The 136,441-nt window shown below is 39.7% G+C and overlaps 4 protein-coding genes across 6 annotated transcripts; 1 reads left to right on the top strand and 3 right to left on the bottom strand.

The window, feature by feature from the left end:
• Nucleotides 1-15,704: 15,704 nt before the first annotated feature.
• sertad3.L (SERTA domain containing 3 L homeolog) lies at nucleotides 15,705-20,725 on the bottom strand. The gene is made up of 2 exons (XM_018230233.2): nucleotides 20,551-20,725; nucleotides 15,705-18,953 (listed from the first exon to the last, which is right to left on the bottom strand). The coding sequence occupies exon 2, from the start codon at nucleotides 18,945-18,947 to the stop codon at nucleotides 17,829-17,831; it is 1,119 nt and encodes a 372-aa protein (XP_018085722.1). The 5' UTR covers nucleotides 18,948-18,953; nucleotides 20,551-20,725; the 3' UTR covers nucleotides 15,705-17,828.
• A 38,030-nt stretch (nucleotides 20,726-58,755) lies between these two features.
• Nucleotides 58,756-121,544, top strand: LOC108698614 (spectrin beta chain, non-erythrocytic 4). 3 transcript variants are annotated; one of them, XM_018230231.2, is made up of 37 exons: nucleotides 58,756-58,938; nucleotides 64,124-64,280; nucleotides 65,146-65,297; nucleotides 66,543-66,716; nucleotides 68,442-68,533; nucleotides 68,637-68,717; nucleotides 68,898-69,013; nucleotides 69,686-69,798; nucleotides 72,797-72,984; nucleotides 73,144-73,261; nucleotides 74,737-74,895; nucleotides 76,227-76,529; nucleotides 76,968-77,118; nucleotides 77,888-78,201; nucleotides 79,321-79,880; nucleotides 80,703-80,840; nucleotides 83,206-83,962; nucleotides 86,690-86,892; nucleotides 87,205-87,295; nucleotides 89,765-89,911; nucleotides 94,350-94,613; nucleotides 98,480-98,704; nucleotides 98,840-98,929; nucleotides 102,505-102,783; nucleotides 103,083-103,213; nucleotides 105,124-105,328; nucleotides 106,207-106,584; nucleotides 106,787-107,031; nucleotides 107,112-107,250; nucleotides 107,457-107,541; nucleotides 108,972-109,168; nucleotides 109,265-109,935; nucleotides 111,608-111,674; nucleotides 117,037-117,314; nucleotides 118,065-118,238; nucleotides 118,319-118,361; nucleotides 118,795-121,544. In XM_018230231.2, exons 2-37 carry the CDS (start codon nucleotides 64,133-64,135, stop codon nucleotides 118,954-118,956), a joined length of 7,638 nt encoding a protein of 2,545 aa, XP_018085720.1. In that variant the 5' UTR covers nucleotides 58,756-58,938; nucleotides 64,124-64,132; the 3' UTR covers nucleotides 118,957-121,544. The 3 variants fall into 3 exon arrangements, with proteins under 3 accessions (XP_018085720.1, XP_041428868.1, XP_041428867.1); XM_041572934.1 differs by having other exon boundaries at nucleotides 58,756-58,945; XM_041572933.1 differs by lacking the exon at nucleotides 58,756-58,938 and having other exon boundaries at nucleotides 63,968-64,280.
• Nucleotides 121,193-133,410, bottom strand: XB5959819.L (Novel 7 transmembrane receptor (rhodopsin family) protein L homeolog; the record flags this gene model as incomplete). Its single annotated transcript, NM_001095547.1, is given in 2 exon segments — nucleotides 121,193-122,848; nucleotides 133,317-133,410. A coding segment is annotated over 1 exon segment (1,047 nt). The 3' UTR covers nucleotides 121,193-121,779.
• Nucleotides 129,125-133,296, bottom strand: LOC108698613 (G-protein coupled receptor 4). The gene is made up of 2 exons (XM_041572935.1): nucleotides 133,025-133,296; nucleotides 129,125-130,632 (listed from the first exon to the last, which is right to left on the bottom strand). Exon 2 carries the CDS (start codon nucleotides 130,599-130,601, stop codon nucleotides 129,570-129,572), a length of 1,032 nt encoding a protein of 343 aa, XP_041428869.1. The 5' UTR covers nucleotides 130,602-130,632; nucleotides 133,025-133,296; the 3' UTR covers nucleotides 129,125-129,569.
• Nucleotides 133,411-136,441: the final 3,031 nt, after the last annotated feature.

The following is a 136,441-nucleotide window of genomic DNA, read 5'->3' as shown; positions in this document are numbered from 1 at the left end:
CTTTAACCTGTCTGATCGACCAAATGACCGATCTGTGCTGGACGAAAAATGTCGGGACTCCACAAGGTCCGAAAATCATACGAATCCTTGATTCATACGATCAGATCTTTGCGTCTATGGCCAGCTTAAGAAAGCTGTGGCGGTACTCTGGCTGCAAAGTGGATCTATGCAAAAAATTACTGCTGCAGCTTTCTTCCTTCACGTATGCTTTTGGCTAGGATTGCCAACCTTTCAGGAAAAAAATAGCAGCCTTCCTATACTTTTCCCCCATTAATAACAACGACATCACGTATTATTTTTACCTGCCAGGCCTGTAAAATATTGACCAGGTGGCAACCCTACTGGTTCAACATGGAGGTCATCACAGGATACTCCTAGGGAAGAAACCTGTTTTGAATATTAAATGCTATATCCTTGATTATTGATTTTTTTTTACATGAGTACAGTAGCAACCAGGTCTGGACCAGGCAGGGAATCAATATAGGCCCTGGCATTCCAAGTACAATGAAGCTCAAACATTCCCAGCCCATTAAATAGTGACTTTCTATGACAACTTACAGCAGTCCCTCTCACAACCCTACACATGAAAGGAGTAGGGGGGGATTAAATGGGGTAAGAAGGTTATATACTGGTGGATGAATGAGCTGATCAGAACAGGGCCAAGTCAAGTCAAGTGGAGTTGGTTGTGGTGGGAGCAGGCATTAGGATGAGCTGGTGGCTTAACTCTGCAGGTCAGGGATGGAATAATGGGGCATTAAATATTTACCACCTAAACCTGCAGAAAAATGCAGAAGGAGGATGCTCTCGACAGGGCATAGGCCGTAAACCTAAATAGAAACTTGAAGGGTGGGAGATAAAACATTACAAGCAGGTTTAATCTTAAAGGTGTTGTGCACCTACCAATACCTTTTTCAGTTCAGTTGGTTTCAGATAGTTCACCAGATGCTGACTGTAAACTGTTCTAAATTGATCCATAAATATTGATACATTTCTTATCTTTGGCCCTGGTGAACAGAATCCCTGAGCGTAATTAAAGGCAGCTATTATAATTGATACAATAGTGGCTAATATTCCACGGATGCTGCTGAGAAATGTTTCAACTAATGTAGCAAATTTCAACAGAATCTGCACCTGGGTTACTGAGCTCCTAGACTGAGACACCAGAGACAGGAACATTAAACTTAGATTTTGTAAAGAAACTGTAAAAAGTAAAACATGGAAAGCAATTGAAAAAAGTCTTTATTTCTTGTGAACCGATGTGAAAACAACTGCACTTAAAAACATTGCTGGAAGGTGAACAACACGTTTAACACAACCTCTTGCCCCCATCCTTCCAGGTGTATTTATCCTGTATTTATTTGTCTACCATTAACTTGCCTGAACTGTTGGGTGGTGAGGGTCATGCTATTCTTCTCTGACCCCATCCCTGCAACTATATGCCAAGTTCCAGGCCTAGCCATATTTGACCTCCATATTATTTAGTAAGAGCTCTATTAATCGATTGTTAGGGGCCCATTTACTTAGTTCGAGTGAAGGAATAGAGGAAAAAAAGTTTGAATTACGAATGGTCGAATTTGGCTACTTTGACCATCGAATGGGCTACTTCGACTACGAACTTCGAATCGAACGTTTCGAACTAAAAATCGTTCGACTATTCGACCATTCGATAGTCAAAGTACTGTCTCTTTAAAAAATTCTTCGACCCCCTAGTTCGCCACCTAAAACCTACCGAGGCCAATGCTAGCCTATGGGGAAGGTCCCCATAGGCTTCCTAACAATTTCCTGATCGAAGGAATATCCTTCGATCGATGGATTAAAATCCTTCGATCGATGGATTAAAATCCTTCGAATCGTTTGATTATTCCTTCAATCGTAGGAATAACGGTAAATCCTTCAACTTCGATATTCGGAGTCGAAGAATTTTACTTCGACTGTCGAATATCGAGAGTTAATTAACCGTCGATATTCGACCCTAGGTAAATGTGCCCCTCCATGTTGTTTTAAGAACAACTATATTATTAACATTATCATTAAAATATCAGATTGGGTAGATTTATTATAATAAGCACATATATAATAGGGTGTGCAGCAGAAACAGTGGCTCTTTTCCTGCTCTCTCTCTGTCTGGGGCGTTTCTGAGTGTCTGCAATGTAACTTTGTTTCTATCTCTATTTCCCTGGCTTGCATGTTTGTAAGCAAATGCTTTGTAATTGTGTTTATTTTTCTGTTTTCCTAGCTTGCATTAGAAAAAAGGAACAGTTTATGCTACAGACACTAAGAAATTGGCCAGCCAGGGAAATACAAAAAAAGAAAGAAAATTTACACTGCAGACACCAGAAAGCTGCTTCCCATACATAACTCTCAAGGCATGTACAAATGTCCGGTCTAATGCAAGAGCTGCAGAGCTGTTCTGACTGCCTGCTGCTTGATTTAGGCACATCCTGGAGAGGTAGCAAACACATTTTGAAAATTGAATTATTGCTAAAGCAATAGAAAAACTGAAGTGGGAGTATGATATGCTTATTATTACAAACCCTAGAGGTGGCTTTAATGTTAAATCTGGTGTTACTGGTCCTTTAATTCAGGGGACCAAATGCAAGTAATTTTATTCAAAGGACAGTCAAGTGAGAGAGTTAAGGTGGCCATACACAGGCCGATAAAAGCTGCCGACAGACCAAGTCGGCAGCTTATTGGCCCGTGTATGGGGGCCCCCGACGGGCTTCCCCGATCGAGATCTGGCCAAAAGTCGGCCAGATCTCGATCGGATGGGGTTAAAAATCCCGTCGGATCGCGGCCGCATCTGTTCGTTGATGCGGTCCCGCAATCCGACCGCCCGTTTGGCGAACGCTAGGATCCGATAGTTGGGCCCTAGGGCCCACGATCGGATCAGCCCGATATTGCCCACCTCAAGGTGGGCATATCGGAGGGAGATCCGCTCGTTTGGCGACATCGCCAAACGAGCGGATCTATCCGTGTATGGCCACCTTTAGAAACAAACAATGTCTAATATTTCAACTAAAAGGGATTTAGTTGTCAAAATATTGTTTTTATTTAGATTGTAAACAAGTATTGAAGTTACGTGGTGTTATATAGGGAAATCATTTTATTTTGCTGGGATGGGCCTTTGTATTTGATGAATATAAATATTTACTGGTAACAGTTACTATTTATTATCTGTCTTGCAAAAAACGAACAGTTGTGTCTTTATTGAGGGCAGATATTCTAGATACTGACTTAATATCAGGACACTTATTAATTATACTTTTTTATTCATTTACAAAAATGGGAGGTTTATGCTATGAGAGTGGTTGAGATAATCACTGTAACAAAAATGGGAGGTTTATGCTATGAGAGTGGTTGAGATAATCACTGTAACTACAGTGGAAATATAAACCACTGAATATTTAGGCCTGTGACACTTAGCATAATGCTCTGGAGAAAAGTACCCGATCAGCACAAATGCTCTGAACAGAATGGTGGTAGGCAGAATATGATTTGGGCCGGTCACCATAGTTCCACCTATCACCAATGCATGCACTTCAGTAAACCAATGTTTACAATACATTAATAAGATTATCTAAGGCAGACAGCGAGGACCATTTTTGACTGCTGTTGTGAAAATGATCTCAATTATTTTATCAACCCACAAAAAAAGTTTACAGTCTATATGTAATCCATTATTCAGACACAAGAGATGTCAAATATTTCTGTCCCATGTACCAAAAGCAGCAAGTGTGGTATGTTGCACTTTTTTGCATCCAGGATTTTAGGCATAAGATGGCAGCACATACATAGCAGACACATTCGATACATGGAAAGTCTACTACTCTGGCCTCAAGCAAGAGCTGTCACAGAACATAAGAGTTGCCTCCTGCTCTAAGTAGCCTTTAGATACATGGTGCATGCAAGGAACAGGCTATTAAAGTGGCCAAATGGAACAGAATTTGGTAGTTTTCCTGGTATGTGTTGTATCTGTTTGCTGGGGAAGTGCATTTCCTTGTTTGCCATGATACCATTTCTACTATCCTTTTGCCCTTCCCACCTCACTAACCTTATACCACTGAAATCTGCTATGTCATGATCCAAGTATTTTTCTCTTCAAGATTTCACCAGCTTGCAAAATGGAAAATTGGTGAAGTCAGGGAGTTTATCTATATATCTATTTATCTGGGTGCATCAGGTGCACAAGCAAGCCAATGGATAGCAGTTACAAAATATGTAGCTGAACAGCACTTGGTTTCATCCAAGAAGCCTTACTGAAAAAAAAAAACAACTAACACCTGACAGTATATTTGTCTACAAATATACATATACCTCATTACTAGAGGTGTATCAGCCTTAGGACAATGAAAATCCAGAAACAATTTTAGTTTTTTATATCTTTGTCCAGCCTTTTCCATTTTCCTGGCATCAGCAACAATGCACTTTGTTCTCTATGATGATGTAAGTGTTAATGTGTAGCTAATATGCAAACCAAGTACACACAACAACTGCCTGATGATATGGTGCTTGGGAAGAACTAAGGAGATTTTCTGTAACAGTTTGCCCCTAGGCTGGCACAATACTAGGTTGCACATATAAAAATCTAGCAATTTCCTTTATCAGGCCTTAATGCCCTTTAAAAAAAATACTGAAACTTTTAAACTGTCAATTTCCATGTCATGCTCAGGATTTGTTTGACCCGACTACAAAATCAGTTCTTTTTGCAATCATTATAAATGAATTCACCAGTAATAGATTAGAAGTAGTTTTCTTCCACAATGGATTCACACTTCTTGAAATCACATCTCTCCCAAAATACAGCTTTCTGGAGCTTTCTTTACATAATGCCACTCTCTTGGTGGCGATAGAAATTGGCAACAATTTTTGTGATAGTCTTTAGTAAATTTGCAAAACAGTTTAAGTGGCATGGATTCAAAAATAAGTGATAATATATATGTGCACCAGAGAAATGTACATTACTAGATCAGGTGGAGGAAGGAGCTGGCACTCAGCAAGAAATACTAGAATCATTTTCAATGCTTAGTAACTAAGGAGGGTTGGTCTGTAAAAAGGGGAACAATTTTATATTGCTCCTTAAAAAAACAGTATTTGAACTGGCTTTGGCTTTTTGTAGCAAAATGTTTTGATTTGTTTTTCCTAGATACCTGACCTAATTAAGACCATATTCTGCTCAACACTCTTCGAGCATGTGAAAGAAAATATAGGCACTTTTTTATATTTTGGATCTTAAATAGGAAATTCTCCTGTTTGTAATGCAGGCTCTTGTCATGTATGACTGAAAATAGAAAAGCTAATGCAAGCAATAACTGCAGGTTTTCTTGTAACCTCACTGACTGCAGCACACTTCTGCTAAACGCAGCACACAGAGGCAGACTTGCTGGTTACAGCTTGTCATCTCTAAATGCTATTGGAGGACAAGGACATAAAATAATAGTAGCCCCCTCTTCTTCAGCTGTTCTGACAAGGTCAAACTGAAAGCACCTGTCCACTTTCCTCATCTGCAGACACTGCAAACACATACAGGGCAGAGTAGATTATCCAAGACAAACTGGACATAGACTGCAAGACTCCCCTTCCTCCTTCTTTAACTCTTGTACAGATTAACGTGTTAGCAAATAAATCTATATTACGGGGACTGTTCTTTTCTCTGCTATAATAACAAGGTCTAATATCGCCAGTGCTGTGTTTCTCAATCTCATTTACCCAAGGCATCATCACATGCTTATAGTAAACCCCAGGTCTCATTCAGATTAACAATCACTTAACAAAAATACAATCGGGCTTGCAGCAATCTATAGGCTGTGTATTATATATTTATAAATATATTTTTTTAATACACTTTTCAGTTAAAAGAATTATTACATTGTCAAGCACAAAAGCAAATAAGTTGGGCTCATTGTAGTCATTCTGCACATTTTAGTATACAAATTTTGTTTCCTCATATGGAAAACCAGTGGCATATTTATACATTAAAGGAGACCCTAAATACAATGGTTTAAGGACCCTCCTCCATCCCACAGAGCCATTTGGCACCTATATACATACATTGTTCATCAGTCAGGACCTCCTTCACCTCTTTTTACTTATCAATCCTTCAGCAGCTGCTGGATCTGATATTGCTTCTGATTTGCTGCTGGTGAGATGTGAAGTCTCATATTACTAGCAGAGTACATTGCATAAGCAAACCACCCCCTTGAATGCTCATGTAGATGCATATTAAATACAAGTTCACATTTCACCCCCATAATATTGCAGAGAGAATGAATTTGTCACTGTATAGATGCTCTTACACAGAAACAGCACTGGCTGTTGATTTGGCCCCTTGCATCTGAATCTGTTGCAAACCATCCATGTATGGGACCGAAATCTTTTGCCTGATGGATATTTGATCAGGTCTTGTTAATGTGATCAGGCTGGGTGAAAAACCATATTGCCTAAGGATTTCATTATTTAATGTAAGCAGTCAACAGCATTTCAATCAATCACAGGGTAACCCAGAAATCAGTGTCTGATCTACCCCACACAATAGTCTGGCCTGAACCATTGCTGTTTAAATTGTTTTAAATAAATCACTTTGGACAGCTCCTGTACTACATTGGTATAGTGACACTGTTTGCAGTGACACAACAGGCCCGGAAGAACACAGAAAAATTCGGAAAATTATATGGTGTGAAGGGGCCAATCCCACTTATTGGACTACAAGTATCTGGGTGGTTTGGGACCGGGCTTTGATCTGGCTTGGATCGGAGGTCTGGAAAAATATAGCACTAGAGCCTGTTGGTGTGTGTTTAAGACACTTTACCCCACATTATATACAACCCTTTCCTTTCTACACACACACCCACACACACTGGGAAAATACAAGGCCTAACCTGCATGTTATAGCCTGATCTTACTTACACCATAAAGAGCATCTTGGCTCAGAGTGAGGACTCAGAAGAGGACAGACGCATTATTCTCACGATATAGCATTCCTGGAACGGTCGGGTGATTTTACCATTATGCTGTTGTCTTTCATTGATCCTTTCTCAATTCTACGGTTATATTAATCATAGTACAGTACCACTGCTGTTTAAATCTGAAGCATCTGTAAACACAAATAAGATGAAGTTGGGGTATTATAATATAAGTAAATATATCTCTGTATTGTCCTGTGTTGTGTCCTTTGGTTTCTGTAAATATCTGCTGGTAAAAATGTAGCTGTGTTGGTTTTAAATTTATAACTGGCATAGCAGAATATAATGACATATATAGACCATGACATTTGCAGCACTCCTAAGCGCTATTAGAAAAAAGATTTTCACCATTTGTTGCCAAACAATCTTTTACCAAGAACCTAGTGCGCTTGGGGGACTTTTAAGATTAAAACTTCAATTTCTATTAATTCATTAGAAAGTACAGGTATGGGATCCGATATCCATAAACTCGTTATTCAGAAAGCTCCAAATTACAGAAAGGCTGTCTCCCATAGACTCCATTTTATCCAAATTGTTATGTTTTGGGTAGCTGAGGATGATTAGAGTACAATAGTGCTTTATTAGCAGGTTCTTAAGCAGCCATTACACAACAGTAACTTTCACTTTTAAGCTACCAGGAAGTATACACAGTATAAGTACGAGCACAGTGACATCTACAGGCCATTTATATAAACACCACACAAATAATCCAAATTTTAAAAAACAATTTCCTTTTTCTCTGTAATAATAAAACAGCAGCTTGTACTTGATCCAAACTAAGATATAATTAATCCTTACTGGAACTAAACCAACCTATTGGGTTTATTTAATGTGTGCATGATTTTCTAGTAGTCTTAAAGAAGAAGTAAACCCCCTTATTAAAAAAAAAACCCCATAGACCCCCCTTCCTCCTCTCCCACCCCCCAGCCTAGCTGCTACCCCGGGCAAATGCCCCTAACTTTTTTATTTACCCCTCAGTGCAGATTCATGGCATTGGAGTTCACCACAGCCATCGTCTTCTTCTGTCTTCATAGGGTCTTCTTCTGGCGCTTCGGCAATTTTCCTGACGTTCGGCGCATGCGCAGTTCACAAAAACCTGAAGACTGCTCCAACTGTACATGCGCCGGTATGGAACTTACTTCCCGATGAAGACCGAAGAGAAGAAGATGGCTGCTGTGAACTCCGATGCCGTTAATCTACATTGAGGGGTAAGTAAAAAGTTAGGGGCATTTGCCCGGGGTAGCAGCTAGGTTGGGGGGGGGAAGGAGGGGGTCTATGTAGGGGGGGTAGGTTTTTTTTTAATATGGGGTTTAATTTCCTTTAAGGCATGAATATCCAGATTACGGAAAGATCAGTTATCCGGAAAACCACATGTGGCAAGATGCCATGAAACGCTATCCTCTTGGAGATATATGTACATTTTGGAACGTTTTTAAATGGACTATTAAAAGTGATATTTTATCGCCAATCCTGATGCTCTGTGTTTTGACATATTTCACCCGAGCATTCTGGATAACAGGTCCCATACCTATACCACTTTATCAAGTTCTCTTATATAGGTCCTAGACAAGGACCAAAACATGTTTGGTAGCTTTTAATGTATACCTAAAAGGATATTAACAGAATATTGAAAAAATTCGCCTGAAATTAACATCATGAAAGGGGTCAAGAACTAATTTTAACTAGTTCTTCCTCTTGATCAAAGGTTTTATATATATTTATATATAGGGAAGACAATATGGGGAGGGATGAGAGCATATTTCCAGAGCTCTCTATAAATAATTGAATATATTGACATTTCCAGAAAACTTGGAAGAAGGTACACACATCAGCAAGGCATTTCAGGTAGAAATTTGAGGAACGTTTATATAGCTTATCAAGTTTGTATGAGGTTAGGTGTGCCAAGTTTAGGATTTTATTGAATATAGTAGCTGATCATTCCCTTTACAGCAGATCATTCCCTTTACATTCCATATACTTTATTTGCACAAATCCCCTGCAAAATGCAGAAGTGAGAAAGACCAAGATATCACGTGATTAAACTGGGTGTGACACACGCATATATATTTTAAATATATGTAGCGCTAAAGCAGTTACTGAACAAAAACCCCTTCCCATCATCCTTCAGCAGATGAAGGCGGTCAGGAATGATGGCAGGTTTAGTCCCACTGTAGATAAAGCATTACATGCAGAGGATCTCTGAAATTAGCATAGTTCGGTAATACAAATGTGTAACATTCAGTGTTGGACTCAATGGGTGTGGGTGCACCGGGGCTGCCACATCAGGGGCCTGCAACCCAGGGGCCCCACCTCGGGGCAAATCCCCTCTGTCCCCTTATCCCCCACATGTACCTTCTTCTTGCACCAATTCGTGCTGCGGTTGAGTGTGTGGGGGGGGGGAGGCCAGGAAGGAAGCGGCTCTGCAGTGGATCTTGGCTGCGGCCTACCGGAGTTTTTCGTAGTATTCTGCTGGCCCAGTCCGACCCTGATGACATTACTAATAAATATTCTTTATTAAAGTATACTAATTATCAAAGCCACATTTTGTAACCTTTATAAATGCTGTGTAATACATCTGTGACTTACAGTATGCAGATACAGTGCTGTATGGGGCACTTTTTCCCATAGCTTACAATGACTATGCATTGATATTCTTTGATTCAACTTTACTTTGCAACAATTCCTTTTGGTGTTGAACAAAAAACATTTTGCACAGCAAAAGTTTCTTGAAAATGGCATGCCTTATACTGTATATAGCTTGGTTACTAAAAAGCATTGTAGCATCAACTCATATATACCAAAATGGTCTAAAATTGGGGTATGCTCTATCATAGCATCTCAGATACAGATCTGATTGTAATAATAAATCTCTACAGCCCATAGTTTCCATTTTCATTTAGTATTTCTGTTGGCAAGAAATGTAGGTTCATTGACAAATACTGTGTCAGCTTTGCAGAAACGAAAGTAAAAGGACAAACCAATTTCTATTTCTCCTTTTGGAGTTTGTGGTTAACAGCAGGGCTGGACTGAGAGTCAAAATAGGCCCTGTCATTTCATGTACACAGAGGCCCAATCAGCCCCACTACATACTGACTTTCTATGGCACTTTACAGCAGCCCCTCTGGCATTTGCCAGAACCCACAGATTGCCAGTCCTGGCCTGGTTAACAGATATGTAAAGCAATTGTTGTATAGTAAAAGAAACAAAACCTCAGTACTAAAGGACAAAGCATGGATAGCTTCTCATAGGTTCTACTATTAATTGAGATTCTTCTGCTACTTTAAGCACAAAATAATATAATCGGTTTTCTTGAGAAATATATTTACTGCACTGAACTAATCTGGCAATATTTTTCGGTAAGTATTGTATCTTGGTAGCGGATTGCCTTAAACAAAGAAATATAGCAATAAATTGTATTTGGGGAATGGCATGCACTAAACAGTGACTCAGATACAGAGACACGATTCAGTGTAAGCAAGAGACCGATGATTCAGGTTTTTGCCTGCAGAGGTGGATTTGTCACATAGCATTATATGACACACACATACTAGCAAAATCTATTCCATCCCACATATCCTCCCTTCTCCACGCCCCCTCATACTCTGTCATTAGTTGTACCTCCTTAAGTCAACGAGGAAAGCAGGCATCAGTTTAAAGGGAGAGACTAGTGATACAATACATACAGGATTAGAAAGTGAGGTTCCAGACTGTATAAATTCAAAGAAATTTCAGATTATACATTGCATATACAGCAGTAATGGCTTTGTACATCTTGTTGATAAATATATATTTATCAACAAGATGTACATTACACCTTGTAGAATGAGTGCTAGTCTAGGACAGAGAGTATGTTCTCATAATGGGGCTCATTTATAAACACTGGGCAAATTTGCACCTGGGCAGTAACCCATGGCAACCAAACAGATAATTGTTTTCACTGTTCAACCGGCAGCTGACTGAAAAAAACTATTCACCGTGTGGTTGCTATGGGTTACTGCCCAGGTGCAAATTTGCCCAATGTTTATAAATGAGCCCCAATGAGTTTGAAGTTAGGTAACCTTTAGGCTTTCAGCCTCATGTTTTCATATAGGTCATGAAACTCGGGCAGTAGGATACGAAATCACCAACCCCAGGTTTTCAACATTAAAACATCCTCTCTTTCTTCTATCCTTATACAATTTCATTAGGGCATATTTGCATAGAATAAATGATATGTGTTGCAAAGTACTGGCTTCCAGAGAATTCTGTGACTTTTAGGACAGCCATATCCCGATCTTATATTGATATTAGTTTGAGGCACATTATTTCTTAAAATGCATGAATAATATCACAGCTGCTCTTACAGTTGTCAAGGGATTTGGGCTAACATAGTGTAGTTAAACAACAGCTGGGGGACTATGTCATTTCCATGTAAGGTTTAGTTAGGGGTACAGTGCAATATGCAGAATATTACAAATGCAAGGACTATACATTAAAACCAAAAAGGAAGCATATTGGGCTCATTTATAAAGTAAGTTCAAAGTATTAACAGTATTATCATTGCTTTGCTCAAGTTATTTGAATCCATGTACACAACACACAAGTGGAATCATGCAGGATTCCGCAGCATGCAATTTATCTAAGCAGTGTGGATGAACCCATTTGCGCTCAATAAACGTAGCAGGAGCACATATAAGTGCAAGTAACATAACTCAATGCACACTCTTGCACTTTTCTATGCTGCTGTATAGCTAGTTAATCCTACAGCTGCTGATTTCTGGCCTTCAGAGAGAGATTAAACCAACAGGCTAGTATTAGCAGTCTAAAACTGCTAATTTATCAGAAGACTAAAAACAGAAAATTAATGTAATCATTAAAATTTCTCTGATAAGCTCTCCGAGTTAAGTTTACATCAGTTTGTTTTTTTGTGTTTAAATCCCCTATAAGAAATGCAATGGGTAGTTTTGGTGTTTAGGGGAGGTCAGCTCCTTTCCTGCTAGGTCCTTTTATTTTGCCATAGATTTGAAATATTTTATTTGATTTTTACTTTAAACCATACAAATCAAATTGATACAGAACATATGCAGCTTGGTAAAGATACTGCAAACAATATTAGCCTGTTAATATTGACAGAAATTAATATCAATACAGAGATACAGAAAAGACAATATCAAAAACTAACTAAAATTGAACTAAGCCAGTGGATATGAATACAATTAAAAAGAAAAGAAGATAATAAAATCCATTGTTCTAGGAAATATAAAATTGCCCCAAAAAAAAAAAAAGGTAACATTTTATAATTGAAGGAATTGAGTAATTTGACCTCTAACATTTGAGTCACAGATTCCCAAGTAAGGAGACCAGGTAAGTCTAAATGACTCTTAAGAGTAATTTCCTTTTGTTTTTACTAACAATGCTTCCTGCCAACAAAGCTGGTTGATATAAGAAAAGATGTCAGATAGTGAAGGTGGCTCACTTCGTAGCCAATAAGAATATAAAGCTTTTTTGGAAGTGGCCAAAAATAACTTTATCAGTAATAAAGTTTTATGAGAAAGCTCGTCAGTATCTAGATGTAATAAAATAAAACCTGGAGACCAAATAATTTTACTTTTCAGAATATTGTCCAATATGTTAGTGGCTTCTTCCCAAAATAAGCTTTGGGCAGGACCATAAATAATGGAAAAGAGATACATTAACCTCATCACACTTAGGACAAAATGAAATGGGAGAAGTATCTTTTAAAAAAAAAATTCCCATAACCTAGGTGAGCTATCTTAAAATGTTGTATCCTCCAACTCTCTGCTGAAACCAAATTATTATAATTATATATAGACTCAACCAAGTCAGAGGGAAACACTTGACATTGTAAGAACCCAGCCCACTTGGCAGAAACTTTAAATAAAGGGTGTGGTCCTGATTCATAACTTTTCCAGAATTTTTTGGATAAAGAGTTTATGGAGATCGAAGAAGGAAGCTCCATAAACTCTATCAAGTCTTCAGCTAATCTGTGATCAGATAAGACCAAGTCATTGCTATTGTGTATCAAAGAGAAGCCACACTGCCAAGCTAGATATTTATATGAATCCAGAAGCTTATATCTCTTTTTGAGTATTGACCAAGATCTCAAAGTCTCCTTTAGTAGGTCTAGTAAGTATTTTATTAAGACTAGTAATTTATTCTTAAAAGAAAATAGAAAGGAGTCCGATTTTTGGAAATCAGAGGGTTTGCGTAAGAGCTTGGCTGGCATAAAAGGAGTTAATGTATAACTATGATTTTGCCATAAAGGCAAATGCAGCACAGAAAAGTAGAACCTACAATATGTGGCAGGCAAGTGGACAAAAGGCATTAGGGGTTAACACAACTGCATCTGCAGTCTGATGCCAATGGGCTCATGTCTGCTTTGCCTTTTGACGCAGCCAGGGCCACCATATTGGAGGCTACAGGAGGTACTGCAGCCAGGGATGAAGTTGCAGAGGGGGCCGTTATAAAAAAAGACTGATCTACAGATTGTGAAAGACGCTGCCTTGTGGGAAAAGGCTTGTTGAATTTAATTGGTTTGTGAGGTTTTGGCATAATTGGGGTGTGGTTGTGCATGCAAGGGGCATTATTTTTCATTTTACTTGTTGGCAGAGTGCACCACCCAGAAGGCCAAGGTGACCAGTGGTGTAATAACCAGACCAACGGGGCACCCTATGCAACCTGGCTGTCCTCCTCGCTCCACTGCTTCCCCCAGAGCAAGCATGCATGTGTGCACACATTAATGATAATGGGAGATGGTGGAGAGACAAGTGGACACTGGGAAGCGGAGGGCATCTGGTGCGATTGGAGGGCCTGGACTATGGGTAGGCAGACAAGGAGCACATGCCTAGCGCCCCCAGCCAGTAGTGTAAATACAGACCCTGGGGAACAGACCATCGACTGCAGAGTTAGCTGCCTCAACATCATTAAAATCCCACCCTCCCTGCCTAAATTTTTCCACTACACCCAAGTGTTGCACCCTAGGCACATGCCTCTTCTGCCTACCCCATCTTTGGCCCTAGTTGTGGGCCCTGCAAACTTACTTGTAATTATGCTCACACTCAAGGTGGCAGTAGCTCCAAGGTTCCCTAGCATCAATAACTGCACTTATACTAAATTTGATGGTGCAACGGGAATCTGTGGCAAATCTGTGGGTTCTGGCAAATGCCAAAGGGGCTGCTGTAAGATGCCATAGACAGTTGCTATTTAGTGGGCTGGTGGGGGGTTGTTTGGGTCTCTCTGTACTTGGAATCTCAGGCCCTTTTCTGACTCCAAGGCCAGACATGTAACAACTTGTTTATATTTCAGCACAACTGATTTGCAGCAGTGTTCATAAATGAGCCCTACTTTGTTTATCTGTTCAGCATTGCCCCCCCATCCCCTGGGTAAAAATCCATATGGAAACATAGTCTGTTAGCACATGTTGCGATTTGGTATAACTGCACTGCATGGTCCATAATCGCCATGGATCATTTTGTAATTGTAAGCAGGAATGGAACTAGGGGCAGCTTAATAGCTTTTTTGAAGTCTGGATGTTGCTTACAGCTGCATTTTACCTAGGGCTGATGAAACATACAGCATGTTTTTCAGCATTGAATATCAGAGAACATGAACACTTTGGCCACTCGGAATTTATTGCTGTCATAGGAGAACTTAGAAAACTAAAGCATGTGGTGTGAATAAGAAAAAAATTGCACTGCTGCTCACACTACATGCAAAAGTCAACTCTAACGTCTGAAATTAATTATAGTATTAATTACTGCAACATACAGATAAACATTTTTTTTACCATACAGTATACATTTAGTAAAGAAATGCCCTCTCTCATTTCTATTGGTTCATTATTAGGTTTCTAAGCCAATGATGGACAAAATGCAAGATTAAAGAGGCCTAACATAGGACCAAAGCATCTCCCAATGGGCCCCAGCCAAGGAAACCCCATTCAACTCACTCTTATTTTCTCGTGGGCCTATATAAATGTTATACCATTTGGCACTAGATCTAATTGCTGTGAGTGGCCCCAGGTTCTCTGGTGGGCCCTAGGAGTCCCAATAAAAGAAGGGGCTTAAAACATGGCCTTCAACTACATGTTATGCTGGGGTAACAACGGTTATGTTGCTGACAGTGAAGTACAGTATATTTTATGTGCAACTTTTTTTAGAAACAGCATTATTTTGTGTGGAACACTGTGCATCTTAATCAAAGATGGTATTATCCAGTGTTCTATTAGGTGCTTTTCTGCATACATTTGGTCTCATTAAGCACGGACCATGACAATGAAATGTGCATTAGTAGGAGGGAGGTAGACACTGCTAAGGAGATATTGATTTACCTGATGTAGGCAAAGTGAATTTTTTGTGGCTACTAAATTATTAGACTACATAGGTTCTGTAGAAAGGAAAAGGCAAAAAAATAAAATAGCACATATTATGGCTTCTTGATTCACTCCCTTTCATTGCTTATTTGATACGGATTACCCATTTCTAGAAAACACTAGAAACCAGTTTACCTGTTTTTAGCAACTTTGCAAGCAGGTGAGAAATACCTAAGTATACTGTAGTCTGTTAACTGGCGATGGCACACAGGGCAATTTTGAACCTTTATGACACATTGGCCAGGGGACAAAATGAAAATCGGAAAAGGACATTACTGGACTATCGGACACGATTCATGGAAAGGTTGCTTCTTGCTCTTGGATACACGTGCTCTCCTCTAAACAGTAATGTCAAAAAGGCAAGATAAAAGTAATTATGGGTTTTTACCTTTTATTTTGTTAAGTTAGCAAAAATACATAACAAAATACTCACCCATCTGTACACATTGCATAAAACAAAAACCAAGACACACAATGAAATTAAATACATTTCCCTATAAAATGTGCAAAGTGAAACAGGATGCAACTCCTATTTAAAGCCTCATTCCAAATAATAAACTAAATAGGGGGCAATATTCTCATATCATAATGGAAAGTTTCAGGTTATTTGTCTCTAAAGATGTGGGTATTTAGTTATGGGACTTTTGCTGCTACCTTTGTATTGCTCAAACCACAGGCACATGCTCTACAACTTCATCCTAAAAGCCCAATATGCCTTGGCAACTTTATTTGTAAAACCACAGCACCTGATATAATAAATCTTACCGAAGTAATACTAACAGGAACAAAACAATACTTGTATACATGGAATGATCAGTAAATTCGGATTATGAAGATAAAATTTGGGAAATCTTGAGGCTTTCAGAAACATTAGGGCTTTTTCCCCCTTTTTTGAAGTCCGTTTGACCCAATGCTTCTGGTTCTACAATGTTGCAAAAGAAAACAATAAGTCTTGGGAGAGTCAGAGAGGTCTCTATAAAATCTAGCATTGAGGTGCCCAAGCAATTTTAAAGGTTTAACATGGCTTTATATTCCACAAGAGATTAGAAACCGTTGCTTCTTGAGGTATTTCATTGAGCTTTTATATTACATGCACATTGCAAAATCCACAGTTCTTAGATACAATTACATTTAAATTAAGATAGATTTGAACAAAGCTCATTTTATTCTGAGTTGAATAACACTTTTAGGGCAATGCCACTCAGGGCCAGTTTGTACATTAGCCAGAATTACAGAAATTGTCGTCCACCTGCCACTATGAGATCGATTAAAATCACTAGTTTATCAGGCGATTCTTGCGCAAGAACATGCACTGCTTTCTGGTGATCCACATGTAGGTCTATGGCTTCTGTATACTAAAAACACATGGCAGGTAGAACACCTGAAGTCTCTGTTTGCCATTGCCCTTATAGACTTCTATCCGCAAAGGATTCAGCCTCACAGTCAGAAAAGTGTTCCGAAAAAGGCTACTAACGGAAAGTACATATGAAAAACACTGAAGTGGCTGTGGGACAGCACTATGACCTGATGTTTTGATTTGTCAACAAGTTGTCTCAAAAGAGGACTGCAAAGATCTTGCTGGCAAAAGGTACAGCGCAAGTGATAAATTGTAATGTCCTTAACAAGAGGCTGCAAACTGAGTTTTGAGTAAGCGTCTGTTGGAAGACGCTTACTCAGAATTAAACTGTTTCTGCATTGTATTTATAATGTATTCCCCAAAATGGGATTTTAGAAGATCTAAAATTGTCATAAAACAGTTAGAAATGGTACCCAAATCATAGGGTACCCGATATCCTCCAGTTCTAGCAAGAATTAAGATAAACTCATGACATTAACAGCAGGTCCCTATTGAAGGCAAGACAGAAAAGAAGACACAGACATAAAATGAAAATTCAGTAGACCTGACACATGAACCATTGGAAAAAAAAAAAACCCCAACTGTATAAAAATAAATAACGCAATAAAGGTATAAATAAAAACTCTTGCAAATTGTATAGGAAATATGGTGCATAGTGAGGAATGGAAGCTGTGCCTTCCAGAAAGCCATGGTCAGAAAAACACTTTTAAAAGTAGATACTTATATAAAAAGACAGATACCTAAATAAATATTTTAAAATAGTATCTTCATAGAAGACAATGTGGAATAGCCCAGAGTTTCACAGCAATACCTCCCGAGTAAAGAATGACATTAAAACAAAACATAAAAAAGGAGGCAATGGCTAGCCATAAATCAGCAACATTGAGCCACAGTATGTAAAGAAGCAATCCATTGCTCTTGTAAACATGAACACCACCTTTCACTGGCAGGAGGCACTACTCTTGCTTTGAACAGAAGTTGACCAGTAAGGGATATTAGTCTATGTGCAAATTTGCTATTGCTTAGAATCCTCCTTCCCCTCAGCTAACCGATTGCTAGCTTGATTTTAGAAGAGGTACAGAAACAATTCACAGTGTTTTAATGCCGAGGGTTGGAGTAGAGAAATAAGGCTAATAAGATGTCAGGACCCTACAAGAATCTCAATGATGTTGTCAAGGTCATTGCAGTCTCTGATACCTTGGTTGGAGTTGAAAGATGGACTATTACAGGCAGATGGAAACCAGCAGTCTTCTGAAGCGGAGAGGCGGCTACTGGAGCCAACTATGGCAGGCATCTCTTTTTCAAAAACGGAGGTGTCTATATCTGAAAAAGGGTCATCGAAGGAGACGTCATTGAGGTAGCTTGAACTCATAATTTCAAAGCTTCCAAAAACGGATTCCTTGGGTTTTAAACATTGTAAAGGTGTTTCAGAAGAATTCTGCTGCATGTTTTCAGAGTGAGTTGGCATATCTTTGGAGACTAAAGTGTCCATGGGCACAGGGGCCGCAACAAGAGAACTATTTGACAAGTCTTTAGAAGATGCTGTCTCTAACATTGATGTGTCCATAGCTACCGGGAGTTCTTGAAGAGTTTCAGAACAAGCAGCAGACAACACCAATTCTGTTATCAACTCTATCTCTTTATTCTCTTCTTTGCACCCTGAGCTAGAATTAAGTGTTGCCTCCCTGCCTAATACATCCTTCACTGTTTCAATGGAGCTGCTTTGATGCTGTGCATTTTGGGGACAGATACTGTTTCCAAATGCAATTTTTGACTCTAAATTTTGACTGAGTGACAAACGCTGGAGATTTTGAGGACAACCTTCATCCAGCACATTCTCCAGCTCTTTCAGAATGTTAGCAATGGCAGCAGACACAGAGAAATCATCATCCATAGTTGGTAAAATATTATCAAGTTCTTCAGCTAGGAGTGGGAAGCGATTTTCCATTGTTGCATTCACCCCTACTGCATCTCCAAGGGCCTGGTCATATGCACCATTAACTCCTGCCTCTGCCACAGGAGAGGTGTAGTTATTCTCCCTCCTGATCTCATCTTGGATAATATGAAGAGTATTAGCGATAAGGACATAGCGTCTGAGACTTGGCTCCACCATCATACGACCCTTGTTGAACTTCTCCAGTGACAAGTTTAGCAAGGACTGTCGAACATAAGGATAGGAATCGGGACGAAATGCCAAGAATCCATCCATGCCAATATCCTCCCATTCAGGAAGTTTTCTTTTTATGCCCCGGGTAGGCATGGCCAGCTGAAAAATACAGAATATTGACTTTTAAAAATCGTTGCAAACAAAACACTTAAAAAAAAAAGAGGTGCGGATTCTTTGTGTAGTATGGCCTAAATAATGATGTTTCTGCAAACAGGCATATAAATTGATGAATGGTGAATATATATATATTTATATATAAATGCAGACAGGTTGACTCCTGATGAAATAGCCCCTAGTGTGTAGCACGCATATAATAGGGTCTGGGGCAAGAACAGAAAATAGTATTTCTGTGCTGCTTTATAATGCCTGCCCTAGTTTTGTATAAAAGTCACCTTAAATACTTAAACCTTACAACAGTGATCCCCAATCAGTGGCTCGTGAGCAATATGTTGCTCTCCTGACCCCTTGGATGTTGCTGTCAGTGGCCTCAAAGCAGGTGCTTCTTTTTGGATTTTTAGCTTGAAGGCAAGCTTTAGTGGCCTAAAAACCATGTGTACAGCCTCGTGTAGACTTCAGATCCACATAGCAGCTACCGATATCCAATCACAGCCCATATGCGTCACCTTCATGATCTTTTTGAGTTGCGCTCTAACTTTTCATACACTCGAATATGGCTCAAGGGTAAAAAAAAAAAAAAAAATTGGGGACCCCTGCCTTACAAATCAAAGATACAAGGCTTTAAAATGTATATTTTTTGCTTTGCTATTTCTTTAAAAAAAAAAAAAAAAAAACAACTAAAGTTCACAAATTTAGCATAACAGAGTCATCTCATCTGATAGTTTGGCTGTTGGATTATACTGGGAATATATTGGACATTACATGGGCCACCATCTCTATGAGGGTGAGGGAACCAGTTTAGGAGTCTGGCAGTCAAAACAAAATCATCTGCCTCTCTGTGGACAACACTACATAGCTTAAGAAATAGGCATAAATTGTGTTTTTGGGAACCAAAAATAGATTTATCTACATCTGGACAACACCTGAGTACATGGCATTTGCAGCAACTCTCCAGCAATGAAACAACTGTGATCAGGTTTCATTTTTATGCCACAACTTACAAAAAACAAAGTGGGGCAACAAATGATCTTGTATTACACCTTTACTGAGCGCTCACTTATTGGTGAGATGGAAAAAGGGTCGGTATCATGAATAGATCTCACTCAGTGCTAATCTCATGCTATTTACGGTGTAGCTAAACACAATCCGATGACGAGGATCCGCATGGTCACTATTCGTGTTTTAAAGTGGTTTGTTGAAAGCGATCCATTTAATAATCGCTTTACAAAGCCACGGGGGAAGTCAGCCAGTCTCACTAGAGAGCAGGGAAAAGATCCAGTTGCCCCTCCCCCACCCGTCCGACTAGCCTCTCCCCTCTGCCGCTTCTCCGCTGGGATCGTGGGCGCAAAACACTTCCAGTCTATGTATAAAGATACACCAAGCAAAGGCAAACGTTACCACTGCAGAAAAAGCTGCACTCACCCACTGACTAACTCACACATTTCATTACTCGCTGTTACCAAACAACTCGGATAAACTGGTGCCAATGGGAATCATGGGAGAAAATCGCCGGTGAGTGAACAACCCGCCACCCCCACAAACTGTACAAAGCACGAATGACTCATATTATGAAACATACCTCCCAACAGTCCCGCTTCTCCCGGGATAGTCCAGATTTTCATTAAAAAAAAAAAAAAAAAAGCCCGCAGTCCCAGATCGCTGTTTAAAAGTCCCGCAGCGCCATAAATCTCTAGCTCCTTGAATCCCGCCGCACAGCGAATCCAGACTCAACAAACCTCATCTCGCAAGATCGTGACGTCACACCACATCTATATAAACGCTGTGACGCTCCACGTCGTCGCTTATGGGGCGTGGCAAACAAGGACGTACTAGCATCTCAGTGGCACGCAATGATTCCTTTTTCGTATTTGTTTGGCACGCCAAAATTGTAGGCGGCCGTTCTCGTTTTTATTTGCTCTGTTTGCTGTTCCAGGGAGAACTGCTACTTATTTTCGTCATGGTTGCTAGCCGTGCCGAACCCCCCAGAGCCTCGACTTCCAATGTTTGGCCAAAACCAAGCCATTCAATGGTTTCTCTACTCATTAAAGAGCAAATAAAAGAAAATTGTGGGTTTTTTTTGGTGCCGCCACAGCTTCTATTGGAGTCTCTAGTCTGCACAATACCAGCCCATGAATTGCACATAACATGCATCACAATCACACACACACACCATGCCTATTTCTCAAGATGTGTAAAAACTGGAGTGTTGCCTAGAGCAAAGAATATTTGTTTTTGTTTTCTAACTTGTAGGTGGATGTTGAAATCTAATTGCTGATTGGTTGCTATAGGCAACGTCGCTGGTGATATTTTCCTCTACGTTTTACATAGCATTGTCAATGGGCCCCTAAGAAGTGTATTTCACAGTGTTTAGCAGTAGCTAAGATAGTCAGAGTAAACACATACTGACCAGTGCAAATTAATAAGGTGGCCATAGACGCAAAGATCCGCTAGTTTGGTGACATCGCCTAACGAGACAATCTTTACCCGATATGCCACTAACGGGCATGGCTATATTGGGTGTAATCTGAACGTTCGGCCCTATGGCCGAATGATCGGATTACGATGAGAGCGCTATGGGTTCCGGCAGGACGGTCGGGACAAAAACAAACCTGTCCGATCGACCAAACGACCGAGCTCCGCCGTACTAAAAATGTTGGGACTCTCCACACGCGGTCCGAAAATCGTATGAATCCTTGATTCATACAATAGGATCTTTGCGTCTATGGCCACCTTTACCCTGGTGGCTGTCCTGCCCAAAAGCTGTGGTGCAAAATTTGATCTTGGGACCCTTGTCATGTTGCTTTCACGTGCCAATGAGCACTAGTTTTTTAAATGAGATGTTTAAAAAACACTATTGTGTCAGTACTTTTTTAAATACAGAAGTATTGTTTAGGCATTTTTTATTGGAAATTCATGCAAAAAGAAAAAAAACCCTACAAATCTCACCCATCTGTTCCACTTCCTACTGCCTCCTTTCCCAGGCTATGTAGTGGAGCCGGCCGCACTCAGCGCACTGCACTGTAGGATAAGAACCAAAAAGCCTCTATTTGTGTGACTGGGTAAAAATCCAGTGGGCCCTGCCAACCCAGACCCGCGCCTGTCTACGCCTGGGCTGCCCCTGCCCTGATATCGGAGGAGGTTGTGGCTGAGGCAGGGGGCCTGTAGGGGGGGGCTTGCGGTAGGGGGTCGGTGTGGGCCCCTGTATTGGAAGCTCTGGTGGGCTTGCAAACCTCTAGTCTAAAGCTGCTCCTACTGTGCTTCTGGACCGTTGGTCATGCCCAGGGCCGCTATTAGAAATCATGGGGCCCCGTACAACAACATTTTTTGGGCCCCCAGGCCCTGCCCACCCCAGATCCCGCCCACCCCAGATCCCGCCCACTCCACACCCCAGTTAAAAGACCACACAGACATCAGCGCTAAAAATGGTAACCCCCACACACACACACAAGTTATAAAAAGCTATTGATGGTCAGGGCCCCCTTATAAGTAAAAAAACAAACTGTGGTGCCAGGGCCCTCCATAAAAGTTTTATGGGACTTCGATCGAGCAGCACTGCTTCGGAGCTGTCAAGGGGGGCCCGGCTCTTCGAAAAGTGTAGCCCTGCCGGGTCTCCCTTCAGGCCCCGACCTGGGACACTTGTCCCCCCTGTCCCCCCCTGATGGCGGCCCTGGTCATGCCCACCCCTCTTTTGAAACACAGAAAGTGACCATAACAGATCTATAGGGAGTTTCCATAAAAGGCCCTGTTTTAAATATAATAATAGTGTTTAGCCCACAGTGAAACCAGCACCATTTATTATTCATTATTGCCTACAGTGTTAGAGGGGTTCTCACCTATCCTATATGTTTCCTTGCAGGTAAAGTTGTTGTACCCTGTTAGCCAGGGCAACCATTTTTAAATAAAAAATAACAAAACTGGTATAAAGGTGATACCTTTATTGTCTTAATAATATAATCTTAGCAAGCTTTCCTTTTTCAAGATGATTACAATGAAGCTTTGGTGTTATAATTCCGGAATTGGTGGACCAGGTTGTGGTTTTCTCAATTAATCCGATATCAGTTTCCCAAACTTTATGTCCTCGGATAAAGTGAAGCTTTGGTGTTCTCTGGTATATATACAACATTCATACAGCATTCGGCTCATAGGTCAAATGACCAAAAAAAAAGGAATATCAATCTATGTGTTAGGTGTCAAATTTTGTGTAATGTAGTGACCATGGATGCTGTATTCCTCTAATGTGTCCAGAATTGAAATTTTGTCTGAAGTCAGGATGCGTGGGCAGGATTTACATTGTTGTTTGCCAAAGGGGTATGTTCCATTTTCGGTGGGGTGCAATAAGGCACTTCTTGTTATTAGCGACTTTAGGTTGGGAGGCTATCTGAATGCTAGGAGTGGTGGCTCTGGGAATATGCTTTTGAGCCTCTTGTCCTTATGAAGTGTACCTTGCAGACTTCATCAACAGGGGCTACCACCCCGTGATTGTAGACCAATACATTCATGTAGCCACCAGGATTCCCAGAAGTCACCTTCTACAGCAGGGGTGCCCAAAAGGTAGATTGGGATTTACAGTAGACCTTTAGCTGGTGATCAGTAGATCTCAACAAACAGCTTGTCTAAATCACCCTCCTGCTTTATGCTTTTCATTCAGATATTTATTACATTAAGGTTACATAAGAAATAGTTATTTGTTAAATATAGCAATTTACATTTTCTCATATATCAATATTTAAGTAATATTTTCCATGGAACAGAATGCTACCTATGCTTTTAAGGATGTAGATCATATTGGCATAACATCAGGCTTTTAAATCTGTCGTCACAACCCTTTTATTTTAACTAGATTGCATACAATATGTTTGGGTAGTTTACCACTGTAAAATATTGTAATTCTAATAGATACTAACTTCCATTATCTCTCAGCAACATGTCATACTATAGTTTTGATGCTCAGAGGGCAGTTCACTTGCCCCTCAACTCATGTAGTATGATTTCCAATGGTTCTTGCCTTTAAAGTCACGGTATGTCATACTCGCACACTCTTTACGCCTACGCTTCCTGTGAGCTCTGTTCAGGAAGCCAAACTTCCTTATGAATGACTGACAAACATGTAATTCTTCTCTTGATTTCTGCGGGAACCAGCGATCCTGTTCAATGAATTATCATGCAAATTATTTGAAGAGTTTGACAAATGCACCAACACATTACATCTTGCAACACTGGGCACAATAACAGGATGGAGAAAGTCACTGTGAACTCTTACTATGTTTTAAGGACAGGCATCATTACCCTGATAAGGCAAAATAATAGCATTATATTTCTATACAGTATATGTGTGTGAGGGTGCCTGAAAGAAAAATGTTAACAAAAGTAGATGTTGCTCCACAGGTGGAGAATAATGAAGACCTAAGTTGACCATACATGGGCTAATAAAATCACCCTCTAGACTGAGTCAGCAGTTTATTTGCTGGTGCATGAGGTCCATTGGTCGACCTGCACAACTGCTATCTGGCCTAAAATTGGATATCAGACAGGTATGTTTGAAACCTACCAGACAAGGAGTATATAGGTGAGTCAATGGGGTCTAATGGGCCTCCATAGGCTCCAATGGGGCCCATTATTGCATCATCCCGATTTGGTTCTGTGTGTAGGTGGCCAAACCGGGTCTATATCTGCTTGTGTGACCAGCTATGGGTAGGTTTAGCCTCCCATAGCTCCCCAGATGCAATATATAATAACCTGTATATCATAAAAAACCCTTTAGGAATATCATATCCTGTCCCATATGAATCACACTATTAATAGCCTCTTTAAACAATCATTATACCCTTCATCCTTTGTGAAATAATATCTTACATTACATTATTACCTTAGACAGTAGTCATAGTAAAATATTCACTTTGCACTCTTAATATAAGTCTAAGGTCTACAGTACAGTTTGACTTGTGGAAAACTGCTGAATTCAAAATGGCAACCTTTCGGGCCTCACAGGGCCCTTTATCAAGCTCGAGTGAAGGATTGATAAAGGGCCCTGTGAGGCCCGAAACGTTGCCATTTTTTGTCTACATAAGCTAATGAGCCAATAAAATTATAACATGGAATAATCATCATAATTATCAGAGTGCTGCAGTTACTGGATACTGCATAGTATTCCCTTGACACGAGGCAGGTTGGGCTAATCACTGCTGAGCATCTGATCCAAAAGGCTTGTGCACAAGGTTTGAGCACTCCATTTCTGTGTGAAATTAGGAGACTAGGTCTTCCACAGAAAAAAAACTGACAGACCCCCAACTGAGATTTCAAGTGGTAAGGATGTCACTACTGTAAAGGGACAGAAAAGAGCAGTTAGATATGAATGACATAAGCCAGTAGAGTAGAATTTGACAGAGGAAATGCTGATCCTCTATGTCAAAAGCAGCAAATATGTTAATTAGTATTAATATAGAGAATTCTACCTGGGATATGGCAAACAAAAGGTTATTGGAAATTGTGGTTAATGCAGTTTCAGGTGAATGTTGTGGGAGGAAACCACATTGTTGTAGTTCAAGAAGAAAGTTGGTAGAGGAAATCTGATTCAAGTGGTGTTAGATATCCATTTATGAAAGACTGGAGGAATGGGGAAGCAAGAAAAATGGTAGCTTGACTTAAAGGGGTTGTTCACCTTCAAATTAATTAGTTAGTATAATGTGAGTGATATTCTGAGTCAATTTGCAATAGGTTTTTATTATTTGTGGGTTCTAAGTTATTTACTGTAGCTTTGTATTCAGCATCTCTCCAGTTTGCAGTTTCAGAAATTAGCCTAGCAACCATGGATTGATTTGAATCAGAGACTGGAATATGAATAGAAAAGGACCTAGATAGAAAGAGTAAGTGTAATAAAAAGTAGCAATAATAATAAATGTGTAACTTTACAGAGCATTCGTTTTTAGATGGGGTCAGTGACCCCCATTTTTAAAGCTGAGAAGAATCCAAAGAAAAAGGCAAATAACTAAAAAAACATTAAAAAAATAAATAATGAAGACCAATTACAAAGTTACTTAGAACTGGGCATTCTATAACATACTAAAGGTTACCACCCCTTTAATAATAAAAAAAATAATTCTGCCCAATGCACTTAATTGTTGAAACTTAAAGAGATACTGACATCAGAAAATGAACTTTTTTTTATATCTATCATAACGTTATCTTTGAATGCTATATATAACATTGCCATAAAAGTATTTGCCTGATGTTTTTACATTACCCTTCTAACCCCCCATGTTCCTCTATGAGGGGACTGCCATATTTGTGCAGCAGTAATTTGTTAGCATTCACCTCCATGGCTGCTCCCAGGTCAAACAACATCCAGCAATATTGTATGGAAGGAGCACACCTATACGCCGGCAATTGCCTTTTAAATCATTTATTGCAGCAAAATCTAGCACAAGCTTTCGTGGAACACCCCTTCCCTGTACCTGAGTAAGGGGGTGTTCCCTGAAAGCTTGTGCTACATTTTGCTGCAATTAATGATTTAAAAGGCAATTGCCAGTGAATAGGTATGCTCCTTCCATACAATATTCCTAGAAAGTCAAACCAGATTGTAGAAAATAAAGAAGAAAAACGTTATCAGCTATATGACCCAAGTTTCAAAAATATTTATCACAGTAAATAAGGGGCAAATTCATCAAGGGTCGAATATCGAGGGTTAATTAACCCTCGATATTCGACTGGGGAATGAAAATCCTTCGACTTCGAATATCGAAGTCGAAGGATTTTGCGCAATCGAACGAAGGATTTTAATCCAACGATCGAAGGATTATCCATCGACCAAAAAAAGTTAGCCAAGCCTATGGGGACCTTCCACCAAAGGCTAACATTGAGTTCGTTAGCTTTTAGGTGGCGAACTAGGGGGTCGAAGTTTTTTCTTAAAGAGACAGTACTTCGACTATCGAATGGTCGAATAGTCGAATGATTTTTAGTTCCAATCGTTCGATTCGAAGTTGAAGACGTAGTCGAAGGTCGAAGTAGCCCATTCGATGGTCGAAGTAGCCAAAAAAACACTTCGAAATTTGAAGCATTTTTTCTTCTATTCCTTCACTCGAACTTAATGAATGGGCCCCTAAGTGTTTATTCCATATCTTGGCAAGAATACGAATCGCCAGATGGATTTCCAAAGTCGCCTGAAATTGCCTCACGCAACTTCAAAAATCCGATGCGATTCGTATGCCATCCGCCGGCAATTCGTATTCTTGCCGGTGGGAAAGCATTTTGGGGGGATTAGTCACCCAAAGTAGAGCAGATTTGTCGCTGGGCAACTAATCTCCCCGTCTGCTGCCACCCTAAGGCGAAGACAGACTGAAGATAACAATGCTAAAAAGGGCTTCTTCTGCCCAGAAATATAACAAATCTGTTTGGAGAAAAATGATTTATTAACAGTGCTAAATATATAGGGCATGTAAGGCACATATTTAAATGTAAGTACACGCAAGGTAATTTATAAAACGAGGGTAAATGAGGGTAAATTTAACTTATGCTCAATAGCAAGTAATCAGATTTTTGCTTTCATTAATCTTAATCCAGTTGACCAATCAATGCTAATATTTTCATTTGTTGCCATGGATTACTGCTCCAAAGCAGAATTATGTCAGGTCTGAAATCCTTCCCTCCTCCTTCTCCCAGTGGGCAGAGAACTGCATCTATCATTTTTAGAAATTAAGCACATTTGAGCTACATGCATACAGAAATGCAGTGGCTATTGAACAAGGTATTTAATCAGTCAGCTCATGAATGTAGCAGTTTATATCTTCTACACCAAACTCAGGTTTTGCATAAAAGATACAGAAGGATATTATTTGCAGTCTATAAATTCACTGTGCCATACTGTCTAAAGGTGGCCATAGACACACAGATCATATCGGACGAATCGAGGATTCGTACGATTTTCAGATCGTGTGTGGCGTGTGCCGACATCTTTCATCCGGCGGAGATCGGTCGTTTGGTCGATCGGTCAGGTTTGATTTTGACCCGACCAATCCCGCCGGAGCCCACGGCACATCGTAATCGGAATGGTTCTCTTAAAATCATTCAAATCGTTCGAATTCAAAGGATTTTATTGTTCGATTCGAAAGATTTTATCGTTCGATCGAACGTTTTTTACTTTGATTGATTGATCGAAGGATTTGCCCTAAATCCTTCGAATTCGATATTTGAATTGGAAGGATTTAACTTCGAGGGTCGAATTCGAGGGTTAACCCTCGAAATTCGACCCTTGATAAATCGGCCCCCTAGTGTGTGTCTAATCTTTGTTGAGCAGTGAAACTGAATATGTGACATATTGCTTTTATTTGTTAACTGAAGTCTCTTTATGGCACACCAGCCTTGAATGGTAAAGTAGCAATAACACAAAAAAAGTATCTTATTATTTTGCATTGACATACTAGTTTCTATCGAGTGCCTGTAAAATTGTTTACTTTGAAGAGGAATTCTTGATTTAACTGCAGTGCTCTTATCTACATGTTCCAGTGTCTGCAGACATCTTGGAGCTGTTGCAAAAACAAACAGCCATCTCAGTTTTGCATGATATGTAATAGGTAATATGTGACTTGGTCAAAGAGCCCAGAAGAGTGAAAGTATTTTTATTCAGAGCATTCACTGTGAAGGGCCAGCACATGGTCCCACATGCTGAGGCTGAAAGGACATGGGTGGATAAAAAGGCTGATCTTATGAAAAATGGTAGTGATTGGAAGTGTATTGGAAGCAATGGCTGATCGCACACAAGGGCATTCCGTTTTATGCAGTTATCTGAAAGGGATTCAAAGGAGAACCAAAGCATTTTATTGGTAGCTTGAGCTGAACATACGCTTGTCTATTGTTTTAATTATGAACAAAGCTATGGTTTTCATTATTTATTCAGTCAAACAGGAAAACTGGTTCTTGCAAGGTAGACAATTAAAATTCCATTATGTCACCCTTTGTTGTGACTGTTTTGTTAGCAAGAGTCCATTATGGACAGAATCCTTAAAATCACATGACTTTTTGTCAAACAAGCAAGAAAGTAAAATGTTTTTAACCGAGCTGCACGTGTTGTTCTCTTTCAACTTTCCCGGTATTCATATAAAGCTTTCTCAAAGAATTCAGGGTTTGGCCGAATCCCAAAATATTGGATTTTAGGGCATCCCTAGTAATTATTAAAACTTACTTCACAAACATGGACTAGCTTCAGTTTCCCTTTTTGGCCTGCTTAGTTTAATAAATAACAAAAACAATATATCATCATTAAAACAGTAGACAAAAAGTGTGTTCAGCACAAGCCCTATTCATTTATGTTGAACTCATGTTGAACAAGGGGTATACTGCCCCTTTTAGGATGACTTAGCAACAGCATATCTCATCCTCTTTTTCCTATTCTATCTCCTGTATATTTTCCTATAGCTACAGGGGCTGTAACCACAACCAGGCGTCTGGAATCAAACAGGTTAGAACGTTTCTGTCCAAAACGATAATATCTTTGCATGTATTGCCTATCTGACAATATCAATGCGTGACTGTCACTACTATTTGTCAGACATAATTTCGTATAATTGCTGTCTGTCAATTAATGGCCCAAGCATCGTGTGATTTGTTCTCTTTCCTACTCAGAATGGTTAGTGGTAGATCATTATAATTGAAACAAACTATCTTTCATTGTAGAGAAAATAAAATCGGCACATCTATGGCCAGCTTTAGGCATAAAGGGCCCTCGCTTGGGAGCACATTGGGAACAAGAGATCAGTGATGGTATTTAGCCGTGTGTCTTATAGGATAATAAGTAGGGAGCCCTGCATCAAATTTTGCACTGAGACTCAGGAGCTTCTGACTACAACCATATCCCATTAAAATGTTAGAGGGGACCTGTCACCCTAGGAAATAATTCCAAATTATTTTTTATAATCTTAGTTGAGCAAAATAAAACTTTCTTACACTACATTTATTATTTAAATTTTGTTTCCTTCAGTCTTGGATTTACACAATCACAGCACACAGGCAAGAGCCATTTTGTGGACACTATTATTAAGACAAGTTGTGTATCGCCCAAAAATCTTGTGTATGCACCAGAATGGGGGAACCTGATGCCCATACACATTGCCCAACACAATTATAGAGTGTGAGGAGGGAAGGGGGAATGTGGGGAGGGCAGTGACATCTAGGAAGTGCTGAATGGAAAGTGAAAGTAATTTACTGCCCCACCTTTATGACTCAGGCATAGAGGCGGGGCAGGTAATATTTGATTGACAGGTCGCATATTTAAACTCCTTTATAACAGGTATGGATGCTTTAATGAAAAACACATTATGGGTTCCATGTCTAATTTGCAAACAACTTTTGTTATACAGTTTTTTATGTGTAGGTGACAACTGAAAAAACTGTTGGAAGGTGAAAAATCCCTTGTAGACTGTTGTTATCAGCAAGGTTGCTCAGTAGTAGATTACTCAACACTTTTTAATGTCCCAGACAGAAATGGTAATATACATACAGCATGATGTGGAATTCTCTTCCTGAATCCGTCGTACTGGCAAATACATTATATAGTTGTAAGAAGGCGTTGGATGTATTTTAGCAAGTGAGGGAATACAGAGTTATCTTTCATAACTCTGTATTCCCTCACTTGCTAAAATAGTACAAGTTGATCCAGGGACTTGTCGATTTCCATCTTGGAGTCAGGAAGGAACTTTTCCCCCTCTGAGGCAAATTGGAGAGGCTTCAAATGGGGGGTTTTGCCTTCCTCCGGGTCAACTAGCAGTTAGGCAGGTTATATACAGACTTAAAGTTTGAACTTGATGGACTTATGTCTTGTTTCAACCTAACTTACTATGTTACCTCTTGTATTGGTTATCTGTTGTTTTTTGTATACTCGTTATTGTACAGCACTACAGAAATTGTTGGTACATTATAAATATCAATAGTGACACCTGTTTAAGTCTCTGGCTACAAATAATTGCTTCTAGAGGTGAATGTCTTTTGAAACATCTTCTTGTACAGTGATCCAGTGGAGGAGAATTGTGTGTAATCTGATATTTTGCTCTAGAAACTGCCACAGGGTTAACTAAACACCTTGCATACCCTAAGCAGCCTAACAATAAAAACTGGAAAATCCAGTTCTACCTCTTCAGCCTCCTAATACGACTGGTATCCCAAACCTTCTGTTCCAAGACCTCTTGCTAATTAAGCATGACACAAGCAGATAGGTTGTGTGTGTGTGTGTGTGTGTGGGGGGGTGCTTATACATTATGTGCGGCCATCTTTAATGTATATCTTCAAGGATAAAGCTGGCCACAGATGCAAAGATCCGATCGTACGAATCAATGTACGATTGGACTTTCCTACTAACCATTCAGATCAAAGTCTTACCATTCCGACCAAATAAAGTAGTTAAAGAACAGATCAGCCGATGTTCTGCCCCTGACAGCAATCGTACGATAGACAAAGCAAGTGACAGTCTCCCACTGAAAACGTGCAATCGGCAATACACACAGAGATTTTACCCGCAACCGTTTATAAGGATATAATTTACAGGATATTCATGGCATTTATGTATTATAAGGATATAATTTACAAGATATTCATGGCTTTTGTGTATTATAATGTATTTATTGCACATATACTGTAATATACCTCTCATATTAACATATTTAACATATTTAATCTCCTTGAAGGGGGATGGCTTTATGTCACACGCAGTGGCGAAAACCCCCAAAATGCTTAATTCCGTCAATGCATTCGGCCAGGAAGTTGAGTAACATCCGGCTGTTCCTGTGCATATGGGTCAGATTTTGGTCAGAAAACAATCTAGTGTGACGTTAGTCTAAATGTCTGTACTTCTTTAAGTAATATAGGCACATGGCACAATTCTGAAAATTTTGGTAACAGGGATTGCTCCTCATTACTTTCAATAGCACCTGAATGGACCCCTTGGTGCACTTGCAGGTCTAGAGATCAAAAACCGGGGCCCATTTCTGATCACAATTGACAAAAAGTCAGGAAACACAGCTTGTAAAATTACTCTAAGAAAGGCTGACTGGAATGCTAAAATAATTGTTTTTAATAATGTCAGGAGCCATGCCACTTCACTTAAAGAAGAACTAAAGCTCAAAGCTCTTCTTTTCTGCTGATTTACTGCACATGATCTGTGCTGCTGTCACTTACTGAGCTTAGAGACTGACACACAAATATATATATATAAATTCCATTTTAGCTAATAGAGCAATTGGTGCCAAACTAATTGCCAACCCCCTAGTCAATTTGGGTTTCATCGTCTTTTTAGGTGGCAGAAGATATATATCTCCCAATTCAAATCAAACTTTCCCCATATATTCTTGGGGTTTCATTAAATAAACTGTGAAATAGGTGTTTCTCATGGTCATATGGCCTTAAATACCAAAAACCCTCACTGAATTATCTTATTGTGGGGATATCAGCATTAAGAATACCAACAGCAACACAGCACACACTCCTCATTCAGGCCAATACAATAACATTTTTTAAAAATATATCAAAATTAATGCAGGCTAAGCGCATCTGCCAGTGCCGGGCCTAGTCAGACGGACACTCTAGGCCACCAGGGCAACTACGTCAACCCCCGCCACTCGCGCATGCGCAGAAGAGTGGCGAGGACATGCAGGTGCGCAGAAGACTGAAATCTAGCATGAATTGCGGCCACAGCTTCTGAACATAGCGGTCCGAACTAGGGAAAAGCGTCAGAAGAGGTACGTGCCTGGCGCCCCAGGCACGTGTCTCTTCTGCCTACCCCTAGTTCCGGCCCTTGCCCTAAGGGGCAGAAAATGACACCCTCTTATTGCTAACTTACATTGCACTTCTTCTGTCCACATTACTTTATAACTGTATTCATGGGAGGAGCACTAAGACCAGTGTCCATGGCACAAAATGTGAGTCAGGGTGAAAAAGTGCAAAACACATGGCAGTTTGTGCTCACTTTGTACTGTGCCCCATGCCCTGTACTAACTTGACAAGTCTTTATACCACCCAATAATAATTACAAACCCATATTAAAAGCGGTTTTAGGTTCTTTTGTCTTCAGATACAGTTCTCAGCAGCATCTGTGGAATATTAGCAAATATTGTATAACAGCTGCCTTTAGTGAAACTCAGGGATTCTGCTCAGCAGGGACAAAGAAATGTATCAATTTAGAACAGTTTATATAGCCTGCAACTCCCTCCTGAGCTGCTTCAGAAAGAAGAAGGTGAAAATTAAAGGTGAAAAATTAAACTTTACACTTCAATATTAGAAAAAAACATCACAAAAAGAAAATAATTTAAAAAATCCTTTATTTCTGGTGAACTATGTGAAAACAGATGAACTGAAAAAAAAGTGTTTGAAGGTGAACAACCCCTTTTTATACGGTAATTAACACAACCCCATTAAAATTGTAACATACTCGTCAATCAGGAACCTTTAGGAGACAGCGGGTACACTCAGACGCACAAGGGATACCCCTGCGGATTCCGGTATTCACCAACAACCTTTTGGGGGCCCAGTGCTTTCTGCTGCGGAACCAATGGGAAATAAGTGCGTTTTGGTAAAAACAAGTCCGAAATGAGGTACTGGCTAGGATTCGTCAAAATCGTCAAACAGGCAAACGGGTCAAGGTAGGCGACAGGAATCAAAGTAAAAAAAACAGGCAGGAGTCAAAAACCAGAGTAATCAAATAGAAAATCACGCTTCAGCAGGGTCTATAAACAGAATGCAGCTTGGGCACTGTTACAATGGAGCCAAAAGTGTAAACCTGACACCAAAAAAAAACCGCTCGGCTTCAAAACACGAGCGTCACAACACTCTGCGTCAATCGCCGTCAAAATTACACCAGCGTCATTTGCGCCTGGCCATGGCGCATGATGTAGGTGACGGGGAGAGACTGGGGCAGGAGTGCCCTTATGGAGCTCCCAAAACTTATCTGGAAACTTCTTGTGAAAGATCTTGATCAGTCGCATGAGTATCCCCAGCTTTCACCCTAGACCTCTCTTCTGGTCCAAAACCCCTCCAATGAACAAAATACAGAACATTGCCTATCACTTTCCTAGAATCCAAAATCTCTTGAACCTCGAACTCTTGATGATCATCCAGAATAATGGGAGCAGGAGGGGGTTAATCAACAGAAAAAATATTCCTAACAAAAGGTTTGACCAAAGAAACGTGAAAGGAATTCGAGATGTTCATGGTAGAGGGAAGATCCAATCAGACTGACACAGGGTTAATTATGTCCTTAATCTTGAAGGGTCCCACATAACGAGGTCCAAACTTGGGAGAAGGCAGGCAAGGTTTGATGTGTTTAATGGAAAGCCAAACTTAATCTGCGATTTGATAGGGATGATTAGAGCAACGATGTTTGTTGCCAGCAACTTTCTGACGAGAAGAGGCTTGAAGATTGGTGGGCCTGGGACCAGATGGACTTAAAGTCATGAACAAGTGCATCCGCTGCAGGTATCTCTGTCTTAAAAACAATAGGCAGAAGAGCAGACGGGTTATAGCCAAATACAGAGAAAAATGGAGAGCATTCCAAAGAATCATGTTGTAGATTATTATGAGCAAACTCAGCCCAGGGAAGAAGTTCAACCCAGTTGTCTTGGTTTTGGGAAATAAAACATAGTAAGAACTTCTCCAGGATCTGATTGGTCCTCTCTGTCTGACCATTACTTTGAGGGTGATAAGCCGAGGATGTTCAAAGTTGGACGAGTCCAACAAAGATAGAGAAGTAGGCGCCACTACTAAGTCAGGGGAGATAATAAGGGGCGGGTGGGGTTGGATCAGCCTCTCTCTGCACTAGACCTCAGCATCAGGGAAACGCCTCAGCCTAGGTGTGAGGGGGGAGTCTCCCTAGGCAAGATTTTTGCACTCCCAGATTCATTCAGTTCTTTTATGTTTCTCCCTGCTTCCCTCTCTACCTTGTCTGGTACGTTTCCCTGTCAAGCTTTTGTGGATTTCGGAGCGGCAGGAAATTTTATTGACAGTTCTTTTGCCAAGTCCTGTGGCCTAACTCCTGTGCCTCTTGAAATTCCTCTTTCTGCCCGGGCTGTGGATGGCAGGCCGATCTCGTCTGGAGTTCTCAACTCAGCTACTTCTCCGGTCCTAATTCGTGTGGGCAGTTGACATGAAACTTATTCAATGTCCAGAGACTCTCATAATTTTAGGTTTTCCATGGCTTCGATTTCACAACCCGTCCATTGACTGGTCTACTGGGGAACTTACGGCCTGGAGTTTGTTTTGCCGTTCTAATTGTATTTCTTCTTCAGTTATTCCAGTGGCTGCCTCGTCCTTGCTCCCAGCATCCAATCCTCTTCTTCCTGACGTCTATGAAGAACATACCCCTTATCTGTGCCTGAGGCCCAAGCTAACTGTAACATACTCGTCAATCAGGTACCTTTAGGAGACGGCGGGCACACTCAGACGCATACCCCTGTGGATTCTGGTGTTCACTGACGCCCTTTTGGGGCTCCGGGCTTTCTGCTGTGGAACCAATGGGAAATAAGTGTTGTTTGGTAGAAACAAGTCCGAAATGAGGTACCAGTTAGGTAGAAGCCATTTTAGGCACTGCTACAATGGAGAAAGGGCATTTTAAAGAGGAATTGGCACAAAAAATTCTAATCCAGAGCCAAAAAATTACATCATGACCATCGGCCTGTGTGTGCCCTGCTCTGCCTGTGTGTGACATACTCTGACTGTGTGTGTCCTTCTCTGCCTGTGTGTAACATACTCTGCCTGTGTGTGACATACTCTGCCTGTGTTTGCCCTGCTCTGCCTGTGTGTGACATACTCTGCCTGTGTCTGACATACTCTGCCTGTGTGTGCCCTGCTCTGCCTGTGTGTGCCCTGCTCTGCCTGTGTGTGAAATGCTCTGCCTGTGTGTGCCATGCTCTGCCTGTGTGTGACCTGCTCTGCCTGTGTGTGCCCTGCTCTGCCTGTGTGTGCCCTGCTCTGCCTGTGTGTGCCCTGCTCTGCCTGTGTGTGACATGCTCTGCCTGTGTGTGAAATGCTCTGCCTGTGTGTGACATACTCTGCCTGTGTGTGACATGCTCTGCCTGTGTGTGCCATACTCTGCCTGTGTGTGCCATACTCTGCCTATGTGTGCCATACTCTGCCTGTGTGTGCCATACTCTGCCTGTGTGTGCCATGCTCTGCCTGTGTGTGCCATGCTCTGCCTGTGTGTGCCATGCTCTGCCTGTGTGTGCCATGCTCTGCCTGTGTGTGACATGCTCTGCCTGTGTGTGACATACTCTGCCTGTGTGTGCCTTTCTCTGCCTGTGTGTGCCATACTCTGCCTGTGTGTGCCATACTCTGCCTGTGTGTGACATACTCTGCCTGTTTGTGCTAAACTCTGGCTTCCATTATCTGCCCTCCACCATGTAGGCCAGAAAAATTTCGGCCCTCGATAACCCAGAAGTTGGACAGCACTGCTCTATACACATCCATGCCTCCTGTAATTGCCATGAGATGACACCCCCTTGCCACTAAAACATTGAATTGTGAATTTGAAAGCCAAAATTAACACACGTCGCAGCAGTGACATGTGTTTTTCATTTATGTCAATGAGAGGCAGAACAGAATAATATCATTTGCTAAGATACACAGAGAAATGGTACATGTGCCCTATGCCTTAATTAATTTATTCATTGTTTTATTTTAACAAGGCTGGCCATCCACGTTTGACAACTATAATAAACAGGTATGGCAGTTCTTTAATTGTTATTGTGGGATATACTATTTTATTCATTTAAAACCATACATGAGTTACTTTAATTTGGGGGACACTGGGTTTGGCTCTGGTGCCGTCTTTGGAGAACTTGAAATTGCTTCACATATAATGGTGTCAGGGCCCAGGTCTTGTTTAACTGACAGAGAAGCAAATGTGCCTGAGATTCATGCTTAGGCCCATCCCAAAGATGGGATCAGAAGATCACTTAATGTACTCAGAACATATACATGTGTGGACAAACCATGCATGATCTGACCATTTGCCCTAAAGACTGTAGGATTGGATAAACTAGTCATATGCAAACAGCTTTATCCCTCTGAAAGAAATATTAATCACGGCTGCAGCAAAACAGTGCAGCATTCTCTGTGTAGTCATGTTACATGCAGATCTTTATAGTATATCAAGCAAAGGTCTTGGGAAGGCTGTATTAGGCATTGATTATAGCACCTGTCTATCCCTATTGCTATTGATTATCCACTGCTAACCTGCTAGACTCTCTTATCTAACTGTCCTATTGGTGCACATAATATTAGCAGCATAATTTGCCCTTCTACACTCTGACTATAAGAGAAATAATGCAATGAGTGTAAAAAGTTATGAAAAATGCTCTGGCCTCTTAGTAAATAAGCTATTGATTGACATAATAAATAATGAGAAAAACAGACAGTAAGGTATCAGAAATTGTATTTAATCAGAAAAAAGGACAAAATATGAAATCGCCCCTACCTTCAAATACTTTTCACAAAGTACAAATAATGGTCCTGGCTGGAACATTCATGGACATCAGGAAGACTTGTACTGTAATGACAGTGCAATGACATTGGGACAGTAGCTTGATGCCACAGTGCAACTTCAGGTAAATGTCTGCCTCCTACATGGTCACAATGCTGCATTCAATGGCAGACGTGGAGATCAGTTGCCCGTGATACATCTACTTCACATATCTCCTGCAAATGATTTCCCACCAGCTATAATGTAAAACATGGGCAACTTCAAGCTCCTTTGGGAAACTGAAGTGACAGGTATGTTTTCCCAAAAGCGATTTAAATTATTGCTGGGGTTGAACACTTTTGCAGGAGATTAGTCACCTGTGGTAGAGGAGATTTATAGGAGGCAACTAATCTCTACATGTGACATTGCCCTTCAGCTTACAGTTTTGCAGATATTGCTGCTATAGCTATGAAATCAGCATAGATAAGAGCTATTTTGTTGTAGTTTATAGTAGAGATTATGAACAAATATTCATCTTTGCTGCTGAAAGGCCAGTATTAGCAGAATATCCACCCAGCAATTCCACCCGACCCCCCTTCACGTGTAGATCAAATATGATGACTGCTGGGCCAGGAGAGAATTTGTGACTCAGAGTGAATGCCACATTAGTGAAGAGGATGGGGAGCTGGAGGATGATGCATTAAAAGCCTACAGGGACTAGAATGAAGGGAGAGATGGGGGAGGTGTTGGAGAGCAGGAAAGTGAGAGGGGTGGGGGCTGGAGGAGAGAAAGGCAGTGGGTGAGGGGAGGAGACATGTTATGTAAAAATTAGTTTTGTATAAAATATAAGGAAGTGCAATCTAAAACAGAACAGCCACATCAGAGAGTAGAAGGAATAAGAGGAAAATACACTCAAAGGCCAGTGTTGTGTTTGTGGAAGAACTACATAAGCATTAAAAATGAACAGAATAGTTGGGACAGAGCAAGAATAGGATTTGCAGTACAGAGAAAAGAATGGAACGTGGGTGTGTCATATGGGGGAAAGAAAAGATCTGGAGGCTGAAGGAATGAGAAAGAAAATGTCACTGTTTGTATGTGGGTGTGAGATGTTGGGAGGAAGCACAGGAGTGTGCAGGGATTGTCGTGTAAAGAGCGTGGGCCAAGGAAAGGGGAGGAATGGGGGGCAGCATACAAGCCTTGCATTCTTAAAGTTTGAGGGAGGGACCAAGCAAAGAAAAACAAGGCTAACCATCCAGAGGCTAATGCTTAATTTTTCATGTGAGACTATATAAGACAATACTTTACAATGAATATCAACATCTCTATGCTCTGGAACTCTTCATAGCAATACTCCACTATGAATTTTAGTGACTTTCCATACCTTGGTCAAGCTCTTTTACATTCTACAAAACAAAATACTGGATTCCAAAACATGGATGAGGCAATACCTTCACACAGTAGGATTGTGTAAATGTGTTGTTAGGGAAGTAAGAATGTTATCAGCAGACATAAGAGCGGTCATTTACTTTTGGAAAGGCAATGTGCAAAAAAGCCAGCAATCAGCATGTGTTTGCAGTTTGTACATTGCATCCCTTTGTCTTTAAATTACTACGAGTGTCTGTGCTCTGTTTGTGAGCTAAGTATCCATAAGGATAGGAGGAGGGAAGGCATGTAGGCACCATCTTCTTACCAGGTTAGGGAGCAGCAGACTATGCATGCCACAATGGCACACTGTCTTTGGCAGTAAGGATAGAGCAGGCCTGCACCAAGTTGGATTTTGTTTATCTAGCATGAGGTGCACATCACAGACAAACTAGTGGGACCAGAGCTGCATCAATGAGCACAAAGGACATGCTTCTGTTTGGTGATAGCCTTTTAATCATCGTATTTTGCTTTGAACTTAAGTAGGGGTAATTTAGTTAGATCCAGGATAGAAGTGCAAGAGCACCAAATATTGCAAAAGCAAACCCCTTACTGCTTATTCAGAAAGCATTTCTGTTCAAGGTCTGACTGTGATCTGCACCTGTAAACAATGTGGTCTGCACCACCTGGCATTCCCTAACTTGTGTGCCTGAATGATGCCCAAGTTTGGGGATAGAGGGGGGCACCTATATGCCTCCCATCCTCATGAATACATGGCTTTTGAATGCAGGCAGCGCTGTATTCAGACAAACTGAGGTCTCAAATAGAGCTCAGAGCAATTAGCAATTATGCTACCTGCAGGGAGCAAAGTGCAAAAAACAGGACAGAATGTGCACATTTTTTGTACTTTGCCCTGCCCTGCAGGTAGTAATGGCTCATCGTATCTATCTGCCTCTCATCTCCTGATCTCAATCTAGAGCTCTTAACTTAGATTTAATCCTGCATGTCCGCTATCCCTACTTGCTATCCCTACTTGGATGTCAAAACACTACCTTAAATGAAACCTCTCTAAAAACAGAAATGGTTCTCTTTCCCCCAACTAACTCCCGAAAGTATCTATTGTTAATTTCACTATCACCCCGTCTCTCCAGGCCCGGTGTCTTGGGGCTATCCTAGACTCTGCCCTTTCCTTCACTCCTCATATCCAGTCACCTATTAAATCATGTCACTTTCACTTAAGTAACAAATCCAAAATGCCGTCATTTATCACCCAAGATGCCGCCAAAATTCTTATTCACTCTCTCATCATATCACATCTAGACTACTGTAACTCTCTATTAATTGGCCTTCCCCGCCAGAGACTGTCACCTCTCCAATCAAAAACGAACACTGCCGCCAGGATTATACACCTCAGCAACCGCTCCTCCTCTGCCATGCCTCTCTACCAATCCCTATACTGGCTTCCACTACCTTCCAGAATAAAATTCAAACTAATGACCCTGACATTCAAATCACTTCTCTGTCCAACCCTACATCCTTAAACTAATTTCTAGATACTCACCCAACCACTTACTACGCTCCTCAACTCTTCTCTCATTACCTCCTGACATGCGCACATTTTGTCCGACTTTCTCCCAACCTTTCTGCGTTCAAAAGATCTCTTAAAACACACTTATTTAGAGAAGCCTACCCTCACTCTGTTTAGCTACCAAATTACATCTCTCACCTGCTTATTTCTGTTCTTGCCCACTCCCACAACTTGTGTCTCATTCCCTTCCCCTTTATATTGTAAGCTCTTTTTCACAGGGCCTTCCTCACCTTGTACTGGTACTGGTCTTTATGTATGTAACGCTGTATGTTCTATGTATGTAATTCATGTGATTTATATCTATAGACATATGTATTTTACAGAGCTGCGCAATATGTTGGCACTCTAAAAATACATGTTAATAATAATAATAATAATAATAATAATAGTAAGTCACATTGAAGTGCAGTTGTTTGCACATCTAGAATGAAGCTTGATGAGTTGCCTCTCTCTCTCTCTGTCTATGCAGTGCTGCTTGTGTTTGGCAGGTGGCTGAAGGCACATAGCTCTGACATGCCCCTATCTTGCACATAATTTGCACATAATTTATAATATGCAAGCTGAGGAAAAGGGAACACAATGAAGGCACCATGGAACTCTGTATTGACCACTTGTGTTATGTAGAGGACTTCCTTTAGGGGTGGTAGATAGGCAGTAGGAGATTAACTGACCTGCTATGGGATCTTTGGAATTTATATATATCAAAGAGTGAAGTTCCGCCACTAGAGTGAAATTCCGCAGCTCTCAATTCATTTCTATGGGATTTTGAAAGGTGTATTTATCAATGAGTGAAAGTGAAAGTTCACCCTTTGATGAATACGCCTTTAAAAATCCCATAGAAATAAATGGGGAGTGGCGGAATTTCACTCTAGTGGCGGAACTTCACTATTAAATTCACTCTTTGATAAATATACCCCATTTAGTTTGGTTCACTGTTAGTTGTTGAAATGTGTGGTATTGCCATGCCTAAAATAAAAGAGCTCTCTGAGGCCTTTAGAAAGAAGATTACAGATGCTGCTGAGTAATTAGGCATTTAAATAGATCATTATATCATTTATATCACTGTCCCAAATGTCATCAACAAGTGGAGAAGATTTAAACAGCACCAACAACTACCAACTTGCCCAGGCCTGGCCGTGGCAGCAAGTTCAGCCAGTGAGCAGAACACATGATGCTGAAGGAAGTTTTTAAGAGCCCCAGAATTTAATCATGGGACCAAGATGTAGTTCTCAACACTAATAGTGCATGAATCTAACATTAGAAAATATTGTACAAATTAGAAATATGTGGGAAGTGTGCCAAGACGCAGTGGCGTAACTATATAGGAAGCAGACCCTGCAGTTACAGGGAGGCCCAGACTGCGGGGCTGAAGAAAGTGTGACATGACAATGAATGAATTAATCCACCAAGGAATGGAGAGTTCTGGAATGGCCAAGTCACAGCCTGGATCTAAATCCTATCAAGATGCTGGGGGAGGGTTGAAACAGGCTGTGCATGCAAGAAATATCTCAAACATCACACAGCTGCAGTGGAAAAAAAATTCTCTATGTTGATGTGAAGGACTGGTAGACAGTTATAAGAAATGCCTACTTTGTTTCCACCAAAGGGGGCAATGCCTGGTATTAGAGCCAATGGTGTACTTACTTTTTCATCAGAAGGAAATGGTATATCTTGGAATGTTTTGTTGAATGAATACAAAGTAAAATTTTCTTGTGTTTTTTGTTCAGTTACATCGCTTTTTTCTTTGTAAGCCATGTAACTGAAGATCAAATATTGATATGTCCACAAATGCTAAAAAAAAATCCATCATAAAGTTATGTTCTTAATTCTATATTGGGGAAGAAATAGTTTCCCACTCATGGAAAATCCTATCACAGTGGCAATTTTATAGAACAATCTTACTCAACCATGAGGCTCCAATGTTTGCAGGTCATATTGAACAATCTGCACCTAACCTCAGGTTTCCAACATTATTAATGCCTAAATTCATTCTCCTGTTATGCTTCCTTTGTCAGCGGATCATTTTCTGGGGAAACATTCAATGTTGAGCATAGTAAGAATAAGGGTTATCTTACCAAATATGATGGGGGGTCCAGGTGCTCAAGCCCCAGACCTTCAGCTCAGGGAGGCAAACACCATGCAAATATGTAAAGATAGGCTGGCACAAACCGGACCACACTCCATTAATAGATGCAGTTAAAAAGTATTTATTTAAGCAAAAAAACATCTCAAAAAATCGTTATGCGTTTCATGCCTTGTGGGCACTTAAATATGACTGTGTGTACAAATGTTCTTTAGCCTATGCCTAAGTGCCCACAAGGCACGAAACACGTAAGGTTTTTTTTTGCTTTAATAAATACTTTTTAACAGCATCTATTAATGGAGTGTGGTCCGGTTTGTGCCAGCTTATCTTTACTATCTATAAGCACTGCTGACATAGTTATATCAGCAAAAAGGAAAACTATGCTTGTAGTCACCTGCAATGAATGGAGGCAGCACAGCCACATAATCCAGGCCGGAGTGCTTAAGAATTTGGTACATTCGTATGTGATCCTCTGTTATTGGCAAAAAAGAGTGTGGGACCTAGACTATGTCCCACAGCACAAAACCTGGAATTAAAACAAAAAATACATGCAAAGTGCAAAGTTCAAAAGGACAGAGAACATTTATAGACAGGCACACAATAATTCTGATTGTTGCTTAGCAGTTTTGCATGGGGTTTAAACTGCTTAAACAGACAAGGTGTCCATATTTGTTCCAAATAATGTATGGAGATATTGTTTAATTCCAAAAGAAGCATAGATGAGTCTTTCTTTTTTTCCATAGTCTTAGAAAATACGCACACTATTTTGATAATCAATAGTGTGTTTTACCAAGTTTGTTCATAAAATAGTTAAGTAGATCTTGCCCTGAAGTACACACAAGCACAACTATGTACTCACAGGACATGTAAGCAACCACTTTACGAATTCCATAAAACTTCATTGTCTCCATAATATTCCGGGTCCCCTCTGACATCATGGTGGTGGGCCCTTGTGGAAAGGAAACAACATGTTTAATTTAGTATATTTAAGAAATAGGGACCTGATAAATTTTCCCACTTTGCTATGCAGGGTGTAAAATTAGAAATACCATATAGCAGGATATCCATATAGAGGAATTATGTACTATACTTGTTTATGCATTACAGTAGTCAGAAGGCCTGAACCATGGCACCATCTAGTGGCTCCTTTAAACAAATGCTGCAAAATTACATGTTCAAATATTTCTTACTACTTGTTTACTTTGTAGCATTTTGTAAAGTAAACATTTTTTTATTTCTTTGGTCTCATTGTGGTCTGTAGTGTGGTTGGACCATGAGGTTGCGAGGTTCACAACAATTTCTACAAAGTAAACCACAAGTCAGCATGTTGTACTTAACTAAACACACAAAATATTGTGTGCATATCCTGCCCAATATATGTCTTAAACACATTCTTGTAACCATTATCACCCTCCATTCCTCTGTAAGTCCACAGCCTTAAAGGAGGAGCTGAATATTATATATTCACAGTGTGATGGTGTGAAATAAAACTTCCTCAAGTTTGATTTATCTGATTTATCAAGGTCCCAGCATAGATAAAGGTACCAGTGAGGACTGAACTGTTGGAATGCATAGTGATTAGAAATAAAATATCAATATACAGGTATGGGACCTATTATCCAAAATACCAGGGACCTGAGGTGTTCCAGATCATTCCGTAATCTGTATCTTCATACCTTAAATCTACTAGAAAATCATGTAAACATTAAATAAACCCAATAGGCTGGTTTTGCTCCCAGTAAGGATTAATTATATTTTAGTTTGGATTAAGTACAAGATATTGTTTTATTATTACAGAGAAAAATTGGATTACTATTATTATTAAAAATAGAGTCTATAGGAGCCTATACCTGTATATACAAGATGGTGTGCTGATCTTTTTCAGGTATTTATTGTTTATTCAGAATCTGAGTGCAGAAAATGCTTTTCAGAAGGACCAGCACTCCATTTTTTATACACACACACACATATATAATGCTGTACGTGCGGGCACTTTTGGGACAATTATATATACAGATATAAAACACATATAATACACATATAAAATTGATATTAAAGGTGATGGCATTCACATTCACAGGAGAGAGAGAGAGTAAGGATACTCATAGTTATTACCTAGGTTGCTCCCAGTTCCTAAAACAATCAGCTTCCTGCCCCTCAAGTGTCTTCAGGACATCATTTTTATTTAGTACATCTCAAACTATGACTGTGGTCGGTTTTTGTCCAGATGGGAGGCACTATGGGTCAATCACCAGAGCATTTACATTGTATCCTGTAACCAAAAGCATTTTGTTTTATTATTGTATTCTGTAAACAAAAAAGTAATATCACCCGCCCTCTCTCCCCCTCTCATAGCACATAACAGATAAGACCTGCCCAATACAATAGTGTTTTATCTATCTGCTATGTAACCTTTCCTTTTTCTTCTTTTTTTCCCATTTTGAATGGCTACCCCCATGGCTACACAGCAGCTTGTTTATATGAACTATAGTAGTCTTTCTGAAGCAAACATACCAGTTTTAACACTCCAGAGCAACAGTACATTATATTTTAATTACTTTGATACACTTTCAGCTTTTGGTGTTACTGTTTCTTTAAAGATCCCGTGGGGCACTGACTGATGAGCAGTTAAATAAGGTCTGTAATGTGTAACCTGCCTCCTTTGAACCAAAGCTAATGACAAATTTTGCGATAAGACAGTAATCAAAATAACCACTCAGACAACATAATTGGTTTTGGAAAATAAAGAGGAGGTCATATTTATTAAAAAATCTTAGTGAATAATTTTCCAATAAAAATGCAGGCCCCCAAATCATTCTCGTTTAAAGAATAACACACTTAGCACCATTGCAAATGGGCAGGCCCACCACCAGTTGTCATAATACATGTATGGGCTTCTCCTGTAGGGAAACTCATTGACCCTGAAGCAAAAACCAGTGCCAGTGAGCCCCTCAGTGGTTGCCATTAAAATAGGCTTCACCTGGTTTACCCCCGAGGCCTGTAAGCAAAATTCAGTGCCAGATGGATTCCCAGTGGTTGCCAAAGATCCAGGGCCTGCCAAGCATCACATGCCACCAACAGAGAGGAGTATACCCAAACTCCCTCTCTGTCCCCAAACAAATTTACTGTTCTACATGACCTCCCAGTTTCCTCTCTGCTGTAAAGCCCATTTTTCTTTTTTAAACATACTATTTTCTCCAAGTGCTACCTGCTAGTTAGGATAAATAAATCATTAGCCAATTCTGAAAGGTGGGCGCCATATTGTCTTTCCAACCCAGGGATTCTAATTCTCATGCTACTCTATTTTATGACAGAACCCCCACCATGAGAAAATATAAGCCTATTTACTGACTGACTAGTTATTTATTTTTTTATTTTTTTTTGTTTTTTTTGTGCTCTCTATGGTTAGCTATGAGGTGGCGCAGTGACCACTGTATACACTGCATCATCTCTGACCAATTCATTGAGATTTCAGGCTTTCTTCTCTTTTTTTATATTTAATTATTATGCTGTTTACTGTGGTTTGAATGTTTCTTGATTTGGTCAGGACTAGATTTTCTACCCCCAGTTACAAAACTTTGGTGTAGGTGTACTCCACGACTTCTCTGATTTCTGAATAAGGTAAAGTATCTGAGCCTATGTATTTTACCTAGCAAGTGAAGTCTCATCTGTTCTTGTGGTTTTTCCCCACTGTAGCTCAGTGAATATAGTTATGGGCCACCAGGACCACCATCAAAAATCACAGGGCCCCATACGACAAAATTTCCTGGGCCCCCTGGGCTGCGCCCACTGCAAGCCCCACCTACAGGTCCGCCCTCCCCACCCCACAGGTCCGCCCCCCACCACACAGTGAAAAAACAAAAAAAATTATTGGTGGCTAGGGTTTCCACATGTTAATAAAAAATAAAAAGATATTGGTGGTCAGGGCCCCCCATAAAAAAACATTTGTGGCCAGCCCCCCCCATTAAAAAATATTGGTGGCTAGGACCCCACATGAGAAAAAAACATTGGTGGCCAGGCCCCCCCCCACATTATAAGAAAATTGGTGGCCAGGGCCCCTTAAACGTCCATGCCTTCCCGAAGTCAGCAGCTCTCAGAAAGATGGGGGGCCCGGCTGATCAGGTAAGTGTGGCGTGGCCGGGCCCCCCTTACCCTCGGGCCCCCTACAACTCTCCCTCCTTTCCCCCCCTGATGGCTGCACTGTGGGCCACCATCCATGCCTGATTGCCTTTCTTGACACACTGTATGTATGTAGTTTGTAGTACTTCTAGTGTTTCCAAGGCTGGCCTGTAAAAATGCCCTTTTTCTTATTGACCTGAACTGAAAAAATAGAGTTCATTGGTCCTAATGTACTAACAAAAAAACCTTGAAACATTTAGCCTGGTTATTATCAGGTACATGTTACTTTTCCAGTAGCTTTTAAGCTACTCCAAGACCCTTTACTGCAGCTGGTATCTGATATCTCTGGTACGATTAACTGCATAAAACATGTTTGAGCTGTAGCAACATGCCCAAGACATCTTTTTTCCCCTTTAGACACACTATATAGTACAGCAGGGATCTGCTGTGACCAGTCTTACCATCACCATCTGATTCCTGTGTAAAGGAAAACCAAGCATTTTAAACCGATCTCCCCCAACTTTTTTCATAGATCAGATGGCATTTTGCACCTGAGTACCATGTCATAATTGAATCAAGAAATTCTACTCCCTGAAGAGTAGGCCTCAAGCATTAGATAAATGTATTTGAGTGCAGTAAGTCAATGCCCTGGATTTTTCTTAAATAGCTGTTAGCATATACCAGAAAAACTTTTCAGCCAGGGAATCATCTGCTTCTTTTGCTTATCTTTCTCACAACTTATCCTTTTCTTGAACCTCCATGATATCAACACATTTTGAAAATTTCCTTTGCCTTCTTGGACTAAGGGCCCAAGTGACCATGATGAGAGGTGATTACACAGGCATGAGAGTTCCCTGCTGTAGTAGCTCTAACCCAGTTAAGCTCTACTCTGTGAGGAGGCTTGTCCCTTGGCCCACTCCCCAGCAGCAGCACCCTTAGAGACCCACCCTGCCCATCAGGCAGAGCTATTTCAATAAATCCTATATTCAACTCACTTTTTTCAATAGGTCCCTCTGTGTATGTTGCTGCTCTGTCTGATTGTGGTCTTTCTGAACAGTTACCTGCTGTTTTTGTGATTATTGTGCCCGCTGAAGACCCATGACATATTGTAGCTGCAACTGTTGCCCTGTTGATGCTGCAGCTTGGTGTTCTGATTGGTTGGCAGCAATATACTTCTAGGGATTGAACCTGTAACCAGAGTTAGGGAGGGGAAAGAGATACCACACTAAGATGCGGCGGTTAAAGGCAGAAGTGAGAGCCAGACCAGGGAGCTTAGCTTGGGTTCTGGATATAGGGTGCCGAACGTGACAATCACCCTTTAAATAGGAAAAAACACCAGCGTTTTTTGGGACTTAGAAAAAATGTCAACTTCTTTTTGAGGAACTCCTATCTACTCCTATCTACTCTATTGTACTTCGCCTGGTCTGAGGTGGCGAAGGCAAGTCTGGCGATAGAGGTAACGGTCATTAAAATCAAAAAATTTGTGAATTTGCATAGTAATGCTCTTTCGCCAGACTGAAAATTCACCTGGCTTTAGAGTGCGAAGTTGCGCCAGAGTCTACCCTTGCTATCCTAGTCCCACCCACAGATTTTCCCTCCTCTCTAGCAGCCTATTGTTTTCCAACAGAAAACACCTCAGACTGGTGTCACCACCTCCCCCAGCAGCCATCTTACAAACAAGAAACCCCCAGACTGATTTCATCCTTTTCCAGCAGCCCATTGTTTCCACAAAACCACTCACACTGGTATCGTCTGGCATGTTACTGCACTTAGCCTCTTATTAACAAAAAATAATCTTATAACCAGAGTTTTGTTCTAAATGATTTTGCTATGGGTCTCGGTCTCTTCTAATTACTTCTATATTATAAATGTTATTGTATTAACTTTGCATTGAATTCATCAAGCACAAACAAAATGTTTTATTTTAATGGTGAGTAAAAGAGGGATCTGACCCCCCTAATACATTTAACTACAAACTCTGCAGGGAGAGGGTGACAACTCCAGGCTTCCAGTTATACATACTGTAAGTTACAGAGTATATTATCAGCACTACACTGTCAGTCTGCACACACTTATGTTAACATGTTTCCTCTCAGCTTAATAGGGCTCCACACAGTTCTAGATTATGCTGTTGTCTTCATGCTTACTATAGATGAGATTCAGTGCCAGGCCAAAAGGTAAGGGCACATCCCTGATCTCCCCACTAACACTCCTGACTTAGAAAAGAGTGAAACTAGGAATTGGCAGGCAGAAGAGATATGTGCTTGGCGTTCTACCATCATTGCACTCTGGGCCAGCCATTTTTGCCTACCCCTAGTTCCAACAGCCACTGGGGTAGCAGCAAAGCAGGAACTTATAAATGTCACTGGAATCAGTTTGCCATTACATGCATTCAAGGCTTGTGCCAATGTCACAGAACCAGTCATTCCGGTTGCCCCGAAAATGGCTATATATTTTTAGGTGCCATTGTGTCTGTTATAACTGAAATCTTTGTTACTACATGTACCCAGGCTCGTTGATATACAAAACCCTCATTAGGGGGAACGAGGCCTGCATAGGGCCGATGTGAGGTTAGGCAGGGTCCCTCCTCCCCCATAGATGTGGACGTTCAGTTTCGGTCCCTCTCAGCACCCCCCCCTGCAGGGGGTAGAACAATGGCCAGGGACTTTCGGCTGGAAAAAAGGGGGTGGGCTGAAGGTCTGAGCCAGGGGGCTGGTAAACCAGGATGGGTTTCTTAAGGAGAGGCAAAGCAGCAGCAAGGCAGATAACTTTGTTTTTTCTTTCTCCCACCCTCCCATCCCAGGTCAAAAGGAAGAAGTTTACGAAAGACGGTGCTCCAGGGTTCTCGCAACCGATCGCCTTGAAGGGGTCAGGAAGGAATTTTTCATCAGGCTGCTAATTGGCTGAAAGCACCTGAGTTTTTTGCCTTCCTCTGGGGTACCATTATCTGTGTTGGTCAAATAGGTAGTCCCATGACACAGCTGCGGCTCCTAGGTTTTGGCATCAGTGCGGCTCCAGGAAGATGAACGGTTTTCAGTGAAGTGCAGGCCTACCCTTGGGAAGTCACGAGTGTGGAGCAGACTTTGACTGCATGGTCTTGTCTGAGTCATGCGAGAGGCTGGGTTAGCGCCATTATTGCACATGATGGGGGAGCAGGAGGATGGGCCACTCGTTGGTCAACAGAGGGCGCTCTGCCCCATGATCCCTGCCCCCTTAAAACGATTGGTTACGGTATGGGCAGCAGTCCCATGTTTTTCTACGACTATAGGAGCCGCAGCTGGTGGTCAGGGTGTTACCTAGTCCTTTAAATATAAGATTGTTTAAATGAAAAATGTGACCTTCACAGATTTTGCCACCATAACAAGTCTCTGTGTTTTTATTAGGTTGGTGGTAAACACAATCGAAGGGGGGTAGGGGGATCCTTTGCCTAGGCTTCTCCTCCAGAGGAAAGCAGTTCTACACAGCAGTTTAACCCTCTCATACCTACAGATTTATACACTGTTGACTGATTGTTCAGTGTTCATGTAATATTCCCTTTATTTAACCCTTTAAGTGCCAGCAGAATTTCACATTTTGGTTACGCGAAATGCCAGCCGTTTTTGAAACATTTTGTGCTCTCTCACTTTAGGGGCATTTTCTGAGGGGAAACCTATAGTTTACCTAGGAAAACTATACATTGTTTTTTTCGGTAGAAACTGAGCTTTCTAAATCTGCCTGAGTTTTCATGTATTTACACCTGTGCAAAAAAATTTATAGTGCTAAATACCAAAAAAAAATGAAAAATTACCATTTTTCATCGTATATCAATTTATACCAGAAAAATATTTCATTTTACGGATGAAAATCCAACTGATTTGGAAAGCCTTATGTCTCTCGAACGTGCCAATACCAGATATGTATAGTTTTAGGGAGATTTAGGATTTCTGTACAGCAAAAACTCCCGGCAGTATATTACCAAATTTTGAAAGCACTAAGGCAGAAAACGGCATGCTTTAGATTCCAAGGCAAAAAATCCTGAAACCGTAGGTTTACCCCAGAAAACCATACATTTTTGAAAAGTACACATTCTGCCGATTACAAAATGGGTAACTATGTCTCTCTACTCCCAACTACCAAACATAAAAGCTTGTCTGAACATAGCGGTTTTTCAACAAAAAATTCAAAATTCTGAAAAATCATTTCAAAGGTTTTATTTTGCTGCTCCGCATATCCCAAACTATATTAGGTACCAAGAAAAAGCACCTGAAATATGATTGCCAGGGGTCCACTGAACAGTTTGATACCCATTATGCATAGGTTTACCAAAGTATCCAGCATTTAGAGACACCAATATGTAGTTAGCACATCCAAATTGTTCAGGACTTTACTTCAGCTACTGAGAAATCAACACATTGACTGCATTTTTTGTGGGGTAAAAACACAGAAATATATGTTTACCCCCCAAACCCATATATTTTTGAAAAGTACACATTCTACTGAATCTAAAATGGGTACCCATGACTTTCTGCTCCAAACTACTGAGTCGCAAGGCTTTCCCAAAGTTGTCGGTTTTGGTGAAATATCTGAAAATTGCCTCAAAGCTTCAACTTCCCAGCACCATATCACCCATGTGTCATTACGTACTAAGAAAAAGCACCCTAAATATGATTGCCAGGGTTCCTCTGAACATTTTGGTGGCCATTGTTCATAAGTTTACCAAAGTATCTGGCATTTAGAGTCCCCAAAATGAAGTTAGCGCATACAAACAGTCCCGTGGGTAACTTCAGCTAATGAAAAATCAACACATTGACTGCATTTTTGTGGGGTAAAAACACAGAAATATATGTTTACCCCCCAAAACCCATATATTTTTGGAAAGTACACATTCTACAGAATCGAAAATGGGTACCCATGCCTTTCTGCTCCAAACTACTGAGTCGCAAGGCTTTGCCAAATTTGGCGGTTTTGGTGAAATATCTGGAAATTGCCTCAAAGCTTCAACTTTCCAGCATCGTATTGTCCATGTATCATTACCAGCATAAAGCATCCTAAATATAAACATATGGGTCTACTAAACAGTTTGATGCCCAATGTGCATAGATATACCAAACTATGTGGCGCACAGAGACCCCCAAATGACAATATGTATAGACATTTTCACGGCTGACGCGCTGGCTGCTGCAATATAACCACCCGGTGTGTGTATTATGCGACATTAGACCACCTAACAGTACAGAGACCCCAGAAAACCATATATTTTCAGAAAGTAAACATTCTGACGAATCCAATATGGGTAAATAAGTGTTTCTACTGCAAACTGCCAAACTGCAAAGCAATGCTGAACATAACGGTTTTTATCAAATTTCTGAAAATCTTCACAAAGCTTGAATTTTACCCCATTATATGCCCCACATTTCGTAACGTATCAGCATAAAACATCCTAAATATGAACGCCAGGGGTCTACTGAACACTTTGATGCCCAATATGCATAGATATACCAAACTATGTGGCGCACAGAGACCCCCAAATGACAATAGTGTATATACATTTTCACGGCTGACGCGCTGGCTGCTGCAATATGAGCACCTGGTGTGTGTATTATGCGACATTAGACCCCCCTAACAGTACAGAGACCCTAGAAAACCATATATTTTCAGAAAGTACACATTCTGACGAATCCAATATGGGTAAAAAAGTGTTTCTACTGCAAACTGCCAAACTGCAAAGCAATGCTGAACATAACGGTTTTTATCAAATTTCTGAAAATCGTCACAAAGCTTGAATTTTACCCCATTATATGCCCCACATTTCGTAACGTATCAGCATAAAACATCCTAAATATGAACGCCAGGGGTCTACTGAACACTTTGATGCCCAATATGCATAGATATACCAAACTATGTGGCGCACAGAGACCCCCAAATGACAATAGTGTATATACATTTTCACGGCTGACGCGCTGGCTGCTGCAATATGAGCACCTGGTGTGTGTATTATGCGACATTAGACCCCCATAACAGTACAGAGACCCCAGAAAACCATATATTTTCAGAAAGTACACATTCTGACGAATTCAATATGGGTAAATAAGTGTTTCTACTGCAAACTGCCAAACTGCAAAGCAATGCTGAACGTAACGGTTTTTATCAAATTTTTGAAAATCGTCACAAAGCTTGAATTCTACCGCATTATATGCCCCACATTTCGTAACGTATCAGCATAAAACATCCTAAATATGAACGCCAGGGGTCTACTGAACACTTTGATGCCCAATATGCATAGATATACCAAACTATGTGGCGCACAGAGACCCCCAAATGACAATAGTGTATATACATTTTCACGGCTGACGCGCTGGCTGCTGCAATATGAGCACCTGGTGTGTGTATTATGCGACATTAGACCCCCCTAACAGTACAGAGACCCTAGAAAACCATATATTTTCAGAAAGTACACATTCTGACGAATCCAATATGGGTAAATAAGTGTTTCTACTGCAAACTGCCAAACTGCAAAGCAATGCTGAACATAACGGTTTTTATCAAATTTCTGAAAATCGTCACAAAGCTTGAATTTTACCCCATTATATGCCCCACATTTCGTAACGTATCAGCATAAAACATCCTAAATATGAACGCCAGGGGTCTACTGAACACTTTGATGCCCAATATGCATAGATATACCAAACTATGTGGCGCACAGAGACCCCCAAATGACAATAGTGTATATACATTTTCACGGCTGACGCGCTGGCTGCTGCAATATGAGCACCTGGTGTGTGTATTATGCGACATTAGACCCCCATAACAGTACAGAGACCCCAGAAAACCATATATTTTCAGAAAGTACACATTCTGACGAATCCAATATGGGTAAATAAGTGTTTCTACTGCAAACTGCCAAACTGCAAAGCAATGCTGAACGTAACGGTTTTTATCAAATTTTTGAAAATCGTCACAAAGCTTGAATTCTACCGCATTATATGCCCCACATTTCGTAACGTATCAGCATAAAACATCCTAAATATGAACGCCAGGGGTCTACTGAACACTTTGATGCCCAATATGCATAGATATACCAAAACTATGTGGCGCACAGAGACCCCCAAATGGATATATAGTAGATAAAATTTACAAGGTAAAACAAAATAAGGCAGTAAAGAGTGAAATGCAAAAAAATCCAATAAAACCACAAAAATCAATGTTTTTTTTCCAGACTAGTGTTATCGGCCGTCAGAATCACAGTTTGAATATTTTAGCTGGGCCAAACAGGTTATACGGCTAGAAACAAGTGAACACAACATACGCAGAGCTGAAAATGCAATAAAATGGCTAAAAATTCAATAAAATGGCTAAAAATGCACCAAAATACCCAAAATTGCAATATAATCACCGAAATAACATAAAAAAGATATTGCACAGTACGGTTAGCGAATACGCTATTCGTAATGGCAATAAAACATTTTTTTCAGCCAAAAAAAGAGACGATGCGATAAGAAAAAAAAAAAAAAAAGCCACAATGCCATGTATGTGCGTGTGCGTGTGTACAAATGGTAAATTACATGTTATGTGCGCGTGTGCACGTGTGTAAGTGCAGTGAGTGTAAGTGACCCCCCCAATCCCCAAAAATGTATGTGTAAGTGTGTGTAAGTGTGAATCTAAGTGTGTATTACTGTAATAAGTGTGTGTTGGTGTGTTTGTGTGTGTAATTGTTGCACTAACCTGAAAAAGTCGCTGGAGACTGTTGCACACGATCAGGAAGAGGCCCTGGAAGAAATCTGCGACGTCTTCTGTGTCTCTGTGCTGTGGGGGCGGAGATCTCCGGCGCGGTGTAGGCTGCAGCAGCAGGACACGTAAGTAGCACGTGCCTGCTGCTGTTTTTGGGCCCCTGGGCGATCGCGCCCCAGGGGCCACTCGATCCCCTGCTCTGCTCGTTGTCTAGGGGCAGGGGATCGAGCAGGAAAGGAGCGAGCGGCTCTAACAGCCGCTCCTCCGCTTCTGAACCCGGAAGTGCTGCAGAACGTAGAATCTACGTTCTGTGGCATTTCAAGTTACTTTTCCACAGAACGTAGATTCTACGTTCTGTGGCACTTAAAGGGTTAATAAGCATGTTTGCTAATTATCATTGTGGACATTACTAAAGTGCTCTGTGCACCAGTGGTACATTTCTATCCATGTTATATGTCAGTGTGTATTAACAGAACAGTTACACAAAATATTCATGTGTTTTAATGGAATAACAATATAATGTACTGTTGACCTGCACTGGTAAAACTGACGTGTTGGCTTCGGAAAGCTCCCTCCGGACCCCTACCGCAGCTGCAACCCCCTTAAGCCTGTGCGCCCAATTCGTGTACGTTCTTTTGCTGCGACCAGGGCCAGAAAGGGTGGTCGGGGGCAGCAAGGGCAGGGATCAGGTCTGGGCTCTGTTCGGAAACATAACTATAGTTTATACAAACAAGCTTTTGTGTAACCATGGGGGCAGACATTCAAGCAAAGGCTACAGAGTAGTTAAATTCTGAAGAATCCCATTTTATACTACAATGAATGTAACATTGTCTTCTGGCAAACGTCTTCCACAAAGACAGAAAGTTCAATCACCCTATAAAATATTTTGGTTTTGGTGTGCATGGCTATTTATCTTTACTTACACATATATACAAATATTACCTTCTTGTGCACAATAAAATATCTATATGCTTATGCATATTTATCACCTCTACAGTGGTTTTATTTTAGTGAGGTGGCAACCTGATAATATTATTTTAATCCCTGCTTTCTATTGTAGCACTTTGAATTCACGTGTGTTTACTATTTCAGGCAACTTATGATTTGTCATATCGCAACGGGTTAATGCTCAGTTCCAAATTACATTTGCTATTCAGGGAACACACCCTGCACTTCATGTTGCTGTTACTCATACACTTCCCAGCTACAATGCAGCGCATATAGTTCACTAACAAATAAATGAACATTGACCAAACATCCAGCTCAGAACAAACCATAACAGGAGAGAGAATAAAATGGGATGTCAGGTTTAACTCACTCAAAATATAGGAGGGAATTCACAAAAGTGAAGTAAACTGAAACTGGAGTAAGAAATATTATTGATGTTAAACATCAAATTCACAAAATACTACTCTACTCTATTTAGTGAATACAGTGGTCTTGATGCTTTGGTATTACGTTTTTGTTTAGCACTACACTTGATAATTTGATGAATTTGGAGCACCAAATTACTCTAGACTAATCTAGGAACAATTTATGACAATTTGAATATAGAATACATTTAGTTGCCTTATTAAGGACAGTTTTGCTGCCAGTAATAACATACAATTCAGCAAGATGGAGTGATATGGATTACATATATGGTGTAAATAAAATATATTGGCATTCAGACAATTGTAAAATTTTCATTTAATGAATTTCTGGCATAAATTTGTCTTAACACCACTTTGAGCTTTTGTCTAAATTTATTGAATTTTTGTTTACCTTCCTCTCAAAGTACTGAATATACCTGTGAGAAAATGGTAGTGGTTTATTGTTACATTGTTATTACAACACACACCCCAGAAAGGCAAAAAACACATTTTTCATTCCACAGTTCATATTCCAAATATACATGAATGTTTGCCTAATAAAATCAGAATGCTGAAAGTACTACTGGGCAAAAAGCTGCACAAAATGCAAGATTCTATGGCATTTGGTACCCAGGGTCACCACTAAGACATGGTAAGTATACCCTAAAGCCTAGGGTAACAGACATATTCTTAAAGGATGTAATAGTCTGTAATCTGATGCAGGTTGTGAAGATCAAGAAGATCCATTAACAATTGTTTCCTTATTAAGGGGACCTGTTGTAAAAACCGCATAATAAAATTCCTTCTCAGATTAAATTTAAGTTTTTATTTTTCATACATCTCAGATGTCATTAATATATATATATATCTTGATAACGGTCCAAGAACAGGACCGAAACGTCGATGCATGTATTATGCTCTTTTAAAATTTAACAAATAAATTAATTTTTTTAAAAAATCCAGTGTGCGCTGCTAACTATCCATGGACTGTTAAATATTCGACATTGTGGCAGTACCTGGTACAGTTCTTTCTATTGGTGTGCGAATGGCTCTTTTTTGTTTTTTGTATATATATACATATATATATATATATATACAGGGATTATTTGTCCATATATTTAAGATGGCCAACTATGTCAAAGTCATCCCATATCTGGCCAGTCCTAGTGGTGAGCACAACTTTCCCTTGTTTGTTATTGGTCAGAATGTGTCAGTACTGGTTATTCATTTCTTTGGGATTGGTACAGCTAGGAGTTTTAAGAGATACAGGCCATGATATAGTGGTGACTTATTAGAAGCCATAATGAAGGTGTTGTACAATTTCTTCTTTTACCCAATTTTTTATTACATTTTAGCCATATTTTATTCACTGGTTCCATAGCAGAGCATTGGAGCAAGTTTATACCGAGCAATTAGCCATCCCTCGGGAGAGAGCAAGTCTCAAATACCAGGATATGCCTGCAGTGGTTATGAAGGCTGCCACCATTTGAGGGACCCCAGACATTCTGGTGGTCGATGATGGTTAGAATGGCTTTGTATTTGATATTCAATATTAGAGAAGAGGTGGCAAGGTGATAAGCAAAGTGGCCAAATGCCAAAGTCATTCCCAACTGTACATGACGGCGCTAATACTGTTTAGGGGACAGATGGTGATTCATCAAGGAAACCCCTGCCAGCACAGATCCTGACCTACACCCTTATGTGGCCCTGAAACGTTCTGCTGTGGAGCCGACAGGGAACCTGCACACCAGATTTAGGACCTTATTAAATGAAGAATAAAGCAAAACTATTGGTCAGTGTCACTCAGTCTTCTCCTAAATTAGCCCTTGCACTGTCCCTGAATTGTGACGAATCTGGCCCTTGATTGCACAAGAAACACTAGCACACTCAGTGCCGTGGAAAATAGCCAATATGATTACTTTTGGTCGATGTTGCCCCTTGCCCTTTTAAATGGACCCTTTTTGGAAATATGTCCAGTTTTCAAATAAAACACTGGGAACATCTCACGCCAGAGAATAAAACCTAAATGCTCACGATGGACTTTGATCAATCTTATCCGTCGTCACCTACAAAATTAGCCATTGTTTTGTTGCCAAATCATGAAAAATTTAAAAAGAGGATAGGATGGAGCACAAAATTCAGCAAGCTTTGTTGCAAGTAGGCTGAATTGTGTGCTCCATCCTATCCTCTTTTTTACATATGACATTGGTCGGACTGGTGTGGCCTAATTTAGGAAAGAGAGCAGCAACACATGGTGGATTTCGTTAGAACAAACCTGCTTTGTTCACAGTTTTCTACACCAGAAATCATGAAAAATCAGGCCCTTGCTTGCACAAAAAAAACACTTGGACCCTCAGAGTACGAAAATACTAAAGTTGAAAGAATTTCACTTGACTTGAGTTTGCACAAAAAACGCTTTTTTGACAAATTAGTAGAAGAGGCTCTGATGGCAGCAAGCATCAGGCACAGACTAGGGTTGCCACCTTTTCAGGAAAAAAATACCAGCCTTCCCATATATTTATCTGTTTTACCTATTAATAACATTGGGATCAGACATAATTTTTACCAGCACGGGCGGTAAAATACTGGCCAGGTGGCAACCCTAGCACAGACTGGCAATCTGTGGGTTCTGGCAAACAGCAGAGATGCTGCTGTAAGTTGCAATAAACAGTCACTATTTATTGGGCTAGTGGGGGCTGTTTGGGGCTCCATGTACCTAAAATACCAGGGCCTATTTTGATTCCCAGTCCAGTCCTGGCAAGTATTGTAAGTAGGGTTGCCATCTGGCTGGTATTTTACTGGCCTGGCCGGTAAAAATGATGCTTGATGCCAATGTTATTAATAGGAGAAAAAGGCAAGAATATAGGAAGGCTGGTATCTTTTTCCAGAAAAGATGGCAACCCTAATTGTAAGCAACCAAAAAAAAAATCACAGTCTTTTTAAAAGTTTCTGAAAAATGTAAGATATGCAAGCAGAGCAAATATAAATTGTGAGTGGACTCCAGAGGCTTGCAAAGCCCAGCCCAGTACAAACAAGCGTTTCATACTATCAGCGAATCCTATTAAAATATATATATATATATATATATAACTCTCCATCCTAGCGCATCACTCCCCCTAAAGGCGGCTACGTGTCACGTCACTGCGCTCATGTACGTGTAGCGTGACGTCACACTCTCGCAAGATGAGGCTTGTGACGTCTGAATTCGCTGTCCGGCAGGAGTCGAGACCCTAGACATTTATGGTGCTGCGGGACATTTAAATAGCGATCCGGGACTGCGGGCTGTGCTAGGAAAAAGCGGCACTGTCTCGGGAGAAGCGGAACGGGTGTGTGGTATGGAGTAAATTGTGGGAAGGGGTGTGGCCTGATATTGTACAGCTTTGTATTGGGGTCCATTGATATGGTGCTGCATTATGTCAAGCCCTGCTACAACGCGACATAATAGTCATATAGATCTGCGGGGAAATAAGCAAAATGCAGCTTCTCTTAGCCCTTCCAATTGATATATTGTGAGGAGTTGTGGGTTAATTGCTTGTAATCTTATACAGTGCAGAGAAAATGGGTCATGAGTATTAATTCCCATACGCTGGAAAGCTATAAAATTCATCCTGGCAACCCACAGATTACAACAAGATGGAACCATTTCATTTGAATAAACTGTATTTTATTTGACATGCATGCCTGAAATCTGTTCATGGAAATTAAATCATGATAATAATAATTATGTAAGTGTATTTATTTGCTAGAATATACTGCATCATTGTGTACTAAGCATTTTGTGCATACATTTATTATTATTCTTTCAATTGTTACTTTAGCCATTTTAGCTGGAAATAACCTCCCCATTAATGTCTATGAAAAACAGTGGGATCCATGCTCATTCAGATCTGTGCATAAAAAATAGTGGTGGCTTATTGCAACTTTATTTCAAATGTCTTTGATTGTGTTTATGCTTATTTGGGAATAATATATATATCATTGCTGTGCTGATCGTTCAGTCCCTCAACTCCTTAGTTTTCCTGAGAGTAGATTTTACAGCGGTAGCTGTGCAATAGAACAGGTAATACAGGCTAAAATGGAAAGTAATTGTTGCAAATTTCCCAGACACCATAGACCATTATTCAGCTGTTATCACAATGCAAGTTTTATATGGCGGGGACCTCCATCATCTTGTCCCTTTGACACTAAGCTCTTAAACTTTATTGTAACTGTACTTTCTATTTATTAGTATTATTGTAATAACACCCTGTTTGTTCTATTAATGGATTGCTCTGCTGTACAGTGCTGCATACATAAGTAGAAACAAAGGCACACTACACTTAATGCATCTGCAAAAAAAAAATATTCCAAATTTTCTTTTATTAAAGTATACCTGTCACCCGGACACAAAAATCTGTATAATAAAAGTCCTTTTCAAATTAAACAGGAAATCCAATTTATATTTTTTATTAAAGCATTCATAGCTGTTGTAAGCTCATTTAAAAATCTTAGCTGTCAATCAAATATTGTCTGCCACTCCTCTATTCATAGCTGTTGTAAGATCATTTAAAAATCTTAGCTGTCAATCAAATATTGTCTGCCACTCCTCTATGCCCTGGGCATAGAGGCGGGGCAGACAATTACTTTCACTTTCCATTCAGCACTTCCTAGATGTCACTGCTCTCCACATATTCCCCCGTTCTCTTTACCATTTAATTGTGTAACCAGGGTATGGGGATGGACATCGGGTCCCCCATTCTGGAGCACAAACAAGATTCTGAGATGATACAAGGCTTGTCTTAATAACAGTGTCCACAAAATGGCTTCTGCCTGCTTGCTAATTATGAATTGCCAGACTGAAGGAAGCAAGATTCAAATAAGTTATATAGTGTAATTAAAGTTCATTTTTCTTGACTAATTTGATAAAATAGGGTTTTGAATAATTTTGTTTGGGTGACGTGTCCCCTTTAAGGTGAGATCCCAGCAAACGTTTCGGGGGGGTCAAGCCCCTTCATCAAGTGCTAATTACAAAGTGTGTACAGGGAGGTTCTTTAAGGGGAGATGAACGGGATACCACACCCCTAGTGATTAAAGTAATGACATCATAACAATGAATGACATTTACTCATTATTACACTCAACACATATTGTTCTCATATTCAAAGCATACAGAATACCTTAGTGGCACAATTGTCCATAAATACCCATAGTCCATGCATATTAATCCTCTGTTGTGATGCAAGTCCAGAATATTTTTCGTGAAGATACTTCATTAAAGAAGACTACTGTGAAATAAAAGCGTTATTGGTTAAAATGTAAATTAGTAATCACAATCCCATATTTACAAGTTAATGCTTGACACAGGCCCATCTATCAATGGAAACAGGAATTACATAATTCTTCATTTATTCCCATTGGGGCTAGCGTATCCAGTCTCTCAATCCATAAAGCCTCTTGATGCAACAATAATCTATCCAGATTACCACCCCACCTGGGGAATTTTGCAACAAGCGGGCCAAGCCCTGCATGTTTATTTGCAGAGTAACGTTTCGGGGGCACGCCCCTTCGTCAGGGTTTGCTAGTCTGACGAAGGGACGTCCCCCCGAAACCTTACTCTGCAAATAAACATGCAGGACTTGGCCCGCTTGCACTAAATCCTGAGTGCCGGTAATTTTCTTCTTTACCCAAGTGTAATAGAGGGTGCCGAACCCTTTTTTTTACTGAACACCGGACTAATATACTTTGAGAGGTCAGGGTGTGCTGGTGTTTTTCTTTTGGAATTTTGCAACAAACCACATTAGTTGTCTGCTATTATGCCCATAGGTTTTGAAATATCTACTTACAGGAGTAACATACTTCATTCTGTCCAGATCACAATTATCAATTTACCTCTTGTGTTCACCAATACGTATTTTTGTTTTGCCAACACAGGCTTTACCACAAGGGCATTTAAGCATATGTATGACACCCATCTGCATACATAAGTAGCACTATATAAATAAAAATATGCATACATATGTACACAAAATGCAGTAGAGATGGACATTCCTTACATCACACGTGATATTCACTGTGAACTCCTATACACTGACTAACTTCTAGGGTCGCCCTTGAATGTTTGAAAATAATCCATAGTCATTTGATCTAACAATTGAAACCACCAGCTGCCATTTAAGCACATAGCAAACATATGTAACAATGTGAGCGTTTGTTTATATTCTAGCAATTACAGCAAGTATAACACTGTATCAAAATATAACTGATCCAGCTAAACTGCCACACAGTAACATAAGTGCTGATCATTTAAACAAGTAAATATTGTTAGCTGGCATATGTATGTGGTAGTTGTCCAGGAACTTCATGTAGTGATCCAGTCAACTATTTTACATATTTCTCATGTTGTACAGCATCAGACTGATAATCCTGATGAGTTAGCCCATGTGAGGGCAGATTTACAGTTAGCCTTTATGTTATAAACAATTGTTCTTGCTTTTTGCTGTTTAGAACTGTGACATTCAATCTCTTCTTTATTTGTAAAAAATCCTGAAATTGAGACCAGAAAGCTTGAGGTTTGCTATATTTTCACAAGATTTACGCATGGTATTCACATACTATTTTGTTTATGGTTTATCCAGACAAAGCCACAAAATTATTCTCATATTTATCTTGGTAAAGGTTAGTGGCTCCAAAAGTTTAGTTTGTTGTATTTCTGAATTAGTAAACAATAGTATGTATTTACATTAGCCTCATATCTGTTCTCTAAGTGTACCGTTGCTTAGCTTCCTCAAACCAAAGGTTTGTTCTCTGAATAACTAATAAAGTGGTCCTGGCTTGGATATCGTTTTTTTTTTTTTTTAGACCTAGGCTTAAAAAGTATTTTTATGCATTCGATGGGACTGTCTCCACTCCTGAGCAGTTGGTTATATTATCAGACTAATGACAAATCCAGGGGCATTCTCAAAAGATTTGGGGGGGGGGTTGTTGGAAAGGGGGTGGGAGATAGTTTCCACTGTGATTCATTTAGCATTTTTGTCTTGGGTGAGATCAGAGGTAGGTGTGTGTGTGTTTTCAAAGTTGTTAATCTCACTCAAGGTGCTAAATTAACCTCTTATCCTATTGTTGCAGTTCAACGATTGCTACAGCCTTTAGCAGCCAGGTTATGCTGGTCAATGTGGTTCAACTACAGCTGTAGGGCTGCAGATGCATCAGAAATTACATTCTTCAACACAAAGTTCTAAATATTGTAGTCTCTATTTTTTCTTTATATTTATTGTGAAAAAGTAGCCTTGCATTAAGCTATGAATAGTTCACTTTTGCTAGTGTAAGCTGTATGAATATACTCCATAAACTATAAGCAATAAACTCAGCCTGAGACTGCATATTCTTGCAGTTATTCATGCAGTATGAGCTAGACCTTGAAAAGTATGGTATTTATGGAAGTATTGGATTTTTTTTGAGGTATGGTTAGTGCTGTAGGTTAAAAAAAATAACGTGATAGTTGTTTACCAGTTTTGTTATCTCTGTTATTTTTATTTCCTTATACAGATATAAAGTTGGTATCCACTATATTTTTTAACTTTTTTTTGTACTCCGTTGGCAATTTACTGTGACCAGCTTGCCAACTCAAAATTTCTTTAAAATTTATAATTAAATGGATTCTTAATCATTAGTAGGTGCAACCCAGATGTGCCAGAAGAATTGGACACACGTGTCATTTTCATGCTTGCAATTACACCAGCCATACTTTTTTCAGAACAATTGCGTCCAAATTTGCATAAAAAAATCCAATTTAGTCAATTTAAACACATTGACTGCAATTATGTCAGACACACCTGGCCCTGGTGAACACAGTTATGCTGAAATCATGAGAAAAAATGCTATGTTGAAAAAACAAAGGCCACGACAATTTGGTTTAAAACTGCACTTAGCCCACTGCGGTATAGTAAATAAATTACCCCTTTGGTGTAGTGAATTGTAAAAAGTGCAAACAATCCACACTTAGTACCTGCATCCCTTAAAATAAAAATTGATGAATATTTAACTCTTTGCACATATTGCTTATATAAAAAAAGATTTTAACACACTCGCTCTGCATCTTGTAAGGTATAGATTACTTTTATCCATTCCACAAGTGCTGGCATATGCATGCTTTTTTCAGCTGGTCAGAACCACAGCACAGGTGACATTGTGTTCCAGTGATATCTTACAAATTATATACTAGTGTTTCTTCTTGCTGTAATTCACACGGTCACTGTAATTTCGCAGTACCTTCATTTTCCAGAACTTTTTTTTGGTTGTCTCATTAATGATGTTAATGTGTAAATGATGATAATGATTCTAATGCTTGGTTACACACATCAAATACTGTTATTTAATTAAAATGGATTGGAGATGGCTGTCAAGTATTTTGGAGCTTTCTGGATAACTGGTTTCAGGATACAGGATCTCATAACTTTATTTCCATTAGAGGCATTTAATGAATGGAAGGCTTGGGAGCTCACTGACCCGTACCTCCCTTCTTGTTACACACAGGTTGTTGTGATGGCAAATGTTAGTTCAGATCTTGATAACATGGAAGTGCAAACACCCCCCAATAATAACAATCGATGGGAACAAACAGAGCGTCCATGGGATGAGCCAGCAGCCACAGGGAAGCTGTTTGAATGTTCACGAATTAAAGCTCTGGCAGGTAAATTTTCCTAATTTTATTGACTTATGATAAATAAAGGTTTTATACTAAAAAGAAATTATGATTTTACCATATGTTTGCATAGACCGGTCTTGCCCATGTATACAGTAAATCAGCACACCGTATGGACTCCGGTTTAAAAATGTTTATGTTGAAGAGATTCTTTTTTGTTCTAAACTTTTCAGTTGTTCCAGACAAAAATTTATAGGTTATTTACAAAAATCCATGGCAATCTGGACACTGACAATGTATTTTGACTTTTCAGTGTCACAGCAGGACACACTGCATAAGGGTAGTACATATACTGTGTGTGGGGAAGGGGGTCTCTCTTTGACACTGAAATATTATAATAAATCAAAGTTTAAAATCTAGACCACTGTGCTTTGCATTTTCCTCTGATGAGTAGTGTGTTTAGTTGTGTCCACTATATGGACTCTTTGAAATAGTACTAGCTTAATGCAGACCCAGTGTTTATGCTAAGGACCCTCCATATACCAGAGATCCTCGAAGTTCCTGCACAAAAAATGATGCCTTTTTCGTCTAGGTGTGGGAAGGGGAAATGTTTAGAAAGGTATTTATTATTTAAATGAAATAATGCCTTAAATGCCTTCATGCACACAAAAACTATTTTGTGCTTTTTTTTGAGAAGCTCTACTTCTGTTGGGTAAGCACAATGCATTGTGTTTTACAAGAACCCAATATGTTTTGCAATGTTCTAATAATTAGTAGGTCATCTGGGACTTTTCCTTACTGAAGAATCCAGGAATGAGAGTGACCTGCTGGCACACAGACTTTATATAGGTGAAACATAAGGCTTTGCTTTTTCAGGTGCTTGGTTATATCTTACAAATCTTTTGCTTCACAGATGAACGTGATGCCGTCCAGAAAAAGACTTTCACTAAGTGGATAAATTCTCATCTTTCCAAAGTGCCATTGCGTGTTAATGACTTGTACACTGACCTCCGAGATGGCTACATCATCACCAAACTGCTTGAGGTGCTATCTGGAGAGCAGTTGGTAAGAGGCGATGGGAGAAAAAAGTAACAAACTTAAGGTGGTTGGATTTTTCTAGGCAGAATACTTACCCCTCTGACCTTGTGCCATCAATCAATTGGTAGGAACTGTAGGCATGTGCACAGAGTACAGTTCAGAGCAGCAAGCAAGTTAGAGCTTAGCAGGGCAAACTGGTTATTTTATATGTGATGATTTTGCTTTTCGTTGTTATTTATCTATTTTATATAATGCTGACATGTCCGTGCAATTGCTGCATTTGTTAGGAGTGGGCAGGGGGCCAGGCGGCAGACATGGAGATGCCCTTTACCTGTCTCTCAAATTGTATGTCATTCAGGCTTGAAAGTTAGAGAGCACTTCCAGGCACTGGGTGCAAAAGATCCGTGCCCTTACTGTCTGTCATAGGATAAAGACAGTTGTGCTTTGCACTTACAAGTGCTGTGTTCTGCAGCCTGGCACGAGTTGCAGAGTGCAGATATATCTCAGACACAAGTACTTACTAAATAAGTTCTAAAGGGCATGATTTTGTGTCCCTTGTCACTCTAGCACTTCCGCCCAGGGCACAAGTAAATAAGCTCCATTAGAGTTTTACTGTCAAACAAAACCAGTGTGTTTGAGTGTGATGGGATGCTTAAAGTTTGCTTTTTATACATTCTTTCAGATGGACAACATTTATGATGAGGCTTTGCTTGTCCTTGAAGCTTATACATATTACACTATGCTTGGAATGTTAATACATGTCTTTAGGTGAGGATAAAGGGGTTGTTTACCTTTAAATGAACTTTTAGTATGATGTATAGAGTTATATTCTGAGACAATTTGCAATTGGTTTTCATTTGTTATTATTTTGTGGTTTTTGAGTTATTTAGCTTTTTATTCAGCAGCTCTCCAGTTTGCAGTTTCAACAATCTGGTTGCTAGGGTCCAAATTACCCTAGCAACCATGCATTGATTTGAGAAAGAGACTGGAATATGAAAGAGAGAGTTCTGAATAGAAAGAGGAGTAATACAAAATAGCAATAACAATAGGTGGGGGTCAGTGATCTCCATTTGAAATCTGGAAAGGGTAAGAAGGATAAAGCAAAATGTTCAAACATCATAATAAAAGAAATAATGAAGGCCAATTGAAAAGTTACTTATAATTGGTCATTCTATAACATACTAAAAGTTAACTTGAAGGTAAACCACCCCTTTAAGGCTGGCATCTTTAATATGTTTGTAATATGTTAAAGTTATGAATTCCTCCTTCCAGCCTAAACCCACTAGAGGTCGGATGCGAATTCATTATCTGGAGAATGTGGACAAGGCACTGCAATTCCTAAAGGAGCAACGCGTGCACCTGGAGAATGTTGGATCTCATGATATTGTTGATGGAAATCACCGCTTAACTCTAGGCCTTATCTGGACCATCATCCTCCGCTTTCAGGTTAGTTTTATTGGTAGGAAACTCTAAAAAGCAGTAGATATTATATTTACACAGCTCTGTGGTTGAATGTGTGCAAAGAGTTTATAGGAACTGCAGCACACTGGAACATTTCCCGGCAGGGCAGACCAGGCCAGTCCAATCCTGAATTTCCTGAAGTGTTTTTCAATTATCCTGGTTGTGTCCTCAGATTTGGCTAAACATTCTGTATAGAAAATATCTGTCAAGTGAAATATATCTGCTTTGAAATATATCTAGATTAAATATTCAGTCAGATCATGAATTGTGGGCTATTAAATTGCTAAGTAAAAAAAAAATTGAACTTCAGCAGCACTAGATACTATGCAAACGTTTCCAACTACCACAGTATGATTATTTAATAAAGGAAAACCACCAGCAAGAGCTTAGGAGCTTCACATTTTTAGATTTAATTTTAATACCTGTTATATACAGTAATACTTGCTATATGGGGTATCTGCACAAACATACATCACCAGCCAAATATATTAATGGACCTGTTACCTGAATTTATCATTAAGGCAGTTGCCAGACATTTGCAGAATTTGTCAGTTTGGCAAAGGTTGGGAGGCTGCATAAGCTGATGATTCTTCTGGCACTTATTGAGACCATTACTATTGTATCCTATATCTTTAGAAAATCCAAAGATTTTTTTTGTAGAGAGTTAGGAGATACAATAGGAAGGAATGTTCTCCAGGATATTGCTGGGGAAAAACATGGTCCATAGTAATTAATTTACCACTGCACTGGATAGTAAATGTTTCCAGCAATTTTAAAATATACGTTGTTTCCATGGTAAGCTGTTTAATACACCTTGGTTATGATATCTATGAAAAACACGTATCTACAAAACTGCACTCAAAAGGTTCTTCTAGGATAGGAATAAGGTTTAGTTCTTTGCTAATATAGATGTCTGTCTTACAGACCAGTCTGCGTGTGGGCAGATATAGGCATTAATGCTTTTGTACAGAATTAAAAGTTTATAGAGGAGAAGAAGAAGGCTGTACTGTAATGTAGACAAGTACATTCTAGCCATGTTTGCTCCCATGGGACAGCAAGACATGTTATGATAATGTTTTATAGATCACTAATTACATCTGACATAAAAGCTGGTTTTAGTTCTAAATGTAAGATTTGCGGAAAACAAAGACAGAGCACTATTTTTTTGTTTTAGGTCTCTGAGGGTTGGATTCAGTTTTGCAAGCAAGAAACTGGGCAGTGAAATATGCAGCCTTGTGAAAAATATATGAGACATGTATGATAGGGTGTGTTTTAGAAAAACATGTCAACAGACTTTGCTAGAAAGGAACTCTCATACTGTATGCTGTATGTCATTTGACTCATAGGAAAAAGCTAATAAACATTATTTGTAGGGATGCACCAAATCCAGGATTTGGTTCAGTATTGGGCCAGGATTCAGACTTTTTCAGTAGGCATTGGATTCTGCCGAACATGCGTGCCTGGCCAAACTGAATCTTTAAAATCACACGACTTTTCGTCACAAAACAAGGAAGTAAAAATCATATTTAAACGTTGGCTTCTCTCTGTTCTCTTTCTCTTCCCTTCCCTGATTTGCATATGCAAATTAGGATTTGGTGTATCCCTAATTATTTGTAGCCATTTTTTTCTGATTCTCCTTATTTAGTCTTCCTGGAGCTTCTTTGGAAATCATAGTAATTTAGCATTTATCTTGTTTTCACTTTGCTCTAGATCCAGGTTATAAAGATAGAAACAGAGGACAGCCGCGAGACAAGATCAGCAAAGGATGCCCTTCTCCTTTGGTGCCAAATGAAGACATCTGGGTGAGTGGCAAATGTTTCGAGAACAATGCATGGTGAATTTGTATTTTGCTTTCTGAACTCTATTTAGTGTTGTCTCTATTTAACATTTCATTTGCATTTTTAGATATCCGGAAGTCAATATCAAGAACTTTACCACCAGCTGGAGAGATGGGCTTGCGTTTAGTGCTCTGATTCACAGACACAGGTACAGAGTAGTTTTATTCAGCATTATGGGTTAAGGCACATAGATATTGGGGTGATTAATTGCAGTTATGTCTTCTTAGGGCCATTGATTTCATTAACAAAAAAAAATGTGAAATTAAAAGTGGTCTCATGGTTTGCAGTGCACAGATATTTTACCCACTCCACTTCTTTACGTCCACAGACCAGATACTATAGACTTCAACAAGCTGACCAAATCAAATGCCACATACAACCTTCAGCAGGCATTTAATACTGCTGAACAACAACTGGGCCTTACCAAACTTTTGGACCCTGAAGGTGAGTCATTCTAAATTTTAGCTAAATTCATCGTCATATGCCATCCAATTACCTGATCCCAAGTTAATGTTGGCTATTCTAGTGAGTGTATATATTGTGAGGGTTTTGGGAGGTGTGTAGGTGACCTGCACAGTTGGAAATTACAAAAACATCAAATTATGATTACAGCATTTGGTTGAATTTATCTTAGAAATATACTTGCTACTGTTATAGAGTTACGTGATTTATTACAACCTGGATATTGTGTACTCTGACCATAGTCCAATACTTTTCCCTGTCATTGAAACAGGACAGTAAGACACTGTAAATCCGGTTGCCATGTACTTTTGCTGGAGATATTACATGTTTACAGCCATGTTGTCAACATAGTTTACTGCACTTTTGCAGTTCAGGCTTTGAGTGTAGACTAATGAATGGGGCATTATAGTTGATTGATACATACAGTAGTTGGCATTTACGGTCTGCTTGCCACACTCATCGCCAACAGCAATTATGTCACCACAAACTGTTAAAAATGGCTTTTGGCAACAGAGCTGGGGTCATTTTTTGATGTAATTAAGCAAACTTGTGATCTTTCTCCAATTATTTTATTCAACAGGAAAAGTGAAACATAAACTAAGAATAACACTTTTCTTTTGTGTGTGTTTATTCTTCTTCCTTTGGTCCCAAAAGATGTCAATATGGAGCATCCAGATGAAAAATCCATCATCACATATGTGGTATCTTTTTATCACTACTTCTCCAAGATGAAGGCACTAGCTGTGGAAGGCAAGCGGATTGGCAAGGTAAGATATGTCTGTTTTAAGTATGTGCTACATTGCAGGGCTTGCTGTCCTTCACAAAGCCAATTGTTTTCTCTTGCCTAGATTGGGGGACACAGGCACAATGGGGATGAAGATCCTGTTGCTTGGAGAAAGGACACTAAAAGGTTAAAGTGGCTCCTCCGGGCTTCATCCCCGCCTACCTCAATATTCTGCTTTCTTTTAGTGTCCTCACTAAAAGAACGGACACTTTGTGGCTGGGAGCAATGGTACAGATTTCAGTATCATGCCACTACTGGGGGGTCAGTGTTTCTTTTCCAGAACCCCTCCAGCCAAGGACTTCTGATCTGAAGATGCTCTGTAGCCTTCCCGCTCTACGGAGGCTGCAGGCTGGGGGCTACCCCCACACTACCCTGGGCAACTGGTTCCCTCTCCCTGGAGGCTGTACCAGTAGCCACAACGGAGGGTTCACCTTTTATTGAGCATTCTTGCCCCCTCCCCCCATTACTTGATGCATGTCAGCTCTGCAGAAAGGCATTTAGTTTCAATTTCACTTCTATTCTCTGACAGAGAATTCCCTACAGGGGGACATAGGACACAGCTTCTTTTCTCCCTCTTGCGCCTGTAACCACATATTTTCCTTCCTTCCGGGGTTCCCAGCGCCATTTCCCATCGACCTTTTGTGCAACTATCTGGCGCTGTGTCTTGTCATTGCACACGCGCCTCATGGGCGCTATCTTACTAAGGTACAAAGCCCGGGAAACCCGGGTAACCTTACTTACTGGGTGGCACTACATAGTATAGCCATGACGGGCAGGGCAGATGACCAGTCCCTTCCCAAGCAGATATACCGACCTTACTAAGGGCCAGAAAGCCCGTCTCTGCACGCATCTACCACAGGGTATGGAGGACATTTATATCCTGGGGTGTGAATCTAAAGCCAAAGACCAACAATTTTGGGACAAAGGTAGGCTATTGTTATTCCTTCATTAGGGTTTAGACAAAGGGCTGGCGCTCAGTTTACTGAAGGTTCAGGTATCAGCCGTATCCATTCCTTTTCAGCAGCAGCTTGCAATGCTGCCCAACATCAAGACCTTCCTCCAGGAAGCATTGAGGATGATACCTCCATACCGTCATCCAATCCCTCCCTGGGATCTCAATATGGTACTTGCAGGAGCAACCGTTCGAGCCATTGGATTCAATTACATTACCTCTGCTGACTCTTAAGGTCGTTTTTCTATTAGCCATCACTTTGGCTGGATGAGTTCAGAACTAGCAGCTCTATCCTGTCATCCACCATTTTTGATTTTTCACAAGGACAAAGCGATATTGAGATCTACCCGGTGGTGTCAGAATTCCATCTTCAACAGGACCTGGTGGTTCCTTCATTTTGTCCTGAATCAAAGACAAAGTTGGAACAGAAGTTACACAACCTAGATGTGGTTTGTTCTCTCAGAACATACACCAGGGCTACCAAGAGCATAAGGAAGGTGGACAACCTCTTTGTCTTACCAGAAGGACCACGGAAAAGCCTTAAGGCATCTAAGGCCACCATTGCCAAGATGGATTAGTTCAGCAATCTTGAAGGCCTATGAGGTACAAGGTGAGGCCACATCCTTCTGGGTTCAGCTCATTCTACTCGTTCGCTCAGGACTTCTTGGGCGGTTCGCCACCAGGCTTCAGCAGAACAGTCTGTAGGGCTGCAGTGTGGTCATTCACACACACCTTTTTCCATATTCTAAAAGGGCATACATTCGCCTCAGCCGAAGCGAGCTTCGGGAGGAAAGCGTTGCAGGCGGTTATTCCCTGAACACTACTCCTGCCCTCATGGGTAGCTTTGGGACGTCCCCAATCTAGGCAAGAAAAAAATAAATTACTGTTAAATCCGTTTATTTTGTCCTACATTGGGGGACACAGGCCTTCCCTCCCTGTATTAGTTCATGTTAACGTTAATCAGATTATATCATATATAATGATATTGTTCAAATACCAACAAGTTCAAACAGCAGGTGGTTCATGCCGTGCTCAGCTTGCATTGGGGAGGTGCTCCTTCTCTTCACATGGGCAATTGGTAGGGCTCGTCATCTCTTCTTTGGTCAGAAAACTGAGGATTGAGGAGGTAGGCAGAGATGAAGCCCGGAGGAGGAGGAGCCACTTTAACCTTTTAGTGTCCTTTCTCCAAGCAACAGGATCTTCATCCCCATGGTGCCTGTGTCCCCCCCAATGTAGGACAAGAGAAAAGGATTTAACAGTAAGCACAAAAATCTATTTTTCAAATAGTACACCACGAATGTTTTTTCAGTTGCTTTCTATTCTGAAATATAATGTTTTTCTAAAATGTATGTTTTAAAGGGGTGGTTCATTACACTTTATTTGTTCAGCAGCTCCACAGTTAGACTGGAATATGAATAGGAGACAGCCCAAATATTAATGTAAATCACCAGTGGCAAATCACACGTGCTGCTTCACAAGGAAACTTGGGCTACTTTGCAATGAGTATGTTTTCCCACCCGCGATTCACATTACTGCTAGTGGCAGGGGCGTCCTTCAGGCTGATGCCTGAGGCAGCAGCCCAGATGCCACCCCCACACCCCTCCCGCTCCACACATAAAAATCAACGTCGGAGGGCAGCATCACTAGTGCAATGAGCGCAATAGCGCTCTCTGCACTAGCAGAGCCGAATTTCCGTGTTAAACCCAGAAATTGACTCTTAAAGTTACAAGAGGCGTCTTTTTTTCGCCCCTTGTAACTGGCAGCTCGCTGCCGTCTGAGGCAAGGTTGCCTCATGCCAGGAGCAGCCCTGGCTGGTGGGAAGAAAACTAGGGAGGTATTACTTCTATTTCAGACCATATACTATCTATGAGTGAAATGAAAAAAATTATTGTATATGTCCCCTGTAATAAAACTGCTTCCTTTTTGAGGCCATACCTTGATGTGTGATTCTAGTGGCCCTTCCTTTATCACATACAAATCCAAAAGCTTACATTTTAGAATCTTAAATTCACTGCCTTGCATTTAACAGGTACTTGACAAGGCTATTGAGACTGAGAAAGATATCATCAGGTACGAGGTATTGGCTTCTGAGCTCTTGGAATGGATTGAGAGAACAATATCCATAATCACCAACCAGAAATTTGCTAACTCACTGCTGGGTGTTCAGCAGCAACTCCAGGTCTTCACTACCTACTGTACCACTGAAAAGCCCTGCAAGTGAGTCATAGTCTGTGAAATTCCCTCATTAATTTAATGTAAGTATTTAACGTATAGTTTTAATGAGTCTTGTTAGAATCACTCCTTAAAATTATTTTTATATATTTATATCTATTTTTATCTATAGAGACTGACAATTAACTAACTTGCTTTTTTCAGGTTCCAGGAAAAAGGAAATTTGGAGGTTTTGCTATTTAGTATTCAGAGCAAGATGAGGGAAGAGAAATGTAAACTTTATGTCCCAAGTGAAGGCAAAAACATTTCTGACATCAATAAGGTGAGGCTAAAATGAGGCATTTGGAGATTTGTCTACAGTAATTTACACGTTGAATCTATGCGCTTAAGCTTATTCTTTTGTGAGGCAGAAGATTTTTGAAAAATTCAATGTAGCTATGCTTATTTCAATATGTATGTGTTAAGCATATTGAAAGTGTTATGATTATGCCTGGGGAAGCTTTCTTTGTTTTGTTGATCTTTTTTTTTTTTTTTTACATTTTCTGTTTCAATTCTTTAATTAGGAGTGAGCCTTCAGTAGGTCATTAGACCCATTAAAGGACAAGGAAAGTTAAACTAAAGAAGTAGGCTAGAAATGTTCTACGTTATGTTTTAGGCTTCTGTACCAGCCCCAGGCAACCACAGCCCTTTAGCAGTAAAACTGTATCTCCAAAGATGCCCTAGTAGTTCTCCATCTTCTTTTCTGCTGATTCACTGCACATGCTCTATGCTGCTGTCAGTTACTGAGCTAATGGACCAACTCAAAATACACAGTAAACATAGAATATAACTGTCACAGTATAAGGCTGATTAGTAATTAATATGGATAATTACTACATGACAGAACAGAAACCAGTGCAACTAGCATGAGAATTTAATTATCAGCCCTGTAGCATCATCTTATATTACAGGCCAACCTCATTTTCTGCTTGATAATTTGCAACGAACCCTAAGCTTAGCTTCTCAACAGCTGCTCAGAGCCCACTGAGCATGCGAGTGTCAGACACTTTTCAAAATGGTGACCCCCTGTGACAGGTTTGAAGTCCTGGACCATTGCTGCTATTGAGAAGCTGAAACTTTAGGCTGGTGCGATAAGTTCAGTATATAAAACATGGCATTTTTAGCCCTATTTATTTTTAGGGTTTAGTTCTTCTTTAAGCATTAGGTTGTAGTAGGTGCAAGGAGAACTAAACCAATAAGAAAAGCCCCTACCTACTACCCTAGATAGCCCCCCTGCTTCGCCCCCCCACATAGTTGATTACCCCTGGAAGTGCCCCTAACACAGTATTCGTGTATCAGTGCAGAGTAAGCGGGGCGGAACTCATGGGTGCCATCTTCCAGCTCTTCGGTATTCAGGTCCTCTTTCTTCCCTTCGGCAATTTTCCATGAGCTCCGCTGAGCTGACTCTGCACCTACAAGCGAGTACTGTGTATGGGGGTATCAGGGGTAATCAACTATGCGGGGGTAAGCAGGGAAGGGGGACTATCTAGGGTAGTGGTAGGGGCTTTTCTTATTGGGAGTGTTTAGTCCGCCTTATATTTTTAACATAATGTTTGGTGCTTACATCTGGATTGGAAAGTGTATAACAGGAACCTGGAGTCCAGGTAAGCACAAGACCAAGATATAACCCCACCTTGACATCTGCATTGCTTTTAAGCCAAAAAAAATATTACATGGATCCAAGCCACAATTTTAACTGTACCTTATATTAGTGCTAGTATTTGCTCAGACACATTATGTTGCCACAATATATTGCAGGCCTGGGCAAACTTGGAGAAAGCAGAGCATGAGCGGGAAGTAGCTTTGCGTAATGAACTCATCCGTCAGGAGAAACTGGAGCTGCTTTCTCAACGCTTTGATCAGAAAGCTTCCATGAGGGAGGCATGGCTAACTGAGAACCAGCGCCTGGTTTCCCAGGTACTGTAAACAGAGTACATTAATAATGAGATAATTTGTTCAGTAAACTATTATTATTGTTGACAAATAATTCTAAAATGGAAATAGTGCTGTAATTGTTTCATCCAAAAATAAGCTAACAGATTCCACCTTCCAAAAGTATACAAACCCCTCTATGTAATAAATTGCACAGAGTTTACCCAGGTGCAGCCTGGCAACCCATAGCAACCAATAAGTTGTTTACTCTTAAACAGAGAACCAGAAAAAAAGATACCTGCTTTTTGGTTGCTATAGGTGGAAAGAACTGTAGAAAACATTGCTCTTTATATAACATATGACTTGAAGTGCTACACTGTAGCTGTCAGAGCTCATTTACTTACTAGTGCAGGGAAGGTTGCAGAGTGCAAATGGAGATCCCATTTGAAAGGGAGGACCAGGTCAATGACTTATTTTTTTTTGAGCAGTTTTCTGATGAGCAGATGCTTTGACCAGGGCTTGGTGCTGTTTTGGGTTTAAATGACCCCACATTCAGCAGCAGGGACATCAACATATATAAAATCAAAGGAAATGGTGGGAGGGTGAAGCATGGTGATAAGTTCATAAAAACTTACTTGAGTTGTTATGGAGTTATAAATAAATTCAGCCTCTCTGGAGTTCTGACCAATTGTCTTTATTATGGGAGTTAATACAATGGTAGAATTTCTCAAAAGATTGATTGGTTCTTTCAGGCATTGCTTTGAAAGTGATAGGCAGAAGATGAAAAATTGTTAACTGCATGATGATTTTAACAAAGTATTGAAAATGATCATGTTCGTTATCCAATTATTTTGAACTATGTATCAAAATGGCTGTAATTCCTAAATGGCTTGTATAATATTTTTGTTGAACCTGTAGAATTGCAGCTGAAAGTCTGCACATCAATCACATTGCACTTTGCACTTGCACACATTTGCAACAGGAGCAGGTTAATTGAAACATAATAAAACTCATCATAGTGTGTGTGAATGTGAAAGGGACCTTAGACTGTAAACTCTACTGGGGCAGGGATTTGTGTGAACAATGAATAATCCTTTTAAAAACAATCCAGAAATGTGTTGGTGCTATATAAATAATGATATGTCATTTTCCCAAGGGGGGCTACCAAAGTAAAAATCAGCTTGGTGTATTTTCCACAGCCCTTTTGAAAATTAAATTACATATTGTTTGCCAATCTCGTCATCATTCTGAAAAATATTTAATTGCGGTATTAATCAATAAGTAACAAAAAAGAAATGCAAAGATTTGCTGGATATAGGAGACAGGCTGGTAGAATTTTATGTAAAATGTAGATCTGACTTATCACCCTTTCACAGGATAACTTTGGTTATGACCTCCCTGCCGTGGAGGCTGCAATGAAGAAACATGAGGCGATTGAAGCTGATATTTCCTCATATGAAGAACGAATACAGGTAGTGGCTGATCTGGCTCAAGAGTTGGAGGCTGAGGGATATTATGATATCTGTAGGATTTCTGCCCAAAAGGACAACATACTACGTCAGTGGAACCTTCTTAAGGACATGCTGAACTCCCGAAGAGGGAGGCTGGAGCAGAACTTGTCCTTGCAGAAAATATTCCAGGAAATGGTTTATATGATTGACTGGATGGATGAAATGCAGGTAACATGAATTAATATGTACTGTTTTAAGGAGCAGTAAAACACTAACAAGAAGAAGCTTCACACCTCTTAGTATTTGTGATACATATCCTGAACATGAAGGAGATACACACCTTTTAGAAACTGTTAATGAGAGATTTTATTTCACAAACTTATACAAAATAGAAACAAAGAAAAGTTAGGCACCCCCAAATGATTGTAAATACTTACCTCACACCCCGGGCCAGTGCTCCTATCAGCAGAAAACTGCACCAGAAACTTCTAGCAAGCACCAGGAAAAATAGGCTTCATTGCCCATAGTAATTGTGGCACATACCCTGCTTCTGGATAGAGGTTGCATAGCTTTTGGCAACTATGGAATATTCACTGCCCAAGGAATATCTGCTGGGTTGAGAAAAATGAGTTTCCTCTGGAATTACAAGATTTTCTTGTTTTGCAGGTCCCTTTATCTTCCAAAGACTTTGGAAAACACTTGTTGGAAGTGGAGGACCTGCTGCAGAAACACTCTTTACTGGAAGCTGACATTGCTGCTCAAACTGAGAGGGTTAATTCTCTGAACCAAGCTGCCCTCAAATTCACTCAGATGACTGGTTGGTATTTTGTCTACTTCTTGTCCTTCTTTTGGTGTAAATCTATGAAACTGGTTGGTACTCTTTGTTTTAAAATTGTTTGATGCAAAGGCTAATTTACAAAGTAAGTACAATTTTTGGATGAAATATGCCATACTTTTTACCAACAATACAAACATTTTTTCCAGAATTTTAGTGTATTTGTGCCCTTTGCTTCTTGTTTGATGAACCATTACATAAGCAAATGTAGCATCCATTTTGGTTAAACGCAGTCAAGTTTTTACCCTGCATTGATGTTGGAATGGCCTCACATTCTGTGTGCAATGTTAATAATGGTATTAGCACTAGATTCACTCAGCATTGGTCTGTTGCAACCTTCAAAGGGAACCCTGGATTTACAGACAGGGCTGGGCTACCAGTAATTCCTGGGTTTCCTTGCATCAGTATGTACCTTTTTGTGTAACTCATCAGAGAAGTCTAAAGGGGTACATTGGCACTTGACCTAAGTGGCAAAGGAGCATATTTTTGACAATGCATTCTCGATTTTGTGCTAGTGCTTTGCACTCGCATGCACAAATGAGGCTTTAGTGGTACAAATTTCCTTTTCAGGAAACATTTTGCAGTGAAATTTCAGAGTTTAGCAATTGCTGCTACTATGAACAAAAAACCCCACCATATGCATCTCGTTTTAATGCTCTGTCATAACCTGCCCTACAAATCTTTTTCAATCTAGGAATTGTTTGCTTGGCATTGGAGCTAAAAACAATATAATTGTATTTATAATTCATAGATTACCAGCCCTGTGACCCTCAGGTCATTTGCAACCGTGTGGAACATGTCAAGAGTTGCTTAGACAGTCTGCGCCAGCTAGCTGAGAAGCGCCGCGGGGAACTGGAGGAGTCACGTCGCCTGTGGTGTTTTCTGCAGGAAGTGGAGGAGGCTGAAGGCTGGATCTGTGAAAAAGAACATATCTTGTCTGCACCACAGAGCTATGGAAAGGATCTAAGTAGCGTTCTTCGTCTTCTAAGTAAACATAAGATCTTGGTAGGGGAACTAAGAGGCAGGCATGCCATGTTACAACAGACCCTCCAGAAGGGAGAGCAGGTGAGCCTGTCAGCATAACACCAGATAAGCTGTTTCTGAATATTTAATACATAATTTTAGTATATAATTATACATTTTTTTATTATATATAACGTTATCTAATAGGAGTTTGCATATGAATATATTTTCTTGTATGCACTGGGGTCATAGTAGAAACTGACTGTGATGTGACATACTTCAACTGGTGCATATGGATTTGAAGAGCAACTGATTACAAGCGTCCAGTGTACAGCTTTAAGAACTGGTTCATACTGTTAGATTAGGTGTCTTACCATAGACCTGCAGCTATAGGGAATTGAAAACTATGATATTATCAGTATAATAGGAGGTAGACAGTTTAATTAGGTTCAATTTCCATTCCTTGGGGTCCTATTTATTATGCTGTGTAAAACAAAATTTGCAAAAAAAAAAAAAAAGCTGTGTATAATAAATGGTCGAATTTATCTATTTTTTTTTACATGGCAAGCCTGGCGATTTGTAGCAAATTATCCCGACTTTGTTTTACACCACATAAAAAATCTGTCCCTAAATATACACATAAAAAGGAAGAAAGGGGCAAAAAGCAAATAGCAAAAAGCAAATAAATGAAAAAAAATGCCATCTGAATAAAAAAAAATACACAATTTTTGGGAGAAGTCAGTACAAAATTATAATCAGTCACTTTTTTAACAAGTTTTTTTTTTTTTATCATTGTTACATTAACTTATTTAGACTTCAAAGCTACCATCACAAACTGCAGTTTCTACTTTTCATTTAAATATTAGCTCCCTACTGTAGTGATCGAATCAAGGAGGAACTGACACATATACAAGTCACATTAATGCTCACTGGCTAAAGGATGGAATTAAGATATAAACTGGACGCTCTCTTTGTACACTTTGTCATTGGTTCTCTGTTGAAACACGTCTTTTCCTGCAATATTATGTCTAAGGCCCACTATACCGGATCATGTAATTTCTGTTACTGTATGTTGATTTTAGACTTACTGACCATACAGATGTCATTCACATTAGTATCTTCTAATAGTGATTGGCCCAAGAATTGTGTGACTTTTTGGGTCTAGAAGAGAAGTTGCACATTTTGATACCTTAATAAAAAATGTTTTATTTTACTTAAAAGGTGCTTTCCAAGAGACGAAAAGGAATGTCTGGGCTTCGTCAGCGAATGGAGCAGGTGAGACTTAAGTGGGAAAACCTAGAGAAGGCATGTGATAACCACCAGCAGAAGCTTCAGGAAGCTTCCAGCTTCTACCAGTTCAGCGCTGACACAATGGAGTTAGCAGGTTGGCTGCAGGATACTTACCGCTTAGTCTCCAGTGACGACTTTGGTCATGATGAGTACTCAACACAATCCTTGGTAAAGAAACACAGAGCAGCAACTGTGGAAATCGAGAAACACAAAGTTGCTGTGTTGGGTCTCAGACAGCAACTGTCAGAACTGGGTGCAGAGTATAGGGATCAGGTTGACGTGCAGATTACTATTGTGGAGGTGGAGCAGCTCTACGGAGAAGTGGTGGAAGTATCTGCCCTCAGGAACCAATGGCTTCAAGATGCCTTGGATGTTTATAAGATGTTTGGTGAGGTAAACTCATGTGAGGTATGGATTGATGAGAAAGAGCAGTGGTTGATGAAGATGGAAATTCCTCAGCGACTTGAAGAGGTTGAGGTTGTTCAGCACAGGTAGGAATAAATCATACATATTATCTAATTGCCATTCCTGTTATGTCTGAAAAATATAATGGTATATTATTAGTGGGCTTATATAATTGGAAGGGACCAAACTGAAACCACTTTCTAGGAATCAATAGAATTTTCATAATACTATGTTTTGTTTGAGTGGTTATCTCTTCAGCGATTGAGTAATAGTTTACATGTAATTGAACTGAAAACAGTAGAAAAGCATTTTGATATAATAAATGATATAACAATGTAAAAACATTAAAAAAAACGAAGAGGAATTTAAATCCAGAATTGCCCTGTGAAAGAGAAGGATATAGGAAGGTGCTTACAAGCAGCGGGGGAGGCTGCAAAAAAGTTAATAAAGCATCATGTAAAGAAAAAAGAAAGAATGAGTTAAGGGGAAACATGGAGAGAAGGGGGGGGGGAGACTAGCAGCAAAGTGAGAAGTGTACATGGTTATAAGCCATGCATGAGAAACTCCATTGAGGGTGAAGCACCTTTATAACTCAATTTGTGTATGGTTCATATTTAGCTTTTTACTGTTGATAATAATACCCAGGCTAGGTATCTAGGAGGCATCTGCACCGCCAACACATTGCACCACTAGAGAAGAGCCATAGAGTAACAGGAAGTTGGTGAGCTCTGTGACCCTTGCACATAAACACTTCCTGAATGGAAACAAAGAGTGATAGGAATAGAGGACCATTCAAGTGGAAAAACATAGGGGGGCAATAAAAATAAAAGATAAGCATGGTGTAAAGTATGGGAAAGTGGCTTTATTAATACTTTCCCTCTAATTCTCACTTTCTGTCTTCCATTTAGATTTGAGAGCCTAGACCAGGAGATGAACAGCCTAATGGGGCGTGTGCTGGATGTAAATCAGATTGTACAGCAGCTTCTTGAGAGTGGTCATCCCAGTTCTTCTGAGGTTCGTGCTTGCCAGGACCACCTAAACAGCAGGTATGCCCAGGCATGCTGTAGTTATTCACGTGAAGCAGCAGCACATGAGCATTTCATAATTATTATTTTTCCCAACAGTTCCACAATTAGTAAAAAAAATGTATCACTTTTTTAACTATCTTTAGATCCCTATTTCTGACTCTGTCCCTTAGTCCATTTAAATCTGGTTTGGTATGATAATCCATACAGATCAATCCACAATCTGAAAAAAATAAATTCAATGTACAATATTATTAAAGGAGAAGGAAAGGTTAAAACTAAGTAAGCCTTATCAGAAAGGTCCATCGAAATATACCAGTAAACCCCCAAAGTAATGCTGCTCTGCTTCCCCTGTCAAAAGAAACACTGCATTTCTTTCCTTCTATTGTGTACACATGGGCTTCTGTATCAGACTTCCTGCCTTCAACTTAAACCTCATTGCCCTGGGCAAGAGCATGCTCAGTTTTCTCCTCTTCCCCCGCCCCCTCCCTTCTCTGCTCTAATCTGAGCCCAGAGCAGGGAGAGACTCAGGCAGGAAGTGATGTCACACCACGTTAATACTGCAGCTCCTATCCTAAACAAACAGAGAGTTTCTAGAGCTTTTTACTCAGGTTTGGTAAAACATTCTACAGAATAAATTTAGCATTCTAGCTTGCACTATTGCAGCTAATCTATTGGCAATAAAATGCCTCCGTAGCTTTCCTTCTCCTTTAAAAACAACCTAAATAAAAATCTGACCTAAAACTATTTAAAATTATCTGAAATGGGGTGCAGGTCATATTTCCAATTAAGGCCATGGGGTTCCAACTTCTCTGAAACACATATCCACTTTGCTTCTTTTTGTAAGAGTTCTTTAATCCTATTGCCACCTCAGCGAGATATTGGAACATTATCAATGACTTGGAATTTCAGTTGTTGGACCCTTTGGGGCAAATTTACTTACCTCTGAAGTTGCGCCAGCGCTGGCTTCACTGCACTTCACCAGGGTGCCGTTAATTCACTAAAATCCGAAGTTGCGCTCAGGGAGGCGAAAGGTAGCGAAGTTGCACTAGCGTCAATTCATCAAGCAAAGTGAAGTTAAGCTGGCCATAGACGCAAAGATCTGATCGTACGTATCGAGGATTCGTACGATTTTCAGAACGTGTGTGGAGAGTCCTGACATTTTTCGTCCGGCGGAGATCGGTCGTTTGGTCGATCGGACAGGTTAGAAAATTTCTGTTGGCTGCCGATAATATCTCTGCGTGTATTGCCGGTCGTACGATTTTCAGTGGGAGACTGTCACTAGTTTTGGTTGGACATAGATATCGTACGATTGCTGTCAGGGGCAGAACATCGGCTGATCTGTTCTTTTACTAATCTGACTGGTAAGACTTTGAACTGAATGGTTAGTGGCGGGTCGGGAGATGGGAAAGTCCGATCGTACAATGAATCGTACGATCGGATCTTTGCATCTATGGCCAGCTTTATGCTAGCAATGCCAAATTTGCATACGGCGCCAAGTTAAAGTACAATAGACGTATGTGTAGCACCAAATACATTACACTACACAAGCCTGAGAAAGCTTTATAAAATAAAATAGAGTTGTTATTATGCCCTATACATGTGCCCACTGTATGGTTTAGGTGCCATATGTTAGGAAATGTAGTGGGGACGGAGGGTACCCCCAAAAAAATTTACGATCTTTTTCAGCCCATCATCCTTAAAAAAGTAAAAGACGCCAGCGTTTTTTTGGGACTTTTTTTAAAGCAAGCCCTATCTACTCTATTGCACTTCGCCTGGTCTGAGGTGGCGAAGGCAAGTCTGGCGCAAGAGGTAACGTTCAGTAAAATGCGCAAGTTAGTGAATAAGCATAATTACGCAACTTCGCCTGGCGTAAGGATGCGAAGTAGCGCTAGAGTAGGTCCACTTCGCTAGCGAATTTACTGCAGCACCCGTTAGTAAATCGGCAAAGTAATGAAATGACGTCCGAATTTGCCCTAGTGTTAGCCGCTTCGTGCTTTAGTCAGCTATTTGTCGGCAGACACAATAATTTCAAGTTCAGACAGGAGAGGAGGCTAATGCCTGCGTAGGGGTGATTTTCAGCCTATGTATTATCAGCATGCTAATTTCATCCCCATCTGACAATTGTTTTAATCACCTGCCATACGCAGATGATATTGGCTGCCAGATTCCCACCAACACTGCACTCTGCATTTCGCACCTGATTTTTAATCCGGCCTAAGAGTGCATAATTGCTATGGACGCAAGTGTTTAGTGAATGAGATTTTATGCCTCACAGTGCTCTGCCACTTGTGTCCATGTGTATGTAAATGAGACCTGTTTTGTATATAAAGTATTTTGATTTTCTTGCATCATAGTGTTCAATCTGCTAAATCTGTTTGAATAGGTGGAATAGAATTGTGGAGTTGGTGGAACAAAGGAAGGAACAATTAAGTTCCGTTCTCCGTCTCCAGAATTATTTCCTGGAATGTAATGAAGTAAAATCCCAGATTCGGGAAAAAAGAAGAGCTATGGAGACTCCACAGTGTGGAAGTGGTGAGCTAGGTGGCGTGTTGTCTCTTCAGAGGAAACTTTCCAGTATGGAGGCTGCTTTGTTGGCTCTGGAACCCAAACTTGTTCAGCTTCAGCAAGATGCAGAAATTCTTGCCACCAGCCATCCTGCTGAAGGAATGGATGTACTTGTGCATTTTGAGGAAATCAGTGGAGAATGGGATGCCTTAAAGAGGACTCTTCAGGGGTGTGAGGACTCCCTGACAGTTGCCAACAAGCTGCAACAGTTCATTCAGGACCTAGACAACTTCCTTACTTGGTTGGTAAAAACACAGACAGCTGTGGCTGCTGAAGAACTTCCATCAAATTTAACAGAAGCTGAGAGACTTCTGGGACTTCATGGTTCCCTTAAAGAAGAGATCAGCCGGTATGAGGAAGATTACAACAAAATTCAGGCAGTCAGTGACCTTTTAAGTCTGGAAGAGGCAGACCTTCCATATCTATCACTGCAGCAATGGCTACAGAAGTTGGAGGTGGGATGGAGCAAGCTGCTGCAGATGTGGGAGAACAGAAGGGAAGTTCTTGTTCAGGCACACATTTTCCATCTTTTCCTAAGAGATGTTAAACAAGCTGAAGCCTGTCTAAACACACAGGTGAGGCCTTTCAATATCTATTTGTGCATTTAAAGTAACGCTATGTCCATAATTTCCCTTTTTCCTTAATAATCTCAGTTTGTTTTTACATAGGCATGTTCTGTTTAGGGATGCACCGAATCCAGGATTCGGTTCGGGATTAGGCCTTTTTCAGCAGGATTCGGATTCGGCCGAATCCTTCAGCCCGGGGCGAACCCAGTCCTAATTTGCATATGCAAATTAGGGACAGGTGGAAATTGCGTGGTTTTTTGTCAAAAAACAAAAGTAAAAAATGGTTTCCCCCTTCCCACCCCTCATTTGCATATGCAAATTAGGATTCGGTTCGGTATTCGGCCAAATCTTTAGTGAAGGATTCAGGGGTTCGGCCGAATCCAAAATAGTGGATTCGGTGCATCCCTAGTTCTGTTGCATTTTATATCCCAGGGGTTTATTTATAATGGAGCATGCCATAAATTAAACTTCTACAAAATGCATTTGGGCTCAGTACATGGCAATGGGCTGAATGTCTAACACAAATGATTGTCATATTGCAAAGTGGCTAGATCAGTTTTCCAATTCAGCACACAAGGGAAGCTGTCAATGCTCCCTGCAATAGGCAGTTGTTAGAGGGCCCTTTCCACATCACTACCATTAGTAGCTTTTGTATGCCTTCCTGCACTGCTGTTCTTTCCTATCTTGTTATGCTGTTTTGTTGCAATTATACTGTATTATTCCCTGATTTTCTGTAACGTAGCTGGTTATGCCCTCCAGCTTTGTTGTTTGTTGTTATAACAGCTTGTGTTGGGGGGGAGAAAGGTTTGACTGCTGCTGCTGTCAGGCAAAATCTTTGACTGACACACATTGAGGTGCGGCAGGTGGTGGTCCATCTTTCTGCTCCAGGTTTAGTCACTCAAAGTGCTTTTCATTTAATATTATCAGTAATGGTAACAAGCCATTTTTAGCTTTGCTGACTACCAGCCAAAATCCCCTGTATGCCATAAACCTGATGAAAACTGCCTAACACTGCTAGTACAGGTGAATGTTCAGATCCTGCAAAGCTCATGTTCAGGCTGAAAACAGCCTGTACTTGCTGTGTCAGGCAGATTTAGTTTACATTAATAAGAAGCATCATTTCTTAGCCAGCTAAATTAAACTGTTAAAAAATTTACTCCATATGCTATTATCCTCAGACTCTCTGAATCTGTGTGTAATGTAGATGCCGTACATGCACTTGTAAATAATGGTATAGTAAGTTCCAATGACAATATTTTCACATATTAAATACATTATACAGTGAAAGGCAGTGTGTACTTAAACCCCAAATACGTTATATACAGTGAGTTGCCCTGACATCCCAGACCCCACTTCACCCTTCCAAAAATCAGGTTAACTGAAGGCTGGAGTAGGAGTTAGCATCCTACAGGTCAAAATTAGTACAAAAAATGTGTACTGCTAAAAATGCATCTATGTGCCACCTAGTGGTAGATATGAGCACCCAGCAAGAGAACTAGGAGGAAAAGCTAAATTGTATACCCAGGGAGAACTGAATAGTGGAAAGAGTAGTTGTCTGAAAGGACATACATGATACTGTGCTGGCTCCTTCTGCACACACACAGGATCATGCATAATGGGATGGCATCTCACAAACATACATTAACTTGTTTGAAAATAAAGTTTTAGATGGTAGAAAGCATTATTTGCAATGCACACAGCGTATTAAAAACGATACTGCATACATCACAACAGTATGCCTTTAACCAGTGTGTTACAAGGTGGGTGGGAGGGAGAGACAAGGACCCAATGCTGTTATGTAGGGTGTCCGCATTCGTATCGGACCATTTATATAGTACCAGTATATTTTGCAGCCCTAAATCAGTTATCTATCTAGGTAATGGATTCCTGCTTACAAAACAGTCACAACAAGGTGAGAGTGCAGGGGGTTGTTTGCTTGTAATCTAATTATTTATCTCTCAAGGACCAAAGGTAGTGTAGCTTCAGTATCCCTGTTAGTTCAAAAAATAACAGAACATACATTTCTTATGAGTATGTTTAGCACAAGCCCTGTTTATTGAACTTTTGTTGAACTGCCTGATAGTTGCTGGTGTTGACATTTTGAAGAGTTTAAGAACTAACTTTGTGGGAAGCGTCATGGAATGATTTTCAGTTTTTTGGTTTTGTCGTAATAGAATTGATTAATGTTATAAAGCATATAACAGTTTTTCCTATAGGGAGCAAAACACAAAAGTCTTCACTTATTTATGAAACCATTATTAAAAGAGAAAAAATAAAATCACTGTAGGTGCCAAAATCACTACTTTTACAGGAAAAAAAAAAAAACAAGGAACCAACCCAGGGTGCTTTCCAGTAGATGCTTTTGGGTGTGCCCTGAGCAAGGTGCATGCATGTTATAGTAACTTCAGAGAAATTACTGTACTGCACATGCACGTAACTTCGGATAACACAGGGGATACCTAGGAACAGTGATAACATGCTCTGTAGGAGAGCACTCCTTTTAGTCACTATTTTACCTCAGATTTTAGTGTTTCTGGTAAAAGAAAAAAAATAAAATGGAAAAGAAATATTTTAGATGCAGCATATTCAGGAACAAATCTCATAGGACACACACATATATACACATATTTATCTGTTATTAAACATGGATGACCATTGTACTTTTGTGTGCATGTTAATTTGTATCTGACACTCTGGGTGCTGTAAATTGAACCATGTTCTCTATCCTGAATTCAGGAATCCACATTGGCTCATGTTGAGTTGCCAAACACAGTCGAAGGAGTGGAAGCAGCAATAAAAAAACATAAAGATTTTCTGACCACTATGGAGCTAAATGTGCAGAAGGTTACAATAGCAGTGGAGGCCGGAGAGAGCCTCATACGACTTGGAAATGTGTTTGCTGATCATGTTCAGGAACGGATCAATGCCATCCAAAAGAGGTGAGATTGATATGCCTGTGTTTGTTTTCAATATCAGTGTTTGTCCGTCCATGTGCACCCTGTATATATATATATATATATATATATATATATATATATATCTCTCTCTCTCTCTCTCTCTCTCTCTCTCTCTCTCTCTCTCTCTCTCTCTCTCTCTCTCTCTCTCTCTCTCTCTCTCTCTCTCTCTCTCTCTCTCTCTCTCTCTCTCTCTCTCTCTCTCTCTCTCTCTCTCTCTCTCTCTCTCTCTCTCATCTAATCTAATTATACACTGATCTGTTGACTTCCCTCTGGCTTATTATTCTTATGCTTCAGGAGCCAGCGTAATACGGCACTTGCTCAAAAATGGCTGCAGAGACTGAGAGACCATCTGCAGCTGCAACACTTTATCCAAAACTGCAATGAGGTAGGGCCCATAACTTTGCTGTAGAATGCTAAGCGCTAGAAGTACAAGCACGAGCCAGAAGCATAACCATTGCATGAGAATAGCAGTGATTCTGAAATGTAGTTGTTGGCTGGTGCTATATATTTAAATTATTTTATATATATATATATAGAACCTTTTTATATAAAGGTATTGTTTGCCCATATTATAGAAAATCCGTCCCTGGTCTGGTGCTAAAATTCCTCTTTGATTGTTCTTATGGGCATTGCAAGTGTGACCTGGCAAATGGGAGCTACAACTACGAGCTGGAAACTGCTTCAGCATAAATTAATAACAAAGGGGAATTTTGTTGTGCTCATTCTAAATATTTTTTTAGTTATAATGTGGGTTGCATTGATTTTGTAACTACAAAATGTATAGAACTCGGCTATATAAAGATCCTTTGCAATATCTATATAAAATTAAGGAAAAGCCACTAAGAATAATTCTAAATAAATCAGATTAAAGTGAGTCTAGAAATTATTGGGTATTTCCCTGCCAATGTTTTTGCTAACCTAAGTTTATTTTGGCAAGGCATTTTTTCCAGTGTGTTTCCTTGAACCTGGCAACACAAGTGCTAAGTGTTTGGCAGGTTGTCTATTTTCTTGCCAATTATTATTATTATTATTTAGGTATTTCTAAAGCTCCAACATATTCTGTTTATACACTGAACATACAGATTACATACAAAAAATCAAGTAACAGCTATGTTGTGGGCAGGGAAAACATTACAACTCAGATTTCACAATTAGTTATAGCCATCAACCACTATGGGGTTGATAATTTGGAAAAACATTGGTGGTGCTATTAGCTGAATTTATATTTTTTTTAAGTCACTGTTAGTGGCTTAAAGTGATATTTAAGCCATTATTCTTCAAAATATTAACGTACATTAAAAGTTACCTATAAGCTCACGTTGATCGTTTTTTACTGATCTGGTCTGTTTTTGTAATTAAATCTTACTTGAAGTTCCTAAACCTGACTGTTTTGCCAACCTGACTGTCCCTTCTTAATATGTCAGAATTTCTAATGCTAACAAACTACTAAGGCTCAAACATGGCACCCCCTCATAGAGCAGCAACATGGGGGATCAGATGGAGATAGCATGCAAGCACAATGTTATGATAGATGTAGTTAAAAAAAAAAAAAAAACGTTTAATTTCTGGTGTCGGTATCTCTTTAAGCTATTTAGCTTTCTATTTTGTATTTTTACTGTTTTAGTTGTTAATTTTTATTACCTTTTTATAAAAATGTGATAATAGTAATAAAAAAATGTAGAGCAAAATAAAGGTTTAAGACACATAAGTGAGGAGTTACATTGAAATATAAATGCTATGTCAGTGTGCGCAGTATTAATTGTACTTATCTGTCCAATACAAGCCACAGAAAATGTAAGATTTGAATTAACTTTAGCAAAGTGCTTGAATGTCACAGACTCTTTAAATCACTTATCACAAGCATGTTGTATTTATTGGTTTGCATGCAGATATTGTTTTGTTATTGCAATGGTGCATGTTTTGGCTTTCAAATGTGCTGGTGGAAAGAATAAGCAGACCATATGCCACAAATGACTGGGCAAAGGGCAAAGTATGAATTAAGATATGGTTTAGGATGTAATCTGCCAACTATCATGACTAGAGCATAAAAACTGTTTGAATCAATTACACATTGTCTGTGTACCTTACAAGGACCAACTAGAGAGTAGCTTTAACAGCAAAACAACATTTTCATTGAATAAACGTGACTGGGCAAAGAGGATAGAGTGAGTGATTGAGGGGGAGGGAGATAGATCGATGACGCATGCCAGGGTTGGTCCTCCCTTTATCTGTCCATTCACTGCAGTGGGGTAATTCCACTATCCCATCTTGCCTGTTCACCAGGGACAGAGCGGCAGGCAGTGAGCATGTGTCAAGAAAAGCAGGGCCTGATTAGCTCAGTCAGTTCAGAGCCGTGTGTTGGAAAGAAGTCAGGCAGCCCTCCCCTTCCATGGATACACAAGCTCACTGCACCAAACAGCACTGCACACAATTCTGCACTGACAGCATCTGCTGCTGCTGTAGGATAAGCATCCAATACACAGCAACACACAGGCACTGCATCTCTGGATATACTTCTTGATTCATCATTCTCTTTTATTTATACTCCTCCCTCCTTGCTTAATCTCTCAAACTCGCTGGTACTCCGTACGCATTTGCTTATTTTTTACATTTCTTGCTTGTGTCTGCTGACCCTATTTTATTCGTTTTTTCTTCAATTTCACTGCTCCTCCTGACTACCCTCCCCCCCCCCCAACAACCCGTTACATTGTGTTAAAGATTCTGGGGAGACTTCTGAAACCCTTTAATATCCACTGGGCTCAGCTCAAGTAACCCAACAGCTACATTGTACAAGGTTTCCAATGCACCAAGTCATGGGCAACCCTTACCTCAGCCTGGTCTCTATTCCCTTCAGCTGGATGCCTGGGTCCATGAGAAAACGCTGATGGCTCGAGAAAGCTCGCGGGATCTGTCTCAGAAACCCCATAAGAAATGGCTAAAGCACCAGGCTTTTATGGCTGAGCTCTCACAGAATAAAGGTTGGCTTGAGAAGATAGAAAAGGTAAGAGAAGTCTATCCATTATAGATGAACCTCTGCTTGCACTTATCATGTATTTTTAAATTGCCGTGCCCACTGAAACAGTCCAATTACTACCAGAACTAGAATGAACTGTCAGCACTGGCTCTCATTAACTAAAAAAAAATAACTTTATGGTTTATGGTTACATAGAGCCTTATGGCAGTGGCACTGTACTTTTTTGCTGTGATGGGTTTTGCACTGTATCTCAATATCTGGCTCCTGGCTAATACAAGCTGTTTCAGTCAGAACCAAGGAGATTTGGCACCCAAGACAATGGTAGTGGCCTGTGCACTCCCACCACTAGGGTTGCCACCTGGTCGGTATTTTTTATGGCTGATCCCAATGTTATTAATAGGGAAAAAAGATAAATATATAGGAAGGCCGGTATTTTTTTCCAGAAAGGGTGGCAACCCTACCCACCACACTTCTTTACTGAAAAAGTTAGTATGCACACAGGCCAGCTAAAGTGGGAAGAACAAGGAAAGACAAAGCTGGTGTAATGATAAGCTGCTCAAATAGTGTGTTGTTGTGTATATCACAGTAATCATGTTTTCTGGACATGCCCCCTTTTCCCCAAAACTATCTGAGCCATAGACTTGTTCCTGTGCTACCTAACTTTAGTTCTCACTCTGGCACCAGTGTTTGTTTCAGTTATGTTTTGTCTACAAGGTACAGTTTTCTCATACTGCCTTAAACATACTCTTTGCTCAGTAGCAGCCACTTTGTACCTACCTTGTTGAAGCACGACCTGCAGCATTCTAAAGAATCATGAATTGTTCAGAAAAGAAAATACTGCTAACTGCACATTTGCAACCTTGCCCAAATATTGGCAATATCCATCTCTGATCAATTACCCCATCTAGTTTAACTTGCACGCTACCTTGTAACAGTAATTGAATTTTGTGGTGGTTAAAATTATGATATTGCACTATCCATTGCCACTTGGTACATAAATTCAGGGCTCAATATATTAACTATCTTTGTCTTTTTACCAGCGATGCCTATGCAAAACACTCACAAAATAGATGATTGTATTTGTCTGAATTATTGATGTTTGCATGAAATTTGGATGGGCATTGGTTCTCTTAGCTGTACTGAGCACTAAAAGCCATTGCCTTTTGATGAATTGACACCGGTATCAGCTTTATGTGTCAATTCTTTAAAAAAAAAACTTTCCTAGTTGTCAGGAAAGTTTTGATAAATCCTAAAAAAATAGAATTGCTTGGATAAATCTGCCTTTAGTTGTAATTCCCAAAGCAGTAGTTTGGCAGGGCTTCTAAATCTAAAGAACAAAAAAAAGCAACACCACCAAATCGGGGATAACCCCTGTGTTTATATAGTGTTATTTTGATATTCATTGTGGGGGGTGCTGTCCTCCTATACTCCAAAACACTATATGTAACGTTCAGGAGAGGCCAGATGTGTGTGCATCTTTTGGATTACTCCTGAATCTAAAGGACACTTTTTTCACCCCACCTTGTTTTTCCAATAGTAAAGTAACACATTAGCGGGAAGTGGAAAGGTAAATGAAATTTCAGAGGAAATCAATTTTTCACAGATTGGAACATGTGGCATGAATTTACCAATTCAGAAATATATACTCTAACATAATAAATAATGCAGAGATAAAAAGTCTCTATGTTTCAAGCATTTCCTCTTGTTATTCTGGCAGTTTTCTTTGGGAGGAAATACAATATTTATATTAACCCTGATGAGGACATAGAAGATGCCATTGTTTTCTCTACATATCTTAGAAATGTAAAGATAAATAGTCATTGTTCCTTTTACTGATATTTAAAGCAATAACCTGGACTGTATGCTCTCTTATTTAGACTATTTTTTAGTAGCTGGACCAACTGCGCTCCTCAAAAATGTAATGGTAGAACTCCCTTTTACTGACTTATATATAATAAAGTTGTATATGAGTTTGGGAGTAGAACATACAAACCAAAGCTCTCGGTTGGCCACTAAACATTTTTACCTATTTGGCTTAATCTGTCTCACCTTGTCCAAAATGTTCTGTACAGGTATGGGGTTTGTTATCCAGAAGCCCATTATCCAGAAAGCTCCGGATTACAGAAAGGCCATCTCCCATTTTATCCAAATAATCCACATTTTTAAGAATAATTTCCTTTTTCTCTGTAATAATAAAACCGTAACTTGTACTTGATCCAAACTAAGATATAATTAATCATTATTGAAAGCAAAACAAGCCTATTGGGTTTATTTAATGTTTATATGATTTTCTAGTAGACGTAAGGTATGGAGATCCAAATTACAGAAAGATCCATTATCCAGGATGGACCAGGTCCCGAGCATTCTGGATAACAGGTCCCATACCTGTACCTAATGTCAGCTAGGACTGTTGTAGCGTTACAGATTCTTCTATTAGTCAATAGCACTGTGCTCTACTGAATTTATAGCAAGTGTCAAGGTGAACAGTGTTAAGGAAACAAAAATTAATTGACTTTACACAATGACAGATATGGCCACTGAATTCTGAATATTTCCTGGTGTTTTTGGTTATGCACCATGTTGCTATATAAGATTCCCAAAGATAAATATGACTTAATATGGAATTACAAATATTTTGGGATTCTAGTTATTGCTGTGATTTACAGTTTTTATAAAGTGACAATGTATTCCACAGAGCTGTACAATCAGGGCTGATTCTGCCCTCAGAATGCAATTGTGGTTCTCTGCACTAAAAGAGCTTAAAGGGGTTGTCCATCTTTTAATTAACTATGCTGTACAGAGTGACATGCTGAGACTATTTGCAATTAGTTTTAATTATTTATTATTTGTGGTTTTTGAGTTATTTAACTTTTTATTCAGCAGCTCTCCAGTTTGCAATATCAGCAATCTGGTTGCTAGGGTCCAAATTACCCTAGCAACCATGCACTGATTTGAATAAGAGACTGGAATATGAATAGTAAAGTGTCTGAATAGAAAGACTAGTAATAAAAAGTAGCAATAACAATAAATGTGTAGCCTTACAGAGCATTTTTTTTAGATGTGGTCAGTGACTGGAAAGAGTCAGAAGAAAAATAATAAAAAATAAATAATGAAGACCAATTGAAAAGTTGCTTAGAAGTGGCCATAAAGTTAACTTAAAGGTGAACCATCCCTTTAAATTCAGCTGTACAGAGCCAGCCAGGCCTGAATTTACTGCTAGCTATTTACTAAAATAACATAAGAAGCAACACCTCTAATACGCACCTGAAGCAATTCTCTTGACTCCCATGCTCTTTGTAATCACTTAGCTCTTGCTCCTGTGTCTATCATGTGTTGTTTAATTTATAACCGAGTATTTCTATTTGTTGCACTAGTATGGTATGCTTTGCTGGGTATACAGTAGCATTATGTTAATAAACCTATATAAACATACACTACTATTTTGTTGTAGCTTCTGTACTGACGCATTGCTATATAGCAATCTGTGCAATGAAGATCCATACTGTGCCTTCTTAATATATAAGCCCCACTGACAGGGTCACTAATGACTTCAGTTGCCAATATATTTTTGTCAGTCTTGTAATCCCTGTGTCAATAATTACTGGGCTAATGGAACATTTTAATCACAGTAACAAAATGCTATGTAAAAGTGGTGATGTTGCTTTGGAATAGTTTACATGTGTATTGCATGGGGTTATGATTTTTGCCTAAAAATGTTTTTAAATAAGTGGTAATAAAACATATTATAGGCTGCATAGTCTTATAGCCTTGAAACTAATAGAAGGGAGTCAGATTGACCCATTTATTACAAAAGCAGTTTCTATAGCAGCTCCTTATCGCACGCTCTCCAGATTACTGTAATTTGCATTTAATCCTATTATCAGCTTCATTCTTTGGGAAAGAAAAAATATAAAGCATAAGAACATTTTGTTACCAAAATAAGAGGTACAGTACTTCAGCTGACAGTGATCTCAAAATAGTGCCTTACTCAATTCAGAGTGTCTACTTCCTTACTTAATACAGAGTGCCCACTGCCTTACTCAGTACAGTGACCATGATTCTGCCTATGGTATTTTTGGTACAGAGAGAGAGTGCTATGCTGTGACAATGACTGCAAATAATATTTGGGATATTGGTCCCTTTCCTACCTTCTGTGTGTGCTACTGCAAAAGTTTATTGTATGCATAGCATCAGATTGTCATTGTGTATGTAATAATTATAATGCTTCATATATGACCGGGGGGGGGGGGGGGCTATGTGATAATTGCAAACAGATGATATATTTCTTTGTAACTGCTTTTATTTTTAACTTACAATTGGCAAACCCTCACTGTGCTATATTTCCAAGCATCGACTGGAAATACTCCGCATTCAGCACAACCCGTGGCACTGTGTTTATTGTGAGCATTTCCTGAAACTAAGATTTTGTAAGTGGGACACCCTGCCTTGCATTTGGTTTTCATAGGAAGGTCAACAGCTAATCCACGAAAAGCCAGAGTTGGCTGGAGTGGTGAAAAAGAAGCTTGAGGAGATTCGACAGTGTTGGGTTGAACTGGAGTCAAGTACCCAGTCCAAGGCCCAGCAACTTTTTCAAGCCACAAAGGCAGACCATGTGATGCAGAACTACTCAGAACTCGGCAAAAGGTTATACCATTTAGAGGAACAGTTACAGCCAATGGATTCAGTACCTGATGTTTCCAGTGTTAACACTCAACTAAAAAAGCTTGAGGTGAGTACAGCTGTAAAAGAATAATGTTTTATAGTACAGATATTTATATTAGCTCTCTGAAAACAGAAGCACAGCTATTTTGGCCTAGAAATATTCAACAGATGCTTTTTTTTTTTTTTATACTTTATTATGAATATCAGTTGCCTCATGCCTACCCAGCTCCTGCCTGCCCATTTGCTGTTCGATTACCACTCTCATCATTCTAGTGAACTCCCATTGCTTTGCTTTTTAGAGCAATAGCTGTTTAAAGTAGCTGTTTAGGGTAAGGTGTAGTAGGTGTAGTAACTTCCCCGGTCGATATCTGGCCGAGAGTCGGCCAGATGTTGATCAGGCAGGGGTAAAAATCCTTTCGGATCGCAGTCTGCATCTGTTGGTTAATGCGGTCACGCATTCTGACTGCCCGTTATGATCTGATTGTTGGGCCCTAGAGCACACGATCGGATCAGCCCGATATCGCCCACCTAAAGGTGGGCATATAGAGGAGAGATCCGCTTGTTTGGCGATTTTACCAAACGAGCCGATCTCTGTGTATGGCCACCTTTAGTTTCAAGCTGAACCACCCATTTTAACTGAACTTCCTACATCAGCTTAAGGTCAGGGCAATAAGAGCTGCTTGTGTACAGGGGCCTCTAAATAGTCTGTCTGACCAATATCTGGCAGATATCTGTTGGGCTTGATAGAAAATCCTGCTGATGTGTCCCACATTGGGTGAGGACCCAATGGATCTGCACAGTATTAGGATCTGTTTATAGACGCATGGTACAAAGGTATCACACAAATCTGGTTGCCAAAATCGGACAATGATTCACTCATATGGATAAACCAAACCAACCTTGCCAAACGAGAGGATCTCCCCAATACGCCCACCTTGAGGTGGGCGATATCAGGCCAATCCAATCACAGGCCATATGGCCCAACGACCGGATCACAACTTGAGAATACTAGCCGTCGGATCAAGGACCGCATCAACAAACCCATACGGTCCTCGGTCCGACAGGATTTTTAACACGGTCCGATCGGTGAAGGCCGTCTGAGGGCTCCATACACTGGCAATAAGCTGCTGACTTAATTTGTTGGCAGCTTATCTCTGCCTGTGTATGGTGGCCTTTAAAGTGGCCATACACGGGCCGATAAAAGCTGCCGACAGACCGAGTCGGCAGCTTATTGGCCGTGTATGGGGCCCCCGACGGGCTTCCCCGATCGCGATCTGGCTGACTTTCGGATGGGACTAAAAATCCTGTCGGATCGCGCCCGCATCTCCTCAAGGTGGGCATATCGGAGCGGATCTCTCCGTGTATGGCCACCTTTAGACTCATTGGCTTAAATGTGTAGCTGAAGGGCTAGGACAAAGAGTTCTAACATAGAGAAAAAACCCCACATGTAAAAAAAAAGGTGCTAAGCTTGCCAGAAGCAGTAACCCAAAGCACCCAATAAATGTTTGCTTTTAAAAGGCGACCAGTAAATTTTACCTGCTGATTGATTGCTATGTGTTACTGCTCCTGAGCAAACTTAGGGCCTTTAATTACATAACCCCAAAACAGTGGTCCAGTCTGATTTTCAGATTGAAGTTTCATCCAATACAGAGTAGTTATTAAAAGAAGACACTTAATTATAATATTCAAATGCTAAATCAGTAGTTTGCTTGCCAGAATTCATGTGGGTTTCATCTAAAATGTGATGAAATGCTGATTTAGAGAAGTAGATCTAGACACAAACATTTCTTTATATTATTAGAAGGTTGTATATATAAAACAAGTACAATTTCTGAGAATTCTTAAGTCTGCATATGTTGCTTTACGATAGGTATAAGACTTTCTTTTTGGGCATTTCTGCTTACTTTCTTAATTAACTTTCTTAAATTAGAAAATGAAAAGTTAAAATGAAGACAAACCCTTAAAAATCCCATCTGTCTGTTCCATGCCATTGGTAACTTCCTTTGCTTTACATGCCATGAGCATTGGGATGAAAGTGAATCTAGCTAGCGGTACAGAAAGTTTCATCCTCTGTGCTTGTCATCCAACAATGATCCATTCTCCCTTTTAACAGCATGTCGCAGATAAGAGCCGTGCATTCCTTCCAACACCACAATGCAGTTTGTCTCACAGCCCAAACTGCTTGCCTGCATCGGGGTATAGTAGTTTGTTTTGTTTTGTTTTTTCTTTCTCCCTTCATCTTTCATTTCCACTTTCTTCTGTCTCATGAGAAATCATTCAGCGTTGTTTACAGCAGATATCTGAATATTTGTAGTGTACCCTAGGTGCAGATATATTACATATATTTGGTTCATAACAAGGCTTAAGGTGACATTTTGATCTCCACTCACTCTAGATCAGGGATCCCCAACCTTTTTCACCCGTGAGCCACATTCAAATGTAAGAAGGGTTGGGGAGCAACACAACATGAAAATAGTTCCTTAGGATGCCAATGAAGGGCTATGATTGACTATTTGGTAGACCCTATGTGGACTAGCAGCCTACAGAAAGCTCTATTTGGCAATACAACTGTTTTTTATGTAACCAAAAGGTTCCTACAAGTCTGGAATTCAAAAATAGACACCTGCTTTGAAGCCACTGGGAGCAACATCCAAGGGGTTGGGGAGCAACATGTTGCTCACGAGCTACTGGTTGGGGATCACTGCTCTAGATGAACTGCAGGATTTTGCATATCTGTATATATGTTTTCAAGATCATGTGATCTTTCTTATTGTCCGCATGGAGTAATTTGTTTAACTGTGTTGTAGTTTTCTTATTATGGTAACCATGCTAATTCCAAGTGGATATGTTAAATGCTTGAATTGGTTTATTCCATTTTCTAAAGTTTTCTTATTATGGTAACCATGCTAATTCCAAGTGGATATGTTAAATGCTTGAATTGGTTTATTCCATTTTCTAAACACTGGGGCTTATTTGCTAACATAGATTGTAAATGGCAATAATGCAGTTACCGATACCAAACAATCAGCAATGAATCAGTTAAGGCTAGGGTCAGACGATGGCAGGTCTCGGGCTGTCTTGCCTGCACCCATTCGGGGATCTTTTGCAGACACAATGAGTGGATTACAGCTCAAAAAATACATACTTTTTCTCTTTTTTTGCATCAGAAATCCACTCAGTGGGGGTCATTTATCAACACTGGCTAAATTTGCCCATGGGCAGTAACCCATAGCAACCAATCAAATTGCTGCATTCATTGTTATACTTGCGCCTGGCTTTAAAAAGCTAATCACGGATTGGTTGCTGTAGGTAAGTGCAAATGGGTAAATTTGCCCAGTGTTGATAAATGATCCCCAGTGTGTTTGCACACAGGCTGAAGCAGGGGCTGTCACAAGGCAGCCAAAGAGAACTGATCTGCTTTTCTCCACCTGCTTTTCCAGTCCAGTATGATATTTGTCCTAGGATAATGAATGAAAAGATGTCTGTTCTTTCTCGTCACAGAGAGTCTATGATAAATCACTGATGTATGAGCCATTTATAAATGTATAGTGGATGTAAACAAGCTGAAATGATTTCCAACTGATTTCGTCTCCTGCTACTTTATCCTTTCTCCAACAAGAGAAAATGTTTGGAAAATGTTACACTAACTGCAAATCAACTGAGCGTAGCTTCACCCTTTTGTACAGAAGGCTAATCAAATGTTCTTTTCTAGATTAAATTACTCACATTAATATTGTATAGTTCAAAGATGTTAGATGGCTTTGTATGTGTATTATATTCTTTTTTGTGCTAATGTCATTGTGAGTACTTCATCTTATTATATATTACTTTGAATGTATGATGGGACTGCCCATAGTTTAGTGTAGTTATTTCAATACTCAATGGTCTTTCTTCCAAGCATTCTTCGCTCTGTAAATTGTTCCCTTGCTGCAGACAATGGAATCACAAATGGAAGAGTGGTACAATGAAGTTGGAGAACTGCAAGCACAGATTTCCTCTCTTCCTCTGGAAGTGGCAAGTCAAAAGGCAGTGGAAGAGAAGCAGAATGAGGTGGGAACCAAAATGGTTCGCCTGATTGAGCCACTGAAGGAGAGGAGAAGGATTCTTTTGGCTTCTAAAGAGTTGCATCAGGTTACTCGAGACCTGGAGGATGAAATTGTGAGTATAAGTTGAGTTTAAGCTAGACGTTTTCTTGCTAAACTCAGAAAAAGCTAATTATTATTCATATTAAAACTTATGGTGATACTGTGGGCAATATCTGCTTTAATTGTATTTAAACTTTATTTTTGACAGTTCTGGGTGCAAGAGCGACTGCCTCTTGCAACTTCAAAGGAACATGGGAGCAATCTTCAAACTGTGCAGCAACTCATCAAGAAAAACCAGGTGCGAGTTCATTTTGGCGTGTGAAGTCAACTTTTCTACATGGCAATTCCAAGTCAAAAGCAGCAATTCTTTCAATCACGAAAACAAAATACACAAAGAAGTGTTATACAGTTTAAGCACCCAGACACGTTCACCCCTATATATAAAATGGCATATCTAGGAAACACTAGGAACTTTTTCTGAGCTCTTTTTCTTTGAAGAACAATGTAGCCCAATTTTCATCTTGAAATCTATGAATAGGAATTAGTTTCAACATACTTTTTTGCCTTTTATTTTAAATAAGAAATATCTGAGCTATTTCATTTTCTAGTTTAGTGCCCTCTGTATAATGAGCTGCTCCTTATCTCAAAGCCCAAAAAAAGCCTGCAGCTTTTTGTTTTGTTTGTTTGTATAGAGCTCATTATCTATTTTACATGGACAGTAACACTAAAAAATGAAAGTGTTTTAAAGTAATTAAAGGGGAACTCCACAAAAACATAAATTAAGCTTTATGAAAAGTAAAAACAATTTCAAGCAACTTTGCAATAGTCATCAATTAAAAATATGCAGACTTTTTATGATTTTTAATGGTTTCTGACAGTTCCCGAAGTCTAGCCCCCTGCTCTTCTGCTGATCTATCTGACTACTTTGCTGAGCTGACTGACTACTGTTACTTTGTATCAGCAGCCAGCTGTCCTTAGCCTGCATCCTCCAAACCCCACAATTCCCTGCACTTGTGATTTCAATCAGGACTGGAACATCATAGTGCAATGCATTGTGGGTTATGTAGGTCCTGCATGCTGTCTGTAAGCTGTGGAGAAGTTGTTACAATTTGTAACATCAGTGTTTAGTCCCTCCTTCCCTGCCAGGATTTCAAATGATGCAGAAATTGAAGAACTGTTAAACAGCTGGATTTCAGCATAGAAAATGGTAATTATTCATACTATTTGAATAAACCGGTAACTGTGATGGATATATTAGGGGTTTCTGTGCTATGTGGGCCTCTTTATCAAATTTTGATTTGGAAGCCGGAGTTCCCCTTTAAATGTAATATAGTGCTTCCCTGCACTTGTACAAATGATGTGTTTGCTTTAAAAAGACGCAGGTTAGATAGCAGATGCATTCTGTAGAATACCATTGTACTCTATTACAGAGTTTCTCTGTTTTCTGCTATGTTAACTGTGCCTTTTCTCAGTTTTGAGCTTGAATGGCTGCCCCCATGGCTACACAGCAGCCCATTTATATAAAGTATAGTAGTCTTTCTGAAGTAAACACATACCTTTTACCAATGCAAGGCAAGAGTACAAGATATTTTGATTACTTTAAAAAGCTTTTATTTTTTGGTGTTGCTGTTTCTTTAATGTTTACCTATGGGAGATGGGGAGTGAGCTCCGGTTAAAACAAAACAATGTTCCATATGTGCTTTATAATGGCAAGAAATTAGGAAACTGTGGATCTTATTAATTTAAAACAGTTGAATACTTTTTCAAAACAAATCCTATTTATTGTGCTCATATATAGTTGTAAAGTGCCCCTTTAAATATGTATTTTCTATGTTAGGCCATCAAATTTACTATAGAATTTGGATAGTACTTCAAAAGCATTTCTTTGGTTGGGCAACATCAACACCAAGTCATGTAATGCTTTTTATTTAGTTAAAATTATTTAAAAATAACATCTTTATATATATATATATTTAACTTATCCACTTGATGTCTTTGTGCAGCAATTTATATATTCTGTTATAGAATGGTGGACCCAATATCTGAATTCCGGGCTATTCTCAATGACTGCCCCACTTAAAGGACCAGTAACATCAAAAAATTTTTTTACAAAATTCGTTAGTATACATCGAAAAAAAACACCAACACAAATTAAACTTTAAAATAGCAAAGCCTTAATTAAGAAATAACTTACCGAAACTCCACATCCGGCCCTTTTACAGGGCGACCATCCATCCTGCGGCGCTTGAATTCTTCTCCTGGCTTTTGTAGTGACAGCATGTGAAGGAGTCCGATTTACAGCTTTGCCGGCAGAACTGGTGCTTTTTGACTCAATGGACGCGCTGCCCTCCTCTCCCTTGCTACACATCATGCGGACTCGGGCAGGCGAATCGCTTCTCCCCGGTGTGGGTTTGCAGGATCCTCTGCAGCTCGTCCCAGTGTGTGAATCTGTTGCCCGCAGAAAAACCAGCTGCAGACAAGGGCCGATTCCCGGTGTAGCAGCGCAGGTGCACTTTTAGATGCGACTGAAGTGTCCCAGTCCTGCTGCACTATAGTCCGTATCCCAAGGCTGCTGGGACAGCCACAAAGGGATCCGGAGGAGCTGGTAGCCGGGGGACAGTCCGGACACGGCAAGTTCTTTCCCTCCTGCCCTTTCCTCCAACAGCAATGGGGCACCAGGCCACAGGTATGGACAGGTATTGGGGCAGCTTTCTAGGGAAGAACCGGACCGCGCCAGCGAGCCAGTGTACCCCGAGATGTCTGTGCAACAGGTCCGTCTGGGCTCCTTCCACACCTGGCCACGGGAGCCCTGAGGAACTGACTGGAGCCGGCTTCTTCTACACCAGTGCTCTGCAGGGCTCCCTCCACTCCTAACTGGCACGGACTATAGTGCAGCAGGACTGGGACACTTCAGTCGCATCTAAAAGTGCACCTGCGCTGCTACACCGGGAAGCGGCCCTTGTCTGCAACTGGTTTTTTTGTGGGCAACAGATTCACACACTGGGACGATTCGCGATTCGCCTGCCCGAGTCCGCATGATGTGTAGCAAGGGAGAGGAGGGCAGCGCGTCCATAGAGTCAAAAAGCACCAGTTCTGCCGGCAAAGCTGTAAATCGGACTCCTTCACATGCTGTCACTACAAAAGCCAGGAGAAGAAATCAAGCGCCGCAGGATGGATGGTCGCCATGTCGCCTATTCTGTAAAAGGGCCGGATGTGGAGTTTTGGTAAGTTATTTCTTAATAAAGGCTTTGCTATTTTAAAGTTTAATTTGTGTTGGTGTTTTTTTTCGATGTATACTAACGAATTTTGTAAAAAAAAAAAAATTTGATGTTACTGGTCCTTTAAGCTATGCTACAGGGACACTTGTTGGGTTGTCGAGTCCTGATCTAAGATTACTTTTTTCGAGTCCTGATCTAAGATTACTTTTTTCAGAAATGTAATTTCTTTAGTATATAAGAAAAAAGGAGCACTGAAAAAAAAATAGCTTATATTAGTACAGTGCTATTACACAGCTCCATGTGTGCTGACAGGCTGTTCCTGTTCCTGCCAGTGCATTGAGAACACAGAGTGGAACAGAGTGTATCTGCCTTTTCTCCACCCGGGTTTCTATATAAGAGGAGTAAAAGCCTAGTGTGCCACAGGCCTTCTTTTAGATGAAATTATGTGTTTTTTTCTTACTGAATTTGGATTTTATTTGGATTTTTATTGTCCTTCAATGCATGATGGCATTATATATAATAGATGGTGGTACACATTTGTATTTAAATGAGACCCGGAAGAATTACAAAAATTGCATTGTATTATGAACTGCTATATTTGGGGTTTGCTGATTCTCAATTTAGGTATTTTTCAATATTTTATACATATTTTCAGAACCTGCGACGGGAGATTCAGGTGCACTCCCCTCGGGTAGATGATATTCTCGAAAGGGCAGGGGCAATAGCCAGCATTCGAAGTCCAGAGGCAGAGGGAGTGCGTCTTGGGTATGAGAGCCTCCAGGAGATGTGGAATGTGCTAAGAGAGGAGACAGAAAGAAGGCAGCAGCTACTCGACATTACCTACCAGGTGCAACAGTATTATTTTGATGTAGGAGAAGTGGAGACCTGGCTGAGCGAACAGGAACTTCTTATGATGAATGATGAGAAGGGGAAGGTGAGAAATTAATTGAAACCCTGGTGTGGTTGTCAAGGGTCTGTTATTTTTATTTCCCTATTTATTTTCAGTTCCTCAGTTATCCATCTTCTGTTTTGAATTCCAAACTGCTCAGTGGTTTATATTTTTCATGGGATCAGGGGCATGGTGTATTGTGAGCCAAACACGTGGAGAGTTGTGCATTTCTACCTTGTTCATAAATATAATAAATTCATAAATGCCTATAAGGCACTGACCTAAAAACATTAGAATATCATTAACATTTCAGATCTGTTCATATCATTTATTCTGCTCACCAGGATGAACAGAGCACTCTGCAGCTCCTTAAGAAACACCTCATGCTGGAACAGACTATTGAGAATTATGAGGAGACAATAGCTCAGCTCTCTAGACAGTGCCGTACCCTTCTGGATCTAGGACACCCAGACAGGTGAGAAAAAAGCATTCAACATAATGTAGCTGGGCCACTGTTAGACCTCAAAGTCTCCATACTTTGTTATACTGTGGGCTACAGTGCTCCGGAAATATTTGCTTTCTCTATTTACTGAATATCAACTCTGTTCTGTAGATTTTTGAAGCTGTAAAATTGCTAGAATCACATTTGATTCTGTGAATAATCCTCTTTTCAGTTATCTAAATAGCAAAGATTTATTTAGCTTCTAGGTAATAGGGAGGCAAAAAAATGGTCCCTGCCTAAAAATGTCCTTAGCGCCTGAGAACTCTTACGCCCCCCGCAAGGAGGAAGTGTAAGGTGTGGCGTAAAGTAGGTGAAGCTCACGAATGGGGCTGGGGGCCCAGGGGCACTGACACCCCAGTCCGACACTGGTGATATCCAGCTTCTTAAAGAGTGTGGCGTATACATTGATTTAGATGTTGAAGCTTCGTTTACATGCTGGTACAGCAGGTACCCCAAATGTCATGTATCAGTACCGATTTCACTTGTCTTCTATTCTTTTTACTCATCGGCCTGTGCTCTTCTTTTTTCTTTTGTCTTCCCATTTACTGTTTTACCAATTTGCCATGTTTGTTGCAATCTTCACTTCCATTTACATCTGTCTTCTAAAGATTTTTAAATATTCCTATTAAGCTGGCCCTATGTTTACTGCCAACATTTAATACAATTTTAGATTTTCATTGTACTGTGGATATTGATCAATTTGGGCAGGTTTGAATATTTTAATTGCAGATACACTGTGTTGTTGACTGTATTAATATTCTCAAGCTTTATCTTGTAATATATACCAAAACTGTGGACATACAGACACATACTTTTTGACCTTTCCTTAAAGAGGTTGTTTACCTTCCAACACTTTTTTTTAGTTGAGTTGTTTTCAGATAGTAATAGTTCAGATTGTTAACCAGCAATAAGGACCTTTTCCAATTAATTTTTATTTTTTGACAGTTTTTGCTAATATTGAAGTTTCATTTTTCACCTTATTACCGGTATGTCTTTCTAAAGCGGCTCTGGATGGGGCATTGCCAGCACTCTAAAAAGTCTAAATTGATACATTTAGTTGATAAATTTTCTTGTTTTTGGCCCTGCTGAGCAGCTGTTATAGTTGACACAATAGTTGCTAATATTATACAGATGTTACTAAGAAATGCATCAACTAATGTAGCATAATGGTGTAACGGTTCAGAATTTGCACCTGGATCACCGAGATGCAAGACTGAAACAACAGAGACAGGAACATTAAAATTTAAACTTAAATTTTTGAAAAACGGTAAAAAATAAAAGATGGAAAGCCATTTGATAAAGTCTATGTTTCTGGTGAACAACCTGAATTTATAAGCTAACGTGTTTAACGGGACATTTAAAGAATCTGTTGGTACAGGGGGCGGGGTGTTGCTCTTTGTTCACTGACTTATCTAAAGCTGGTCATCGACGCAAAGATCCGATCGTAGGAATCATCATACGATCGGACTTTCCCATCTCCCGACCTGCCACTTACCATTCCAATCAAATAAAGTACAAAAGAACAGATGAGCCGATGTTCTGCCCCTGACAGCAATCATTCGAAAGTTATGTCCGACCAAAGCTGGTGACAGTCTCCCTCTGAAAATCGTACGATCGGCAATACATGCAGAGATATTAGCAGCAGCCGACAGAAATCTTTTAACCTGTACGATCGACCGATCTCCACCGAACTAAAAATGTCTCTCCACACACGGTCAGAAAATCATCAGATCTTTTTGCGTCTATGGCCAGCTTTAGAGAAACCAATACATTTGTCCTTACAACTGATTATTTTGTAAAGGCAAAGTGGTGTTAGTACATACTATATGTATGCACATCTCTTCCTAGATAGTGTTTCTAACTAATGCACTGACCTTGCACAGCGAGCAGATAAGTAAGCGTCAGTCTCAGATTGATCGGCTCTACGTGTCTCTGAAGGACCTGGTGGATGAGCGGAAGGGACGCCTGGAGCAGCAGTATTGGCTCTTCCAGTTAAGTCGTGAGGTGGATGAGCTGGAGCAATGGATAGCAGAGAAAGAAGTGGTGGCTGGATCTCCAGAGCTTGGACAGGACTATGAGCATGTGACTGTAAGTGGAAATAATCCATGGTGCAGCCTTTGCAATGTGAACAAGAGATTGTTTAAGGAAGGGCTTCTTTCTGGATATATCTTCTGCAAAAGACATAGGAATAAGGGAAATATTGTATGTGAAGGTTGCATCTTTTAAATTAAATAATGCATCGAATTTGAGTTACCCAACATATGTTTATATATTTGGCTAAGAATATGATACAGATTTTATTTAAAGGGTGGCTGTTAACCCAAAAGTGCATATCACTATCTTGGATGGTCATATTTACAAAGGATCCATTCAGAAACTAATAGAATAGCTCTAAATTGTTGTCTTGCCCTGTTCTACTCAAATGCTTGTGCCACACATTAATGTTTGAACCACTAGCTGTTAAGTAAAAGCAGAGTGGTGCTTACTCAGTACTCAGAATAGCCGACACACACATTCAATGCTCATCACTCAAATTTGAATAAAGATATAACAAACAGAATATACAACTACAGGAGTCACTTTGTGGCATCAAATGTAACTGTTTAGGGGCAAACTACATTGCTGTGTGCGGTTTCCCCCTCCCAAGAGAGATTTTGTGTGCATTTTATTGAACAGTCCCTGCTGTTTTTCATCTTTTCAAAATTAAAAAGAGGATGAGACTCAAATGTGCATGTTACTTTGTGGTGCAAATAAAGACATTAAAATAAAAAAGAATGATGAGACATTAGCTACCTAATGTCTTCTTTAAGGTAAATGAAGGCCAAATGTTTAGCTCTGCCGATTTTGAGCTGTGGGTTTAAGTCAAGCCAGGGGAAAATGTACAATTTTCCAAACCCTAAATATCAAGTTCTCGTTAAATTGTGCATCTTTAAGTAAATGTCTGTACTGTTCATATACCCCCTTAGCTTCTTCAGGAGAAATTCACAGAGTTTGCCACTGAGATAGGCATCATTGGACAAGAACGCATCTCTGCAGTAAATCAGATGGTGGATGAGCTCATTGACTTTGGCCATTCAGATGCAGCTATTATTGCAGAATGGAAAGATGGTGTTAATGAGGCTTGGGCTGATCTGCTGGAATTGATGGAAACCAGATCTCAGATGTTGGCTGCTTCTCATGAGCTGCACAAGTTTTTCAATGACTGCAAAGAAGTGTTAAGTCAAGTTGAGGAAAAGAAGCAGAGGTTGCCTGAAGTAAAGGCCCAAGAAGCCAAGTTATCTGCTGGATCCTTGCAAAGGATACTCAGCTCTTTTGAACATGATATTCAAGTTCTTGTTACTCAGGTAAGTTTAATAAACAAATCTGCATTGCCACATCAGAGTTATTTTTACCTTGCTTAGCTTTCTTGTATTAGCCATTGTGGAAATGTACCCATGTTCTTCAAAATGCATTGTAGGAAAAAAATATACAATAGTGAGTTACAGTGTTTACTACGTGAACATGTGGATTAATAGACTGTCACATTAACATCTGTCAATGGGATAGGTACGTCAACTGCAGGAAAATGCAGCTCAACTGCGCACTGTTTATGCTGGTGAAAATGCTGCTGCTATTGTGACTAGTGAGCAGGAAGTAATGCGAGCATGGAAAGAGCTTCTGACATCTTGCGAGGACTGCAGATTGCAAATAACTAGTACCAGTGATCGTATTAATTTCCTCAATCTTGTGAGAGACCTGATTTCCTGGATGGAAAGCATTACTTGCCAGATTGGCACAGGAGAAAAGCCCAGGTAACTCCCTTTCATACTTATTGTATCATCACGTCTCGTTACTATTTTTGTACTATGTCCTATGGGTTGTATTTTGGCAGAGATGTGTCATCTGTGGAAGTCTTAATGAGTTACCATCAAGGGGTAAAGAGTGAGATTGAGGCAAGAAACAAGAGGATTTCAGACTGTGTGGAGCTTGGAAAGACCCTGGTCCTGAACAAGAGACCATCTTCAGATGAGGTGATTTTTAAATTTAATTTATCCTAAAAAAAAAAACCTTCCCAGTAACCACACTAATTTACTAATTTAGAAAGAGTATTTACCCTGCAGGGCCCAAATCACCAAAACTAAAGAGAGGCATGAAGTATTAAAAACACTGGCATGTTCTATAATATTCTAACCAATACACTTTTTATTTGACCTATTTAACATTGTTTGCATTTAAGATTAAGCAGAGCTTGGACAGGTTAATGGCAAAGAAAAAGGAAATGTTGGAAAAATGGAACAAACATTGGGAGTGGCTTCAACAAAGTAAGTACTCTGTATGCTACATTAGTGCCTAAGGACACTAGCAGTTTATTGCTTTTGTGCCTTTCTAAAATACTAATCCCCTGAATATATAATTTAATTTCGAACTTGACAGAAGGCAGAATATGAGCAGGCACCCCTATGTCATCCAACAAAGCATTAATTAGAATTGCCATGGAAACCATAACAGCTCCCACACACTCCTTGTACATGCTTCTGTAAAGCATGCGTGGGAGATGCAAGATACATATGTAGCACGGGCAGAACTGAAATACAAGAACCTTCCTTATTAATTTGGAATATTATATATGGAAATTAATAGATGCCTTTTCTCCAACTGAAATGTACAACTATTCATTTCCCACAAATTAATATATTTCAGCAGGACTATAAACTGTAATGACAGATTAATATTTCTTATTCACAGTCTGAGACTTTTGCTCTGAAATCTGCATGCAGCCATGCCACATACATCTGTAGCATATGGCATGTACTTTCTCCAAAAGTAGTTTTATTACAGAGGCGTGCCTATGACCAAGTACATATACAACTAGGGGTCTATTTATCATCCTGTATAAAAAGTGGAGTGAAGGTTTACCAGTGATGTTGCCCAGAGCAACCGACCAGCAACAGTTAAGGTGGCCATACATGCAGAGATCTGCTCATTTGGCAAGGTCGCCAAACAAGTGGATCTCACACCGAAATGCCCACCTTGAGGTGGGCAATATCGGACTGATTTTTGGCCAGATATCGATTAAGGGAACCCATCGGAGGGCACCATACACTGCCCAGTAAGTTGCAGACTTACTTATATATAAGTATATATATTGGCCCTTGTATGGCCACCTTAAGAAAACAAAACTGTTAGTGAAAAACCTAGTGCAAAGTATAGCAAAACTAGAATTCACTTATGGATGCCAGACAGTTGGGTAGAAACTTAGCTTTATTCCTAGCTGTTCTCTCCACTCTTTCTGCTTCTCCTCCTCTCTAGTGAATGTTTCAGACTAGGTCTTGCACACAGAGATGAAATGGACTAATTGGGGCTGGGGGTTGTGAGTGGATTTGTAAGTGAGCATCCAGGGGGGTTTGTGCGAGTGGTGGAGGGGAGCAATTAGCTGGGAGGGGTTGAAGATAATAGATAGTGAGTGTGGAATTCCAGGCCAAGTAGCATTGCCTTGGGCACAAATACTATTTGACCCACTCTTGACTCACTGAAAATATGTATTGTATTAATAAAAACAATATACCCTTACGTTTTAACCAAATAAATATTAGAAGTCACCTGAATAAAAACAATTTAGCCTTCAGTCTTGTGGTTTTAATGTGTACTCATCCCTTGTTGACTACTAATAGCCTTACAACAAGGGGTAGGTTATTGCCTATATAATTCTCGATATTCCCACTGCCAACATCTTTTTCTTCTCTGTGTATAGTGTTGGAGGTTCACCAGTTTGCCCAAGAAGCTGGAGTAGCAGATGCCTGGCTGACTGCTCAGGAACCTATTGTTAAAAGCCCTGAGCTTGGCAACAGTGTGGATGAGGTGGAGCAGCTCATCCGAAGACATGAGGCCTTCCGCAAAACAGCTGCAGCTTGGGAGGAGAGGTTTAGTTCGCTGAGACGCCTGACTACAGTAAGAATTCAAATGTGTGATTTCTAATACATCTTAAAAATACCCTTTTCAAATGTTAAAGATATCTCTACATTCATATTTTATGTATACTAATAGTTGGAGAAACTAAAAGCAGAGCAAAATAAGCAGCCTGCAACACCTCTTCTTGGCCGGAAAGTTTTTCCAGACACAACTGATTATTCTACTCGCCCTTCCCCTCTTTCACATCAAACCATATATGAGAATTCTGAGACAAAATTGGATCAAAAAGAATCTCTTCCCATCCCTGATGGGGGTCAACAGGAGATCCGAAGGGTAAGAACTGACAAGGGAGAGACACGGGTTGGATATGCTCGACAGGATATAAAGCCAGAACATCTACAGCCAAAGATGGACCATGTGGAGACCAAGGTAGTAGATAAACCATTGCCAACGCATGATGTAGAAAGGGCAGAGAAGTCTGAAATCAAAGTTGCACAGGGAATGGCTAGCCTGACTGTGGAAAAACCAGAAATCAAGGGAAGTCGTCATCAAGAGAGGAGGAGGGACAGGCATGAAAGAAGATTGGAACGGCAAGAGTCTAGTGAGCAGGAACCCCCAAAACAAGAGCCACCAGAGAGAAGGCGAGATCGTCATGAGAAGCGATTGGAGAGGCAGGCATCCAGTGAGCAGGAAACCCCTAAACAAGAGCAGTCTGAGAGGAGAAGAGACAGGCATGAGAGGAGAACAGAAAGACAGGATACAATCGAACAAGACAATACAAGGACTGAACCCGAGAAGCAAGTAGGGTAAGAAATTAACTCTAATTTGTGCTTCCTGCTTATTAGTTGAGATTGAAATGCTAACTGTTGCCTGTTTTTAAGGAAAGAGTATTAAGTGTATTAAATGTAAGGATCAAATCATATCTCTTTTTGCAGGGTTTTAATTTGGCCAAATCCTTAGTTTAGGTTCAGTTTAGCTAAAGAATATGAAATTAAAGAATGTTTGCAGCAGCTGAAGACAACTTTTTTTCCACAAGGCAACATTTTCTAATTTAAATATGCAAGATATAGCACATATTTACTTTCATCCACTCCTTTGTGTGTCTGACAGACACACTGTCAGCCGGTGTGCAGACACAGAGAGCAGATTAAAGCACAAATGTATAAGTTTTTGTACCAAAATCCACTCCATGTTTGTGGCACAAGCCAGCAGCATGCCTCTTTCAAGAAAATGAGATTAGATTGGCGTTTCTCTTCCTGTGTACAAAATCCAAGTATAGCAAATCGGATTCCCAGCCCCATGTGCCGTTAACCTAAGATGCAGGTGCTCTTAAGTCACTGTTATTTGCGCCAATTTGTTTCTAAAGTGCTAAATAGTTGCTTTACACAAAATATCACCAGAGATACAAATTACTGAACAACAAGTGATAAGGTGCCCATACACTGAGAGATCCGCTCGTTTAGCAATGTCGCCAAACGAGCGGATCTCCCTCCGATATGCCCACCTTGAGGTGGGCAATATCGGGCTGATCAGATCGTAGGCCCTAGGGCCCAACGATCGGATCCTAAGGATGCCTAACGGCGGTCGGATCGCGGGACCGCATCAGCGAATAGATGCGGCCGCAATCCGATGGGATTTTTTGTCCCATCCGATCGAGATCTGGCCGACTTTCAGACAGATCTCGATCGGTGAAGCCTGTCGGGGGGCCCCATACACGGGCCAATAAGCTGCCGACACGGTCTGTCGGCAGCTTTTATCGGCCCGTGTATGGCCACCTTTAGTTCCTTTGTGAATGTTGGTACTTGCTTGCTATAGACCAAGCACAAGAGGATTCTCTTACTGAGCAAAAAGCAACATCACAGTTGCATGGTGGAGCCTTCTACTACGTTTCAGTGTGAAATTTAATATGAAATGTAACGGACAGTGAAGGAATTACACAGGGTCACAGCAGATAGTGGGCAGTAGGATTGGTGCATTCAGAGGCAGCAGAATGTAGGACAAAGTAGAGAAAGAGAACTGAGTAGGACCTTGTAGTAATCTAGATGTGGCCTGATAAGTGTTTTTGTATTGTTCAATTGGAGGATTTTTAGTGCTTTGTCTATAATAGCAGCAAAATTTTGACACTGGCGTTTTAAAAACATATATAAATGTAATTTATAAGTAGGACAGTGTATTTGGAAAAAAATAATAAGCTAACTTCCAGTTAAAAATGACAGAGGCAATCAAGGGCCCAATGGTATGTTTTTGTGGAGACATAGGTGCCTGAGGATAAGGGAAGATGATAGGATCAGTGTTTTGTGTATTAGGAGGATTTAACGAAGATACAATTTAAATATTTTCTGTGCTTAAGGAAGTGAGGGGCAGAATTATAACCCTTTATTCTCCTAAAACACCATAATCGGTTAATGTACATATTCAAATTTTCTTGGGTTTCAGGTCAGAATGTTACCTTATAACTTACTTTATTTGCTTCTTTAGAAAAGCTACTTTGGCAGATATCGTGGAGCAGCTACAAGAGAAAGAAGCTTTCCAGAACAGCCCTGGTGTAAGAGCAAATCATTTTACTAAAGTTTGACAAAACTAAATCTCTGAACCCCGCTGTGGATCAAAAATGTTTTTGAAATGTGCTTTCGCTATTCTTTAAACATATTGAACTTTTCCTTTACTGTACATGGGTTCTATGGAGAGACTGTAGAAGTAGAGAAGAGTTCAATTTCAATAGCAACATCGGGGCGTCTATTTATGATGCTGTGTAAAAAGTGGGTAAGAAACATTACTGGTGATGGTGCTCATAGCAACCAATCAGATCATAGCAACCAAATCAGCCAGGTGTCGAAAAATCAGTTTGTTGATGCAGTCCTCATTCCGACCTCCTGTATTCTCTTCGTTGTAATCTGAACGTTGGACCCTAGGGCCCACAATTGGATTGGCCCGATATCTCTTTAAAGAGCTGCTAGTTTGGGAACATTGTCAAAGGAGTGGATCTCTGCTTGTATGGCCACCTTGACTGTTGAAATCTGATTGCTGATTGGTTACTCTGGGCAACATCACTGCTAATGTTTCAATCCACTTTTTACACAGCATGATAAATCAACCCCCTGGTGTATTTATTAACTGTCTGAGAACAATAGTAAAACCTTTCAGAATACCAATAACAATATATCAGCATGGAGCCAAGCATCTTGCTTATAGAAAACTGTTTGCTTACCATCAAGTTTGTTTAAATTTGAGATGGCTATTTGTACAGAATTTGTATTAACTGAGCCCATACCCCATAAAGTCTACACAACCTCTGTGTTTACTAGATTGAGGATTAATTGTCTCCTTGGAACTCCCCAAACAGTCCATGATGATTCCAGAGCACTAGAGGGTTTTTTTTCTGTTTTTTTTTTTTTTTTACACAAAATAGAGTTAGAAAAAAACCTCTTGTTACTAGTATCATATTGGATTGTTTGTATAGTTAACAATAAATCATGGCCAGCACAATGGCTAATAATGGTAACAGTCATAATAATATAGGGCTGACCACCATGGGGCACAGATAAGTGTTGTGGCAAAATCATTAGTTGTCATTACCCTAAAATACAGGGGTTGGTCAATATATGATCCCCTTAGGCTACTATAATGGGTAGTGGGTCTGTTTTTTTTATCCTCAATTACAACATTTCCAGCATGATTCTTTGCTCATTTTATTCATTCTAATGGTTCTAATGTTATATTCAGTTGTTTTGTTAGCAATGCTCCTGTATAACCTATTCTGCTGTTACCAGTTATGGTTTAGCATTATAGTGGAGAGGATATATTGTGGAGTTGAAGGGGCAGGGTTGAATCAACAGTATTTTCATTGCAGTAAGATAATGAAGATGAATTTACTCACATACCTTTATCTGAAAAACAGATAATTAACTGTCTCTGTATCATTTTTAAACTTTAAAGTATCACTTGTTGAAAATATACCCACCATTTCGACATGAGCTCAGTGGGATTGTTGAAAGGGTGCATAAACAGTATCTGAACTTCCAGAAATTAATATCAATTATATTTTTGAACAGATATTCACACAGGTTGACAGGAGACATACTTCTTTGTTTGTTGCCAGTTCCCCCATCCCCCTACTCTCTCTGTAAGGCAACCTCTCCCTTACCTTTTTCTTTTGTGAAAAGGTGTATTCTGGGACTTGAAGTCCCTCTATTTCCAGAGAATCTTTGCACCGTGGGCTGGAACTTCAAGTCCCATAATCCATCACTTCTCGATGGAACAAGGTGAGGGAGAGGGTTGCATTACACTATCGTCATAAGGCAGGGATCCTCAATCAGTGGCTCGTGAGCAACATGTTGGTCCCAGTGGCCTCAAAGCAGGTGCTTTTTTGTGAATTCTTGGCTTAAAGCTTTAGATGCATAAAAACCATGTGTACACCCTTCAAGCTAAGAATTTAGATAACCCTGCTCCTGCATTACAAATTCAAATTGAATCGGTCAAAACTAAATTAGATTTTGCTTTAACTCTAAGGGCAGAAAAATCTTTGAGATGGTCACAGCAACGACTATATACAGAATCGATGAAACCAACGAAATTATTAGCACGTAGACTTACACATAAATTAGACTTTACCCCAATCATCTCGATTAAAACTGCATCTGGCAAGATAACCAGATCTCTGGAGACAATCTTTAAAGAATTTGCCACATACTATAATATAGTCTAACCCATTTAAACCCTCACAGAAATCGATGTTACAGTTTTTCCAAGAGAATAAACTTCCATCATTAGATTTAGGACATAAACAATTTATGGAAGCAGCGATTACAATAGAAGAAGTAATTTCTGCCATTAGCTTGTTACAAACTAAAACACCAGGGCCAGACGGTTTTTCAGCCATTTATTATAAAAAAAATTGTTAATATCCTGGCCCCCCACCTTACTCAGATGTTTAACTGACTCCTCCAAGGAGCACAATTTACTGCAGAATCACTCTTAGCTGATATATATCACCTATCCCTAAACCTTAATCAGAACCTGCAGACTGCAGTAATTTTAGGCCCATCTCTGTGCTGAACATGGATAAAAAAATTTTATCAAAAATATTCGCAACTAGATTGAGCTCTTTTTACCTCAACTAATACACAAAGACCACGTAGGGTTTTTGAAGGGTCGTCAAGCATCTGATACAGTTAGACGCTTAGTATTATTAATCTCCCAAGCTAAACAGATATCGCGGCAAGCTATGGTTGATTTTAGGAAAGCTTTCGATTCTATTCTGTGGTCATATCTGAGAACAGTATTGCTTCAATGGGGATTCGGTGATAACTTTCTTAAATGGGTTACTGCTCTTTATACAAAACCTACGGCCAGAGTCCATATTGGTCCAAATTTATCAGAGGTTTTTCCTATTTCTAGAGGGACTCGCCAAGGGTGCCCCCTTGCTATTCAATTTAGCTATTGAACCCTTGGCGATCGCTATTAGGGCAAACACCAATATTAAGAGCTTAGATGTCAAAACTCATCACCAACTTAAAGTCATCTTATTTGCTGATGATGTGACATTGTTTTTGACGTAACCAATGACATCCTTACCGAATTTATATAGTTTACTGTCACTATTTGGGGGTATTTGAGGATTGTAAATAAACCCAGAAAAAACTGAAGCTCTTAATATTGGTCTTTCCCAAGATGTAGTTAAACTTTTAGCCCTTAATTTTACATTCCAATGGCAGAAATCTGCAATCTCTTTTTTTTGGGTATTTCCCTAACCAATAGCTATGATTCGCTCTATCAAGCTAATTATCCTAAGATTTATCATACAATCGGGCAAATGCTGGAAGATACCATATTTTATGGATTGGTAGGATTTGGACAGTCAAAATGACATTATTTCCGAAAGCTTTATATTTTTTTGGAGTCCTTCCCATTCCACTTAAACTAGGCAATTTGAATAAATGTGTTTCCAAGATTCTTAAATTTATCTGGAACAATAAGACTCCCAGAGTTAGCCGAACAGTATTATATAGATCCACGTCACATGGAGGTTTGGGTTTACCTAATCTTAGGAGTTATTACTTAGCAGCTCTACTTCACCCCCCCCAATGGGTACATATAGAAAATACCTATACATCCCCATATGATGCATCTACTTATTTATGGTTGCCTAAAGCTCACAGACCGAAGCATACGAGCCCCTGTTTCCACCATTCTCTTGCAATGTGGGATAATCCCTTAGTTCAACAAGCTCTGGTAACGCTATATACTCCAGCTGCTTCAATACTGGGTAACCCCTCTTTCCCATTGGGGACTTCTAAAAATCAGTTTACATGGTGGACCCATAAGAACCATAATACGGTGAAGTCCCTAATTACACCAAGAGGACCCTATACTTTGGAGGGTCTTAAAGAACATTTTCAAATGCCAGAATCAGAGAGTTTTCGAGCTCTACAAATTCTTCATTTTATAAATGCATGGCTCACCCCATGCGAGGCTCTACTCTTTTTATGAAAAATGGTGCCATGGGGGGGATTACACTGAGAGGAGCCATTTCTCTTCTATATAAACAATTTATAGTGAGGTATTGGATTAGGATCTATACCATGATTTTTCTGTCCTAGGCGTCAACCTGAAAAGAGACCCATGTGTTGCTCTTCTGGGAGCGGTCCCTGAAGGGGTATCAAGGACCCAAGGCCGCTTGTTAAATAATATCCTATTAGCATCCAATTGCTAAGTCATGGAAGTCACCATATTTGAAAGTTGAATGGGTAAAAGCTAAACTAGATTGGATTTTCACTAATGAAAAGTTGACTAGCATTCTTCTAGATAAGTATCAAACTTTTTGCTTAACTTGGCAGCCGTGGATAGATTATAGATATAATGGTTATCTACCTGATCACCTCCTATCCTTATAGTAGTTCATAGATAAAGCAATAGGAATAGCTTTGGGTAATTGGATGATTGGATGGGTCTATACTATTTTGGCCTTTTCACACTTGGAGTGTAAGTCTAACAGGTAACACTTTATGAAACGTTCACTCATTTCCATATAGCTAGCATTGAGATACCAGGAGGCATTGGTTTTTGTTTCTTTTTATTATTATTATTATTATTTACATTCTGTTTACACCTTACGGTTATTGCTCTTTTTTGTTGTTATTTTTTTTGTTATATAAATTGTCATGAGAATCTATGTCAATAAGAGATATTGTAACAGAGTAATATTTATGACTTGTAAATTATATTGGACAAATTGTCTCTATTGTAATACCTTTTCTTTGATGACGCATTAATAAAAATATTGAGAAAAAAAAAAAACATGTGTACTGCCAAACAGAGCCTCCTGTTAGCTGCAAGTTCACATAGGAGCTACCAATAGCCAATTGCAGCCTCTGTGTGGCACCCCCAGGAACTTTTTGCATACTTATGTAGTTCTCCACCATTTTTTTTACATTTGTCTCAGGGGTAAAAAAAGGTTGGGGACCCCTGGCATAAGGGATCTTGGAATATATTTTGTAGGAGTATCATTGTTTCCTTTAATCTGTAGAATAAGATATGTTCAGATGCATCTTTTTTAGATAAGACAGAATGAGCTCATGGCTATATTTTTTCTTTAATTAAATGTTTCCTGCAGGCTAAATAAGGGGTTTGGCATTTCTTGAAGAGGCACCCTTTTCATCCATTATGGTTCAAATTCTTTAACTTTCTCATATTGCCAGTGTCCATGCCCTTCGTACAGTGGAAGAAAAGACCGTCACCATCCATATATGACCTGCAGGAATTTTTAATGTATGAAATGTGTAAATGTTCAAGCATGGCTAAGTAGTATTCTGTCTATTTCACCAATGCATATGTATCCTATGTTTCCAAACCAAAAAAAGAACTGGGTATGTAAGTAATGCCAATATCTTTTTTTTTTTTTTCTTTAGGGCCGAGATTCTCCTGCCCGTTTAGCCAATGGGGTAGATAAACTTCCTGAAAGAACAACAAGACCAGATCGTCCACGGGCCAGAGATCGCCCAAAGCCAAGGAGAAGACCTCGACCCAAAGATCCTAACCAACCTCCTGGTGAGGCACGAAGGTCACGTTCAGCCCCAGCACAGAGCAGTGCTCCTCCTCCACCACCTCCCACCCACACTGTTCAACAAGAAGGATATCTGTTCAGGAAACATGAATTGGATGGGCCAAGTAAAAAGGCTTCAAATAGGTCTGTATTGTGGCGAAGACCAGAAGTATTTGTCTGCAACAATGAGAACTTTCTGTGATTACTTTCACAGCTACTGTGGGGCTCTAGTATGATGCAAACCACTGCACCAAAGCATATTTATTTACTATTATAGATACTCGTTAACCTTGTTGTGAGCTATGCTGTGGCTAAACCAAATTTTAAGGACAGTACATTTTCATTGGCCCTTTCCAAATGGTTACCACTAAAAGTGTAAAATTACAGATATGTGACTTGAGCATCACCTCCTGAAAAAAGGGACCTTTTTGGGTACAGAAAGTGCTTATCTATAATTAAAGGCTTACATTCTCCTTACATAATCATCTTTCAGAAATACAGAATGTTGATCCTCAGTACTATTTAGCCTCCATATTATAGAACTATTCTTTATGCTGTACTTGCTTTGCTGACCTGATACAAAGAATTATCATTTTTTATAGATATATATATCGAGAGAGAGATTTAAGCTTTACTTTACAAATGCATATATTTACCATTTATGCAATATAAGCAGGCAGCTAAATTGGATCTTGCAACAAAATATGTTGCTCGGAACCTAGCAGCAAAAACAATGGGAAAAATATAGTTTGCGTGAACAGTAATTGCTGGATATATGCTATTCCACCCAGTACTTTATCATAAACTACTATATTATTTGTCTCTTTGTGGTGTAATTTGCTGCACTGTAAACCACTCGTTTCTAATTTTATATATTCTCTTATACACACACAGGTCATGGGTAAATCTTTACTGTGTATTAAACAAAGGAGATATCGGGGTCTACAAGGATGCAAAGAGTCAGAGCTCAGGGGCCACACATGGTGGTGAGCCCCTACTGAACTTGCTTGGAGCCTCCTGTGAGGTAGCCAGTGAATACAAAAAGAAGAAATTTGTGTTCAAACTCAGGTAAGGTATTTGTCATCAGATGTTTTGCAACAGGTACAGTGGCATCAATCTTCTAACAACCAGTTTTTTTACTGTTGTAGGTCAACAGATGGTAGGGAATCCCTCTTTCAAGCAAAAGATGAGGTAAAGAAATGTCTGCACATATCTACCAACATTTCAGCATGTATGCAAATCTATTCCTTACTAAGAAATATCCATATTGATCAGGCTTGTCACAAAACCTCAAAAAAAGAATGTAACATTGAATGTTGTCACACACTTTGCATCATTGTACTGCATTGCATAGCAGTCAACCAGCATTTTACAGGATCACTTCATATGACAGTCCTTCATAGCACTCACTGTAATTCCAGCAGATACAAATGTATTTTACCAGAACAGTGGCTCAAAATCATGTGCATCAAAGCACCTACAAAGCATAATTAAACATTGCTAATGTAATTTGATCAATTTGCTTCTGCATGTTTCCCGTCTAGTAATTGTCTGAGACCTGTAAACTGGCATCTCTGGCATTTACATGTATTTTATATTTCCCTTTTTAAATGTGTATTTGCAGGAGGAGATGAAAAACTGGATTACTGCGATAACCACATGTGTCTCAGAACATGCAGAGATTGCCCGGTGGAGCCAGAGTCTTCTCACTACCTCGTCCACCGATGAAAGTAACATAAAGCGTGAGTCTGACCGTAGACCCAGTGGAGGTGGTCGGAAAAAGTGAAAACAGTGAGGAACATTCCACTGCTATTCCTTCTGCCTTTGGTGAGACCTGGAGAAGACAACAAGCAGAATTAATCTTTTCCACACATGCACAGCTAGATTTCTGCCATAGTTTGGGACTAAACCTTTATGTCTATGCATTGCCCGGATTATTTTGTCCTGCAACCTCAAGTCTAAGGGTTTACAAATGGTTGCTTATTCATCGGTAAACTTCCATTCATGTTCAGTCTTGGCTATACAGGGGCAGATATATTTAATACTCTATATGGATCTGATGAACATGCATAACATATCTACAGCCAAATTTTTATATACATATAAAAAAGCAATTAGCCATGCACTGGAAACCAGGCTTAGGTGGGAACATCAGTTTTGAAACCATTACTGTAAGATGAATCTTCCAGATATTGCATTAAGTCTTTGAGTGGTAACAATTTCTTTTAAAGGGAGGATTGTTAGTGGTGAAAATAAAAGCACACACTCATTTGAAAGGCAGGGGCAGGGAAACAAATATTAATGCCTGTTTGTAGATAGGGTTTTTCTAGAGAGAGGCATATTATTGTTAAGGAATGTTAAAGAGGCTGTTAGCTTTTTAAGTGCAATATTTGAGTGTCTGGCACACTAACTAAACCATCAGTGACATTTCACTGGTGACTAAAACATTTGCAGTATGCATGTATCTCAACCCTCTCCTTTGAGCGCAAAGTAGAGCATTTAGAGAGCAGATTGGCTGGTCCTTAAAGGCCACATCTGGTTTTGAGTTTCTTGCTGTGCCCAATAACATAACCCATAGCTGCAAATCCATACTGAAGAAATCACCCTGCAGATAACAAGGGCTACTGCTTTTGTAGAAATACAAATGTAGCTCCACTTAAGAGAGAGAGAACACAGAAGACAGCCATTCCCTAAACCAAGATTGGTAAAAAAAAAAAAACTTTAGTTGCATACTCAAACCAAATCTGCATTGTGTTTAGTATATTACTAGGTTCTTTGTTGATTAGTATGTTCACTATATTCATGTTTTTCTTACCAAATGCAGAAAACCCTGAAGATTAGGAAACCTAAAGAAAACACAAGTTAAACAATCCTGTGTGATTCATTACTAACAGAAGTGACTAAGTGTAGTAAACCATAGCAGCTAGTGATGAGTTGCTACACTGGAGCAGATTCCCTTAACCTGTGTTAGTAGATAAAGGGCTAGAAGAGTCTGATGCCAGGTGACTGTTACTTAGCAGTGCTAAGCTCGTGTTTAACAGTAGTTAATAGTTTGGCAGAAAATCTAGAATGTTAGTAGGAGTATAGTTGACAGTGTTTGTAAATTTAGCAGGCTATATTAATCTCAGTGAAGAGTAATTCACAGCTGTTCTTTATATGCAACTATATACACATATCTATGCACAATCCCTGTAATATTATGTGGAGGTGCCAGCCTTTGTCCAATCTGTGATTAGAACTATAGAAAGGACAAAACACATGAAATTAAACTTCTTTCAGTTGAGGGTTGGTTGTTGAGTAGATGGCAAAATACAATTTCCTCTTAGTCTTAATCTCTGAGCCTGTCCTGATGCAGATTTGTTTTGACAGTATTGATACACATCCACTCTAGAAATATTCGATGCAAACCCCATGAAATGAATTTTACAAACATTTATTATTATTTCCATGTTAAATCTCACAGTTCTTTATTTTTGCGCAGTGTGGAACAGATATTCAAGAGAGTCCTTTAGAATGCCGGCACTTGTAATGTTTTGTCGTCCGTAGTCAACCTTTGTCATTGTGGGTGTTTTTTTCCCGGCAGCATAAATTTAAAATGCACATGGGAAAACATCACCGTGCTTTCTTAAGTAGCCTCACAATGCAGCTTTGTACTACTACGCGATGAATATGCTTTTTGGCTAGCAATTTACAATTCTGCTGGTGGGAAGGAAAGCAAGGACAACTTTTTGTTGTCCTTGGTAGCACAGATTTACCGTGGGCAAAAAAAAAACATCCTGTGTGCCAGTACACTTAGCTGACTACTAAGTAGCAGATGAGCAGTACATAAAGGCTGTCACACACCTGCTTGTGCTTCCTGCATCATTTGGACATTGTCCTTTGCTATTAAGTTCTGATAGTTTTGCAGCTGAAGCTACAGTATATATATATTATCGTTCTTCAAAGCCATTTAAGCCCAGGGGGCAACTGGCCACCATAAAAATAAACGGCTATCGTTAGTAAGCAGTTTTTAATTTTTTTTGTTTTTTTTTTATAAATAGCTTTCTGAAAGCCTACACATTGTTTGTCTGCTCAGTTTGGCTATATGGTTCATGGAAGGAATGCATGCTTTAGGGTACAGAAAGTAATGTTCATGCATGAGTAGGTGACATCCTCTCACACTGGGTAAAAGTTCCCACCTCTGTACATGGTTTTCTAAATCATTTAATAAAATGTATTTTATTGTACAGAAAATGCAGATATTAGGGAGAAAACCGTATGTACCCTGCACAGATATCATGAGTTCAATGAAAACAACTACACATTAGCAGAGGTCTACAAGCAATGTCTTGGCTTTATACCTTTGTGAAAAATAAAAGGAGGAAAGTCATTGTACAACTGTTTTATCTGTTCTTCCTTTAAAAGTGTGATGTTTTGTTTTTTTTTTTATTTAAAAAAAAAAAAATGCACAGTTAAAACGAGATCTTATAATGAAGGATTTCACAGTTGAGGGAAAGGCCAATGTGCGGTACCTACAAAGCCTTTTCAGAAACAAGGGGGAGGGGAATTAAGTGGCCAACATGGAACATTTACTAATTTGCAGAGGACTCACATTTTTTTGTCAGTATGTTCACAAAACCGTTTCTTCCCTTTTTTGGTCAATCAAAAGATTGTCATTTTCTATGTTGTGGGACACTGTGTTATATCCTGTCCTTTTTGATGACCTCCTTCTTAAAGAATCTCGAGGGTGACGTAAAATTCTAAAACCTGCCCACACTGCCCTAATTTCCTTAAGTAGATCCTGCCTGATGCTGTCACTAATGAAGATATTAATAAATGGATCCAAGGCACTGCTGAGGCTGGTCAAGCTAAAAGAGATACGATAAGCTGGACGGACTTTTTCTTCCAGAGAGCATGTGCACATGTTTTTATCACTGATATAAGAGCGAATAAAGAGCACCACATGATAAGGGAGGTAGCAGATGATAAAGATTGCCATCATTGTCATTAGGAGGCCAATAATCTTCTGCTTCTGCTCCTTCTCTAAGCTTGTACTCCGATGAACCACTCTAACTACAGAGCAGTAGAATACAATTAAAAGCACCAGGGGTATGAGGAAGACTACAAATATACGGAAATAATTGATACGAGCCATCCACTGGTCCATGGGGTATTTTTCGTAGCAAAGTTGTACGTTTTGGCTGGAGCGAAACAGTTCATCTCTGCCAAGGAATATAGAGTGAGTGCCCAGGATGATCAGCCAAACACAAGCACATATTATCAGTGCACTTTTCATAGTTCTTAGGGACCTGGCCTGGAAAGGGAACACTGTAGCCACAAAACGATCCATGGCTATACAGCTGAGAAAATAAATTGTTGTGTAGAGGTTGGCATTGAAGAAGAAGCCCACAATCTTACAAGACAAAGGCCCAAAAAGCCAATCTTCCTTCGCTGTATAAGCAATCCAAACAGGTAGTGTGGAAATGTACATTAAGTCTGAAGCACAGAGGTTAGCCAGATAGATGCCTAGAACATTGCCACGCTTCACATGTTGGACAATAACACCAATAGCTGCCAAGTTGCCAATAAGGCCAAACACGAAAACCAGGCCGTAGATAACTGGGAATAGAGTGGCTTCATAATTGCCTGAGTATTCACAGCTCTGATTACACGCCATAGGGGACTTCTTTAGCAACTACCTGTAAGAAAAAATAAAGATAAATTTTAAAAAGGGCAACAACCTTGTCAAAGGACTATTATAAAAACATTTGAATAAGAAGCTTACCGCCTATGTATTAATAAGACAATTAACCAATAAGATTTTTGCTTTAAAACAAGTGACCAGTAAAAAGCTAAACATTTAGCAAACTTTGTACCTTGTATTACATTGTGTGTATAAAAGTTCTACGAGTTAGGAAGCAAAGCCTGTTTTTTTTTTTTTATGTACAACAGTTGTCTCGTGAAGAAAATTCGGGCTACCTCAGAAGAACTAAGCAACTCGTATGTTTTCCCTCCTGTGATTTACATTATAGCCAGTGCAAAATCTCTGTTTCGATAAAATCTGTTCTACTGCAGACAACAAATGCTTTCCCACCGGCAATAATGTAAATTGCAGGAGGGAAAAAACATCTGTGTGCACCTGAGCGGAGGTAATGTTTCCAGGTGCGGGCACATTGGGCAGTAGTAGTGGAGCGGATTCTCAGCCTGTGTTTCTCCAAAGGCTGAGATACGACTCATGTAGCCCTAGCTTTAACTTTCACCCATTGATAAATACTCTTAAAAAATCTCATAAGAATGAAAAGGAAGTGGGTGAGTTTTTCTGTGGTGAGCTCTAATTTTACATAAATCTGCCCCTTAGTGTTCATATAGTGAATACCCAGGGGCTCTTACTGCAGCCACAGCAATAGTCAGTTGATCAGTTTAAGGGTGATGCCTGCCATAAAACTGCTTTTAACAAAATTTAAAGAAAATGCAGTCCTAAACAGCTTTACAATGTAATTTACAAAACATCAATGCTTTTAGTTTGTCTGGCTGTTAACATTCTATTTCCTGCTAGTTCCGACTCCTAAAACCATGTAGCAGAAGTCAGCTGGGTAATCGATCTGGAGGAAAACCGATTTCACAACCAGAAGAAATAAATGAATATTGCTAATAAACATTGCTAATATAAATTAGAAGCTTGTTTAGGATAAATTTTCTTTAATTAGGCAAAACATTTGGGAGTGGGGATTCCCACCATGCATCATTTTACAATTCCCAGATCCACAGAAAGTAGAATCGGTCACCTTAAGCTGGCCATAGATGTAAAGATTTTTAAAAGATCCTATCATCATCGTGAGACCACGATTATCTCAAAACGATCGTACGAATTGTCCATCAACTAAAAAGACCATTTCAGGCGATACTGCCAGGAAAATAAAGGGTAGCTGCCTGCTTGTCCCTGCAGACATAGATAGATTGCACTGGGACCGATGCAATTTTCTGACAGATGGACGAAAAATTGTAAGATGTACGATCGTTCGAATCCCACTAACCGCACGATAATTTCGAAGGATTGGTCGGACTTTGCTAGAATCGGTCTTTTGGCAAGAGAAATCTTTGCGTCTATGGGGATCTTTACTGTATAAAGCCTGCAGCTCAGCTAAGACAACAGCTTATCCTATATAGTAAGCTGTGTGTTAGATAGTAAGCTTGTTTGTTTTAGTCTACAAGCACCACTGGAAAACAGGAATAGAGCTACCAATCACACTAGAAGAGTGTGATATACACAGTAACAACTACCTTCTCCAAAGAGAATATATAGATATGAGAGAGAGAGAGAGAGAGAGAGAGAGAGAGAGAGAGAGAGAGAGAGAGAGAGAGAGAGAGAGAGAGAGAGAGAGAGAGAGAGAGAGAGAGAGAGAGAGAGAGAGAGAGTTCACTCACATGCAAGCTCCCTCCAACACCACAACTCTCACACACACTGAAGCTAAACCAGTCTCTCTCTCACGCCATCATCATGTGATCAGTCTGTGGTTCCCAATGAGCAAGTAACAAGTCTCAGACAGTCCCTGCAATATTACTAGGAAAGTGGAAATGGCAATTCCTTTCTTGAGGCTTCTTTCCTCTGGTAAACAAAAATTGCACTGTAGTACTAGTGAGTATAGGGAAGGCTTGATATTTTTAATAAAAGGGGAATGTAGGATTTCAGTTACATGAAATATTAAAAATTTTATTTGCCAAATTTTTGTTTTGCCTTTTTTCATTTTTTGTTTGTATTTTTTTTTTATTTTTTGCACCAAGGCAGCTGTTTACATTGTTTGGTGTGAACCTCTGTACAGTGTCGGACTGGGACACAAGGGGCCCACTCTCAGTACTATTATTCTTCCTCTCCTCACTCAACCTCTATTCTCCTGGTCTCTTGTTTACATACTATTATCTATTATTCCATCTATTTAGCCTTTTTGGTCTCATAGAAATAGGGAATGGCTATGAAATAGGCCAAATGTTTAGCAGCATGAGGGCCCCTTGACACCTGGGCCCACCGTGAGTTCTCCTGGTCAAGGTCATACTATCTCTTGAAAGCAAGAAAGTTTTGGGGGGAAGTTGTCCTGTTTAAGGATTCTCTCAATCCCTAAAGGTGGCCATACACGGAGAGGTGGGCAATATCGGGTTGATCCGATCGTGGACCCTAGGGCTCACGATAAGATCCCAACGATGGGTAACGGCCAGTCGGATCGCGGGACTGCATCAGCGAACAGATGCGGCCGCGATGCGACGGGATTTTTAGTCCCGTTCGATCGACATCTGGCCGACTTTCGGCCAGATATCGATTAGGGGAAGCCCGTCGGAGGGCCCCATACACGGGCCAATCAGCTGCCAACTCGGTCTGTCGGCAGCTTTTATTGGCCCGTGTATGGCCACCTAAGGCCAAAAGCAGCCGTTACTGGCCAGCGTATTTTTTTCAGGCTGAGAGAAGTGGATCTGCTTCATGCCCCATTTCCATTGATAAGGGTCCTCTTGCATGCAATAACGTTGGGGCAGAGCGAAGGTCGGCCTGAAAAACACTGCTATCGCATATTTGGGCTGACTTATTTGAAACTTATTCAAATCAATGGAGATGGGGCACGGAGTGGATCTGCCTCTCTCAGCCTGAAAAAAATAAACTACTAACTGGAGACTGGATACAGGCCCAGATTTGCAGCAAAACCACAAAGGCCTGAGTCTAGGACGCCATAAATTAGGGGGCAGCATGCCGCCCAGGTAATTTACTTAAGTCCGGAGCACCAAGCACTAGTGCTCCGGTACAAAAAGGATGTACATGCACGCAATCCTGCGGGATGGAGGGGCCAATGGAGGACACTGGCCTCCAGGCGCCCTCTGGGTAAATCTGGCCCTGACTGGCTAACTGGAGACAAATGACTACATGCTATCAGCTGATCATTCATAAGTGGCCTTCCACACAGTGCGCTGATGTGATAATTTGGCTCTTGTGCTATGATCACATTAGCCCTATCAACGGGTCAGTCCTTGTCCAGTCTTAACCCTTTTGCTCCAGCTGTATTTCACACTGAGTTTACTGTCAGAATTTTTGTCTTTCACTTTGCAGGTATTTCCAGTGGATGAGGGTTTAATAGAGGAAACCATGCATATTTAGAAAATACACATTCTGCAAATACTGTATGCCATTCAACTCCCAAACGCTAATGTATTGCTAAAGGTAGTCTTTGTTTGAAATTTGCCCCAAAGCTTGCAGTTTCAAGCACCTTATATCCTACATGTCAGTAGCAAGATAAAAATGCATTTAAAAAGAATGCCAGGCATCTTTGGAACAATATCATACTAAAAATGATATACAGTGCTGACAGGAATATCCAAACTAGTCAGCTATGGTGCAGCTGCATTTTATCTACTTCCCATTTTAAATATAGTCTGGCACAGTCAGTTTAACCCATAACAAGAGATCACTCTTTTTAATGATAAATTGCTTTAATTTAAATTTTAAAACAATATATACACATAACTACTCAATTAAAAATACCAGTGGCTCACTGCAGCCCTAACCAATATACCAGCAGTCACAGTTATACTGTAAAAACCATAGCTGGTTTTCAACCCTTCTTAGTTTATTGGGCCATCCCTGCTATTGATTGGATAATCCCAATCAATTTGACGCAACTGCAGGTCTCATGAGCAACTCAGGCTTTGTGTTCGTTTCCCAGATTCAAATATGCATAGCAATTTATATTTTGCTTGCAGCTTTGTTTTCTGACAGTTGAAAAACCCAGAAGTTACACAATCAAAAAGCCACAGCACTAGAGAATTATGACACAAAGTATTATGGTTTTGTCTCTGCAGCTTTATTATTTAAGGAAAGATCCCAGTCAGTGGGAAAAGTTTAGGATTATTACTTTTTGTATCAGATGCCAGTAATAAACATGAGTATTCGTTGCAATTATAACTTGTTGTTTTCTTTAAGGTTAATAGCACACAGGATAGGCTTGACATCTAGCATCGAATAGCTTGGTAGGCAGAAAACAAAACACTCCAAGTTGCCCCTCTAAAGCTGGCAATAGACGCAAATATAAAGCCATTCAAATCTTGATTTCAGATGATTTTTGGATCGTGTATTGATTGTCCCGACTTTTTATGTACCATAGGCAGATTTCTATTTCAGACGCCCCTAGGCCATCCACAGTCTGCCTGCTCCCCTCAGGTGCGTGCATGCACACACACACTTTCGGCACCGAGGACTGCCCGCGTGGGTACGGAAAGTTTGTTTTGCGCGTAGTCCTCAGTGCATTAATAAAGTTATGTGGCTGGGTGGCGTGCAGCCCCTAGGATCGTGGTGCCCTAGGCCTTTGTACAAATCCAGGCCTGACTATGGAGAACAGTTGATTAGATTTGTCAGCTAACGATAATATCTCTGCATGTATTGCCTATCTGATATCAGTGGGAGACTGTAACTACTATTTAGCAGACATAACTTTCATATGATAGCTGTCTGTCAATTAATGGCCCGAGCATTGTGTGACTTCTTTACAACATTAATCTGATTTATATATATATATATATATATATATATATATATATATATATATATATATATATATATATATATATATATATATATATATATATATTAAAAAAAAAAAATCAAAACAAGGGAAAGTTGTGCTCTCCACTAATTTTTAAAAACCATTAGGCGGGGGTGCAATGAGGCTGTGACCACAAAAAGGTTGAGTGCAGAGGACGTGTGTGTGTGTGTATACTGTAGATAGATATATATATATCCCGAGTCAGACACTTGCACTCTTCCATAAACGTGGGTGCTGGGTCAAAGTATTTATGTAGAGTTCAAGAGGACCCGCACTCCTTGGTAAGTGAACCAAAAATATCTTTATTTTTCAAACTTGTGCATCCAACGTTTCGACCCACACTAGGGGTGATAACGGCCCCAATGTGGGTCGAAACGTTGGATGCACAAGTTTGAAAAATAAAGATTTTTGGTTCACTAACCAAGGAGTGCGGGTCCTCTTGAAATATAATATATATATATATATATATATATATATAAAAAAAATTGTAGAAAGGACCAGCACTCCGTGTTCCAAAAAAATTCAATGTTTTATTCAAAACTCACAGTGTCTCCAACGTTTCGACCCTCTTTGGGGTCTTTATCAAGGATAAAGTGCTGTGTGTTACAAATCTTTAAATACCCACAAACCCTCCACAAGAGACGCCCTGAAAGGACATCATAACCAATCAAATTATTCGATTACATCGTTATATCATAGATGTGAAAAAAAAAATTTTAAAATCGAGTGAAAGACATCATCCATTAAGATATATGTGCATAAATATATAGATACATAAAAATATAGATGTATAGATACATAAAAATTTTTATATATCCACATTTGACCTAGCACCCGGCGAAAAAATACATGTGAAGGAGTGCGGGTATCTTCTATATTTTTGATTATATATATATATATATATATATATATATATATATATATATATATATATATTTTTTTTTTCCCTATTAGTTAACCGTCTTCTAGCAAAAATTTTTGGAGCCTAAGTAGGGTGGAGAAGTGCAAGTTCACACAGTTTTTTTTTTTTTTTATATTTAACATATACCCAACTGAATGAGCTCATGCCAAAAAGGATATCAGCCAATAAGCTGCTGACTTGATCTGGAGGGGACAAACTTGTTAGCCTATGTATGGCCAGCAAGAGACACGGAAAAATAAAGCAACGAGACATAATTCTGTCTGCCATAAGTTAAAAGCATTAAAAGCAGGGCAATGGGAGCAAATGTAATACTGCATTCAACTACTTGGCTGTCGCTTAATTGTTGGTTCAGAGAAGTACTAACCAGAAGAAAGTAGAAGGAAGGATTGTGGTTGGTGCAGGAATCAGGACTGTGTTGACTAAAGGTTTTCTTAGTTTCGTGATTAAATCAGCTTCAGAATTACAAAGAACTTTAGTAGCGTTATCAATACAATTTATTATACAGCAATACTATTTGTCTGTTGTATTCTTATTATTTCCATAAGATTGCCAATACATTACTGAATAATATATAGTCTTCCACACACAGTAGGATCAGTTCTCTTTGTAAGTAGAAAGTTTCAGGGTCTATGTCCACCCTCATTTTCCAATTATATTCATCCATATTCAGGTCCAAGGCCATTGTTGCCATAGTATTCCAAGTTACCATAACAATGGAAACTAACTTTTTAAGAAGGTGCCAAAAAGTTGATAAAAGCTGAAGCTTTGTGGTTATCAGATCCAGGGTTTGGGTTGCACATGCTTGTTCTGTTTCTGGAAGAGATTTAAATTCCTTGGGAAACACTAATGAATTTGAAATCAGCCTTTCAGGAGTATAGTCCCATCTCCATTAAAAAAAAAAATTCTTCTCCCAAAAACCATCTACAGCCTAGACTGCATTTTGGTTTGGTGTGGGAGTCCACTGTTCCTCTGAACATTACCTTCACAGACATCATTAAGACACCTCATTTTGCTTTTCTCTTTTCGCCGGACTATCAGGTAAAACCAAAGAGCCCTTATTTCCACTATCAAGTCCCGCTTTACTCCTTCACTCACAAAGATATTCAGGAAAGGGTCAAGGGCACTGCTTAGACTGGTGAGAGCAAAGGAGATACGATAAGCAGGGCGGATTCTCTCCTCTATTGAACAGTTGCAGTAGTCAAAGTCACTAACATAGGAACGTATAAAAAGGACTATATGGTATGGCAAGTAGCAGACCACAAATATTGCAGTCATAGACATAAGCAGCCCAGTTATCTTCCTCTTCTGATCTGTTTCCAATGTGGATGCTCGATAGATGACTCTAATTATGGAGCAGTAGGAAAATACCAAGAGAAACAATGGGATAAGAAAAACCACAGAAATTCGGAAATAATTCAGATGAGCCATCCATCTTTCCATGGGATATTTCTCATAACAAAGTTCCACATTCTGGGTAGAAGTAAAAACATCATCCCTGGTTAAAAAATAAAAATGCGAGCCCAAAATGATTAGCCAAACTGTCACACAAATCACCACAGCAGTTTTCATGCTCCGGATGATCCTGGAACGGAGTGGGAAAACCATGGCAACAAAGCGGTCTGTAGCTATACAGCTAAGAAAGGAAATAGTTGCATAAAGATTGGCATTGAAGAAAAAGCCCACGATTTTGCAGGTGAGGGTACCAAATAGCCAGTCCTCCTTTGCGGTGTAGACAATCCAGACAGGAAGTGTAATTATGTACATGAGATCCGAGGCACAAAGGTTGGCCAGGTAGATGCCCAAGATGTTTCTCTTCCTGATTAGTTGAATAATAACTCCAATAGCTATTAGATTACTTGGCAAACCAACTATAAAGACACTGCTGTAGATAATGGGGAATAAGACGGCTTCATAATTGTCAGGGAATGGACACGACACGCTCTGGTTACACATTCTTCCAGCGTGAACAGCTGCACTTCAGTTCCTGGCAAACAACAGCAAATAAAATATGACTTTCTAGGTTTACTTCTCAAACATGTGATCTCTGGTATCCCTGGACATGGAAGAAAATCTTTATTTTAACTGTACAGTAGATACAGCCAATGTTTGGCTTACAGATAAAACAAACACACACATACAGCTTGGAGGAAAAAGGAGGATTTTTCATCCTGCATATTAAAATAAATGAACCTAATTTCCTCTGGGTTCTCACCTCATACAGCATCCCTGAGGAAAATCTATGTGTAATCATGCTGAAAGCAAAGGCCACAAAACAAACGCTAGACCTGTTCTTTACACCTATGTACCACTGTCGGACGTGATTTCATTTCCTTCACCTGCTTCCTTTGTCTGATGTTACTGGGTGTTAAACTAATTCACTATCTCTCTGCAGTTGGTGTTAATGACTTCTGAGAAGTTCATGGTTCTACAAGCCAAACAATAGTAGCAAGAAAAGAGTTGTATCAATAGAACCAAGAATCTTCCTGTTAATGTGCAAGAAGCTTGCAGAAGCACTGGCAAATATGGAGAAATAGAATTGTGTGTTAAGTAGCTAAATACGGAGAAGGAACTGATCATCTGTACTTACATACTGTGTCACTACTGGCAATATACTGACTTGGCCAGTACAAATGATGCTTTTTGTTATGTAATTAATGGGGAAAGTGATTAAAAATATAAGGAGGTCAGTGGCAACCATATTTACTACAGATGGAGGTGCCAAAGCCCTAAAACAGGTACTACATAGAAGTGTATAAGAGATTAAAGCTGGTCTTACATAGGGAGCGGGATAAAAGTCTCTGATTTCTTCTGTATACCGCACAGCTTCATGACTGATATTTAACCAAAGATCGCACAGATGTCCGTCAGGCGGGTTTAAAGTTACATTTAGAAAAGGACAGAAGCAACGCCTGAAACATTCCTCAACAGATACTAGACATCTATTGTGGTCTCCTCATCGGCTAGATTAGCCTATTTTGGTCCAATGTGTAAGTGTGGGAAAAGATCAGCTCATTTAGGGCTCTTACACATGAGCGTTCTGACCTGCGCTCCCCTGCGTTCCGTTTTTTGGCATTCAGCCGCAGGGGAGCGCAGGAATAGACGCAAGTCATTATTTGAAATGGGGCTGTACTCACTCAGGCGCGTGTAGGCGCCGAACGCAGGTTCAGACGCAACATGCTGCATTTTTCCTGCGTTCGGCGCCTACACGCGCCTGAGTGAGTACAGCCCCATTTCAAATAATGACTTGCGTCTATTCCTGCGCTCCCCTGCGGCTGAATGCCAAAAAACGGAACGCAGGGGAGCGCAGGTCAGAACGCTCATGTGTAAGAGCCCTTAGGACTCTGACAAGCCAATCAATGTGCCCAGGTAAAGTACAATGATTTGTACTACCTTTTATTTAGCTGCAAACACTGTGCATGGAAGAATAGCAAACAGCTTTAAATTTTCATGGTTTCCAAACAAACCATAAAATGAATAAAACAGCTTAATGGTAAGTGAATTGCCCAATCTGCACAATCTCTTTAGTGCTCCAATCACAGCCTTTTACATTCCCAGAAAAGCAAACACAATCATCCTGCCTTAAACAAAAACCCTATAAACATCAAATCTACCCAGTCAGCATTTGCTTTGCCTTTCATGTGGTTATAAAACGTATGGACAACATTCTAGAGTCAAGCACACTGCATGCCACCACATCATACAACTTGTTATAATAAAGTAACACAGCAACACCCAGTACCGTCCCAGCCAACCCCACCCATCTGGAGAAAAATGTAAACATGGTCATGCTAACTACTGTAGCTATTGAAAGTCCCAGTGTTAAGTTGATCTGGGGAAGCTATTTCCACCTACACTTATAATATTATTTTTCATGTTGTAAGATTCATCCAATTATAGAAATGAGTTACAGGAACAACACAATCACAACATTAATAAAGGAACCAGCCAGGGTCTGGACTGCTAAGCAGTTTTAATTGTGTTCATACACATCATCTTCCCAAATGTTTGAATGGTTGAGTGTCCAGTAAAGGATTTTACTATGGCCCAGTAACTTTTAGTTATCCCAATGCCCTTTTAACAAAAATGTCCCTAAATGGTAGAACACACAAAGACATCATTTGTCTCTGAATCTGATGTTATTAATACAGGAAAAATGACAAAAATAATACCAAAAAAAAAAAAAAACCCACCAACCACAAAATGCTTTAAATTCTGGTACATCTGTGTAATTTGTAAATTGTAATTCAAATTCATGAAACCGATGCACAAAACAACATTTTATCCCATAAATATAATAAAAAAATTCTGAATTCCCAATACCGCCAAGTAGCAGCACAGAAAGTTTTGCAAATATTAACCATCCTTTACATCATTACCTTGAGAATGATCATATCAGCAAGATCAAGAATTAGCAACCTAACGATCTGCTCCTTTATGTTATTTGAAAATGCTGGGTTCTCTGGTGTTTTTGTTTACCAACTATCTGTTAAAATTGTAGATAGAATCTAGTGCAATAGCCTATCCTCATTTACAAAGAGAGAGCAATAAAGTTCTCCAGTGTACAGACACCACACACAGCCACAAACTCACATAAGATAGTTAAAACATTATAAAATGTGCCACATTACTCTCCATCACACTGACAAATCTGAACAAGCACACATTTACCTGTGAGAGCAGCTGCAAATAAAGCTCCTCCGCTCCAGCCTTCCTAGCACTTCAGAGCCAGCCGGTGAGAGCCATGCTATGCAAGCAGCCAAAGGCACAATGAAACACTTTAATCACCCGCAGCTTCTTATATTGTGTTTGTGAGTCATTCCCAGTTTCCTATAGATAACTACAGGGAGGGGGCTAATAATGGTTGTTTAAAACGAATACTGGCACATCCTTTGCTGTGTTCCCACCCTCCCCCCTCTATGTTTCTCATGCACAGCATGCTTAATTCTGCAAGTTAAAACAGCTCACTAATTCAGTGGGATCCTTTTTAACACTATTTATGTTTTGGTTTTTTTAAATAATCCTATTCAACTGATCACACAGAAGGCTGAGTTTGCCCCCTTAAATGAAAAAGGACTTTGCTTTAGGCACTGTATTGCTGTTTTGCTTTTCTTTAGTAAAAAGTCTATTTGCAACAAAGTCTTAAGAAACATTTCCATGCAAGACTGAATATAGAATTTGTATCTACCCCTTAGGATATATGGGCAGTGAAATTCAAAGGTGACATTAGTATTACTATCCTTTATATCAGGAGTGCCCATTCTTTACTAATGCGGGATCTACTTTAATTATGTTGGCCCATTATGATCTACATCCATAATAGCATGCTTTTCCATGGAGAATATTACTTAAATATTATATGATAGACTGTATTTTGCTATATTTAAGAAACAATTATTTCTTATGTAACAGAATAAATATCTGAATGAAAAGCATGAAACAGGAGGATGATTTAGACAAGATGTTTGTTGTGTCTTGAGATCTACTGATCACCAACTAAAGGTCTACTGGTAGATCCTAATCTACCTTTTGGACATCCCTGCTTTATATGATAACAACATGTTAGAAGGTTCTTGCAGAGTTTATTCATTATTAGGTCAGTCCCTACCCCAGGGGAGCTTACAATTGCATTCACATTCACATGCACACAACACACACACATCAGGAGTCAATTAACTTGCCTGTACACTTAAAAAACCATGGAGAAATGGAAAGGACTTACAAACTTATTTTTGAATAGTCAGTTACTGAATCACAGATAAACGGTAAGTGGCAGAGTTTAATTCCAACTTAATGGCAAACCACTAGGGTCTTGTTAGCTAAATATGTGAGTATCAGGCAGGGAATGGATGCATTTTGGGAGAGTTGACAGCTTTGTGTTTAATGCATCCAAATTGCTTGTGGGACTACTACAGGTATAAGACCTGTTATCCAGAATGCTTGGTGTTTTCCAGATAATGGATCTTTCTGTAATTTGGATCTCCATGCCTTAAGTCTACTAGAACGTTAAATAAACACAACAGGCTGGTTTTGCTTACAATAAGGATTAATTATATCTTAGCTGGGAGGTGCTTTTTTATTATCACAGAGAAATGATAAAATTGGTTTATTTGGATAAAATAGAACCTGTGGGAGTCCGCCTTTCCATAATTCAGAGCTTTCTGGATAATGGGTTTATGGATAATAGATCCCATACCTGTGGGATCTTTCCAGTGATACCCAAATGCCAAGGACACCCAACAGCTAAAATTATTACACCAGGAAGTAAATGTCACATTATGTGCAATTTTCCTTTTGCCTTTTGGTTTGTTCTCATAATTTAAAACAGAAACCTTGTGAATTGCTTTCCAGCTAAAATCCCAGGTCATACCATGTATTTTCATACCACACAGGGATTTTTCTCTGCTAGTGAATACCTTGAGGTTTTACATACTATTTTCATCAAAAGTAAAAAATTGACTTGACTTATTATGGATATATGAGTAAAAGGCCCACGGTAGAATATTATTACTTAAACTGATTGTGTGGGGGGGAGTAAATATTTAGATTTTTTTTAAGTGTATTTCTCAGCTTACTTGAGTATGGAATATCATCCTTTGCTAAAGGTCACTTAACACTTAAAAATAAAAAGATTTGAATTTTGCTCCAGTAAAACTGAATAAAGGCAAGAAGAACTGTCATAAAGCGATAAAGAAAGCATAAATAATTTGTGAGGTTTGTAAAATGAAGGAGATCAAACATTGCCTGATTCTAAAGTGATCCAGTTTCCACTAGACCCACTTGTTTCCTGAGCAACATAGATTTGCCTATTGGGCCTCCTTAGACTACCTTGTCCCACACTATCAAAAGAGTAAACTGACCAATGAACCTTGATACCTTTCATGAAAAATAGCAGAATGAGTTACTACCCAACACAACCCCTTACACATCCTGCAGCCACCCTTACTGATATATGGGTACTTCACTACATTTTGCAAAAATAACCTACAGGACGAAAATCAGACCCTAGGCAGACATTAGACTCTTTTTCAGCATGTATCTGTTGTGTTGGCTCGGGTGCAGGCATACTTGGCTGATTTTGACAAAGAAACGTGAGCGATTGTATTCTCATGCCGAAATCAGCACAGTGTGCCTGCACCCGAGCCAAAGATGAGCAGAAGATGAGGCTAATACCTGAGTAGGGGCTGTGAATTTCAGCAGGCTGATTTCAGCCCCTATCTGGCAATAGCCCTATAGTATTTTAAAAAAAAATTTTATGAAAGGATCCCTTTTACTAGTACAGGTATGGATCCATATTATGGGAAGGCCATCTCCTATAGACTACATTTCGATCAAATAATTGAAATGTTAAAAACTGATTTCAGTTTCTTGGTAATAAAAATAAAACAGTACCTTGTACTTGGTCCTAAATAAGATATAATCACCTCATATTAGAGGCAAAACAATGTTATTGGGTTTGTTTAGTATTTAAATATTTTTTTTAGTAGCCAAAGTATGGAGATGGGTACTTTTTATTTTATCGTGTGCATTTATAAGAACAATAATTATTATTACATTTATTTCTAATGCACCTATATAATCTGCAGCACTGTACATATGGGTACATAACAATTAACATACAGACAGACAAATCAATACTATATTTAACGAGGGCCCTGCCCATAAGGCCTTTTAACAATGCATTCTATTATACGTTTGGTTGAAACTTGTTTTATCTTCTCTCCATTTTCCAGAATGAAACTCTATTTTCTGATAATTGTTTAGAAACCTATGCTCAGTTTATGATTATTTACTTA

Source organism: Xenopus laevis, chromosome 8L, assembly GCF_017654675.1.
Source record: "Xenopus laevis strain J_2021 chromosome 8L, Xenopus_laevis_v10.1, whole genome shotgun sequence".
Taxonomy (NCBI): Eukaryota; Metazoa; Chordata; class Amphibia; order Anura; family Pipidae; genus Xenopus; species Xenopus laevis.
This window is presented reverse-complemented; position numbering and strand designations above follow the sequence as displayed.

What these genes read in the sequence shown, in the direction of transcription:
- LOC108698613 (XM_041572935.1), bottom strand. Translation starts at nt 130,601, where the DNA reads ATGTGTAACCAGAGCGTGTCGTGTCCATTCCCTGACAATTATGAAGCC.
- sertad3.L (XM_018230233.2), bottom strand. Translation starts at nt 18,947, where the DNA reads ATGCCTACCCGGGGCATAAAAAGAAAACTTCCTGAATGGGAGGATATT.
- LOC108698614 (XM_041572933.1), top strand. Translation starts at nt 63,983, where the DNA reads ATGGCTGTCAAGTATTTTGGAGCTTTCTGGATAACTGGTTTCAGGATA. An exon ending in AAGGCAAGCGGATTGGCAAG is followed by an intron (nt 69,799 to 72,796) that starts GTAAGATATGTC and finishes TGCATTTAACAG; the next exon opens with GTACTTGACAAGGCTATTGA. An exon ending in CTTTCCAGAACAGCCCTGGT is followed by an intron (nt 111,675 to 117,036) that starts GTAAGAGCAAAT and finishes TTTTTTCTTTAG; the next exon opens with GGCCGAGATTCTCCTGCCCG.